At 40.3% G+C, this 144,179-nt stretch overlaps 3 protein-coding genes across 4 annotated transcripts in view; 1 reads left to right on the top strand and 2 right to left on the bottom strand.

Annotated features, from left to right (window-relative positions):
- The window catches only part of NELL2 (neural EGFL like 2), a 147,800-nt gene extending 94,809 nt beyond the window's left edge, over positions 1 to 52,991 (bottom strand). Inside the window, exons 1-9 of the mRNA XM_027658873.1 lie at positions 52,823 to 52,991; positions 52,524 to 52,652; positions 32,703 to 32,853; positions 19,685 to 19,858; positions 19,480 to 19,576; positions 17,646 to 17,718; positions 17,381 to 17,463; positions 16,207 to 16,335; positions 12,335 to 12,437 (exon numbers count right to left, since the gene is read on the bottom strand). Of these exons, the coding sequence (XP_027514674.1) occupies positions 12,335 to 12,437; positions 16,207 to 16,335; positions 17,381 to 17,463; positions 17,646 to 17,718; positions 19,480 to 19,576; positions 19,685 to 19,858; positions 32,703 to 32,853; positions 52,524 to 52,652; positions 52,823 to 52,877 (994 nt within the window). The 5' untranslated portion in view covers positions 52,878 to 52,991. The remainder of the gene's footprint in view (positions 1 to 12,334; positions 12,438 to 16,206; positions 16,336 to 17,380; positions 17,464 to 17,645; positions 17,719 to 19,479; positions 19,577 to 19,684; positions 19,859 to 32,702; positions 32,854 to 52,523; positions 52,653 to 52,822) is intronic.
- A 42,995-nt stretch (positions 52,992 to 95,986) lies between these two features.
- Positions 95,987 to 100,026, top strand: LOC113953562 (prolactin-like). The gene is made up of 5 exons (XM_027656819.1): positions 95,987 to 96,104; positions 96,197 to 96,348; positions 96,495 to 96,602; positions 97,643 to 97,822; positions 99,511 to 100,026. The coding sequence occupies exons 1-5, from the start codon at positions 95,987 to 95,989 to the stop codon at positions 99,703 to 99,705; spliced, it is 753 nt and encodes a 250-aa protein (XP_027512620.1). The 3' UTR covers positions 99,706 to 100,026.
- Positions 100,027 to 104,721: 4,695 nt separating this feature from the next.
- On the bottom strand, positions 104,722 to 124,950 carry DBX2 (developing brain homeobox 2). 2 transcript variants are annotated; one of them, XM_027668353.1, is made up of 4 exons: positions 124,536 to 124,950; positions 112,528 to 112,623; positions 107,780 to 107,967; positions 104,722 to 106,362 (listed from the first exon to the last, which is right to left on the bottom strand). In XM_027668353.1, the coding sequence occupies exons 1-4, from the start codon at positions 124,870 to 124,872 to the stop codon at positions 106,042 to 106,044; spliced, it is 942 nt and encodes a 313-aa protein (XP_027524154.1). In that variant the 5' UTR covers positions 124,873 to 124,950; the 3' UTR covers positions 104,722 to 106,041. The 2 variants fall into 2 exon arrangements, with proteins under 2 accessions (XP_027524154.1, XP_027524145.1); XM_027668344.1 differs by having other exon boundaries at positions 104,722 to 106,344; positions 124,536 to 124,889.
- Positions 124,951 to 144,179: the final 19,229 nt, after the last annotated feature.

The following is a 144,179-nucleotide window of genomic DNA, read 5'->3' as shown; positions in this document are numbered from 1 at the left end:
TGTTAGAGGGAACTTTATTGGGATTGAGAATATGAATCCACCTCCCATTGCCTGTGATCTGGCTCCCCCGTGCCTCAATATATGAGGAATACTTTGGTATTTCCATGAGAAATGTGAGGAGCAAATAACCATAATGCTAGCAATGTGCTTTGGAGATAACATTACTACCATACTGAACCATATCAGATAGTCAAATTAGCTTCTCCTTCCCCATTCCTCTAAATTCTGTTATTCTAAGAGCTAAAACAATGGATGTAAAATATCTTGAGAAAAATAAAAAAGGAAAATATTTCCCTCACATCTTGAATAAGTATCAGTAACTCAGTATGTCCATTTCCTGCAGACACAGTCCTGAATCAGAAACCAAGACACAGCCCACAGTGTCAACAGCCCCAAGTCAAAGCTTGTGAACACTGAGGCAGAAGTGCACAGTCACACCTGAGAGAGCATTGTCCAAACGCTTTGTGAACTCGAAGGGTTAGAACACGGCAGCGGAGTGCATGTTTCAAGACATTTGCCTGTGTGAGTCCCAGAAATTTCAAGTAGCACTCATATTCCCACCTCCACAACCACAACACTTGACCACGGCAGAATCATAGAATATGCCAAGTTGGAAGAGACCCACAAGGATCATCAAGTCCAACTCTTATCTCTGCTCAGGATCAACCTCAAGAGTCACACCATGTGCCTGAGAGTATCATCCAAACGCTTCCTGAACTCTGGCAGGCTTGGTGGTGTGACTGCTTCCCTGGGGAGTCTGTTCCCATGCCCAACCACCCTCTGGGTGAAGAACCTTTCCTTATATCTAACCTAAATCTCCTCCAACACAGCTTCATGCCATTCCCATGGGTCCTGTGACTGGTCACCACAGAGAACAGATTAGTGCAGGTCTCTCCACTTTCCCCCCACGAGGAAACTGTAGATTGTGATGAGGTCTCCCCTTAGTCTTCTCCAGACTGACCAGCCAAATGATCTCAGCCCCTTCTCATACAGCTTCCCCTCTAAGACTTTCACCAACTTCATACCCCTTCTTTGGACTCCCTCTAATAGCTCAACATCTTTCTTATATTGTGGTACCAAAAACTGCACACAATATTCAAGGTGAGGTCGCACTACTGCAGAGCAGAGTGGGACAATCACCTCCCTCAACCAGCTGGTGATGCTTCTCCTGATGCCTCCCACGGCATGGTTGGCCCTCCTGGCTGCCAGGGCACTGCTGACTCATATCCAACTTGATGTTGACCAGGGCCCCCAGGTTGCCTTCTGTAGCACTGCTCTGTAGCATTTTGTTCCGCGATATGTATGTACATCCAGGGCTCTCCCATCTCAGTGCAGAACCTGGCACAGTTTTTCTTGAACTTCATATGGTTGGTGATTAACAAGCCCTTTAAGGTCTCTTTACAGGACTTCTCTGTCTTTGAGGGAGTCAACAGCTCCTCACAATTTAGCACCATTGGCAAATTTACTTAGTATCCCTTCCAGTCCATCATCCAAGTCATTTATGAAGATGTAGAAGAGCACAGGGCCCAAGACGGAGCCCTGTAGGACCTCACTAGTGACAGATAACTAGTCTGATGTCATCCCATTCACTGTTACCCTCTGTGCTCGACCTGTGAACCATTTGCTCACCCACCACATGATATGTTTATCCATCTGTGTGCTGGACAGTTTGTCCACAATGATCCTGTGAGACAGTATCGAAAGCCTTACTGAAATCCAAAAAGACGACAGCAACTGGCTTCCTTTGATCAACTAGATGGGTTACCTAGTCACAAAAGGAAATCAGGTTGGAAAAGCAGGACTTTCCTCTCATGAAGCCATGTTGGCTGTGACCAATGACTGCATTGTCTTTCAGATGTTTTTCAATACCTCCCAGAAAAATCTTCTCCATAACTTTACTAGCCACTGAAGTGAGACTGACAGACCTGTAGTTTCTGGGGTCCTCCGTCTTGCCCTTCCTGAAAACTAGGACAATGTTAGCCAATTTCCACTCTGCTGGGACCATCCTGGATTCCTTTTCAAAAATCATCGAGAGAGGCTTTGCAATGGCATTAGCCAGCAATTTGAGGATTCTCAAATGAATTCCATCAGGTGCCACTGACTTACAGGGATTCTGCTGGAGCAGCAGTTCTGCAGGGTCAGCTGGGAGTTTATCATTCTCCAGTTCAGGGCCCTCCAGTTCAGGGCCCTGTCACCCTCTTAGCCCATCATGAGTGTTGAAGACAGAGGCAAAGAAAGCGTTAAACACCTCTGCCTTGTCTCTGTCCCTGTTTGTGAGTGATCATCCTCATCATGTAACAAGCCAATGTTATTTCTGCACCGCATTTTGTTATTAACATGTTTTTAAAAACTCTTTTTATTGTCCTCCACATTTCTGGCCAGTTTGAACTACAGCTGAAATTTGGCTGCACGAATTTTCTCTCTACAGTGGTGAGCAGCATCTCTATTCCTTCCATGTCACCCAACCTTGCTTCCACTGGGCATATACCTTCTTTTTTTGCCTTAGTTCCAAAAAAAAAAAGCCAACCTTATGCTTCATCTGCTTGAGTTCCACGATTTTGGAATTGCCAGCTCCTATGCTCTGAGGAGGTGGTCCTTAAAAAAGGTGACCAGCCCTGATGGACCCAGGAATTCCCCAAGGATGTGATAAATTTATTCATTTTTATATCTGTTTTAATTTTATATTTTTTAAATTTGATTTATTCTAAGCTTTTTTCATGGTAACTCACCCATAGAATAGTTTAAAATTAGTAAAATGAAAATTTGTGGTTAGGTGCTTCCACTGTAGTAGCAATTCTGTACATACAGAGCCACAGTACACCATGGACAAGATTTAAGCATTCTGAAGTCATATGCATGCAAGATTATTATCTCTTCTATGCTATACTCAGATTTGATTTCTCATTTAGGTGCCTTGAAGATCTACAAGATTTCTAGATACAGCATGATAAAAACATCTAAAAAACCCCAACTCCCTCTTTACAAGCCTAGAGAGAAATACTGCACTTCGGTGAATATGAATATAACCTAAAGAGACATGTTAAGGAAATAATACCTGAATTTACATGTCTTTGTCAAAGTAATAGTGACATAGGGAGAAGCATGCCTGTTCATCTTCCCTATCTTTGAAGTATTTGAAGTGCTCACTCACTAGAAAAAACAGGTATGTGCCTTTTTTCCTGATGAGTCAAGCATATTTTCTTGCTTCGCTTTCAGAATGGGGGTAAAAAAAGTCTTATAATTGAAACCAGGTGTTTTCTGTCCTAATTTATTACATCAAACAATGATGTCACTGTAATACCATTCTAACACCATTCTGTATAAGTATAAACTGGTCATCAGAAATTAGCAAGCTAAAAAATTGTTCTTCAGCATCATAGCTTACGACAATGCAAAAAAGCAAACCCTATAATATGTTTAAATTTTATTCATGGGCTAGGAAAAAAATATAGATGTCAGATAATGTTAAGGAATTTTAACAAAATGTCACCAATTAAAAATAAAATGAAATCTGGGAAACCAGTCAAAATTATACTTGAAAATAATTTAAAGCAAGAAGTGGAGAACTGGAATTTTAATTTACAATCAGAAAATTACATAAGTAATTTCAACAAGTAGGAGGAGAAAAAATACTAGTCAGCTACCCTGTACAGAAAGGCTCAGGATGGTAAACAACCCTCCCAAACAATTGGACAGAGCTTTCTTCTTAGTGGAAACCGGTACCAAACAAAAACTCACCAAAAGGCAAAAATTCGTGAAAACATTCTCTATATTGGCAAAGAGGCAGAACAGTGATACAGAAATACCACAGACAGAGTCCTGTGCTTGGTACAGTGACAAAAGCAAATAGCAGAAATTTTTCAAAATCAAGAGGATTGCAATGATGTTTTTGAAGGCAACAGATGAGGAAAGCAGGATAAAGGCCTGTTACAGCATATCTGCCAAAATTTCAATTTTAAAGTTGTGTCTCACATGGGACAAAGTGGCCATTATTTGAAGCCGAATATATTTTATGAGCTGACAGATGTAGAAACTGTGATCAATAACAGCCTGGAGGTCTACACATCACACGTTAGATATCTGCAAGCAATGGCTAAGAAGTGAACCAAGCAGTAAACTTCTGCAGTCCAAAAGACTGGTTTAAATCACTGTCTTCACAAAAAGACAAATAAAGGATAACAGTATACATCATTTTATATTAATCTCGCTGAATCAACTTCACTCATATTTTACCATCCCTTCCTTGGGAAATAAGATCACATTATTGACAGTTTTGTGGTGCAGTTTCTTCCAGTAATTTATTGAGTTTCAGCCTTCACAGCCTTCCTATTTTTTCATTTCACATGACATAGGAGCTGTCAGAAAATTGTATGTGTGCCTTCTTTTACACTCCCATATCTCCTACCAGTGTCTGCCCCGGGCCAAAGTTTCACCCAGACAATCCTTGTTAATATGGCAATCCTGTTAATAATCTTGAATAAGAGTATGTTGAGAGCAAACTGGTCTTCGCAAAACTGCACAGGCCAGTAATCTCATTTGGTTGGTTGGTTGGTTTGGTTTTGATATATTACTCTGTCCAGCTCCATTAGTACTTTTTGCTTCCAACTTGTTACTTTTCTGTGACCTCGTCCAAAACCTGCAGTTTCTGCAGTTTTCAGTGAAGGCAAATTTCTTTTCAGAACTCATGCACATCGAAGATGACCACTACTGATACTACAGATATTTCCAAGATCTACAGAATAAAAGCTCCAGGCAAAAACTAGAATATCAGCTACAAGCTGCTGATTTGGTGATGTGCTCCTGGTTATGGGACAAAAAAACCCAAACAAACAAACAAAAAAATCCTGACCCCTCCAAAAAAACGAAACGAACAAAAACCAACCCCACACTCCAATGAGTGAGCACATAATTGGTGAGACCATACATATTGAAATCAACACACAGCAATGTGAATGCTCGCATATCCTAGGTGCTTTTTGTAATCATAAATAGAACCAGAATTTCTTTCATTATTATTTCATAGCTACCTGACTAAGTAAATTCTGATGAAATCAGTATTACTAAAGTCAGGGTAGTAACTTGCAAGAAACTGGAACACTGCAAATCTGTCCACTCCCAGCTGTCTGACAGCCAATATATTCATATCTAGCATATGTTAATGTTTTATTTGCACTGGAAATAAACTAAAATAATAATAATGTGCTGCAGGTATTTTATATTTTATGATCTCCCTGGTAAGAACATAATGAAAAAGGAATGGAAAATATTATCTCTTTTCCCAGACAATCTTGACAGAATAGGTTATAAGGAGAGCAGAGCAAAATTTGGCCTACAGCAAAATTCTCATGTAAAAAAAATATTTTTAATTCTCTACCAAAAAAATTATCAATATTATTTTTCCAGTTTCTTCTTTAGTGCAGACTGCTACATATTCAGTGTAATATATTTTAATGAATAAGGATTTTCTTAAACATATTTTATTTTAGTATTCATTCCTCAGGGAGACTAAAACTAGATGACTCTACCATTAACTGGAATTCTCCTCATAAACTGATACATTGCCTCCAGATAGAGCCTTCTAGTAGAGTTCCATAATGCATGGAGTCCAGAATAGCTAAAATCCCACTCACCTAGGAGGGAGTGGTACTTTGATGTATGAAGAGACTGAGACAGGCATAGGCACTGGAACCTCCAGACCTCTTTTGCTAACAAGGAACAATGAAATTCAAAGGACATGGGGAAGGAAGAAAGGAAATACAGGAACAAAATATTCTGAGAAGTCCAATTACTGTAAGCTGTACTTCAATGCACCGTAAGGTGTATTTTAATTTGTAGAACAACACACATACAGGGTATGAGTTTCCTGCTCAGAGGATAATTCCAAGTGAATTGCAAGTGAAAAGACTCAGTTTCCCTCCTGATGAGGAATACTGCCCAGCTTTCAAAGAGCGAGGGTCACTTGAGACTACAAGCTTGGCAGCAAAAATCCACTGACAATTCTGTCACTGGTCATGTAACAGATATAAACCAAATATTGCTATGGTGTAAGAGCAGTGTGAAACTTTCTATAGCTTTACAATGGAAAATATACGAGAGACTGAGCACCTTGGGTCAAGGGTGAGACTGGTCCTGACTATGAAAGCCGAGTCTCTCCAGTGTCTTCAACTGGCTTTCAGTCCAGCACAGGAAAGGCCCCAAAGTATTCTTAGACTGTCTGAGCTTCCTGAGATGTTACACATCCCAGAGAAGCAAAGGCTCTGAGACCTTCCCAATGTGTGCAAACTCCTGATGGAAGAGAATGAAGAAGAGGCTGTTCTCAGTGGTGCCCAGTGAAAGCACAAGAGGCAACGGGTCCAAATTAAAACATACAAGAAAATACTTTTCTACTGTGAGGGTGACTGAGCACTGGCACAGGTCACCCAAGGAGGTTGTGGAGTCTCCATCTTTGTAGATATTCAAAAGCCATCTGGTCACAGTCCTGGCCAGCCTGCTCTAGGTTGCCATGCTTGAGCAGGAGGGTTGGACCTGGAGACCTCCAAAGGTCCCTTCCAAACTCAACCCTTCTGTGAGATTGAGACTGTAGGAGCTATGCTGGATTCACAAATGACACATAAATCAATTATGCTTTTCTACTATAGTTTTGTAAATCTAAAATGGTTCCACTGATTTTGTTGACCTACGTGAGTTCAAGGACATGTTTTTTTCCCTTTAAAAAATATTTCACTAGAAAAAATTATTTGTGTCCTATTTCTAAATGAATATAAATACTAAATTTCTTTTGAAGTCACAAGAGTTGCTGAAGTAATAAAATGGTTTAAACAGTCTGCAAAGTACAATGTAATTCATCTCAGTAGTACAAGTGGGTATATAATGCTTTTTATCTGTCATTCCAACATGATACTACCATTATATGTGATGCAAAAGCCTGAGAAATAAGGTTGATGTGAATAATTTCAGCACTGAAAATCCAGAAAGTAGAGGCTGAACAGATACTATTCTGATAAATACTAAATAACTTTCAGAAGTTCTGCATGCTGACTACAGGAGGTTATAATAAATAACATGGCTCTAGGGAACAATCCAGTGCTGGCTATATTCCAGATATTTTTCAGGACTATTCTGAAGTAGGTTAATTTATCTGATTTTACATATTAAAAACCCCCTCAATATAATGGAATTTATGCACTTGTGCTATTTGCACTTGTGTTCTTTAAAAAGCCATATATAAATATTTATAATCAAAAAGCAACTAATTTTTTGCATTAGCCAGAATGTTGCTTCTCCTTTATATTCTAAAGTGTACATTTTTTATAAAAGCTATGATAAATTACTAATCATTGCTTCACTGCTAAAAACGGTCTCTTCTTCCTCCAGTACTAATGCTTGCTTTGTCACCCTGAGCCTGCTGGCTGCCCATAGCCCTCAGACTTGTGCTGTGTCCCAGTCAGCACGCTGGAGCTGCTCTTTGGTTTCCCTTCCTCTGATTTACTGCAAGGATAAGATGACCTGTTCAGCCAGTGCTCACTAATCCTGCCATTCCATCATTGCTATGAGCTGCAGCCTCTTCTTTGTGCCACACTGAATGCAGGAGAAATTCACCAAGAGCTGGAGAAGCAAGGCAGGGGCTGGCATCCCACTCTGCTAATGATGGATGTCACCAAAGGCAAGAGGGTGCAAACCAAGAAAAAAAGCGGTGATTTTGTGAGAAGGTGAAACTTGGTGAGAAACTGTGCTGACTTTGGCTGGGGTAGAGTTAATGTTCTTCTCAATGACCGGTATAGGGGTGTGTTTTGGATTTGTGCGTCAGTAGGCTACAAGTGCTGGAGCTTGCAGAAGAGTGTCTAGCTTTGGGGAAAAAACAGTGTGTCATGAAGAGCAAGAGGGGATATCCCTTTAATTTTAATCATGAAATTAAAAGTACAACAGGTCACTGCATCAGAAACCTACACGTTATAAGAGCCACAATGTCCATATTTCTGTTTTAATTATTTTGTTCAAAAAATTCTTCCCAAGTTATAGAACCCCTTTACACACTTTCTCTCCAGGGCTGCTAGCATCAGAACTGTAAGCTGATCCAGTACAAGCCTATGCTTCACATAGTTGCTTAAAACACTTGTGTTAGAGTGTAAATTTGGCTACAACGCACCAGAAACCCATCAAATGTCCTGTTTCAGAAGAAAAACAGGTGCATGAAAAAATCACAACCTGCAGATTTAAGCATAATCACTCAGAGTTTAACCTCTACTGGAATCTGTTGGGACAGATTTAAATAGTTTGGGATTAGGTCTATAAATATCTACAGTGTCACTGGGAGGAGGACAGTGATGAGAAAACAGCAATTTCTTCCTGGAGATCAGTCTTTGGTGGTGGGAATTACTGCACCAGATACTGGTACAAATATCACTTCTGGCCTTAAAAAAATGAAAATCAGCTAGTTTTTAATAATACATTGCCTGCATTTAAAAAAACAATGCATATAGCACATAGCTATTGGAAGTGATGCCTCAGTGTTAATACACCAACTAATAAAAACATTACTATAATTAGATTTGCTGACCAAGCACCAATTGTCTCAGCTACTAAGACATTGGCAGTCTTTCCACAATTCACTTAAAATAAATGAACCTGTCCTTGTACTTCTTAAACAAAGTCTGTGGTCTAAAGCAATATTTGTAGGGTCAGTAGTAGAGCTTAATCTGTCCACAATTCGTATCAGTGCCTATCACCATACAATGCATTTATCTCTGCAGACGAGAAAAGAGTTTAATGATCTTTCACACATACCCTCTCAGAAAGGTTTACAATTGCATTGAGCATAGCAAAGAAAGTAGTCTATGCCTTCTGACTACAAACAATTCTCCACAGGAAGGTCCCACTGAACTAAGATACGTGCTTTGGTAGCTGGAGTGAATTTTGCATTGAATAGCTTGTCTTCAGCTGAAACATATATCCAACACACTGGCCCATTTATCTGCCCTGGAAGACTGCTGCTTCTTTTAGTCCATTACAGCTAATAGAAAACATAGCAATAATTTGCATGCATTGCCATTCCTTATGCTACCAGCATCGACCTTTGCACAAGACAAAACAGTGCAAATTGTCTGAATGTCCTCAAACAAAGTATGGAGTTAGGGGAGAAAGGTCAGGGTTTGGTTTGTTGTTTGTTTTGTGGGGTTTTTTCCCTTTGGCTCACAAGAAGAACCAAAGTCAAAGCAATATTAGTTAAAAAATAAAAAATCTAAACCATTCCTTACTAAGTGTTCTTCCCTGAACTAAGCATTTAAGAAAAACATGACGAGTTAGTTGTGCTGAAATTTCCGAAGTGTTAAAAACATAATAAAACAAGATACAACAAAGTTGTACTGTCCAAAATGTAAATGCTGGGCTGAAGCTCAATTCCCAAGACTTGGCAGGATGGGAAAGTCTCTTAGCATAACTGCTTAATGACAGAACCAGGCTTTAAAATCCAGTACTTTACATTCCTATCTGACACACCTGATATGCATCACAGTAACTGCTGTAACGACTAAGCTCACAACTTTATCTGTCTAAAACTTCAGTATTCAATATAATCACCTGGGCTTCCTATACAATCCGTGTCCACTTCTGAAAGGCAATTCATCCCATCCCTTCCAGCCCCTCTCAGCACCCTCTGGAGGTGCCAATCTCTTTCACTGGCTATCAAGAGAGTCAAACTGGTGATGTCCACGACTAGTAAATGACACTCAAGAGGTCAATGAAACAGCAAATGACAGGAAGCTTGAAAGTGCTTGATTACAGTCTGTAACCCTCCCTGCAGACTGAGTGCTAGCACACGTTATGGCGCAATTTTGGCCTGTATCAGACAAGATGCTCTGAAGCAGTGTCAGGCATGGTTGGGGAGACAGCCTTGATCAGACTCAGCCATCTGGATGTAGATAATCTGTTGGGGGGAAGGGGGAAGAGAGTTTAGTCATGTAAATTGGAGCCACAAGTGCCACTCAGCCACAAGGTCACAGAACTGTGTCTCTGCTATTTTAATTACTAGTGTATATGAAGTCATTTCAGATTATATTCCCAAATTCTGGATGCATAAAGCCAAGCAGAATGACCCTATCTTTGATCACTTAGGGGTTAATAAATAAATAATTAAATAAATAAATACAATTAAAAACCCAGAAAGCCTGGTTGCTGACCACTGTAAAAGCCTGAAGTGCTGTACTCAACTCTTCCCTGCCAGTCGCCACTAAATCAGACCTCGTTCTTCTGATTTTTGATGACTTTGTTCAAACACCAGTAGAAGAAAGGAATAATTGAGAAAGGAAGCACTTAGCTCTGGCAGAGTGAGACATGGCCACAAGGCTGGCACAGCTGCCACTGCCTGGGCACTTCTACTTACATAACAGTTTGGCAGAAACAACCCCAAGCAAGAGCCATGTTCACCAAGCACACTGACCTCAATCAGCTCAGACCCCGAGCTGAAGACACCAAGAGGACACAATACGGCTGACACATACATATGAACTCAGAGACAACTCAGCATTTGCACCAAGCTGGCCCAAAGAATAAGTCACAGTCCTGCATCTCCATCACCTCTAACTTCCACTTTTTCACTGGAATATAACTACCTTGTCAATGGGACTCCAACTTTCATTCTCCGCCCTTTGGTCCCAGGAATTTAGCCACTTCAAAAATGGTTTGATTTATTTAAAAGTCACTTTAAATAACCTTGATGAAATTAGGAACAATTTTTCAAAATCAATTTTTACTTATATTTTCTGATCTAATTATTTTTCGAGTAGTTTGTCAAGAGAGTAATATGTGTGTATGTTAGTTATAAATTGAATTATGTACTGGCATAAAATTCACAACACTGAAAGATACAACATTTTTCATAATATTAAGAATATCAAACAGGAAATATCAAAGTAAACTTTACAGTGTGCAGTACCAGAACTGTATCTTAATGTGAAGGAGAAGTATTAATGCTGTATGACAAGGTCAGTGTCCATATGCTCATTCGCATTTCTTCACTCTTGTCAAGACTCCTAATAAAAGCAACTTTGGAAGACATCATATGATGTGAGTGTTTCCCCATTAACATCCCAACTCAATTCACAGGCAGTACATTAGAAAAACATACTTCAGAGGATCAGGTTTTCAAATTCTGCCAATACTGGTCAGAGATTCAAATAGTGTCAAATAGAGGCTTGAATGCCACACATCTGAGATCCCTGAATTACCAATTCCCTGAGTCATCTAATATGCATGGAAATTCTGTGTAGCTGGTTAAAAAAAAGTATTTGAATTCTCATTTCCTCTTAATTAGAATTAATCTACTTGAGAAAGTTAATAACGCTTCATGAAATGGAATGGTTTGTGTAACTTCTAACACAATTAAATATTAATAAATTCCTGTGGGAGCTAGATCAATGGAGTACAAAACGTCTTCCTGAATTTTATCTTACAACATGTCATTTTAACCAGTTATGTATTTCTCTACACTCTGTAAGAAATTTTATACACAGTAGAAGAGTGATGAAACCCTACAGAAAAATCTCAGCATTTACAGAATAAAGAAGTGTGTGCATCTCATGCTCAGTTTCAATAGTGGATTCTACCACAGTCTATAATAACTAATCATCACATACGGAATACACGTAATCAATGTGTAGTCCATCTAAGCAGTGATTAAACCAAAATTCCCCTTCTCTGGCCCTATTCACAACAAAACCAAAATGCTATAAAACCAAAAAGTAATCAGATATCCCAAACAACAATATTAAATAACTTTCATTTACTTTCCTGTACAATTCTTTTATGACCTTTTGTGAAAGAACATTTCTAGGTGTCTGGTTTTTGCTGGTATCTTGGGTCTAGATGAGTTTTCTCTTCCCTTAATTACAGAAGAAGAATCTTAAATCTGAACCTCCATTTCTGGCACTACAATATAAGGTTGAAAGTACATTCTTCTTGTGATAAAGGTGTTAGACATTGATCAAAACAGACACCAGGCAATTTTTCTTGAACTTCGGTTTGGTATAAAAGATAGACAATGGAAGACAAGTGCAGAAAGCTTTTTAATTAGCTTTTTTCTTTTAAAACTTTGATAAAAAATATCTATGCTTAAAAAAAAAATTACAACTAAAATGAAACAAAATATCCCAAAATGAAAAATTAAAATCTTCTGGTTATCAATTTCTCAGAATACTTCAGAGAAGTCCAAGTTCCCCAATTCCTCAACCCAAATATTTAATTCCCTGACCAGTTCTTTTACTGACATATTTACAGAAAGATTCATATTGTTTAAGATTTCAAAGTATTCATTAGAAGAAAGCACAACAGTAAAACTTACATTGACATTCCTTGCAGCACTTGCCATCCACATAGGTCAGGGCAGAATTAAGTGGACAGTCAGCAAGGGGGCAAATCAAAGCCTCGCACTGCACCGTACCGTTCTAGAAGAATAAAAGGTGCTTAACTGGTAGTTATTTTTAGCAATAGCAGAGATGTTCTCAACTTGAAAAATCTATTCTTAAATGCAACGAATTCTCTAACAACACCAAAAACGACATTTCAACACAGATCTTTTAAAAACTAAATGAACAGACATTTAAAAACTAAATGACATACTTTTAGAATGTCACACATACAATCTTTTAGACATGAATCACGTGGTCTTTGAAATGATAATGATCCCTTTTTTTTTTAAGAGGCAAATCTATTTGGAGGCAAAACATTCAGGTTTTTTGTTGATTGGCAGACAGATTACTGCGAAATAACAATTTCACAGATAATACTCTGCCTTCTGATTTTTATGTGAGACAATATATTTCTAAAAAGGTAATAATATTATAGCTGCAAGAAAAATCTAAGACAAAAATATGTAATGCTTTAAATATGTATCAGCCAGAATTGATACCATAAAATACCAAAAGCGAAATTAATATCCCTTCAGAAATATAAAGATCAAAAAAAATATGAAGCTTTAAGAGACCCATTTAGCAAATTATAGATAGCAGCAAATCAGTCTAAGGTGCAGTACAGACAACAACAGCCTTTTCACTGATTTCTAATGGCCTTTGGATTAGGCATTTAATGAGTTCAAATGAAATGAATGAGTTTTACATGAATGGACAATAACACAGATGCCATGGTTTGGTACCTGAAAGGATACTTGCAATCACTTCTGGAGTTGTGATACCTTTGGGAATCTTCCATCCACCAAATCTTTTTCATTTGTAATATAACAGAGCTTACATATGACCCTGACATTTTACTCTTTATTGCTTACTGAGATGTAACCAAAGGCAACCAAAGGGAATCAGACACAAGGGATCTATTAAATCATTTGCCAGGAAAAAGGCTGTGTTTATAGTGACAAAAAGCAGATAATTAATTTTCCAGAGAAACCATTTGCAACTCAGTGCATGGGAATAACATGATAGCTAAGTACATCGCATAGCATCTGCATATGGTAACACGAAATACAGGAAATACACATACTAGCACTACTGAAACAGTAGGGAAATATACTTATGTAGGGTCTTTCTGTGGCTGGGTTTTGGTAGTGGGGGGGCTACAGGGGTGGTTTCCATTAGAAGCTGCTAGAAGCTTCTCCTGTCCTGTGGAGCCAATGCCAGCACAGACTTCCTGCTGCTGGCCAAGGCCGAGCCAATTAGAAGTAAAAGTAACGCCTCTGTGATAACATATTTAAAAACAAAAGATTGTTGCGCAGAAGAAAATTGCAGCCAGGGAAGAGCAGAGTGAGAACATGGGAATAACAACGTAGACACCAAGGTCAGTGCAGAAGGAGGGGTAGGAGATGCTCCAGACACCGGAGCTGAGGCTCCTGTAGCCTGTGGTCAAGACCATGGTCTGCCCCTGCAGCCCATGGAGGACCATCAGGGTGCAGACACCCACCTGCAGCCCATGGAGGAGCCCATGCTGGAGCAGGTGGATGCATGAAGGAGGCTGTGACCCTGTGGGAGGTCCAGGATAGAGCGGGTCCTGCCAGAGACCTGCGGCCCATGGAGAGGGAAGCCCACACTGGAGCAGGTTTTTTCCAGGTAGGACTAGTGGCCCCTGCGGGGGACTCACATCGGTACAGCTCATTTATGAAGGACTGTACCCCATGGAGGAGTGACCCACGGGACAGCAGTTTGGGAGGAACTGCTGCCTGAGGGATGGACTCACACCAGAGAGGCCCATCAAGGACTGTCTCCCATGGGAGGGAACCCACGGGAGCAGGGGAAGGACTCCTCTCTCTGAGCAGCAGCAGAAACAACAACTGACCATAACCCACATTCCCCATCCCCCTGCACCACTGGGGAAGAAGAGGGAGAACATGGAAGGAAGGAGGGGTGGGGGGAATGTGCTTTTAAGATTGTTCTATTTCTCACTCTTTGGCTCTTATCCTGTTAGTAATAAATGTAAGTATTATCCCCACTTTGAGTCTTGTTTTGCCTGTGAAGGTAGCCAGTTACTGACCTCTCCCAGCTCTTATCTCTACTCACGAATTCCTAGCTATTTTTTTTTCTCTCTCCTCTGTCCAGTTGCAGAGGAGAGTGAGAGAGCAGCTTTAGTGGGTACGTGGTATCTGGGCAGGGTCAACCCGCTACAGTCTTTTTGGTGGCCCATATGGGGCTGACCAAGGGGATATTCCATACCATATGACGTCAACCCAGATATAAAAGCTGAGGCAAGGAGCAGGACCGGAGGCACTCATTGTCTCTGATGGCTGCCTGCTGAAAACCATACGTGTGCTGGAGCCCTGCTTCTCAGAGAAGTGGTCAACCATTGCTGCTGTGGTGGTTTGAAAAAGGCTTTTCCTCAGGAGGTATTGTTTTTCATACTGGACCAATTAACAGCCTGTACGCTCTTGTGGAAGTTACATGCTCACAGAAACAGAAGAGAAGGGGTTAATTTTGGACTGCATGGCTAGAAGCAGAAGCAGCCATGCTCTCAGTGTGCTTGGAATGGCCCAGGGCCGGGGGGCCTCTGTTCCCTGGCTCCTGCCAGCTGGGCCAGGAGCAGCCATCCATGCAGTGGAGCCCGCCCCCCACCAAAACTGGTGACCACGGAGGACCCTGAAGGATCGAGGAAGGCCTCCAGGTCGAATTTACTCCACTTCGCAGAGATGGGGGAGAAAATCAACAGCAAAATGTTCAATCAGCCAGGCAGAAACCTGCAACCGAGCACAGACAGCGTTGGAACTGAGCCAGTGAGGGGTGGCCAGAGCAAGCTGAGCTGTTCAGCCATGAACTCTGAGGTGGAGGCAGCCACAGAACAAACTTCTGCAGAGGAGTAGCCTGAGCTATCACAACAGCTCGGAACAGAGAGGCCCCCTGCAAAAGGTCAGCAGCACCAGTGAATTGGTTGGAATCAATTCTAAGGTAAGAACTAAACTAAGAACCCCTAAAATTCTTTTACCCCGAGGAGGAGTGAAATCTTCGAAGAAGCTCCCCAAAGGCTCGGGCTCGAGGGAGCCGGGATTTCCACAAAGTAAAAACAGGGGATAAAGACAAGATAAGAGACACTTAACAGTGCCACAAGAAATTAATTTAGAAGAACTACAGTTTGAAAGTGAAAAAAAGGACTTCTCCTTTCTTCTTGGACTCTTTTTGAAAGAAAGGAGAGACTTAATCTGATGTAATATATTATTTTACTGTAGAAGAAGTAGTTAAGTTGTTATATATATATATACGTATGTAAATAAAACTTGGAAATATTTCCCTTCCCCTAATACCAAGTTGTATGTGTCTGAAAACTTCTTCCCTTTCACATTAGAACAAATCATAACAACCCCTTTAAATTGGCCTTTTTGAAATTCCTGTGTTTTTCCAACCACCACAGCTGCTTATGGGAAGTAGAGATTAACTGCTGGCTCCTGCTTTGTGCACACACGCTGCCTTCGCTTTCTTTTTTTGCATAAATATAAACTGCCTTATCACAACCCACGATTTGTGTTGTTTTCTTTTCCCACCTTACTCTCTCCCCTGTGCTGCTGGGAAGGGGAGGGATAGAGCAGCTGGGTGGGCACCTGGTGTTCAGCCAAGGTGAACCCATCACAATTTATCAATGCTATTCCTTAGATTTAGATCAAGTATTAAAGCACTTTGTTGTTACTACCTAGCATACATCTGGAAGTTCTCATTATTTGCTTCAATAAAACTAATCAGAGGAAACACTGGAGTTCCTGACTCTCCACTCTAACTGTAGCCATACCATGCAAGTGCAGTTCTTACAGCCATCCGTCCAGGATTCAAACTCTCTGTAAGTCGTGCCTTTCATTGTGCATGTCCTTTCACAGTAGCACTGATCCAACTTGTTCATCCTCTGTTCAGCTTGAGACAACTGTATAGTTCACAAAAAAAGTTCTGAATTTGTAAGTTGTTTTCACTTTAGTAAAAACACAATTCAAACTATCCCCCTTATCATCAAGAATGTAGATGAGAGAATAAATGTAGGGAAATGCAGTCAAAGACACTAAAACAGCTATTGTTAAATAAGATTAAACCATCAGTCATTCAGAGATGGAAATTAAGAAGTAAGACACAATGAACTTTATCTTTCTCATCATCATCACATCAGAGCCATCATGAAACAAAATGAGTAGGTCAAGACGGATACAGTTCCCTTATTTTTCACCTTTGTATGTGTGAACTGATCAAGTATCTTGCTCTACATTAAGTCCTTGCAGACAGTAGGTTAGAGGGTAAAAGACCAAAACTTAAGTAGAGTGGCCAATTTGCAAATTGTAAAGCTCAAAACCAACATGTTAGCAATTGTTTCTGCACTTCAGCCAAAGCATTTTTAAAATTTGTGTATTGAATCAGTCAGGTAATAGCATTCCTGCTGTTATCTAAAGAACTAACATTTAAAATCAGAAGACTAGTCTATTTTCACTGGCAGACATGAATGGTTTTGGATTCTACAGGAAAGAAAGAGGAAAGTCCTGCTTTGGATTCTTAATTCCTTGCCTTGCATGTATTTTGTCTGAACATGCGTTTGGCAGCTCAGGTCTAGAAAAGTCTTGGTAAGTCTTGCTGCAATAAACACTAAAAACACAATTACCTATTTCATTCTAGGTTTGTTGATTTATTAGCCTAATAGAGTTTGGATATCTCTGAGCCCTTTCCTTGCTCAGGGACTTAGATACTGTCTACTATTAAAATACACAATTCTATAAAAATATTAAAACACAAGAAAACTCTCTGAACTGGGAATCTGTATGTAGAGACACTAGGTATGGCTATATAAAGATATAATATACCATGTAGGGACGTTTTGCACACACTCACGTGCACATCCCCATATAAGCATGAAAAATCTACAAAGACAGCAATTTAAGACTGATAGTCCTCATTTCTCCCATGACTTGAGTCCTAGTAAACATTACCTTAGCTGATGTTTTGGCTAAGATGTCTTGCAGTTCCATAATTTTCTGCACAAGTCCATGGAAGTCATTACAAGTTGGGCATGCTAGAATAATAAAATCTGTGCTTTAATAAAAAACCAAACAAACATGTATTCACAATAGGTTCAATTACGCCAAAGCTGACAACCAATACACTTAAAATTCAAGGGTTTAAGAAAGCTTGTAGGATAGAAAGAAGGCACAAAGAACACCTTTCATTTTATGATACAAGAATTAATAGACTTACTGCGATTAAGGTCTGGGCATTGAGAAATAAATCCTTGAGGCATGACAAGTAATTGCACATCTTGCATTATGCCCTATGTGTAAGTGGAGAGGAAAAAAAAGGATACATTATTTTTACCTGTCAAAATTATGTTTTCCATTCACCATGTAAAATATTAAAGTCCACGCAGAAAAGCTACCTAATAAAAACAACAGTTATGAATAAAAAGCTTCTTGCCTGGGCCCAATTCAGTGATAGAAAAATAAACAGAAACTAAAATAGATAGATGTACAGACATACTGAATAATTTTTAAAGGCATGAGATTAAATGTCAAGATATAATTATGTGGCAGAAATTTGGTGGTTTTGAATTCATTGTTATTTTTAGTTAGACACAGCAGTAAAGCTTGAAAATGACCTTTAAAAGTAATTCAAAAACAGGTGCAGTTTCAGTTACTTTTAAATAAAATGCAAATTTTTTACTAAGCTATAACTCTTAAATAGATCTGAAGATTAAAGAAATGAGAGCCAGGAAAAATACATTCATGTCAATCCTTAATGATTTTGTGCTGGTTTTGGCTGGAATAGAGTTAATTTTCTTCACAGTTTGAGCCTATGTTTGGGATTTGTGCTGGAAACAGTGCTGATAACATAAGGATGTTTTAGCTATTGCTGAGCAGAACTTAAACAGGAACAAGGCCTTTTCTGCTTTTCATACCGACCCACCAGCGAGGAGGTTGGTGGTGCAAAAGGAGTTGGGAAAGACACAGTTGGGACAGCTGACTCCACCCAACCAAAAAAGGGATCATATTCCAGATGATATGCTGTAACACACAGCATTTAAAGCTGGGGCGAGAAATATGGGACATTCAGAGCGATGGGTGTTTGTCTTCATAAGTAACCGTTAGATGTGATGGAGCCCTGCTTTCCTGGGGATGGCTGAACACCTGCCTGTCCCTGGGAAGCGGTGAATGAATCCCTTGTTTGGCTTTGGCTGTGTTTGTAGCTTTGATTTACCTATTAAACTCTATCTCAAACTACAAGTTTTCTAACTTTTATGCTTCTGATTCTCTTCCCCCCCGCCCAGGTTAGGGAGTGAGCAAGAGTGGTGCCAGCTGGGGTTAAACTACAACAGATTTTGATGGGTATCCTTCCATAAAGCTTGCAGAATGCTGAGAAACTACATGTCTGTTACACAGCTGAAGAGTAGCATGTTGGCAAGAACTTAGGGAAATTTTAGCACGAAATTCAACTATGATATCTGGAAAAGGATGGTTTCACCAGAAGAATAGATCCCATTTACATGCATGCTTAGTCATTAAGATATAATTAGTAGCCAGCTTGCTGCTCTTCAATAGCAAAGGTCAAAGGGCAATTCGAAAGTGAGACAAGAACTGTGCTATGATTACAGAAGCACAAACTGGTTGAGGTTGGGAGGCACCTCCTGAGATCATCTTCTCCAACTCCACTGCTCAAGCAGGATTGGCCACAGCCAGGTTGCCCAGGACTGTTTCTAAAGAGCTTTTGAATATCTCCACCAGTAGTCTTACTGTGACCAACCCCACAGCAGAACTGGCTTTTTATGTTCGTATGGAATTTCAGGTGTTTCAGTTGCTATTGCTTCCTGGCCTTTCAGTGGACACTACTGAGAAGAGTCTGGATCCCTCATCTTCATTTCACCCCTCCCAAATTCAGGTATTTATACACATTAACGAAATTCCCCTGATACCTCCTGAACCTTCTCTTCTCCAGGCTGAACAATCCCACCTGTCTCAGCCTCACACCATATGAAAGATGCTTCAATTCCTTAATCATTTTATTTCAGTTCACTCCTTTCCTTTCAGGGAATACATACCTTAAAATAACCATGTGCAATATTCCTCTGTCCCAGCCAAAAGGTTGTACCCAAAGGCAAGTCCATGAAAGGCTTCTCCACAACTCTTTCATAAATTCTGAAAAGGAAAGGAAAAGTATAGTCCCAAGATGTTATCATTCAATTTACCCAGAGCTGGAATATTCAAAGTGTGACAAATTCTTGTAAAACAACACTCTTTACTTACTTATTGCAGTCCACGTGTAAAATCAAGTGAGAGGCGCTGATTGCTAAGGAAAGTCTGTGCCATTTATCATCTGCCAAAATGTATGGGAATACTTCTGTGTGGGAGCGATGACTGCCTGAACGATAATGCAACCTGATTTCATTTCGATGACCACTGCTTTCCAGCTCCAGGTACCTGTATCATAAATGCATCATCATGTCATGGATCATTTTTATCAGCACAGCAACATTTTACATAAGCCATCTTCTCATCATCATGCAGGAACTACTTAAAAGAGGGAGAAAAACAAGCAAGGAGATACAAAGGCAAAAGCAGACTCTTCAGATTTCCACTGCATCTTTCTTCTCAATGACAAATAATAGCAGGTTACAACTGGTAACAACTTACAACAAGGTAAGTACATAAGATTTCAAGCCAAATGTTTTTTCTTCTAGCAACATTATTTTCCTGAATATGATGATTGCAAGTATTATGCTATTATGAATAGTTGCCTCATATCCTGAAAGCACAGTAAGGATACTCTGAAGGCATGAATGCATAAAAGACAACCCCAAGTTTTGCAGTGGGGACATCATTAGCAATTACCAATCAAGGAAGTAAGGACTGAGATTGAATACTGCTTTGTTTGCTTTCATGTGTACTGTTACATCTCCTTTTATTTTTTGTAATAAAATTTCTCCAAAGAAACATCAAATCAATAAATGCTAACTCTTCAGAAAAATTTATATATATGTGCACATATTTGGTTTGTTAAATAAGTATGTGTATTTGTGAGGTGGGTGTGTGTATACATACAACTCTATATGTATGCACATATATATGTAAATATGTATATATATGGTAAAAACCCAGCAGCGCAGCTGTGCCAAAATAAGTGTACCCTTCACAAGATTTGCAGATTGCAAATTCAAGCTTTGATGGTGAAATTTTAGCAGCTTAATTTTAAAAGCATTCTGTAACAAACTCAGTTCTTAGACAGGCTGGTCTCTTGCATGTTGGAACTCTTCTGGGAAAAAGCTTGACAAACCATTTGTCTTTTAAAGCAGTAAGCTTCTCATTTTAAAATTCCCCCAAGAAAATACTTTTTACACAGGAAAGGAAAAACAAAATGGAGTTTCTCTAAAAATCATACATAACATACAGCTAAAAAACAAGGAAAATAACGTATGTGGTGAGATACACAACAACTGAGAGAACGGACAGTTCATTTTTGTCTATTTTTGCGGTTACATCTGCAATCAGGCATGACAGTGGCTTGTAATCTGAGTGCACATGTTCCAGGGTGACGTCATTTACTTAAACAGGCTATCTATATTAAGGAATAGACAAGATAATGAGTACAGTTTTGAGGAGTGAAGTTGAGACCAAATCAAAACTATCTTGTACAATCATTATCCCTAGGAAGAGAGGCTGGGCTCACTGTACAGTTCTCCTTCCTTCAGAGTGTTTCACAGTGGAACATGCCTGGCAACAGCACAAAAACAAGTATTTTTTTGCAAATCCAGCAAAGGACAATTTGTTCTTTATCCTTAGTATTAGCAAAGAAGCTAACTAATTTCAGATATAAATTTTATAATTTGAGACAATTTACCTTCTCATGGCCCAAAACCAATTTTTGCATTGGCAAGAAGTGGAAACTAACAGAAGGCCAGGCTGGAAAAAAAATGGGCAGTAATGGCATGACATCAGTCAACTTAATAACCTCCTTCATAACTCAAGCTTCAAGGATAAAAATAAGGTCACTCCCAACCTAACAGAGAAGGGGAACATTACAGAACGGGACTCCTCCAGCAACTTCTAAGTGTCTCCATCCAGTCGCAGACACAAATTGGAAAATGAAAGGCAGGGATATGTTGAAAAAGGCTTCCTGGTAAAACCAACAGCTACCTACTCATTTGAAGTCAATGACAGAACTGATGCCGGCACACAGAGATGCAGGCAGGTAGGGAACAAACTACACCTGTAGACACACAGTCGGTACAGAATGTACTCGTGTTGTCCCTTATGCAGGTAAGATAATGAATGAAACATGGCTTTGCCAATAAAAAGAAGACATTGCCCTACAAATTTCACAAAATAAAAACTGCTGAGAGAGGATGCTGACAATCGATGATGCTGTAATAAGCAAGGAAATCTGCCGACACAAAGTTCTGCAAAAACTGTGGACACTTGGGGTTTTGTTTTAACGGTGATTAATGCACTGTTTTGATATTCACAGACAATCTCTTGTTCTTCCATTTGGTAAACTAACAAATACAACTCCCTTCTAAAGGAGAAAATATACTTCAAAGTGCAAAAAGAAAATAATAGCCATTAGGACAATTAGTAGGAGAATAATTTATGGTTTATTAATAATCTGTAGAGGCAGCAACAAAACACGATGAGAAAAGCAAGTGGAATGATAGCCAGAACAATATTGCTTTCAGCTTGAATTAATGCCATAATGCTGAAACACAGAGAAGTGAAAGTGAATAATTTCCACCTAATTATTTACAAAATATTGTGCTTGCTATTCCACTTTTCTACATCTGTTTAACTGCCTGGACTTACATGGCTCTGTCTCAGTCTCATGAGCTTCAGGAGACTGGACAAGCCTCAGCACTGACTAACTCATTATGGGTGAAAATGCAAAGTTTGCCCACAGTGAGGTTTCTTGTTCCGTCTGTGAGGCTGTAACACTTGGGTGCACGCTTTCCAAAAGTTTTGAAGAGTCTTTGAGAAAGTATACTAAGCATTAACAAACACAACTGGGTTTTAAAAATTCATTTCTGGTGACAAAAATACTGTACACTTTTCTGTACACACAGGATTGCTAATCATCTGAGAGGGAAAAGATAGTGATTTCAGTTCCTAAATGACTTTTTAAAGGAAACAATAACCGCATTGTACTGCAGTCTTCTCCTAGCCAAGAATTTCGTTACTGAAAAGCTTCAGGGGAACCTCATCAGTTGAGTCACTGGTTCCTTGTCCACACCAGCCCAGCACAGCCCACTCATCACAGGGAGAGCAGCAGCCAAAGATGTCCCATTATAAATGTCACTGATGCTTCTTCCAGCAAGCTCCAAGGTGCTCTTCTATGCTGCAGAAGGCAAAAAGCTCTTGGAGTGAAAAATAAACCCCAACGAGAAACACAATAGCAGAACCTGCTCCCCACTTCTAATGTCCATAATCTCTGTGGTTGTTTAATCAATACCAGGGTATTTGATTTTAACCTGCAAAAAAACCACACACACATTGGGTTAAACTGATTTAACTTCAGAGGGAGATCATACATGCTTAGGAATTACTATGTTTGACACACGGAGAAGAAAATGCCAACCTGGAAAAAAAGGTTGTTACATCTCCATAGATCACTCTATGCATGCACAATCATTGCAAAGGCAGCAGCCAAGGCCACCACTGCAGATCAGCCACTCTGCTTGGAAACTAGCCAGCCCGCGATCTCTTATGTACTGCGGATGAACGTGTCTTCGTAAGAGGAAGAAATTTGTTTCAAATGCCCCAGAGGAATTTGAGACAGAAAACAGTGATGTGTTCTCTGCTGCCCAGCACTGATCTATTGTAACTGCATAAGAGCTGGGAGTCAGCAGATCTGCTCAACTGTCAACAGATCAGCTCTAATGACCATCCTGGCAAAGGGCACATGATCACAACCAGCCCAGGCAGGACCTGCTCTTTGGGCTGTGACAGACCAGCTCAAGGGAGACTGTGGGAGTCAGGATGTACAGCAAAACGCTAGAGATTTAGGAGGTGAAACACCAGGTGGTCCTGCTGCACACAGTATCAGTCTTTGACAAGAGGGAGGTATGGTCATTCCAGCTAACAGCCAGCGTTGGCAAGGCCAAGTCTTTGATGGCTCACTTGTTCATTTGGCATCCTTGCTCACACAACAAATGCACAGTGTAACTGTCCACACTTACTCCAGACAACTAATAATTTTAATTTCATTTTACAGCACGCAGACAAATATTTTAGACGCTAAAGGCAAGATATCATGTCTGTTGCTTATTAATTTATTACAGGGTCGTTTTTTGGATTTTTTTTTTTAAACTTTTCCTACTCTAAAGTTATAGGTATAGTGTTAAAAGAGTTCTTCATGGCTCTTCAATCTACATTAAAAAGGAACACCAATAAAATTAAAGACGAATATATACTTAAGAAAAAAAATTAAAATCCATAGCTCCATTACATATAAAAATATCTTCATTTGAAGATTTTTATATGAAAGTTCTGGCTTTTTTGTTAGGTATAATTACATAAAACAAACAAAAAAAGAGATCCTATTCAGTAGACCCTACTCATTACAAACTATGGCTACAATAGTAGTAACTTTTTCTGCCAGGTATAGATTATGAAGATGTAAAAGCAATTAACGCAGCACCACTACCACATTCACTGGTAGTTTGCTGTTCTCCATGGTACGATGACTGAGCAGTCAGGAGTGTGAACCTTATTCTTCTATTTGGAATTAACACTAAGCATTTTGAAACATTAACTAGGAGATTTTACAGCTTGGTGCATTCCCTAGAACAACATGGCATCAAAATATCCCCAGATGGATTCTCATTTTTTCAACCTAAATGATTCTATGATTATATGAAATGTCAAGCAGTAACTTCATTTTACCTGTAAAAATACAGTTCCCACTTCTTACACTACTTCTTGACCTTACCGGCTTTGCCCTTTTCCTTGACTATCTAAAGTTCTACCCAGGCAAGAGAAGATTGGCAGTTTTGCCAGAGAGTGAAAAATTTAAAAATGGTCTTTATTTTTCTGGATAAGTTGGTAGAACTTATTGCAAGTACACAGTGGGTAGGAAAGCCAGCAATTCCAGTTCTGTCCCTTTCTTTTGCTGAATACAGTTTTAGAGCCAGATACAAATTTTCTGACTTAGGATACTTTTGTTCAAAAATGTTGATCCATTCATTAAAACCAAATCTTTTGACAGAAACATTATCACAGCAAAACTTGCGGGGTCTAGGATTAAATACTTGCTAAAATGAGAGAGAGAGAAAATCTAAGATTCTCTAAAAGACTCTTTAAAATCATGGTTATTACCTATATGAAAACAGAGAACCCAAGTGAAGAGAGCTCAAAATCAGAAGAGGGTACTACCCATATTAACATAGAATGCACAAACAATAGGACAGTTAAACCAGCCTCTCAGGAAGACTTGATGGGGCTTTTCCATTACATCATATTATCAATAAAAACCAGTCAGGTACAAGAGAAATCTAAATTCAGTAAGTTGTTGTCAAGCCTTATGCCTGTATTAATAAATAAAGCCAGTAAGGCCCATTCCCTGGTCCTGAAGATAAATATGAACAGCAGTGTTCCACTACAACTCACACACATATTGGTGCGCTCTCACACTTTTTCCCTGAAATTGGTGGGGTTTTCCACACTGCCTGGTGGGAGCCAATGCCGCTCCACAAACTGCCCTGACATCATCTGCAGGGGAGACAAAAGCATGCCAAGGAAGATGCTAACAATTATGCAAAATGAACAGTAGGCCAGTGCTCCAGCCTGGGTACTGTTTGGTTTACTAGCATAGCCCTGGCCAGGCACTGCCAAAAAAGCTGCATTAACACTTCATCAAGTGGGGCCAAAAAAAAAAAAAAAAAAAAACCAAACAGAAAATGACACTCCTCAGGACACTTGTCTCAGATGGGAAAAAAACCAAGTTCAAGTCCCTGCTCCAAATCAAGCGGAGTGAAGATTAACCATGTGAAGAAAACACCTCCAAAGCCCCCCCAGCCAGAGAGCTACTGATCATTCTGGCATTTACATCTCTTTTACTGTTTATTTTCTTCCACCACAAAACAGTCAGCCACTTCAGCTCTGTTCCAGCACAACATTGCTCCTTGCACTGGATAGCTATGGAGCACAACTGAGGAGGAGGAAGGTGCATTCCTAATGTGCTCAGGTACTGGAGCCCAGTGCCGGAATATGCATGGAGGAACACCCTCCTCGTTGGGATGTTCATGGGAGAGAACAACCAGGCAAGAAATGACTGGAAGGGCAGACAGATATTATCCACACACATGCACCTGCACAAAGTACTACTGCACTGCTAGCACCGTACCTTCTCCCCAGACAGAAAGAAGCCACAGGACAAGGGAGCAGCTAGGAGAGTGAGGTTGCGATACCGTGATATGAAAGTGAAGGCTAGGAAACAAACACGTGAGACTGTTCAAATCCTTCCCATCAGTGTCCCCCTCAGTGTCTGTACCTAATTCAAACTAATAAAGCACATGGGACAAAAATGGATGTCAATATACTGTTTCTATCACCATCTTGCAGCCCCTCATCTGATTTCAGTGGGACTGCTGTGGTCTGGAAGCCTTTGCTGGCTTTGAAGTCAAGAACCTGCCTCTCACCTGAGAGATCTCTCTGCTTACTTTGCAAAATTTGAGGTCAACTCTGCCTCTAAATCAGGGAGGAAAAATCTTCCCCCCCTCGCAGACTCTGAATAGCTTCTGCTGAGTTTAGTGCTATGATTCAAGAGTCCCTGGTTGTAACAAGAACAAGATATCCCAGACCTTCTGATGCTACTGCTGATGAAAAGGCAAGGCTCCCAGCCAGCCTTCCCACAGCACTTAATGGAGGAGCCCGGTGCCACAAGTAGGAACTGAGGTCCCACTGAGCTCTTCAAAGCACAGCAAGAAAAGCTAGGAGGCCAAGAAGGCCAATGGCATCCTGGCCTGGATCAGGAACAGTGCGGCCAAGAGGTCCAGGGAAGTGATTCTTCCCCTGTACTCAGCACTGGTGAGGCCACACCTGGAGTACTGTGTCCAGTTCTGGGCCCCTCAGCTCAGGAAGGATATTGAGGTGCTGGAGCAGGTCCAGAGAAGAGCAACGAGGCTGGTGAAGGGACTCAAACACAAGTCCTATGAGGAGAGGTTGAGGGAGTTGGGGTTGTTTAGAGTAGAAAAGAGGAGGCTCAGGGGAGACCTCATCACTCTCAGCAACTCCCTGAAAGGATTTGTAGTCAGGTGAGGGTTGGTCTCTTCTCCCAGGCAGCTATCAGTAAGACAAGAGGGCATGGTCTTAAGCTCTGCCAGGGGAGGTTTAGTTTGGATACTAGGAAGAAATTCTTTACAGAGAGGGTAATCAGGCATTGAAATGGGCTGTCCAGGGAAGTGGTGGATTCTCCATCCCTGGAGGTTTTTAAGATGAGACTGGATGTGGCACTTAGTGCCATGGTCTAGTAACCACAGTGGTAGTGGACCAAGGGTTGGACTTGATGATCTCAGAGGTCCTTTCCAACCCAGCTGATTCTGTAATTCTATGATTCTATTCTTGTAAAAGGTGGCTTGGTCTTTGAAAAATTCAAACTTGATATTACAGCACATTGTCCACATCATTCCTGTTTGAGCCATGGATATGAAATCAAATTCCCAAACAAAAAAATATTTTTTTAAACACTAATTCTTGCCTTTGAGCAATTGCTCTCATTCTTCTCATCTCTCTCACTAACCCCATTTATCAATATATTTATTTCCATTTTGTTCTCACTATCACACAGTCCAAGGAATATCAGTCTTGCCTATCTGAAGCTTCCCCTTCTACTGGAAAAAAAAAAAAAAAATCAGTGAGGGAAGAACTTTTTCAGATCAAACACTATAAAAACAAATGGCACAAACCAGCCCTCTCCCTTTCTTAACAAAGTTTATCCAAGGAGAGCAAGAGGACTATAAATAAAATAAGTAACTTTCTGATATATGCATTAGTAAAAGAAAAAGACACTTTCAACATAACTCCTCTCGTTTCCTACCCTTTAAGAATACAGTTTTCTTTGTTATTTACTTTTTCATAGAAAGCCTTTCAAACAACAGCAGAAGAATAACAGCATCTGTCAAAACTCACATTTCAGCTATTTTAGTGGTGGTTTAGGAAGGAATAATCTTTTGTCTCTTATTCAAAAAGGCCTGTCACTAGTCTCAATTCAAGTAAGAGGTTCCAGGTGTATATGAGCATTCTGGAAAAAGTTCTCAACCAATTCACCCTGGTTAGTTGGCACTGGATAATTTACATTGGACAGACTGGCCTCACTTGATTAAAAAAAGTTACACAATAGTGTTTTCAAGGTGCATGCATTACAACAATTTACACACTATTGGTAATATTTTTTTTTGTCAGAGTATAAAGTAAACTGAAAAAGAAATCACCTCATGCACTAGAAAAGCAGTGAATGAATGAAAAAAAAACCACCTTTTTTTTGACAGTTTTGATGAAACCTGCAACCTGTATCAAAAGAATAGAAGACTAACACCAGAAAAGTTTATACCACTACAGAAATTAAATTCAAAAGCAATTTATTGTTACGAACAAATTCCAGAGGGTTAATGACTATTATCAGACCAGTAAGAAACAGCCACTAAGATTTAAAACAAAAAAACCACAATACAGAACACTATAACCCTCCACTCTTCCAACAAAGAACATCATGGAGTGGTTTAAAAAGCAGAAATAAGCTACTACTTCTTTTGGCACCAGGAACAGCCGCATACAGTTTTAATGTTTGAAAATGAATCCCATATTAGTCTTACCTAACATCTGCTCTGCAAATTATTGCCTTAAGTGGTGATTATTGGCTTAGGCAGTAAATACTGAAAGTTTTTCTCAGTGTAACATGTTTGCAGCAGATTTTGTGGTGTCAGAGAGGACTCTTCGCACTGCAGTCCAGAAATATTGATATTCATATGTCAAATGCAGAGAACATACAGTTCCACCTCTATTTTAATACAATGATCAAATGAGAAAACAAAATTCATGCATCGGGAATTCACCTCTGGCAACTTATCTCCTTGTACACATAAATCAGTAAGAGAGAAAACGTCACAGATAAGTTCCTCCAACATACTGAAAGAGGTCTGAAACTACTGTACAGTACAGCCCATTTGGCAACAGATAATCAATCAAAAGACACCAACCACTGTGAAAACAAATGCTAAGTAAGGTAGAAAGTGAATAAATTAGTAGAAGTACAAATTAAGTATAGAGAATAGCTGTCCATAATATTCTATTGATTTCAGTGCTCTGTTTCAGGATATAAAAAGTACTAATCAAAGGAAAGAATGAGTAAACTACAACCCTGCAATTTCCTGCTTTAAGGGCCCTAATATGCAGTATCTCAAGAGACAGGAATATACCATTAGTTACATAAAGCCATCTAACCACTAAGGGAGAAAAAGGTTTATTATATCTCTCCACTGCTGATGATTAAATGAAAATATATGATGGAATAGCGAGACTTAACATATATTACAACCCCATCGCAGATTCAAATCATCTCTCTGTTGACTGTTCCTTCAAGAAGTAGGTAAGACAAATTCAGAAGTGAGGAGGATAATACAGCTTAAACTGAAAGCTGAGAGCAAACACACAGCAATCAGTGTTTAACATTGTTTCTACTCAGACTTAAGGCATCCTTTCATTAACACAATTAAACAGTCACTGTTACTGTGAAGTACAATGCATTTTAGGCAGGGCACTGTATGTGGTCAAGGTGATGCTCTCAAGTTAAGAAAACATTCATAACTTCTATCTTTCAGACATATGCCATACATAAATCTGCCATATATAAAAGATGCATTCAGCTGCCTGAAATTCACCTGAACTTTTACTGACGTGTAACTTGGATTCCCTGACACCACAAGAGCTTTTTTTTTTTTTGAAAGTATCAACCTCCACACTGTACCCAAAAACTACCACTGCCTGAACTCCTTGGCTGCTCTCATCAGAGGGTAAAAAAGCAATGTCTGTGGAAATGTATGAGCAAGTTAGAAAGAGACAGTTAAAAGTATTGTTTCAGATTCTTTCACTTTAGGTTTATTTTTAAATATTTTAATATACTAAATACTAGAGAAAAGCATAATTGTTATAAAATGGGAAGTCAGCTTTGATACTCAGCTAGGAAAAGAAAAATAAAACCATTTAATTGAGTATGAAAAGATTACTATATTTGCAGAACATCATTTCAGGAGCTGCTTTTTGTGGTGACAGCAACAGCCCAGCCTCAGCAAATGCCCAAGCCAGTGCCCAAGCCTCAGACTTACATGAAGAACTTTTGTATCTCTCTGACAGAGCAAAAACAGCATTCAGCATGATGCTAGAGAGCAAACTTTGTGAGACCAGTCCTGTCAACTTCTTAAGATCCAAAGCCTTAAACAGTTGCATGATCATATCTCAGTCAAAGTATTTATGTTTTATGACCCTCAAAATGGAACCAGCAAAAAAAGAACAAAACCAACCACATAAAACTAGACAACACAGACTGAGTCAGTAAATTCTGAATCATGTAAACTATTTTAAGTATATAAAGAAAATCATAAAATTAAAAAAAGTAACTACAATTTAGGAAATGCTCTCAATTGCTGTAAACTAACATATTTGCACAGAATTCCCTAGACCCATGCAAAGAGGATGTTTTATTTTCAAAAACATATAAAATGTTTCCTTAGCCACTGAATAAACATACCTGTTTCCACTTCTTAAACATTTTTATTTTCTCGTACCTTAGAAATTCTTTTACCCTAGAATCATTAGTTGTTATGAAACCTCTGTAAAATAAAACATATGAAAAGTTACTTGTGTGATAACTGACTATATCTTTCAGTTATTGCCACCTTCCTTACCAGCATTTAACTCCTCACTGCAGAAAAGTATGAGCTAGTACTAGGAATATAGCCAACAGGCAGCAGTTCAATACTAGCACAACATTTTTTGACATCAGCTAGGGCAAAGGAGTGGAGCCAGGTCTGGCATTGCTACTTCTCCTACTATGATGACTGCACAAAGACTTCATAAGAAGTTGTTTAAGAACTAAAGGACTGTTACAGACAAGTCCCTGGTCAGAGGTGGGCAAGGTCAGAGATGGAGATCCAGAACTGAAGCAGCAGCTATGTAATGTAAGCCATCCAAATGTTTCTTTTTAACTTCTACATTCTCTTGTCTTTATTTCCATTGATCATAAAAAAAACCATTAAAACCATAACTACAGGAGACTCAGAGATGCTACCCCGATTCCAGTATTACCCACACCTAAGTCAGCACTTATTTTAGCACAGTTAACCTGAAAAAGTTCTACTATGGCACACAGACTTCGGTACATCCTAGCACAGAATAGAGTAGAATGTGTTTATTAAAAGCATAAGGGCACATCTAATATAATAGCCACAAGTTCTTTCTGGCCATACTCTTGTTCAGAGTAATTTTATACCTGCTGAAGATAATGAAGATATTTCCTGACTTTAAGGGGATCAGATTACATCTAAAATTTTTAAAACAAATTCTTCTAGTTTCTTTTTAAATGGATTACCCAATATTCTCCCAAAAGCCACAATGAAATATTCACAATTAGATTGTTCTTTAGCTGCTTCAACAAATCTGACCTAATGAATGACTATTTGCCTAAATAAGCTAGAAAAGTTTTTTTCTTATTTTTCGATTATCCAAAGGCTTACAAGGAAACCCAAAAACAAAACATAAGGCATACATTCCTACAGAAAAATTGTAAGAGGAAATAATAAGATAAAGAGGACACAAATGGTGGCAGGAGTTTTTTTCACCAAGGCACAAACTAGTTATTATCTTCATTTTCATAGCTCTAACATTATAACATTAGAATAATAATAATAATAGTTTTCACAGTTAAGAGAAAAAGGGCCCCAAAAATGTTCAGCAGTGCCACTAAGTTACACATCCACAGTTAAAATACCTACACGCATAACACAGACCTTCTGATTTCAACTAGAAACCTTGACAAATGCTTTCCATTGATGTAAGACAGTTCAGATTTCAATATGCACATAAACAGAAGATCACAGAATCAATTAGGTTGGAAAAGTCCTCTGAGATCATTGAGTCCAACCTACGACCAAACACTACCCTGTCAACTAGACCATGGCACTAAGTGCCATGTCCAGTCCCTCCTTAAACACCTCCACGGATGGTGACACCCTGAGCAGTCCATTCCAATGTCTAATCTCCTTTTCTGTGCATACATTCCTCCTGATGTCCAACCTAAACCTCCCCTGGCACAGCTTGAGGCTATGTCCTCTCATCCTGTTGCTGGTGGCCTGGGAGGCCGACCCCCACCTGGCTACAACCTCCTTTCAAAGCAGTTGTAGAGAGTGATAAAGTTACCCCTGAGCCTCCTCTTCCCCACGGAAGCCCAGCTCCCTCAGCTACTCCCATAAAACTTGTGCTGCAGACCCTTCACCAGCTTCATTGCCCTTTTCTGGACACACTCCAGCACCTCAATGTCCTTCCTGAATTGAGGGGCCTGGAACTGGACACAGTCCTCCAGGTATGGCCTCACCAGTGCCAAGTACAGAGGGACAACCGCTTCCCTAGTTCTGCTGGCCATGCTATTTCTGATACAGGGCAGGATGCCACTGACCTTCTTGGCCACCTGGGCACACTGTTGGCTCATGTTCACTGGCTGTTGACCAGCACCCCCAGGTCCTTTTCCACTGGGGACCTTTCCAGCCACTCTGTCACCAGTCTGTAGCACTGCATGGAGTTATTGTGGCCAAGAAATGTTTTCTAGCAAACATGGCAAACATTTTGAGTAAAGTTCTCTGTCATTCATGGGGAGGCATAAGCCCATAACTGGAGGATTTTTTTTGCTTTTTTTAAACTGCTTGCCATGTTAAACTGGTGCAGAGGTGAACATACTGGGCCAGGCTTTGTGAATCGGTGTAGCTATACCGACATGATGCTTTTATACCAGCTGATCGTCTGGTCCTTATGGTTATGAATGACAACAGAGAACTGCCTTTTCATGCCCTTGATGGCAAGAGACACGTAAAGAGTAACATCTGTTCCCCTTCCCTTAGCTGATTTGAACTTGTGAATTTTTATGAATCTGCACACTATGGCTATCTAAACACTATGAATATTTGCAAATGATGTGCTACACAACAATTTTGCTCTAATTTACATTCAATTTTTTTACTGCATAAATACATATACTTTTATTAGCCATCATACAGGTATCGTCAGTACTTACCTGTGATCTAAATGATGAATAGAGAGAATAACCCCTGAATTCAAATGGGCTTGTTTTAAGGTCACAAGGATTGTGAATTCATATTTATTTCTTAACTTCTGAAAAAAGACTTCAGCTGTTTCTGGAGATGCCTTAACAATTCTTGAAGTATCTAAAAAAAAACCAAGAGGAAAAAACACTCAGTATAAAATCTTACTTTACTTTATATCCTCATTCAAATAGCTTACAAAACAACAAGCTATTTATGAGAAGCACAATTGAACAGACAGGCAAAAGCAGGGACCAAAGTATTTTAAACATCAGTTTTACATGCAATAGGAGCCATTTCAATGAAAGAGAACACATTTTCTAGGACACTCATTCTATTCTGCAGAAGGGTGGTGTTTTGTTTTGAGCCAGGGTCATAATTCTCTTACTTTCTCCATGGATGCCCACATGGTACCTTTAATATCTCCTCCAAAGTATGGGCTCACTGGCAATGAAGCACATAGTAACAACATACAAGGTTAAACCATGAAGTACGACCTGAGCAACTTTTTAGTGACTTCTACAAAAATGTCAAATACACAAATAAATAAATAAACTGATTTAAAAGAAAAAAAAGAAAAAAAAAAAAAACAAAGCAAAGAGCAGACCTCCTTAGGGACAATTTACTCAGCTTTAAGTAATTCTATAGTTATCTTAAAAACTCACTAAATTTCAAAATATATTATTGCTAATTAATCACTATATACTCCAGTTGTGTGGTATTTTGCTGCTGCTTCTTGCACAGAATGTCATGAATCTTTGTTAGAGTAATGACAAACACAAAATATTTTAGTTTTAAAAACTCACACACAGCCAAGACTGAAGAAATACTTCTGCTGAATTTTACATAACATGCATAGAAAATAAAAAAGCCCAAGCTCAAAACCTCTAGAGAGATAATTTACAAAATAAGATGTCAAATGCTAGAAAAACAATTCCCAAGGTTTTCCATAACACATTATAGCAGGAAAAAAATTAATATACATTTTTAACGCACAAAATCAATTCATTAGCATGTGTAATCAACTGTGTAAGAACTAAATCAATTCACAGTAATTTGACCATCCTGCTCCATGTGGGGACGCTAACTCAGAAACAGCAGTAGAGTTAACTGCAATAGAACTGGTGATCTTCTTTTGGCAGCACTGGAGCTGAGCTCTCAAGTACACCACTCTCAGTGTACACCACTGTTCTTAAAACAGTTTTATTCTTTAAGCGGGACCTATGAAAATGCTGTTCTTCATTAACAGAAAAGAGTTGATTATGTTTTATGGACCAGGAATATTTTTAATATGTGTTTAAGAAATGTAACAACCTGTACAACTCTGAAGTCCTAATCAAGCTCCTGCACAGGGTCACACCAGGCTGAATTTCATTTGTTTTTCACATAGGGGAATCCAAAAGACCAAAAAAAAAAAATCTGATTTCTAAATTTCTACCAGATTCCTATGATATTCTCGTTAGCAACCAATGAAAGAAAGTATATGCATAACACCCTTACCCTTATACAAGGCCAGTTCACACGTAAATAACCATCTCCCCCTCCCACATGCACTTTTATTCCAACTGGAGCTACTGGGATGCAAACATTGCACTACAGATGGCCTGTGCTTTAGCAAGGAAACAAATCTTCACCATCACATGGAGCTCTCCAGAGCTGTCCCAGTCCTCACCACTGTGCTGAGAGAGGCAGGGGAAACACAGAGCTGCCTTGGCACCCACAGGAGAGGAATCTTTTTTGAGGTCTATTCATGTCACCATGAATCATTTGATCACTAGGTTGGAGGAGAATTTTCCATCCTCTATTCTATCAAACCTTATTTGGGTACCCTATCATCATTCATTGTGGCCTTAGATAACCTTCTTGTACATAGACAATAGCATCAAGACCTGATTACATCATGCTCGAAGCCTATATATTAAGATTACTGTCACATTAACTGCTAGAGTATTAAATTGCCAAACCACATGGCCATTCAGTTTTGGTATTGCAAATAGGTCAGTTCATATTTGCTGCTCAAACAAGCTACACAGCCTTTTCAATTATTACTACTCTTACAAAGCACAAAACTCTTTGTTCAGGGCAGGTACCAGGTGGATTTCATAAAAGCAAGGTGACTGAAAGGTCCTTCATCCATCAGATCCATTATTTTTACACTAACATAAGAGTGCAAATCCCTCCTTCCAATTGGCTTCGAACACTAGCAGTAGGTGCTTGATAGATGACCAGCTATGTTCAATAAATAATGCTTCAGGTGTGTTCTTGACATTTGGGTTCTAGTAATCAGTTTAACATCCAAGGAAAAAAATTTACTGGAACTGGATAGCTTGGAAAAAAGGTTGGAACATCAAATTGGTATATCTCAGATAATAATTTGTGGTTTCTCAACAGTTACATAAAAACCTCATACTATGAAGATTTCTAATACATAAATCCAAAGGCATAAATCTCTTTAGAGTGCAGAAATAAGGAGAGAACTATTATTTTGAATGAGAAATTTGTCTCTAGCCATGATACATATCTATTGGGTTTACTTTCCTAGAATATTGCCTGTGTTTGGTTTGACCACACCATGACATCTTACAAACCCATAGTGTCATCATCCCATCATAAACTTACAGAAGAATGAAGAGACAATGAAAGAAACAAAAATCCAAACTCAAAGCATGTCTCACTCCTTGCTCAAGTTAGAGGTCTTTTAAGATCTAACACTGCAAAGCAATCTGAAAGCCCAGTGAAGAAAAACACTGACCACAAAACCTGCAGGAACTCAGCCCTTCAGAATACAAGCTTAGTAGCTGCCTGTGTTTGCAACAACCCTCTCTACTGGGATGCATTTTCCCCTCTCAGAGACAATCTGCAGTCAGAGCTCTGCAGCAAACACCAACACCACACCAGTGTTTCCTGGAGGTGTCAAGAGCAGACATTGTCATTTCAGTCATGTCCATGAGATGATAATTACTGCACTATAACCAAGACAGCAAGTCTAACATTCACCAGGACTCATTCCACAGGTCCAAAGGCACTTCCACCAGCGCAAATGGGTGTTGCAGAAAGAAGCAGTTTTATCCTTTGCTGTCACCAGCCTTTAATTGCTTCTCCTCATCCCTGTGGTGACAACCGTATTCATGTAAACATATGAGGAACCATATTAGGCAACTGATCCAATCTTAACTAGCCCAACCATGCCTCACCACCAAAAAAAAAAAAAAAAAAAGGCAGCTTTGGAAGCAGCCACAAACAAGTTATTGAAGGTAAGCAGGAAAATTTCCATACACAGCACCAGCAGCATACTAAATCACACAGTGGAAAGACTTAGGACAAGCCATTCATTACAGATGTTTTCCAATCCACAATAAAAAAACCCAGTTATTAAACAATGGATAACTTGTTTCAGCAAAGGATGTGCTCTTGAGTTTCTGAAGAACATCTAAAGCTAAATATACAGTATGAACTGAATTATAAAACAGACTCCTGCAGAACAGTCTTTGAAGGAGGCATCCTAACTAATTGAGCTCCACACTTTGTTTCATGTGCACATAATCAGCTTTTAACAGCAGCATCTATAAATCAATTCTGCATCTGACTGTATGTTTGTTGAACTATCCAAATTAAAGTCTAGTGGTTTGTGAAAAAAAAAAAGAGCTGTAGGCTAAAAGAAATATGAAAAATATAATAAGGCTGGCTCAATTTTGTTTCATTTTCCTACACTAGTTGAGATGAGTGTCACAAGCATACATTCACATTCTGTCACTTCCCCATATTCCAATTTATGGCTAATATTTTCTTAAATAGGAATTTCACACTGACTACAAAGGGCAACTATTTACTTAATATTGTTCTTTTTTTTAAGTAATCAGTGTGGGCTAAGCTGCTCCAGCCAATGAGCCAATGGGGCAGCATACAAAGCCAATCCAAAAGCAGAATCTCTCCAACTCTGAAAGGGTGTAGCAGGTTTTTAAGCGGAGCACAGTACATTCAAATTCAGGAGTTGCATTCCTGTAATGAAAACTGAAGACAGAGAGAAGTAAAACAGCCTTTATTAGACCAAAACCCTGCTAAACGTGATGCACTTTACATACTTCAGCAGAAAGGCTCGTTGTTTTGCTATTTGAACTGATACATAACATCAGCTCATAAAACATTTTGAGCTACTTTTGCTATACATTTTTAATTGCCTTCTCATAGATTCCCAATCGTTTCAGAGAGAATAGCAAAACAGGAGCAGCTATAGTTTTCCAAACCCACATGAATCCGAGTTGGTTTCTCCAAGGCTGTAGGAAGGAACGCAGCAAGAGTCAGGGGGAAGATGCTGCAGTTCTACCTCAAATTTAAAAGACTACAAGATACAGGGTAAACATTAACCCTGTAAGACTCCAGTGTGGGGCCATTCCCAAAGGGTGTGCTTAAGCTGCAGGGCCCAGGAGCACTGTCCAGTTCCCAAGCCCATGGGAACACTAGGACTACAACTTAAATGTATGTCAGGATACAAACAGGTGCATCTAGCCCTTTATGTACCCAAGTGCTCCCTGTAAACTGGATACAGCCCAGTCTCACCAGAACAAAAACTTACAAGTGCCAGGAGCAAGAATGCTAGTAAATCTCTCAAGTTAAATGATCAGGACCTTGGGATAGTCACAGACTGTTTAGGGAGATAGCCCACAAACTGCCCTTGTAGTTTAAACACCACCACGACATAATGTGTCTCACTTCTTATTTCCATTAAAAAAATGCTTCAGCAAGGATGTATGCAGATAGAAATGCAATGGATGTGAAGGAGAAAAGAAAGAGGGCAAAATGCTCTTCAGTTGAAACTAAACAATCGAAACAAAAACTGACTTGAAGCCAAATCATTAAATCAAATAAAAACAAGGGGAAATGTCACAGTTTGTTCTCACACCGTTTGGGGAGATTCCAACTGCCTTTGCTTTGTAGCTTCCTCTATTCCGAACGTCACCTACAGCTTTGGTGTATCATCCAGCTTACTCCATTTCAAACCATATGCAAAGTCCCACAAGTCACAACAGACTGACACAAAAGACTAGAAGAAGGACCTGTCTCTGAACACATTTTCCCCCCAACTATATTGGTTGCTCATGCTTAAAAAATTCAACTTCATACTGTTCATCCTCAAAAATTGGTAATCATATCACTTCTGACCAAAACTATGGTTCACCTACATGCTACATACTTTGGTGTTTAAAGTCATCTTGGCACAACTAAGAATTCAAATCCACTGCTGGACAAGAGGAGGGGAAAGGTACTGAGAGCCTGAAACCTGAACACCTAGACTTAAAGTCAGTTGCAGTGTTTCTGATCTGAAATATCCAAACCATTATTATGGACTGAACTTGCTTGTGTAATCAGGAATGGTTTGTGCATTTGTCTAAATAAACGTGATTTCATTCAAAGTGCTTTGCTTGAAATGTTCAAAGTCCCCATGTTCAAAGTCCCCAGGGAATTTTTGCTTGGTTTATTAAGCTTGTTTCCTGTCTTAACTTTTTGTTTTGAAGCTATAGGAACATTAAAAATGAACAACTATGCAAATAAAATTAAAATAGAATATATTTAACAGGGGGAAAACCTTCTACCTGGTATGATAGATTGAAATAACTGAGGGGTAGCAAGCTTTCAACTATTTCTGCCTGCTCCTGGCACTGATTTGGATGACTCTTTAGGATAGACTTTGAAAATTCAACTGTGGCAAAGTACAGCTGTAACGTAATATGCCTTCCCTGTATATTGACAATGATACCACTGAAATCTGCCTAGAAGCATTCTGCAAAAGACATGACACAAATCTAGTTTGAGAGCAATTATTCTAGTGGCTAGGTTAAGCCTCTGAGCTTATGTACTGACTGGTTGCTTCTAGAAATCAAGAAAAGTCACATCTAACTGAATCTTTCTGTGATGCTAACCTTACCTTCCCACAGCCTAACTAATATGACTTCCCCTGCTAAAACAGTCTCTTTGCATCCCAGTGAGGCTACAAAACAGTTGTTGAAGCCACTGAAGTACAAACTCTTTCAAAACATGGCAAATCGTTAACATGATCTTGAAAATCAGGCTTTGTGTCACACATGTACTTAACTAGACTGCACTGTGTGGAATGGGGAAGGTGGACCTTTCCTTCCAGCCCACCCACCTTCTACACTAGCAGAATTCAACTCCTTCAGTGAAGCTGTCAAATGAAGGGTGCAGCTGCTCAACATGATTCTTCTCCTGCATTACAGACCATGGAAATATCATTTCAGTGGTGGTTTGCCTCAGTGTGCCAACAGCACAACACAAACAGCCATAGACAGCATCTTTGCTTGGTTAGTAGATCCATACAACACAAAGAAGTAGATGCAGAGAGAACAAGTGGTAGATTTCATCATCATGGCTAGGCTTCACGAACAAAGATTTGGGAAGGGCTCTACCCAAGTGGTAGACTTACACCACTATATAAACATTCATTTGAGCATAGGACTAGGTATCATGGTTCTCTCAATCTCAGGCTTAACTTGGCAGAGCACAATGCTAAGACACTTGGACATCTCTCATCCTCCCTTGGACTGTGGTCCTTTCAGCAAAGAAGGAATTTGCAAGAGGATTACAAAAGGGAATCATCTACTGTAATGCAAAGCAGCCCTCAAAAAGGCTGCACCTCAAAAAGTCAGGTGTGCTCTTCCAAAAATACATAGAGTCCATGACTAAGGGTTTCATGATCTTTGGACTCAGTAAGTAAAAAGCAAATGAGAGGTAAATAGGTACAGTAAAGGTTCTAGTGACTGTATCTACACGAACATATTTCTGATAATTTTTCAAACCTTTTGCAAATGAAAGGATAAGAAACCTAACTGTAGAAAAACCTGAATTTTAAATGTGTAGGACTCCAGATTAGAAGTCTGTATTCTCAGCACAGGAGGTTGAAACAGCTGATTTGCTAACAAGCAATACAGATCCTGCCACACTAGATTGTTACTAAAACAACTCCCACCAAACCACCATAGAAAATGAGAATGTGCTCTCCTGAACATTTCTGGAAGGAACTTTAGAAACGTACAGATCATCACAGGGGGAAGCACCACACATACAAAAGAACTATCAGGAATTTTTAAAGGCATACATGATACAGAAAACTTCTGCTCCTTGTTCAGAAGAAATAGTATCCCTTGCAGTGTAACTATGTTATCATGCTAGATACTATCACCAGGAGAGAGGGTGCTACACAGAGCAGACCTATTGCATGATAACAAAATGATGAAGATAAAAGACAGCTTCTGTTCTTGTTACTGAAATTCCACTCTTAGGAAATAAAAATGTGTGCTGTATGGTATGCTCTGCACCATATATTTATTATTGTAATGCTTTCTGGTGATTTGTAGTTTCCAGATTATCAATTATATGATGCAATAGCTTTTTTTTTTATTATTATCAGTTTCCCCTTGTCTATATTTCAACCCTATTTTTAATTCCTCTTTAAATTTTGAAGATGCTTTGTATGTGCTCCCTTATAGATAATATTAAGTACTGCTACTTATAATTATGTTGTTCAGGTTTTTCACAGCAATACTGCTATAAAACCTACTATGTTTGAACAAGGACACAGATGTAGCATTGAGTGGGATTTCTCTCTGGTTCTTCATTTCAGTAGAGGCTCTAGCTACATTTAAAAGGTAGCAGCTACTGTAGCTTTATAAATATATATGTGTATATAAACATGCACACACAGAGCTCCCTTTAGGCACAAAGCAGCCTTCTAGAAGCTGCTTTGAGAACACCTTGAAACCTGTGGAGTAAAATCAAGCCTCTCATTTTCCTTGCTGCTGCCATCTGTGGCATATGCACCTAGTTATGCTTGGCTGCATGCAGTCACATAAACACTTTGTGTCAAACTGACCTAACAACAAACAAAAATATCACACCAAGAAATGCTGTTAACACTGGGACATTGAAGAGCAGAAGAAAAATAATGCATTGCCTTCCAGTCATACTGGTACTGTAATAAGGGCATGATACACCTTAGAACTACTAAAAGACTGATTTTATTTTCAGTCCCATGTCATATAGCGTGGTCAGGATTTTAACAGTTATTCAAGTTGTGCTCTGAGAGGGAGGATAGGAAGAAGAGGCAGTGTTGCCAGCCTTTTCCAAATGAAAAAGCAGGCTACTGAAGGTAAACAAAGCCTAATCAATTTAAAACAATAAAGTACAAACTTAATGAGAATAATAAACCATCTAAACAGATTATGCTAGGTGTAGATCAAGCTGCATGAGATGACCTACCTTTCTCCCTGAAGACATGACACAATTCAAATTCTCAATTATATCACATTCCAGTGGTGAACTATCATACAGTAACAGACTGTAGATCAGTACCAACCATGGTACCTCTGGATTAAGATCATGCTTGGTGTAGACATTCCAACACCCTCTCAGCAACATACCACATCTCTCCCTCACTTGTTTCTCACTGTGCAAGTGTCAGTAAGACTTACTCATGCTCTCTGCTCAGTCATTTTCTCTCAAGACCTCCTTTTCTGACCAGTATGATGCTCCTGAGGACCTAACTCCTGCAGCCTGTGTTTCACAGAATCATTTAGGTTGGAAAGGAGCCCTTCAGATGATCTAGCCCAACCATAATCATTTCTGAATGCCCTGGAGGGTTTACCTTTCTTTCCCCCCATTAAGAATCTGTTTCTCCCTCTTTGCATTAGTTTGAATCTCTCATCCTAGTTTTCCTTCATTTCTGGCTTTCTGGGGTACAAGCATTTTCTGCCCATATAAAGACTAATTGCCTTCAGCTCACCAAAAGCGTAAAGAATTTTAGTGCTGATTTATTTTCACACAGCACAATGGTGAGCTTAAGAAAACATTATTATGAGATCCGTTGTAATTTCACAGATAACCACAACAATGTGGTCTGCATGAAAAATTAACTTCTGACACAAGAGAATCACCAACACTCACCAATGCAGACAGAGAGCTTCAGAAAACTTAAACCTGTATCCTAACAGCAAAAATAGCACAGCATGGCAGGGGGAGGGAGGCCATCACTGCTAAAAATTACACCTGAAGCATGCCAGGCACAACCAACACCTTTGTTGCTAGCCACAGGTCTCCAGCAGTAGACTGAGCAAACAGCAGCAGACAGGGAAAGAAGGCAGGAGACTGAACTGTAAACAGAATTTAGGCAGTAGCAAAAACGAGGGGGAAGTGGCAGAGAGACCACATCTGAGGGTAGAGGGGGGACACCAATGCCATCAACTGTACTGGCATTCTTGGAAAAATCTCTACTCACAGAATATCTGTATTGATGCCAGGAAAATGAAAGGTTAGAAGGTTTTGAATTAGGAACATCAAAGAGGAAGGATCCAAAGAATGCCATTACTCCCAACTCAGCCGTGAGCAGGGAAGACGGACAGAAAATACATGGAGAACCTGAGCTACCATTGCCAGAGGTTTCAAGGAAGCTGGGGAGAACTAGAGTCCAGATGCTCCTGCAAGAAGTTTTCTGTCAAGTCAGGTATAAATGGAGTCCACACTTCTATGAATGTGCCCACTAGGCCTGGTTAACCAGCTACAGGTTTTCAACTCATATCCAATTTATAAGCTTGGATGAGTTAAAATCATAAAATTTTTCCAAACCCTAATTTCTTTGCTCTTGTAGGCTTATTTTAACTGGATATCACTAAAACATATTAAAGTGCACCAAAGAACAGGTTTCAGGAGAATACAAAGGCACCAGTTGCATTATTGAGTACCAGGTGTTTGACGCTACTTTGTGTCTTTGAAAATCTCTCTCTATACTAGAGCAATTCCACCAATACCCTAAATCTCCAGAGTACAGAAAAACTTACAGAGTCATCCACCCATCCTTAGCATATTAACTGAATGAAACACAATTACTACAACATAGTTAATGTTTTCTAGATATTTTATTTCATGTTATCTTCTAAAAAATAAAAAGTGTGGAGATTTCCAAGACTTCAGTAGCTATTCCACAGTCTAAACTAGTTACTGTGAAAGTCTCCTTTTATCTTAAATCCTCAGTATCATTACCTTACTCTTACCTCTAGCTCTTTGAATACTAAATAATTCCTTCGTTTTAAACCTCTAAGAATTTTCTAATACTAGACACTTATCATACAACACTTTTGTCATTGCTTGAACAAGCTGTACATACTGAAGTTCTTTCGAAAGCTTTCTTAGTAAGCCAGTCCTTTTGTTACTGTGTAATCAGGTTTGTTGTCCTCTTCAGTCCCTGCAATTCATTGATATTTTTCTGAAATACAGAAACCCAGAGTGAATGCAATAACCCAGACACAATCTCAGTTTTAAAAAAATTCAACCTCCCAGATCTTATTCATGTATGCTTTCGTTACACTAATGGTATATGCAGGGATTCTTAAAAAGAGCATCACTGAACAGGGTACAAAAGGTTTTCCTCAAGTCTACCCTCTTCCTTGAATGGATGCTGAGCAAATCTTCTATTTCAAGTTCAAGACATATTAGTCAATGTCACAGGAAATCTTAAGAGTGCCTTTGGAACAGTTGCGGCACAACATGCAAATGTGTATTTAGGGAGTTATTAAAACACAGATTATTGACTGCAAAACCAGAAAAGGTCCTTTGGAACCCTTCTGGATCATTACATAGCTGTATCTAGAGACTGGTGGACTTCCAGCCATAGAGTCAAGGCTGGTACATGTCACTTCTTTTTAGGACAAACAATATGGATGTTACCACCATCTAATTATACTTCAATAAGTATTTATGCTGGGGAAATTGTATAAATGTTGCTCTGACAGAGTGAGCAATTCTACAACTGGAGGTCTTTTTCTTATTATACTCCCTCTGTTTTCAGAAAGGAAAATAGCCACTCAAATTCCTCTAAAAGAGTTCTCAGTTATGGATCGCTAGCAATATTGATTATAATGGCTCCTTTGGAAACATTACAGTCTATTACAGCAATGTTTTGCTGCAGCCAATGTTAATCTGCTAAAAGCCTTTTGAACACTGTGCCTTCAGAAGTCTGTTTTAGCCTTGTAAGAGACCATGTCCGTTGCTGTAGCACCTTGCAACAGCCCAGAGTTGCGAGTAGCATCTCATGAGATGACTCAACATAAAAGTCAGTTTTCTAAGCCTGTGTGTCTCTGAAGTCATCAGCATCACATACCCTCAAAAAAATGTATGCACCAAAAAAGAAAACCAAACAAAATGTTATTTAATGTAACAAATAAGTAGAATTTTTTTACTGTAAAATTCTTCCATGTTGAAAATGGCTACAACTTTTTTCCTACCAAAATATGGTTTAAAGAGGAAGAAAAAGAAATAAGAAAAAAAATTTACTTCCTCAATGGAACCATAACTTAAATGACATATTTGCTGCAAGTTTAAGTTTTTAAGGTTCACTAATAGCTACCTGAGCGAACATTCGTAATGGGTATTTGTCCAGGCAAAAAAATTAAAAGCTAAAGTACCCTTTCTTATCATATTTCTGTTGAGAGTATCTTAGATGATGCAGGACATAACATACTGCTTCAGGTCTGCTTGCACAATCCGGCCTGCGTGCCGGACGGCAGGGACCTGTGTTCTCCAGCAGCAGATGTGTGTCCTTGAGCAGCAGATATGAGAAAGCTGCATAGAGGTAAACAAGAGAAGAGGATGTTATCCAGGGTGTGAGAAAACCTCAGGATGGGAGGGCCTGAAAAGGTCAGAGCGCGTGCCTTGGGGAGGGGAGGGAAAAAAGATATAGCTAGAGCATGTGAACCCTGTAGGACCCTTGATAATGTGTGTATTTTTTGGAATAAAGCGGAGCATTGACTGTACCTCCATGAGGATGTGTCTGACTCTGGAGCTCCTTTTTACATCTTCTCGTTTTATATTTCCCCTCAGATTTTTCTGAGAGGAAATCTTCTGGACAATGCCAGGAGGGAAAAATTAGCATTTCTTAAACATTGAGATAAAATATAGAGGAATTTAGCCAAAAGAGATGGACAGGAAAAAAAAAAAACAAACACCAGTGAAAATCCTTTCACCCCTTATTCAGCTGTACCTTAACAGTACAAGTAGAAGAACTGCTCAGTGCATCTGCACCTTGGCACAAAACCAAATGGGACCAAATATAGGGAACTGAAGAGTCACTATATGGAAGTACAGTTTCCAATGACAGCTATATAAAACTTCCAGTTCTTATCCAATGGTTTTAAGTAACTTATGAACTCAGTTCTGTACCTCCCTTAAGACTCAGTAGAAATAGTGAAGTTAACTGTACTCGGAGTTATTTTGCCAAGCTGGTACCTATATGCCCTGGAGGATACAGACTAGAAGAACATAAGATGGGGAGGAGGAAAGAGTAGAAAACCTATTTCCCAAATCTTATAAGGAAATAGTAGGGGAAAAACAGACATTGTAACTGATCTAGATGTAGGAAATGCTGCTGTCTTCTATGAAACTTCACTGGAAAAGGAACCATGCTGCAGTAGGGGGAGAAACCATTAAAAAAAAAATAAAATTAACCTTTCAAGTCTCAGGCACACTTTGTGACTACAGAACTATGTCACGGTAAAAGCAATTACATAAGGGTAGCAAGACCTTGTTTTCCCACATCACTACCTCTCACTAATGCAATCCTCCCCCAGCAATATGGAAAGATGTACTCAACAGCTACCCGAAAGAGTCATTGTCCTCTCTCTCGGCACACACGTTACATGTGCTGGGTTCTCTCTGCTACGCAGGACGGATGCTGTCCTGCTGTTAGTATCGCACTTTTTAACTTCAGCCAACACCCCTGCCACGCTGGCAGGAGTGGCTGCCAGGTGAGCAGTCATCTGCATCTAGTTGCTCTTGATGGGGACATCAACATGGAGAGAGGCCTTCTTTGGCCCCATTCCTTTGACCATTCTGTCCCTTCTCACAGCACCAAGTAGGGCTCTGCCCCACATCACCATACTGACACCATCTTCATGTATTTCCCTTTCATACACATCTTAGAGCTGTACATCATACCCATCTTCAGCTTTCCATCAAATATGCTTGTTTTGGGTCATACTGAAGGTATGAACAGAACATTATTTGCATCAACCTGAACAACCAAACACTCATTAAAAAAGTTTTTGGGAATCGGCATTGGGAAAGGACAGGCCCAAGCCCACAACATCACAATAAAACACAACATTCCTCTAAACTGAGTCACATCCTTGCTGATTAATAAATGCAGGTATTAATTCCCTCCAAAGGCTGAAGTATCAGAGGTTGGAGATATCGGTTGTCTCACCAAGCCCAGGCAAAGCCACCAAAGTCATGCTGCTTGGCACCATCTCCAAGGGGATCTTAGTAGGCAAGGTATGGTACTTACACCATCTAGTAGGTATCGTTTCTCTCCCCATGCTGTAGCTTCTTCCAGAATCCATGCTCTTAAGAATTTAACAGACTGATAAGAGGCTATATCAAGACATATGGAAAGAACTTAAAAAAAAAAAAAAAAAGTCAAACCCCAAAGGCTAGAGGGGATATTTCATCTCTGCTCATTTCCTTTCCGTCACGACAGAAAGTCCACTGCAGAAAAACAAAAACGAACAAAAAAAAAGACAAGAAAATAACACTTTGCATAAAATATTTTTCTGGAGATGATCAATAGCATCATTTTTAGAGCTGTACTTAAAATAATTTTATTGCTCTACACTTACACTTTTTTTGATACTTTATATGTCTAATACACATTCTCAACAACAATACTTATTTGAAACTTTCAGCATAAGACAGGTGCAATCCAAAAAGCTACAAGCCAAGTTTTCTGTCATTCCTTCACATTATTTTGTATCAACTATGCACTAATGACTAGATTCAGGGATAAGAAGTTTTTCTTCTCTGGAAATCAGGGTTTTCTTGGTATCTGTCATATAATAGGTACCCATCCAGTTTCTATTTCTCAGTCCTACCCTCTGCTGTACCATTACAAGCATCAATCACAAGCCCACAATATTTAAATCTTTTTCTTCCCCTAACTTTTTCCCTTTCTACTTTACAGATAAACCAGCACAGCAGTAGTTGGCAAGCAACACAATCTCCAGTACTGGGTATCTTCACAATTATTCAGCAGTGGATAAGTGCATCACAGTTCTCCATGCATTAAAGCTCAGCATGGTTTGGGATGGGAAATAGATGCATGATTCTCACATACTACTTCCTCCTTTTTGGGCAGGCTCTTCAAGCGTCAGATGCTTCCCAAACACCTCCTCTTGCTACCACTGCTAACAGGTGGAAGAGGATGCTGAACGTTAAGCTCTTCTGGAGCAAGGGGATGCTTTGCAGTAGCAGCTAGAGCAGCAGGCCCTAGAAAAAAGCAGCCCAGCTCTTCAGGGCTCTCCTTCAACATCCAGCCCAGCTCCCCAGCAGCATCAATCGCTACCCTGGCAGCGCCCTACCACAATGGTTACTGTTGCATGGGTGCAGAGGTGACTTAAGAAAGTGCCAGAGATGGAAGGCAGTCTAGGAAAAGCTTCAGCTGTTGTTCCAGATATGCCAAAACCTGGACCTTTCTGGCTACCACATTGTCATAGAGCAATTGCTTACACTAGACATTTCTAACATCAAAAAACATGCCAGTACTTCTGAAATTAAACTTTTTTTAGAACTTCTATTATCTACAGATGATCTCTATGCTGGAGGTCCCACATTTTGAGAATTCAGTGTTTCCAAAAGAAACCAGTTTGCATGCAAGACAAAAAATGCTGCAGATAGGTATTCACTCTGCAGTCAGCTAAGCCAGTTGGCAACATTAACATCCTCTTCCCCAGCTGTCTGTTACCATTCCTCTGGGAGGGGTGTACAGCTGGAGAAAGGGGATTTTGCAGGACTCTAATCCATGTCACTGCAGTCAGCCAGGTTTGCTCCTGAAGCTGGCTGACTTTGCCATCAGCAGACATGGGAACACTCATATAATCTCTTGCTTTGTGGGGACAGTAACCTCTAGCTCCTAGGTAGTGACAAGCAGCTGGGAACAGTAATATTTTCAGCAGGCTCAGTTGGAACCTGGAGAAAGCACCTGTCCATAGTTTCAATGACAGGTGGCAAGGAAAAAGCTGTGTGTGTGAAGCGCATAGGCAATGTAAATCCTGTTTCTGTGAGAGAAAGTTTATTTGCCTCTACTTTTAAGGCTTTATTTTTAGCTCCTTTATTTAGTAATGTCCAGAGAAGGTATCATGAGACAAAACACAGTGAACCTTCCAAAGGCATATAAGAAATAGTAATATTGCCTTGTCAGTGTTTTAAAATAATGTGTTAATGATCCAGTCATACAGCAACAGGTAACAAATCTCTTATGCCAAGAGGCCTATTTTAGGGATTTTTTTTTTCCTCCTGCCAGCAAGTGCCAATTCAAAGAACAGTACTGACGAGTCCTTTCATTCATCCCAGTGACAGGTTAAATTATTTTCCCGTGCTTTATAGCACATCTCATTCCCCATCAGAATATACCACATCTTGCTTGTAGATCTGTCCCTCCTCATCAGAAATATCAAAATATTATTTATAGCCATATTATGAATTACATATCCTAACTGGCAGAGGAAAAAAAAATTATCCTCTGAATGAGTTCAAATTTCTGCATTGATACATAAGCTCTCACATTTTCATGACTGCCATCTCCTTTTTATCTTTTTCTTAAATACACATCCTGTGTAACCATCTGACTGCACTCTTCTGTGCATCTCTCAGCCTCCTCTTTGAGGAGTATACGCACCTTTTGATGGGCATATACTGTCCTAACACATCACCTGTTTTTCATTTTTTTGCCTCTCCTCACTTGATCTACGGTGTACCTTCTACCACTCTCCACTGGTGCTGGAGAGAGATAAAAGATGTCTCCATTACTATATACATACACACATACACACACACTCTTGGGACAAAAAAATAGTCTGATGCATACTATTTCCTCTCAAGGAGACAGATCCAGAAAGATTATCAAAATATTATATTTGTAAAATACACGTACAGAGTCTAAAGGGAGGAGGGAGGCTGACAAAAAGTTACTGCCTAGCAAAATTACAGAGAAGACCAGGTTACTCTTGCAGCCCCTCTTTAGATTCTCACATCTCAAAACACCATTTCCCACTGCCAGTTGAAATATCTGGCTTCACTGGACCTTGCATGTGCTTAATGTTATGTGTCCTAGCATAGACTTGAGACAATCATCCAAAAGCTTTTTCACCCTTCAACCTCTGTTGAAGTTTTGTCCACCTCTTCAAACTTCCCTGCCATTACATATGCAACAAGTGCTCTTGCAGCAATATGATTTCCATATTGCATAGGAAAACGGCTATTGACTTTCATCTCCACCTATCTCCTCATTGTATTAATGCACTATATTTACAAAGAAAGAATTCTAAGAACGACAACTGGTACTTCTCCAAAAGCCTTCAACTGAATTAATTATACTTCAATCCACCCACCTGGTTTGGGCTTTACCCAAGTGTCATCCCTGTTTTGCAAAGGGAAGAACGAAGGTACTGAGAATTTCACTGACTTACATAAACAGTCACCAAAATAGATATTCTGACTTCTGTTCTGCTGCTCTGACCAGAAGAGGAATAATTTTCCTCTCGATACATTTTGACATAATAATATCTGCTGTTGGCTAGCAAGTGCTGGCAGATGTTCACATATAGCAGCACTAACATTTCTGAAGACTTCCTCCTGTTTTCTATTCATAATTGTATCTTCCCGCAAGCTACTCTGGAACATTTTACAATTACTTTGCAAATCACATTTCCAGAAAGACAAGTCCCTGCAGCTAACTAGAGCCAGATTACAGTGGCATTCAGTTGCTACCATCCACAACAACCAAGGAGAATCACATGCTTAAGAAGTTTTAGAATCCAAGACCACAGCATCTAGATCTGCTGCACTCAGAGCACACAGGTACAAACAAGCAAACAAAAAAAAAAAAAAGCCCAAATGATAGCAAATTTCAAATGGCTAAAATTTATTTCTAAATAATGAACTGTATAAGGAGCATTCTAAATGCTCTTGAATGGACAATAACAGCCTAAAATTAACTTTAGAGAGTAATTGCTTACTAGTTTATATGGCCTAGAAATATAAGTACTTTTGAAAAATCAATTACATGAGGAAGAATTTGTCAGAACAGCCAATTAGATGCTAAACCCTTGTATTGTAAATTGATGCTACATCTAATTAAGCAGTCAAACCTTTTTGCCTAGAAACAGAAGGAAAGAGACTGCTCTGTTTTAGCTGTATGTACAATTTTCCCGTCATGTATCTTTGTCTGTTACCTGTTGGCAGTTCAACATGCTACTTTCATAATTTCCTTCTAAAATAAAGAACAGCATTTGGGATTTCTGTATGTTTTAAGCTTATGTAAAATAAGGCTTCACATCAGTTGAAAGTGTGATCAGTCCAAAAAGGCAACATATTAAAATATCATAAATATGTATACAGTACAAGACAACATTCAATATCTAAAGAAACCAAAAGGCAAAGGATCACATGTTAAAGCTTCCAGAATAAGTTCACAGATCATTTAAAGTCATTTGTGTCATTCTCAAAAAATCATTTCTGTCTAGAACTAATGCTCTAGCTGGAATAAGGAAAAAAACAGAGGCAAACCCAAATTCCAAGTCAACACATACATATATTTGAAATTCATGCACTGCAAATACATACATCAAAAGGCATACACTGCAGCAATGTTCCTAAAGTATGAGCTCTAAGAGCAGAACAAAATTTACTAAGTGGACCCAGTGGTCTAATCAAGGAAGAAAATTTCTCTATTTCTAAATGCAAGTTCAAAAATTAAAACCTCTCTGCTCAGTAAGGACCTCATTTACTATAAGAAAATCAGCAGTCATCTCACACAGTAATAGGGAAAATTGTCTCCAGTCCTGCAGGGCATTGAGGACTTCCTAAGGGACACTGAGTGACTTCAACCACCATTTAGACACTAGTGTTTTCATCCTTGTTATTCCCCTGATTCTTCTTAACAAAATAAAAAGGTTGCTGTGAAAATTTAAAACTCCTGTCTCCTTTTGTTACGAATAAACTGTTAACCCATTTGGGAACTATTTACACTCATAATTGCAAGGAAAGAGGGAAGAACTTGGAAAAAAATTCTTTAGTAACCCAGTAGTTTTTTGTTCTGTCACTGGGAAAATATATAAGAAGTCTTATTCTTCCAAATCTCTAATCCTGTTACCACTGAAGACAGAGTTATTACTTCCCCCTCACTCCAACCCATTATAGTACAACGGTGCTGCAATTCAGAACCATACCTTAAAAATTACAGCTATTTTAGGACACAAATTCCACTGCCACACAAACACATTGCCATTCTAAGCAGTCACCCCCTTCACAGAGGGCTCTGCTCTGCAGCCACAAGCCCATCAGAGATGTTTGAAGCCTGCATGTGCCAGTGTCTTAGAACGCATATGCCCATGCGTCTCCACATTCGTGTCCATAGTGACACATGCTGGCTGTTCTGGGGAAGAACAGCTCTAGAGAGGTCACCTCAAAAAAAAAAAAAAAAAAAAAAAGCGCCTTTGGCAACTACTAGTTTCTGATAAATTATCTCATTTATGCAAACATGAAAAAAAAACCCTTTTCAGATCTTATCGCCCTTTCTCCCTTGAATTATAACTCTTCTGTACGTGAAACACAGAAACACAGTCTCTTGCCTGTTGCACTAGAAATCTGTTCAAATCCAAGCTGAAACTTCTGGCATGACACAAGAAGCCAGCGATCAGGTCCCCCTATTTTAAAAGTGCAGGCTGATGTGGAGATTTGCTGGTGCTTCACCAGATGTTGAGCCATATTCCTTGTTTTTGTTTAGTCATAGTTTATAAGGAGCATTTAATCATCTTTCAGAGAAGAGATTTGCTTCTAAAAGCCATTTCTAGGTTTTTTTTTTAATTAAGACAGAGTTGGGTTTTTTCCTAAAAATATTCTTGACTCCAGTTTCATTTTACATATCAGTATGTTACTAATGTGCAATTAAAAAATACACTGATAATGAGCAGATGCAGGCAATGCACTGATGCCAATATATTCAACTAGACATTAAGAGTTATTTTACAGTCCTTTATGAATTACAATATAAGGAAGTTTAATATTTTTTAATAAACCATCTAAATTTATTTTTGAAAGATGGAAGATTACTATTTTATTCCTATTCCCAATATTAGCAAAGAAACAACCATAAGCACTAAAAGAGACCAAAACTCATTCTTTGTTTCTCAGGAGGGCAATGTCACAGAAGCTCCCAAGGGCTAGTTTCCCTTGGCAAAAAAAAAAAAAAAAAAAAAAAAAAAGGGTGTTCTTATTTCCAGCCATCTGCCCCCTTCCTCCAGGGCACTCCATTTCAGCATTTTGCTCAATTCACACGAAACTTTCACTGAGCTTCTCCTTAGCTGGAACTGGGGTATGATAGCGTTTCCCAAGCAAAGCAGTAGAGTGGGCGGTGCTATTATTCATCACCGCACCCCACGACTCACAAAACAAGCCATCTGCCATCCTCGTTCCTGCTGTAGTTTAATTAAGCGTCTACCAGTCAAAGGAAAAAGAAAAAAAAAAAAAAAAGGGGGTGAGAGAGGAAAAAAAAGAAGGAGCGGGACTGTGAAGAAGAGCGGAAGAAAATCGAACAGGAAGGGAAGGGACGGGCCCCCGGTGTCTCAGGAGCGGGCAAACCCCTCGCGGTGGGTGAAGGGTGGGAGGCGCCCTGTGAGCGGCGCCGGGTCCCGACGGCCGCGGCCGGAGTTTTGGGGCCGGGCGGGCCGGGGCAGCCGTACCTGGGAAAAGGAAGGCTTTGCTCCCGTTGTGCAGCCCCGGCACCTGGCGCACGCCCTCCGTGGAGCCTCCCAGTTGTAGCTCGGACAGCACGTCGATCTGCAGCGAGGGGTCCACGCCAAAGCCTGAAACTGACCCAGAAAGTGCCATCACCCACCCGCCGACGCCGCAACTTCCCGAGTTGCCCCCGAGCCCCGCCGCCGCTCCCCGCACCTGCGGCCGCCCAGGGGCCAGGGGCCGCTGCGAAGCTCCGCCAGCCCCGCTCCCAGGCGCTCTCCCGGCGGGTCCGGCATCCGCCTACCTGGCCCCAGGCAGAGGAGAAGGCAGAGCGTGCTCAAGCGGATGCCCGACTCCATGGTACACCGATGCGCTCAGTCCATAGTCCCCCTTCTCTGGCAACTGCGGGCAAAAAGCCACCGGGGCACAGGCTGGGTCCCTCCCCGCCTCTCACCGAGCGGCGCGGACCCCGCGCCGCCCCGCAGCGCGCATCACGGCAGGCGCCGCGCCGCCCCGCCGCCGGCCGGAGCACACAAAGGCGAGGGCGGGGGGCGTGCAGGCAGCGCAGCCCTCCGCCCGCGGGCAGACAATGGGAGAGCCCGCCGGAGCCTCCTGCCGCCGCAGCCGCACGAGCGAGGCCGCGGCAGCCGGGAGGCGGACGCGGCGCGCCCGTGCCCCGCAGCTCCCCGCCCCGCCGCCACCAGGCGCAGCCCCTCAGCTGGAGAGGAGCCGCCGCCGCAGCAGCAGCCTCCGCCCGGCTCCCACGGGAGCGCCGCTCTCCTCTCCGCCGTCCAGCAGGGACAGCGGCACCAGCGGGAGGGGCCGCCGGTTTATGCCACGGTCACAGGAGCCGCCCACCGCCTCCGCCGGGCCCAGCAGGGCCGGGCAGGGCCGGGGGGAGGCACCGCCCCGTCCGCCGAGGGCGCGCCGGGCGCGGGGGGTAGCCGGGTCCTCTGTCGGGGAGCTACGGGCGGGCGCGGTCCGAACAGCCGGGGGCGCCGCTGGGAACTTTGAGGGGAGCTCTGCCGGGGAGCTCCGCCGGGGCGGGGGCGGCGGGAAGGGCTCGTGTGCCCCCGAGGCCGCGGCTGGCAGCGGCCGATCTGCGCTGGCCCTGACCCTCGGGGCGCTCTCCTGCCTGCTGGCGGACCCGTGCTGAAGTCACCGGTTGTTTCCTTCCCGACGTGATGCCGTCCAGTGTCTGGCGAAGCCACCGACTGATCTTTGAGCACGAATAAAAAGAATTTTGGAAGGGCAGGGTTTGGGGGAAACAAACTAGGACGTTTCCAGTCGCTGACCAAGATGGGAGTGTGCCGAGCTGGCGCGGGGCTGACAACCGCAGGTTCCCTTTCCCTGTCGGACGATTCGACACAGCGGTCCTGTCCTCGGCTCTTTAACAAACCCTCCGCCTCCCCAGCAAGTGACATTTCTGTGCCGTACTTTGTGTGCCTATAAAGGGGGCTAAGAATAGCCTTATTCTTCCCTTGCCTTTCATAGACTACCAGTGTGCAGGGCAGGAATGTCTTGTTGCCAGTTTGTCAAATTGTGCAGAATAAAGGATTGGGGTTTTATTTTTATTTCTTTTTTCCGATTTCACGTGCATGTTAATAAGACCCTAATGTCAGCTGGTGATTCCAGTATTGTTTATTGACCTCTGCCAAACTCATCCCCTGTGGTTTTTGCAAATAATAAAATCTTTACAAGTAATCTTTCACATCTTTCACAATAATCGTTCAGAGGGCTGAAATGAAGAGGAATTTTGTCTCCTTTTTTTTTTTTTCCAAGGCAACCGTGGGAGTCAATGGTAAATCTTTCCAGACTAAATTAACCAATTGAGATACTAAGCAACATACAAAGCAAACATCTTCTTTCTTATAAGAAAAACTAAATTAAAAAAAGAGGGAGAGAGAGAGGAGTGTCTACAGATGAAAGTGGGGAAATGCAATCCATCCCTCAACCCAAATTCAGAGCACTGGTGTTAGAATGTGGTTCCAGCGTGCCGAACGTGCTTGTCACCCTCGGAGGAGCTATGGGCTGGCAGAGCCAGTACAGCTCCATGAGGGGCTTCTACAGCCACTTCACACTCCAACTGGTCTGAAAACAAATGAAATAAAGGAACCCTGCTGCAGGTACCACCCATGTAACTGGTCACACAGCATCCCTGATGTTGCATCTTGCATAGTCAGAGTTGTCAGTGACATTCCACCCCCATCCCAATCAGCCCAGCACCTCTTCTGCACCAAAGCTTTGTCTCCAGCCTTTTAGTGATGTGGAACTGTGCTTCCAAACTCATGAAATTCATTGACTGCCAGAGCAGTCTTAACAAATGATGCGTTTCCTTGGGAAAGTTAATGGACAACAGCCACACATCAGTGGTTGTTTTCATGCTATTTAATCATATTGGTTACAGATAGCTCAGCCAGAAGCAATTAATTTGAGAAGAAATAGGTTCAAAATCTAAAGTAATAATGATACATAATGAACCCTGCCGCCAGTTGAGTCAGGCACACAAGCGAACAAATCAAAAGAGGCAAACATCTGCCTTAAGTTCTTTGCATCTGCCAGCAGCCACTGACATTTTCCATTAGCTGGGCCTGCTGAAGTAACATAAGCATGTAGATCAGGTGCAGTTCATCCCTTTAATAATCTGTTTTTTCCTCAATTGATGTCCGAGGAATGTCCACTCATCTTCCCGTACATGAGAAATCACACAAAACGCCATCCAACCTAATTTATCTATTCCCCCGTATTTATGTGGAGCCCAGGGCAGACATCACACACATTACACAAAGCTATGTGAAATGTCAGTAGTGACAGTATTCAGCTAACCAAGAAGTAAGTGAACAGCAAAATGGGAATTTCTACCAATACAAGGAACATGACACTGATGAATAAATCTTTTAAACAGTTGTCTAAACCTAATACATACTTCTACCCATGTAATCACTTTCTGATCACTCTAGAAACATGCAGTTTCATCATGTTTATGGACATGTCCCTTCTTAAATTTGGATATTAGGGATATACCTAAAAAAATGGTTTTTTACACTTTCGGATGTCTGGAATGTTCTTCCCTTTGACGGAAACCATATCTTTTAGCCAAGAGATCTACAAACACTTCATGCTGAGGTGCACCATAATCTACTCCACACATGGCAAATGGTGACAGACCTAAGAAAAAGGTTCAGTATGTACAGATCTGTAATAACCATGCATCGATGAAAGTGCTTTCTACATTAAGCAAGGTCTCTATCTAGAGAAGCCCATTTCAGATATTAACCTTTACATGTCTCACCAATTTTCAAGGCTCTCCAGAGACTAGGTGTCTCAGAGGTTGTTTGGATTTGTTTGGTTCTGGGAGGTTGGCTGGTGGGTTGGTAGAGGTTTTTTCAGTTGGTTAGGGGTTTTTTGTTTTGGTTTGTTTATTTTGTGAGCTAAGATAGTTCTTATCCTTACAAATGCTAGCAGTGAGATTACTCAAGGAAATGTCTGTAGAAGACAAGACTAATCTTTTGCACTTGCTATAGGTCTTGTCCTGTGCCTTTCTTTGAAATACCACCTGGTCATAGGTATTACCATATCTACAGTGGAACAATCTCTTTACAAAACCTCTAGGACGAAATGGCATTCTGTAATTCCACAGCAATGGACAAGTCAACAATAGCACATATGCAGTTTCACCAAGTATAAGGTAAAAGGCTTTCTGAGGAGATGACCTTGGACCCAGTGACTAGATCTCCTGGAAGGGAGATGTGAGCCTGCCATGTCACACTAGCAGGAGCACACTCTGTAACACGGCTTTGGTGCTTTGTAATACAACTGACTCATAAACAGTCTTCCAGTCATCAATGTTTCGATTTCAATTACATTTTTAGATTAAACAGGTATCACGATATTGGTGTCCCCCTTACAAAAACCCCACTAGATACTAAAAAGTAAATAGGCCTTCTGACTAATGACTAACATTCACAACAATTTTCATGCCAAATGGAGAACTAAGGGATGTGTGACAAGCCCCAAATTAATGAATGATTTAATTGCAAAGGGAATATCAGATTAATTATGCTCATATTAATTACACTCATATTAATTATATGGTAATAAACTGGACCAAGTAGAGCTCTTAAAGCATACAGGAGGCAATCCTGCACTGGGAAAGCATTACTTCTCTTACTGTAGCTTATCTGGGTCTATTTATTTTTAAAGAAAAACATGAATATTTTATTCACAGTAGTTTTACCAATGTGTTTCTGTGCTGGAACCTGGAGAGTCCATGTGAATTTAAGAAATATATAAAGAATTGTCACTGACCTACTTATAAAACACTGATGCAACTTTTTTCCTGAAAGTATATTGCAAAACATGCGGAGTTGTTTACTCAACATTATAATAGTGCTTTAATGCAGCATTTATACAGGAAAGTATTTGTAAAACATGATGTTCCATAATTAATACTTTTTGAACTGGAACAAGAAGAATAGTCTGTTGTCATAGAGAAGCAGCTTTTTAATTTGAGTAAATTTGATACTACCGGGGATGAGGGCTTTCTATTAGTTACAGTCAAGGAAAACGCAGGCAAATTACACTGCAGCACTTTCTGTTAATACCCTTCGATGTGGACTTCTCTCTTCACCATTATATCATTATGATCCACATTTTCTGTCTATGAAAACTGTCATGTGTAAAAACTGTACAGTTATTGTGTGATGTGTAAAATGCCATGAGAGACTTGGTTTTGAAATGCTGGCTTCAACAGTAAGGAGCAAAGCTCAAATGCTGTTTTTGAATAAACCTCAGTTGTTTATCAAATAGTTTTTTCTTGCCAGCTTCCTGACCAGATCTGTGAACTTTGGTGGCACTCTCTCTCTCCGGCACATCTTTGTTTATGTAAAGCAGGTGATTTACTTTTGCTGCTTTGTTAGCCTTCTCACAGCTCCCCACTTGCATCCCCTTCTCTTACCAATTCCCCAGATGCTTTCTGCCCTTTAGCAACATCCTCTCACACAGGTGCTCTCTTTCTTTCCCTCTTTCTCACACACAAAAGTGCATGCACACCAGCTCCTTTGCTCATCTTCTCTCTGCAATTTGTCAGTCTTGCAGCCTCCCTTAGGTGAGAACTGGTAGCAGTATTAGTATTAGCTGTGGGCTGCACTCTGACTTTCTGACCAGGAGAACTTACATGGGATTTAAATACAGCACTTGGCAAAGACTTAGCAGAGACTGACAAACTGACTAAGCTACACACCCTACCATGACAGCACCAGCTCTATTAAAAAGCCTTGGTATAAAAGGCATCCCTCTCAAGCATGTGTCAGCTGAGGAGACATCACCCATTTTAGCTAGAGTTATGAATGTTTCATATCAATTTGATATTTTCCCACTTTTAATTGCAAAATTTACTTTATGTTGGAGAATAGAGCTGTGAAACAAAGGCTATAGCTATTTAAGGAACACACCTTAAGGCTCTTGAAATTTCCAGTCTTTCTGGGTCTTTGTACCATCTTCACTTGATTATACTTAATGTCTTGCACCTGCAGTTGCAGCTTTGGCAAGTGGAGACTGATGCAGTCTGCAGTGGAGAAGCAGCTCCAGGAGTGGTGTAAGTTACAAGCTATTTGCCCTGTCAGATTCTTCTGAGTGCAGAAAGAGAAATTGAGGCAATTACATTAATGAGAGGTAGAGATGAAGGTATTTTTCAGTTTTCCCAACAATTCTTGTTTGATTCAGGGGAAAGGAAGAAAGGCTGAAAGTGCAGGCTGTGCTCTCTTTTTCCCAAATTTGAACTTAAAATCTTCCAAGTTGAGAAGTCCGCACATTAACCTTCCTTGCTGAAGTCTTGTTTTTTATACTTACTTTATTTTATCACTCCAAGAGAGTGCACATCCCTTTGATGTAAGGTAGAAGTGATAGACTGCCCTGCTGGCAGCCTTCACACATTATGATACCTAAAAATGTTTTTCATGGAAAATGTCAGCTAGGATTGCTGATGTTGTATTTGGCGTGTGGAACCATATGAAGTAAGAAGAGGATAGTTCATCATCAGTATTTAATTATCTCAGTTCTGTCAGTCCAGACCACAATAACAATTAGGCAAGATTAGAGTTAAATTACCTTGACCTAACTGTGCTCTGTGTTTTGATCACTTTGCCATCAGAAGTATTATCCCCTATTAAAAATGGATTAGCATATCCATCGCAAATATTTACGATAACAAAATTGGCATGAAAAGACTTTAATCTTGTGTGCTTTACTCTTGTAATAAAGAAAAAAATCTATGCAGCCTTTACTACAGCCAGACAGTGGCTGGAGTAGGAGTCCCTAGAAGAAGATGGGTGTAACCTTTTTCTCCTTCTGCCACCTAATATAAAAAAATAATTCCATCTGCAAGTACCGAAGTGGAGAATTTCTGATAGTAGAAGACTTTCTAGTGTAGAAAGCAAAGGTAAATCAACATCTAGTATCTGGGAATCAAATCAGAACAAATCTATACTTGACAGCGGAATTTTTAGTGACTGCAAGAGACTCAAGGAATTCTCCAGGGTTTATCTTCGTTAAAAGCAGATGCCATTTTAGAGAACACATGTTTAGGTTTGACACAGACACTAGGGGATGACATTTACAGCTTTCTTTAGTGGTCAGAGTCAGTGAAGAGATTCCAGGCAACTTTGGATCAGGGACCAGATCCAGATCCTGTTCTCAGACCCTGACCCCATCCCCAGACACTGCTCACTCAGCAAGAACAGACATTTGTGGTACTAGACTCTCCTTTCCTTTCCATGTGCTCATATCTATGTGTTGACATATCAATAAATTTACCAAATCCAACACTGATTATTTAAAAAAAATCCTGTCTGCCTGGTGCGTCATGAGTGGGACTGCAGTGGAACAGTCATGCATCCATTTAGTTTTCAGTTGAGCAAAGTTGGCTCTTGCCTTGTAGATAGTGGGAAAAAACAGTCTAAAACAAGCTTGTGACCTCAAAGGTACAAATTTTACGTCTCCTAGTATAGTCTAATTACTTCTGTAATATCAGGAGACAGTATCACAGATTCTCTTACACTACCTGACAAATAATAGACTTTTCAAACTTGATCTGTACACTTTTCATACCCAAAGACATATTTATTAGGTAAACTATAATAGTTTCAATGTTTCTATCAGTTATCAAATAATTGAGAAGGCCTTCAAGTCATGTAGCATTGAGTAGTACCATTAAAATATCATCAAACTCCTATTCCTAAAGGACTTTGGATTTCTATTGCCTAGAGAGAAAAATGTAGAAGAAAGGGAACAACCTGGGTGGTGAGGGACTTGTCTACATTTCGGTGCAGACACCTGAGTCACATCAGGCTCACTGGCTAAGAGGTCTCTAGAGCCGTGTTAGCTCAGGTACTGCAGTGCTGGGACATGGTGGGTGGCTGCTGGATGCGAGAAGGCATCTTAGAACAGTGCTGTGCTCTGGCAGAGCAGTGCCTGGAGATTTCTGAACCCCGTGTCACTGCAGAGACTAAACAAATCCAGTGCCAGTCTTGCCAAATCTCCCTGCAGCCAAAGGGAGACCTGACTTGCGTTGTCAGGAAGAAGAAATGTGCACTGTACCTCAGCCCACACTGCCTGGGTTAGTTCTATGTATGCGATAAAAGAAACCCCAATTCCAAAGAGCCAGAACAGTCTGGTAGTGAATTTGATACAAAATTCCAGAGTGTAAATGTTACATTGTTTTGGCATTGCTTTTTAAGCCACAAAATTTTAATTCTCCATTAATTAATCTAGCAAAATCATTATTGAAAATTATAGTAAATTCCATTGTTTATTTTTTTTGAACAAACAAAAGGAAGAGAAATATTTGGGCTCATATGTTCTTAAAAATAATCATTTATAGGCACATATTTTAGATCCTACTCCTTGTCCCCTTAATAGCAAAAATGCAGGTAGGGCCAGGATAATCAGGTTCGAGTACTTGCTTCATCTGGTTACAACATATGCTTCATCCTGTCTTAGTGACCACACAACTCTTGAGTTGTTTCACAGAAAATGCTTGATTAGTGCTAACCTGAGTAGTCTGTTTTTCAAAAGTCTGAACACTAGGCATTTCTCATGAACATCACTTGCAGTTTTACTCATTACTTGTTCAAGCACATGTAAATATAGAGACCTTGTATTTTAACAGACTTGTCTATGGAAGATGGACCGTTAATGGGGGTATAGAGTGGTCAATATCTTCAGTACATAATCAATGAGGTAAAAACAACTTTAAAGACTTGGACTTCCTTGCCTTCTTGGTTTTCAGTTCTAACAACAGTGTTATTTTGAAAAATAAATTTAATATCTAAAATAACATCTGCTTGGCTGGGGAGGAGGATTCAGGAGCCAGGCATGCCAAATCACAGGTGTGTAAATAACAAAAAGGTACAGAGAAACAGGAGGGGAGAAATCAGTACTAACTTATGAAGAAATGAAGCAACTGTGAATCAGAAACTCTTATTAGAAGGGAATATCAAAAGATGTTCAATGATTAGTTTGTTTAGCGGAAGATAAAGGTAAGAGTTCTAGTGTGCCACCAAAACCATTGAGGGGAACTCAAGGCAAGGTGTGTAGGAGAAGCTGACACAAGTTAGCACAGAAGTTCTAGATCCAAGAAAATCAAATCCAGTGCTGTAAACACAGCATATCCCGTGGATCAAAATGATTAAGCATGAAGAAATGCTATGTGTAATGGAGTTCATTAACAACAGGATTTGGTTCAGAGAGTATGGTTCCAAGCACAATAATTACAATGAGAATAATTATGATCTATTTACATAAGTTTATCTTGCAGCTCATAGAATTACAAGTTTGTGTGAATAGAATCATATTAAAGCTTAATAATTTAAGCAAAATACCAGCATTTGAAGATAAAATATCAACATTTAAGACAGGTCTTTTTCTCCCGAAAAATTAATTATTTTTAAAAATAATGTTATTCATTATTTTAGAGTGGAAGCTATTTATAACCTGTGCTTTAGTAGATCTCTACAGTTCAGAACAAAAAAACAAGGAAAGACATGGGATAATTAAATGGTAAAATTCAAGGATTAATTTTGATCCCCAAAGCATCTTTCAGGAAAGGATACTCAGTTAAAGCAATGCAAATAAAATGGAAGATTTGGCAGGCAAGATACAACTCATACAGCAAGATGAAGCTCAGAAAGTACACAAAACCAGTCAAAGGCATGGCGACAAAGAAGCGGTGCAAGTAAATCACATATAGAAAGCTGAATATTAAGTGTAGGCTTACTAAACTGCTAAGTGTGAAGAATTAAAGTACAGAGTGAGGAAAGATTGCAATGAAGGAAAATGATTCATTTGGGTGTCAGAAAAGAAGGACTGGGGTTGAATCTATACTCTGAAGTTACACATAATGATGTGAAACCCCTGTTGGATAAAAGATATTAAAAGTATCAGTGGTATAACAACTCCAGAAATATATGTTCCAATAACTCATAGTACCAAATGGAATTCATTGAAGATTGAGGAAATCCTAAGAATAGAGCACAGTTTCAGCCTACCATAGTTTATCATTAAAGATACGTAATTCATAATTAAAACAGACACTCTGCTGGGTAACTTGAAAATATCCAACACTGTAGCAATCTTTAAAATAGCTCTTAAGAATGACCCTCAAATTGAAATCTAAAGAATCTTAATTCACTAACGGGGAAGATAGTTGAGAAAATAATTTAAAATAGTTATAAAACACCTACAGGTGATATGTAGGAGAGAGAGAAAAAAACAGGATGAATAAATGTCGAGGCAGCACAGACTAGCAGAGATAAATTGATAAACTTATCAGTGAGGATAAACTGTGCTTTTCTAACCTGTTAAAATGTTACAAAGAGTTAGCAAAATATTGACTAAAGAAAATCACAAGATATGCATTTACAGAGACATTTGATGGTATCATTCAAAGGAAGCTTTTAAGGAAATTCATTAACCCTGGGGTAGGAGATAAGGTCTTTGTCATGGGTTAAAGAGAGAGAAAAGAATAGGAATGAATGGCAGATGATTGGGATGAAAAGGTGGTAGAAGTGTGATGCCATAGGGACTGTACCAGAGGATCACTGCTAGGATTAATTCCACTCCTTCTCAATCCCCATCTATTTATTAATGACCAGGAAGAGAGGGAATACAATGAGATGGCAAAACTGCTGACAAGGCAAAGGTGTTAAATTAGATAAAACTAAGGTGTCTGTAAATAACTCTTGGGGCTTGTTGCAAAGCTAGCAACAGGAAAGGAAATTATGTTCAGCATAAGCAACTGCAGAGATATGGCCATTAAACAAACTGCTTAAACTGCTTATACTCATTAATCGGGTCCGAACAAATTATGGGAGAGCCTTGCTGAATTGCATGAGGGAGAGAAGAACTACTACATTTTGTTGCTTTTTTACAACTAGAGGGACTATTTTAAAACAACAAATAGGACAAAGCATCTCGTGTTTGACTATTTAAATAGTTTGGATTTCATTTTATCTGAACCATTCTCTGAAGGGGGCTCAATACACAGTGACATATCACTGCTGAGAAGGGCAGTGTCTGCCTCTCTTCATAGCTGAGAAACCTTGGCAAGCAGATGGCTCTGAATGGTGGGGCCAGCCAAGCAGTCTGTCATAGCCTCCTTCCTTTCCAGTCTCAGAGCCAGAGGACTCCTGCTGGGGGAGCTTTTATAGCTCTTCATAAAAAACACCAACGACATGCTAAAGATAGCCTCTGCTTACACGGGGCAAGCCAAATTGTCCACAGAGGAAAAAATGAACAGCCTTTCCATATTGCAAGATATTTTTTGCAGATTGCAGTGCTGATGGGAGGGAGTTTGCTGGAAGCTCCTCTTGGCCAATTCACTGAAGAATTTCCTTCCCTTTATCTGACCCTAAATGGCTTCAGAAAACATGAAAGGCAGAAGGAAGAGGAGGAAAATGCCAGGGGTGTACTGAAAACCTTATTCTGGGTTCGAGCGTCTTTTTTCCTTGCACTGATGTAAATGTGGAGTAGCTCTGCAAAGTTCAGCAAAGACTCATCAGCAATGGGGCTGTGAGAGAGAGAAGTATGTGGATAGACCAGCACTTGCATACTGAGCTGTCATTGCTGGTACCCAGCCCCACAGTATGGATACTGCTGGCATCTCCATTATACCTGCTCAGCCCTGTTCAGCTTCAAGCAGGAAGAGAATACAGCTGACAGGCACAGACTGATTTCCCAGGACTATGAGAAGACTCTACATTCTCGTCTTAACATCCTACTATAGCCATGCTTTAATGAATGAAATAAAGGTAAAAATTTTCTCACCTGTATCATGAAGGTATTCACTTCTTCACCTGTTCAGGTGACTGGAATGTTCCTTAGGGAATGAGAATAACTCAGTAAGGACAACATTAATGCAGATCAGCAGACACTGTGTGAAAGTGTGGGGATAGGGAGGAGAATCAAGGCCACGTGACACAGAAATGGTTCACTACTACCCCATCTGACCTTTCCTGCTTGTATGTATTTCCCTTTCTCTCCAGACGTTACAGTTTAAAGTATCTTTTGAACACAGGTGAGCAGAAGTGCATATGATCTGAGCTCAATACCTTTTACCCAGCTACTAATCCCTTCCCAGCTCTGCTGCAAATTCTCGCCAGGTACATTTTAGAACATCTTTAGCTGTTTTCACAGCTATATAGCACAGAAGAACTTATGGCCATCCTATGGTCAATCAGTTTGTTCGTCTCTCCTTCCTCTGGTTCATGAACCCCTTTCCTCCAGCAGAAGTTCTGGTGATTAGTCTTCAAGGACATGATTTTGCACTTTGGATTATTAAATTTCATGCTGTTTCTATTCTGCTGTTCCGCAAGGTCATCTAATTTTTCTTGCATAATAATCAAGTCTTCCTCTGGTCTGTATTAGCTGTACCTACCAGCTTTGTGTCATCTGCAGATTTTGTAAGCCCACATCTAGTTTTTGTATCAAGGTCATGAAGGAAAACATGAACCAGGTCAGAATGAATCCTCTGTCACCTCTGAGTCAAATATTAGTTCCTGTGAAACACACCCAGTCTCAACACTTTCCTTAAGTCTAGGTAGATTCATTCTGCTTTTTATTTGCTTTTTTCACCCATATTTATTCCCTAAAATCTTCTCTGGGTTTCATATAGGACAAAATCCAAATGAGCTGTGATTATCTCTCTCCACCACTCCTTTTTAACCTCTTCTCATGCCTTGAAGCAGCATATTTCTCTCTAGAAATGGTGCCAGCAGAACTCTGCCAGCATCTCCTGGGGAGAAAAGTTGCTGCTGAGCAGGTGAAGTGTCAGGACAGATAGAAGTAGTGTTTGGATCATCACCCAGTCCTAATTTTGTGTTGTTTTGGGTTTTTTTCACTAAATCTGTAATAGGTTTAACAAACATGCAGGTTCAATATTATTTGGGATATTTTTGTCAAAGACCCTGAGAGACTCCTTATGAAGGTAAAGAGTGTTCAGGAAAATCTCCCTGTACTGGCAAGGACTCTGTATAGATCCTTGCAGCTTTTCCAAAACAAGCGAATGCTGGGGCATAGAGGAGAGGGTTCTTGGAGAAGGCAGGGCTGAAGGCCCAGTCATGCTGAAAGCAGGGTAAAACTGCAGCCTGAGGATGGACTTAGAGACCAAAGAGGGAAGAGAGGATAGGACTGCTGAGCAATGACAACAGATATGCTCATCCACCAAAAAATGAGCAGGAGCAGCTCAAAGGAATCAGCTCCCACATTCACCAGCTCCTCAGCTGATAGGGGAGTTGACTGGGTTGCTTTTCAGACACACATGCAGGGCTCTAACTGCTCAGGACTTGTTGAAGTTTTTATATATATATATGCAGCTGCCTTAGTTTATAGATCAGGTCAGCATCAGCTCTCTAGGCCCCTCACTACCTCAGTGTATGTATGAGCCTGGCAGCCAGCAAACACTTCTCACCTCACCCAGCATAGTAGTGGAGGAGAAGATGTAGTCAGGATTAGTACCGGTCAATTATTTAAATGTTATCCCCACTTGTGGCAGATTGCTCAGGTTTCCCCTCTCAATATGTTCAAACCTTACAATAAAATTTCTGTTTGCTCAAGGCCGTCTGCCTAACTCACAGTTTGGGGGTGGGGAAGTGTCACTTGCTGCTTGCCCAGGCTGGAACCAAGTTTCCAACATTTCCAAGTGGGAGGTGAAGTCAGCCTTACTTCAGGTTTTTACTAAAGATGGCTCAAATTTGGATGAAGCCTCTCAAGATGCCAGCCAGGGCTAGGTGGAAAGGCTGCATGAGAGCTAGGTTCACTTTTCTGCAGCCATACCAATGCAGCCCAGCAATGCCCACTTCACAGCTGGCTCCCACCTGGCCAAACCACAGCAGCTGAAGCAGAGCTGCTTCACACCTGATCACGCCATTCTGTGTGAATGTGCTCTCCATTTGCTTTTCCCTCAGGAAAGTATTACTTCAATCCCCCTGCCATCCTCATTCACAGTGCAGCACTATCTCCATTTCAGATCCTGGGAATGAGATTCATTTACTACGAGGTCATACCTGGATTAACCTTTCCTTTCTATCTGTCATTCAGCAACTCTCACACTTCTTGCCTTCTTGTTCTCTTTTTATTTCAGAAGATATAGTATCTCCTGCTATTTATTTTAGTTTTCTTCATGAGGTGCAGCTCAGCAAGGCTTTTGAATGTTTTCGATTTATCTCTACATTTTCTGACCTTTGAGACTTAGCTCTCCCAACTGTCAGTTCCTTTTTCATTAGAGGCAGGTTTCTTCCCTTAAACACTTTCTGTGGGTTCTTATTTTTGCCAGATGGGTCAACTTTCCTTTCTTACCATTTTCCCCTTGTGCCTTCAATACACAAGAAAACTCTTAAATAATACACAGTTCTGACTTAAACTAACTCCAAGCCTTCACATTAAAATTTTTGAGTTCCTAACTCCACAGAGCCTTCTTTCACACATGCAAAAAAAGTTGCCATTCTGAATCCTAAACCTTAGTTGCAGACCTGTTCCAAGTGATTTATAATTATCTGATCAAAGTTGATTTTTGACAGCCAGTTCCTTTGTAACTCTGTAAGATTCTGAGTTTAAAGCAGTATCATCTCTGGTTGATATAGTGACCTTATAGCAGAACAAGCAGACCTTCTCATCCAAAAATACCAGGACTTTAAAATTTCTAGTAGCATAACTTCTCAGACTATATGTACAAGTTAGAAACTCCTACCAACATATAATTTTTCCATCATCTTACAGAGATCTCTACCTGTACCCACAGCTGAGCCTGGGGAGATCCACAACAGATGGCTCTGACAGAAACATATTTTCTTCTCTATGCCTTCTGTTCAACACAAAGCTTCTGTTCCTGTACCTATTCCCACCGTAAAAGCCCTGCACAACTGAGTAAAACCTTTTCTTGACCTTCATGATTATACAGTTTCCCCATAAAAAAAAAAAAAAATTAAAAAGCAGAAAAGCTTTGATGGCTACCTCGGCAGCACTCATATTTTACTTTGACTATTGGAATGTTTGCTGTTTTTCTGAAGGCCACAGCTAACAGAAAGCAATTGCATGAGACTATCTGTTGCAGTTTGTGGGGTTTCTGGGGGTCACTGCCGGCTGCTCTGAGAAGGTTTTCAGGGCTGGAGTCACCCCCCCGCCGCCCGTCCCTCCTGGCAGGGACAGGTGGCGGAGGTACTTAAGCCAGGAGACAAGAGACCACGCAGCACGCAAGAGTCCAGCAGCAAAGAAGAGACCTTTATTCAAATTTCCCGCAGCTTATAAAGGCTGCTGGGCCATGCAGGGGATTGGCCATTTGGCTAGCCAATGCAAGGAGACAGTATAATAACTATGGCAACATAGAAACCAATGGTAGACAAGTGAATTAACAGCTTCCAAACCCAACAACTATCAGCTTGCATTAAAGAAAAAAATAAAAAAAAAAGAAAAAAGGAAAGTGTTTGTCACCTATATTTGTAGATTAAAGCTTGAAAATATGACTCAGAGGCACCTGAACACTCTGAAGCAGAAAGGGAAATCAGGAGATACCTGAAATTATTCTTTTTAAGGCCAGTGTAAGCAATGTCAAGAGGTTTAGAGTCTGAGCCGTGGTTTTTGAGAACTGAACCTGGTGGCAATACCATGCTAAATGGAGGGTGAGACAACTGAAGTTGGCTCAATGCCTGTGCGTAGTGTGTAAAAGCAAAGGGGAACCTGCACACAGAACCGACCTGCTGAATCACAATCCTTGTACTGAAATTAAAAATAACCTTCTATCATTTCCACCAGGAATCATAAGATGAAGCAGATTTCATGACCTGGAAGTCTTCTTAAGCAGCCAGGAAAGTAGTACAGAGCATAATTTCATATATAATAACTTCAAAATATTTTATTACAGATGCAGTGATGTTGAAAATGGTTTAATCAACTACTGTGTGCTCCTTGTCTAGGGAATGTTTACCAGACTGTTAAGCAACATGTCAAATAAGCAACATGGATCATGTCATCCTAATAGTGAAAATGCTGGAATAGTTCAATCTATGAAGCAGATATATAGTAGAAGGAAAACCTTTCTTCCCTTGATCTCAAAGCTCTCTGTGATACACTGTACTTGAAGCCAGTAAAGACAATACAGAATTTGCAGTGTTCATTTTTGTGTGTATTAAATAATTGAATAAAATCAATTAGAAAAAGACACATAAGCATGCAGTAGGTGTTATAAGAGAAGTGTGTCTGCTTCTGACAATTAAACTAATTACACAACTAGATCTTTAAAACCTTGGCAACTAAGAAAGAGCTCATCAAAACACATTACTGTAACTGTCTTCTTTTAGTTTCTGACCTAAAACATACTTTATCTCCTTTGATCTTGCTTTTTATTGTTTTTCCCATCCTTGAATGCTAATAATACACTCGTGTCATTTTTCAGCTGGAGGTAGAGACCATGTGGATACCATCTTATCTTACTGTTCACAAGGATAGTGTAAATAAAACAATGTGGAACATTAATAAGCAGCAGAATAACATGTAATGCCATTTTGAAGAATTCACACCACTGTTATTCATCTTCTGTGACCATTTAATAGAGGAAGTGTCTGAGAGGACAGATGGGAATTGAAAGCAATGCACTCGGAAGAAAATGGAGATTACAACTATCCTTCCAATAATTTGAAACTGATTCTCAAGCTTCTTCAAAAATAAATGCAGAACTCAAGGTCAGAAAATACATTACTTAGACTCAACCATTAAGATGCAGAACAGCACCATAGCAGATTTTGCTGTCTGCAGATATCCTACATTTGTCTTCATCAGCAGTGGAGTATCCAAGTTACTGCAAGTGTCTTGGAGTACTAGGATCAAGTAGTTCCTTGATTGCAATATACAAGTAGCTACAGAATGGCAACAAAACTGCAGATACCCAGATAGAACCCAAAGTCCCAGAGTAAATGAACTCAACAAACTTTTGTAGAGATTGTCCATAGACTAAGGGAATGTTATCTCTGTGTGTATATATATGTGTACATAAATATATATATATGTATATATCAGAGGACTGGAAGGGTGATGATGGTTAGCGGTGATGTATTCAAAAGTGTGGGACTTGGCATGACCAAAATGGTATGGAATAAGGGCTGAACACTGTTCTGCTTTTGGCTGGGATAGAGTTAATTTTCTTTTTAGTATCTGCTACGGTGCTGTGCTTTGGATTTAGTATGAGAATAATATAGATAACTTACTGGTGGTTTAGATTTTGCTAAGTAGTGCTTAGCCCCAGTCAAGGACTTTTCTGTTTTCTGTGCTTTGCCAGTGAGGACTTGCACAAGAAGCTGTGAGGGAGCATGGATAGGACAGATGACTCAAACTGGCCAAATGGATACTACATACCCTAGAACATCCTGCCACTATATAAACTGAAGGGATACGGCCAGGAGCTGCCAATCACTGCTTAGGGACAGATTGGGCATTGGTAGTGAGCAGTTGGATTGTGCATCACTTGTTTTTCTTGGGTTTTGTTTCCCCCTCTCTATCTCTCCCTTCTCCCCACGGCCCTCTTCATTACTGGTATTTTTATTGGGTTTATTATTTTATTTTACTTTATTTCAATTATAAAACTGTTCCTATCTCAACCTACAGGTTTTAACTTTTTTCAATTCTCCTCCCTCCTGCCCCACTGCAGTGGGGGGTGGGGAGCTGTGTGGTATCTAGTTGCTGTCTGGGGTTAAACCATGACACCAGGTCACATGTGCCACTGCTGATGGATTCTGCCACTCTTTGGTAGGCCACATATGTAAGTGCTGGTCAACAATACATTGGGAAATGTTTCCATGACAATAAGCATCACTTCTTTCTCTCCCCTCCATTCCTACCTCCTCCTGGCTTGCATTCATGATTGCTCTGCAAAAAAAACAGTAGCTCACTGAAGATGCTTTTGGATACCAGCCTATGAGAAATGGTAACTCTGCTCTCCGGGTGACATGCTGTGAAGGAGGCAGGCAACCATGGAGAATCTCTAGTCCTGTTGGAGCAGGTAGCTAAGATGAAGCTACTGGAATTACTGAGCTCAGAAAAGTGGGAAATGAACTTCTAGTTCTCCAACTCACAATTATCCCACATCTCAATATCATTCAGAATATAAGTTTTGAATAGGTTATTACACAGCCTTGCTTTCTTCAGAATCATTATTGCAATCTGGTCTTGGGAGACAGAGTTGTCTTCTTTTGGATTGCTCAACATGTTTCTGTCTTCCATGTTTTTGACCAGCATAGTCTCTGTCTTACAGCTCTGCAGAAGCAAATGGGAGATCTAAAGTTTCAGCTGCCCTCAAATTGTATCATCTCCTGTGGAAGAGGGATAGACTGGGAGAGAATTTGCATTTCCACTGCTATTGTTCGTACAAAGCTAGCAGCAGCTTGCTTAGTAGAGGATCTCCTCTAGCAGGGAGACACTCTGACATTGAATGCAGAAATGCAGATAGACAGCAGCAGTAGCTCTTCTAGCACTACTTCTGCCTTTTAACAAGATGCAACACTGCAGGATGACCAGATGCATAAGGAAAAGGCAAAAGTCAGGGATGCGTTTTGCTCAGCGTAAGTCTCTCCCTGCACACTCTGGACCAACTGCGCTGACTCCTCCCTCTCCCCCCTCCCCTACTGTGTCACTGCCTCGCAGCCCAGACCCAGTCGCTCTGCTGTTGATTGTGCTGGAGGTACAGAGAGACAGCATCAATACTGGGAGACTTAGCACAGCAGCTCCAGTAAAATGCAAAGGGCAGGGAGACTGATTTATGCCCTGTGTCCCCAGCAAGGAGAAGAAGACAGACCCTATATGGGCTGTTTAAAGAAACTGGAGAAACACTCTTCTAGGATTAAGCAAAGTAACCGGATGGGATACCAGGACTCTCTGCTCTTGCTTGACCCAGAATACTACTTCAGCCTTCCCTCATGCCCTGGGAAGTAGCTGCCTTTACTATATAAACCTAGGGTTTTTAAAGGTGGAAAGTGAAAGGTGGCCAAATTTAATGCAAATCACATCACTTCTTTCAATGCTGCTAGTCACAATCACATGTCTTGACTGTAGAGGCCTGCTGAGCCACCAAGGTGCAGGAGAACCTCTAGATTAGTAGAGTAGACACACAGTTTGGGGTCCAGAGAAATGTTAATTTCCAATAGAAAGATCCAAAAACGTGAGGTCTTGAGGATCCCAAGCTATTACAGGGGCATTTCAATTATTTTCTGGTTCTAATCCAATCTTTCTTCTGTGTAATCCAGGACTCAATTCCTGCACCCATGTGGAATGAACGCCAAAGGATGCAACTGAGCTCCAGCTGTTTTGTGGGTCTCTGAGTCCAGCCAATATGTATCAGCTTCTCTGAATATAAAGGATTTTTCTTCCTCCTCTTCTTCTTTGTCCTCCTATTATTATTCTTATTTTTCTTGTTGGTCATATTCGCTCACCTTCTGAGGGTACTTTAAAACTTCGGCCTTGAGCCCTTGGTAGTTCATCAGCCTAGCTCTATCAATCATGTGTCTTTTCAAACATGGCCCATTGAGAGAGCTCTAGAAAGAAGCCAAACTAGAACAGGCATATAAAAATAAAAAAAAAAAAAAGGCAAGTCCCTGGAGGTACTGAGCAGAATAGCAGCAGACTAATACCAAGGAAAACAAATATCGAGTTGGATTTGAAAGTAAGTTTGTCTAACTTACACATTTCTTACAACTTTACTAAACAGTTCGTGTTGTAAGAAAAAAAAATCAAGTCATTCTCCTAGAAACTAGTGGGTGTGAAGAGCAGAGTCCTACTGTCATTCTGTGTAGCAGTTACACTGAAGAAAGCTATAACTGAATGAAATATGGGGCCATGTCCTTCTGGTCTTATTTATTTTGGCAGTCTCTGGAAACTTGGTGGTTCATGTGAATAAATGAGAAGGATTTAGCTTGAGGTGACAGCAGGTAAGCCCTCAAGCAATGGGAGAATGGAAGTGACACTGCCCAAGATTAGAAATCTAATGGTCTCCCTAGATTAATCTAAATAGGGAAGACTGAAACTGTGTGGTGTTCAGCCTACTGTATAGCAATTCATCATTAAAAATAGAAGAGGCAGAGAAGAAAAATGAGAAAAAAAAATAAGATTTCTCTGCAGATAGGTTTCTAAAAGGTACATTTCTCTAAAAAAAGGCTGCAAGGATTTCATTTGCATATTTAATCATTGCTTTTTAAAGATCTTTTCACTTCTTTGAAATTTGAAAGCATAAGGAATTTATCAGTAAAATGACATTTTGTATTGAATTTGAATATATTATAGCTTTGATGATAACCTTTATACAACAAGGAATTTTTTTATGTAGTCTTATTTAAAGTTAATAGATATACATTCTGTGCAGCCAAATGTTTGATTTTCTACAAGTACTGCTACCATTTTTATTTCTTGTAAAAAATCTTTAGAACTGTGCAGACACAGTATGGCCACCTTTGTTAATCTTTTCATAAACAAGCTGTCTTGTTTCATGCAAATTTGTTAAAGGAAATTTGGTCCTGTGCTATAAGTGTTTGAGGGAAGAGATGTAATCTCACGAAGACTTGAATTCGCTGGTCCACACCAATACTTCTAAAATACACGAGAAAAATCTGTAAAGAGACCTGTAAAGAGATTTTTCTGTAATCAGTTCACCATATTACAAGTATAATGTCTAGGAATGTTGTTCTATAAAAGCCATGGGAACTAGTTTTAGATACCTTATGGTACTTTTACGTGGAACAACTGAGCCACCTTGTAGCCTGTCAGGTTCATTTTAAGTGTGCATAGTGTAAATCACACTTTTCTCTTTTGCACTCCATTCCCTATAGTTATGGCAGTAACAGCTTGCACCAAAACTGTCAGTTTTATAGCAGAAATCTCTCGAAATGCAATGCATATGCTGTGCAAAAATGTAATTTTCCTGTGCATTTTCCTGATGTGCGTGTCATGCACTGTTTTCATCAATCTTTTATTTTTAGGAAAGCAGGAAAAAAAAGCTCTTTTTTCCCTTGCAGTTGAGAAAACAAGAAAGAACAATTTAGTTAACTTTCCACATGCCTTCCATTTTCTTCAGGAAGACAGAGGTATGTTTCATCTTCTAGTGTATATTCTACATGCTGCACATTTATTTCTAAAAATATTAAGAAAACCACATCATGGTGTCAACTGAATATCCGGAGTGTGCTCTTAGATCTCCTATCTGACAGCTAAGTGTCTCTACAATTATCCATTGTTTGTGCCAGCTTTATACCTGCTTAGACTTCTGTGTCATACAAATGCTGCTAGTGAGAAAAGAGAATAAGTGCATGCCTTTGAACATGACACAGAGCTGATCAAAAACACGGGGGGAAAGTTAGTATTTTTGTGGAAGACTAGAATATTTCATACCAGATTATAATCACTGCTTGCATTAGAATGTTAGGTAGCAGAGTGCCCCAGCGGGACATTTTGGAAGCTGAAATGGTTAGACTGACCCTTCATTTGTACGAGTATGGGGTGAATAGGTTACATATACAGACAGCTGGGTGACTCCTCCCAAAAGGAGGAGTATTTCCGCCGTTGCAACTGATGAATAGCACACTGTTTTTATATCAGCTCCTGTTCAGATTGATTTTCAGTTCATGAGAGTAAAGCAGATATGGATTTATTAGATGGAGAAAAGAGAAAGTTCAGAGGGGCTACAACCACCTTCTTTTACTATCAGCATGACCTGCTACAGAACATTTGTCCCTCATCCCTGCACATAAGATCTTGTGACATAACATAGCCTTCCTGTTTGCATTTGAGTGGATTGCAGCTTTATCTTCCTGTGGAGGAAAACATTCCATTTTTTCTGCAATACTTTTCTTGCCACAGAAGAGCTGATAAGGTGAAAAAATTTTTGTTAATATGGACCAACATTAACAATTCAACACAGTATTGTTCAAGATAAACTGTATCATTATCCTTGCAGATAATAATTTGATATAACTGAGATATGGCCACTCTAGAGAATTAAGATCTTATTGCTTTGCAACCATCAATCTCAGACAGTCTAGGAAAAATGGCCCAATTAGACTAAAGAAATAGAAGTAAGTGAGAGATTGAATTCTTCTTGAGAAAACTTCTCAGTCTCTACAGGATAGCCCAGGAAAGAAAGGTGAATAGGTAGATTCATTTCACCTCACTTGAGGCATTTACAATATAAGTGCTTCCATCTGAGCTCATCATGCTAAAATCCCTTCATCCGAACGAAACACTTCTAGATGTTGAGTTATCTGACCCATTTTAGATGTTGGCTTCAGGGTGAGATAATAATAGCACAGAAAACCCAATTTCTCTCTATAAGGGAAGTCTAGATGACCAGCTCAGACATAGATGAGTACCAATTCATCATCAAGCAGAGCAACTTTTCACAGCATAAAACAAGTTGATCCAGATTCTACCACCACCTTTACCTTATGCAATGAGACATCTCCAGCTGCCAGAGATGTATGGGTCTATGCTGAAAGACTGAGTCATTTTTAAGGGCTTAACTGAGGCTTTTATCAAGCACACTGAATTTTCTTTAAAAATAGTATTTCCTTAAACTGCAGTCACCAAGCTAAGTTCAGTTTCCAAGTAGCAACTTCTGTTCTCTCTCTGGAGTTTGGGTAACAAGTGATAGTTCAAAAAGATCCTGTAGGAGAGCTCATTCTGTTCAGTTTTGCCCCTTGATCTGGACAGTCACTTCTGCAGCCCAGTTACCTCTGGGAAACCATTGTCTCCGTCTTACTTACCATGAAATTTCCAAAGTTTTCAAGGCATTAAAGTCCCTGAAGCCCTAGAGAAGATAAAACAAAACTGGATTTCTCTTACTAGACACTGATGAATCTCCAAAAGCTCAACCCTCCCAATTTCCTCTTAGAAATTAAGAAGCAATTGTAGCTGGCAAAGGGTATGTCCATGGTGTGTCAGAGATGAAATGGCAGCACAGAAGGTGAGAAAGTTGAATCTTGAGTATGCTCAGGCATGTTCACACCACATTTTAAAGAATGGTCATTTGGATACCTCACTTTCCTCTAACCCAGCCTGCTCAAGCCTGAGTCAGAGCCTGCAGCTTCTTTTAGCCCCAGGTGATGATTCACTGATGAGCCTTTTGGGCCGTAGTCCAACAGGGATGTTGTGCACCACACTGCTGACAGGGAAGGTTTGATAAAACTTCTTTTAATCTGACTTAAAAACAACCTCCCACAAACTGTTTGCTTTTTTGGACGCTGCACAGCATATGTTCACCTTGGAAGGAGGTTGCTGCAGCAGAGAGAGCAACTTCTCCACCAGTCCTTCAGGCTTACACCCACGAGCCCCTGCTTTTTGCCACACTCCATGATCCCTTCCCCCACACCAGCTATTTATATTCTAGTGAAAATATCAGCTGTGAACTAACTAGACCCATTTTCAAATCTCCTTTCCCATAGAAATGGTAACAGATACTGTACCCAAGTGCTTATAATTCCTTCAGTGAAGGACTCTCAGCTGCAATGGTGAAATGTCCCAAATAACAAATCACATGTCAGCTGTGAATTCATGTCATAATTTCTAATATGCTCTTTGAATTCTTTTCCTTATGGTATATTTACTTTGACTGATTTATCCTCTTGCAGCTGCTTTTTCTTTCTATATTTGTGCTCATTTCAGTCATTTTGTGTTTTATGGGGGTTTTTTTATGCCTTTCCCAATGTATCCCAAATGGAGATGAGAGAAGAGAGTAACTGAAGAAAAGAAACAGTGAAGTGGTGCAGAAAAGGAAAAGTGATCAGCTTTTGGCTTCTGGCTCAAATCATTCTGATGGTTAACCAGGAGTCTAGTATTGTTCTGCTACCCTGATGCAAGGGGAGATCTCATAGATTGGGGGGTTGCTTTTTTTTAAATTAGTGTTTCTCCATTATGCTGGTGACTATGGTGAATACACCTTCTTTATAAGTCCCTTCTATTGCAAAAAAATCTGTATAATTAAGAAGGATTTTTTGTCTTTGTTTTCCAGGCTTTTATTAGCATGAGAGACCACAGCCTGTGGTGCAGCAGCATAATTACTCTGGTTCAGAAAGGAAAAATGAAATTCCTTAGAATTTAATTGGCTAAGCTGAATTAATGACCTTCCTGGTCCTAATCAGAAACAATATAAGGAATAATTAAAGCAAGAATTATCCATTTCCTGCAAAATCTCTGCATTATGCCAATGCAGCCATGAATTGCTGAAGCCATTTTATGACTGGACATGCAATAAAAAAATCTAGCAATTTAGAAACCTTTACTCACTGCCTCCGCATGTTTATATCATAGTACCAGAAGTTCCTGCAAAAAAGTTCCTCAGCTACCATGGAAGGTGCTCACAGGTGAGAGAAACAATAACTGTCTTACTTAAGTCACTGAATGTGAATTTTCAACCTCTAGTCATCATAACCTTGTTTAATGCAGGCTTAGGGCTATAGGAACTGTGGGTTGAGTTTTTGAAGAGAGGTTGACAAGAAACAAAATGTAACAGGAGCTTTGCAGATGTCTCTTAACCTGCATGGCTTCAGTGGCACAGAGTCTTGTTGTAAGAGGATGGTGTTTGATGGGTGGCATCACAGCTTTACAGGCTGGTCTGGTCAGTAAAGGAGAAGACAAAAGCCCAGTACTAGTAAGGATCATCATACCAAATGCATGGGGGTGGCCTATGCCCTGGTGAACTTATCATTATTGCTTGGTAAGTATTTAGTAGAAGCATAAGGGAAGATTCATTAGTGAAAAGAAATGCATATTATTTAAATCCAGTGCTCTTCTTGGTGGGTGTTTTCATGCACAGTAAACAGACAATTTCAATTCTCAGTAAGTTTCTGAATATGGAAGTTCTTTACACCTATTTAGACTCAATCCTCTGCATATAACATGTATACACAGGGGATTTCTGAGAAAATCACACAGCAATCTGTGGAGAGGTGTATTTGGAATGCCTGGATGTTTATCCAAGTGCCTGACAAGGAACTTTGGGTTGGTTGAGTGGGTGTGAGGTGCAGCCAAACGTCCGTGGGCAGTTCATATGCAGCATGAGCTGCTCTGTGCATCTGACACCTCCTGTAGAAGAACACGTCAGAAAGGGGAAACAAGACTCAGAAAACACAGAAAAGTCAGAGTTCCTGCAGAGAGCGAGGAAACATGAAGAGAGTTACAAACATGAGAGGAGGAAACAACATGAACAATCTCATACCTTTGGGCTGAACTCCTAGAGCTTGGATCCAAGGTTTTCCTTTTCTGTCAGGTGTGAGGACGTGTGGGCTCAAAAGAGCAAGGTTTCTAGTTCTGATAGAGGCAAGACTGTGTTTTATGAAGTGAGCTGGATAAGAATTGGGGTCATTGAGGGACTTCTTGATGCCCCAGCCAAAACATAATCTGGAGTGGAAACTGACAGTCAGAGTGCTATGAAAAGAGCTTTGGGTTTGAAAACCAGTTCTTAAACTTTTTAGAACCAGTGGGTACTTTCAGGCTTATAGTCTTTATCTGAGGAAGAGGATCCTGATTATCCTGTGCCTCATCTCATGGGACTTTTCTGAAGATTTTTTTGCATATGTGGAATGTTTTGATGTGATAATAAAAGCCACTATGGAAATGAAAAGTTATTGTCTGAGAGGATTCAGAGCGTGCAGGAAATCAGGCTTTAGACTTCATCTGCATGTATGTATTTCTCCCTCCCTGGTCAATAATCCCTTCCCGAATATGAGAAACTCTCCTTTGAAGTCTGGTATATATGTTCTTGTATTAAAAAAAAAAAAACAAAAGAGGGAAATTAATATTGTGCAATGAAATTCTGTACATTATAAAATTGTTCACAAGTTTTGGGTGACATATACGCATAGTCTAGAGATGTTTGCTGTCAATCTTAGGGTTCTCTTTCCAGTACAGAGGGATAGGTGACCTTCATTGACCATTTCATCCAAACTTGCTTCTGAGCTGTGGCTTTCCTGTCCTTGTCCTCATACCATTTCTTCTCCAGCTCTTGACTGATGAGTGCAAGTGTTTTTGCTATTTCTGTAGCTCTTCCTAATTTGCTCTCAAGATTCTTTATCAAGCCTCTTTCTTCTCCATTCAGTACAATCATATTTTGTTTTACAGTAGATCTTTTTCATATATCAAGTTTCTTATCTCAGGGCTAGTTTTCCTTACAGAAGAATCCTTTCCTCCCTTCAATTTCTCTCTAGTCTCCCTCTTCCTGCCAAGTAATACCTAGTATCAGTCTTCACATTGGAGTCATCCAAACTTTTCATGTCTTACTCCCTAGTCTCTGGTCTCCTTCTCCAGGCTGGTGGACAAAACGATATCTTTCTCAATGAATGGCTTGGCTGCTTTAGCCAAAACTGTTAAAATAATCTTGCTGAGAGGCTATAATCTCAGGATGGAGAATGAAAAACAAAACAGACTTTACCTTGATCATAAAATTTGGTTAAAATGGTCTTTTAAAATCAGGAAGCTTTTATAGTACGTGCTACAGGCCCCAGATATACTGAAGAGTCAATTCCCTAAGATTACTGAAGCAAAGTAATCTATTAAAAGTGATATACTGCACTAGATACACTTATTCCAATTTATAAAACAGAAAGTTTCATGGCCAATATTAATTTTCTTTTGCTTTGGTTTTATTTCATGCTTCATTAACAAGTGTGGGTTTTCTTGACACTAACTCAGCTCTTTCCAAGTAGGTCTCATGCATTCATGCTCTTCCTCCTACAGTGCAAAAAAGGGGAACAAGGTAACTGTTAAGAAAAAAAGGGACATCACTTACTACTTGTAGGCCTGAGAATTTTTAGTCTCTATTTACAAACGATTCCCAGCTTGGCAATTTTCTTAAGGTGGAGGTGGTCAGCCTGCAAAAAATCAACCCAGCATGTCCAGAGCCCATATCCCTCCTCTTTCCAGACCCTCCTTGAATGCTCTCCAGCAGCTGCCCCAGAGCAAACAGTTTGTTCTGGAGGTGGCACTGGGTCACTGCATATCCTGAGGCTTGGCTGACCCATGTCCTGTCCATCTTCTGTTGTGGCATGGGGTCCCCAGGAAGGTGCAGGTGAATCCATCCATCCCACAGCCCTGACCTGCCCAAACCAGTGAACTGGAGAAGGCTGGGAAGGAATCCTGTAACTATTCTGTAACTACTGGGCCACTGCTGTCTGCCTTCTTTGCCAGGGTTAGTCTTGTGGCAGCAGGTAGGGTTTACCTGCACATACACACAGTGGATACAGAAGCAGTGAATGCTGCACCAGGCAGCTGTAGAACATGCTGTAGAATGTGGCACTTAGTGTTCTGGTCTAGTTGATAAGGTGGTGATCTGTCAAAAGTTGGACTTAATGATCTTGGAGGTCTTCTCCAACCTAAATGATTCCATGTTGAGGACATGGAGGCAGATCACGGGGCAGGGACTGCACTGTCTGGCCCTTGGTAGCCACTAAAGGAAGTTTTGTGGCCTGCTTGCCTGTAAAGGTTTAACCTAGAAAATAAATACACCTCTCATGCATCAATGGTGTTTTATTTTCATGAGCAAGGATAAACTTTATGAAAGCAATTCCCCAAAAGCTGAACTGTTTTATCAATTATAGAGCATGTAGTAGACTGCAATCCTCCATACATGTCACTGTGGTTCCTGTTAACCTCACTTACACCTGTCCTGACTGTTGATAGCAATTCAGCTAAATAAAAAACCTGTTTGTAACATTTTATACTGCCAGAAAAATGTGCCATTGTTAGAAGAAAATGACGCGATGAAGTTTCCTAAGAGGAAAAAAAATCCCATATCAGCAAGCACCTAAATAAGAACAGTGTATAAAAATGAACTAGTATAATAAATCCATGATAAAATGCCTTCTCTAGCAGAAAATTGCCAAGTCACCCACAGGTTTAATTCTTACAATGATAATGCATTTAATTACAGTGTTAGTGGCATTGTCATAGTAGCTGGAAGATACAATTTAGTTAATTCTGCAGAAGCATTTAAAGCATTTACATTCAAAACAGGTGGGATATACAGATGAGAAAGTAGGGATGAATTGTAATTCTGCTCTCAGAGAAGAGGACCGAGACACCTAGAGAACAACTGCTCTCTCTGTTCTTCTCTGCATCTCCTTGACACCGATGTCGCACAGAATCCTGTTGGTGAGCAGAATTGTACTCAGCTGCTTTGGAGTGCCAAGCCTAGGCTCTAACCATGCCCTACCTAAAGTAAATTTTGTAAATCAAAGCAACAACAAAACTAGACATTTTGACATGTCTTATACTTAATTAGACAGAATTGTGTCTCCTTAATTGCCTTTATTATATGCCGATTATATACTGATGACGAGAATTGTGCTTTAAATTATTAACAATAAAGCAGGTTTATAAGTTCACTTTTCAAACTATCTTTAGTGCCTTTGGCTATATGTAAAAAGTTTGGAAAGCTCCTTCAAGGAACATTAAAATTCATACAGCTTACCACAGCTCTATGAAGGAAGCATTGGGAGGAGTGCACTGTGGTCCTTGACCCATTTTTCTTAGCTTACTGCCTTTGATTCATTTCCTGAGTGGGACTCTTAGTTTCTTCACAGAACTTATCCCAGCTGGTATCTAGATGGAAACTTCTGGACCATTGACAAAAGAAAAATACAACCCAACAATGCTTGCAGTTGATTTTACACTGCGGCAGGGAGGTTGAGGAAGCTAAGGAAGTGCCAGACATCAAGGTATTAAGTGGTTTTAGATCTTGATTCTGCAAAGCACTTAGGAACACTCTGAGATCCAACTTTTTTTCAGGTAGCAGGAGATTGCATTTAGGTACATGCAAAAGAAATGTACTATAATAAGCCATCCATATATTGCAACCATCTGGGATGCCTATAAAGTGTATCACCATAAAATCCCTCCATTTGCAAGTGTACAAATTTATTTAATGGAACTAGTTCTGTGTATCTCTTAATTAAACAGCAGTTGTGCATGTTCAGGCATGGGGTGAATTATTTTGGCCATAATTCTAAATAACAACAGTTAAAACAACTATCATGCCCTTTTTCCTTAAACTATAAAATCTCTTTGAAACAGTCTCTTCAAAGCATTGTTTTCTTCTGAAAGTTTACCTCTTGAAAATGAAGTGTGCTACCATCTCTTGCTGTTATCTAAAGGATTGCACTGCCATCTTGTGACAAGAAAAGCTATTTAAAATTGCCATCTCCTTACACTCCGGATTTTAAGCCACAAGCTGTCTAGAGCGGTAACATTTTAAGACTTTTTAAGCCTTTTGATTAGTTATAACCTCGAATTCATGTCTGGAGAAAAACTACACATTTTTCTCTAAGAGAGTTTTTTTTAATTTAGTGAGAAAAATAAGTTATTTTGGCAAAAGGTTTTACATATAACAGGTAACACATAACTGAAGAAAAGCATTTTGCTAAAACACCCAGCACAAAGACCCATTACACCCACTACAAACAATCAATATACTAGCTTTAGTAAAACATTGGCTTTAAGTTACCCACAAGAGAAAGAAAAGAGTAAAAGGAAAATAGATTAAAAGAGTAAAGAAAGAAGGAAGAAAGAAAGAAGGAGAGAGAGGAAAGAAAAATAGTTGCCAACAAGATTCGATGACTCACATGGTGGTCAGCTGGAACAAAGGAGAGGAAGAGAACTCACACGGAGTCTCATATATTTATACAGTTTGTTTTTCCCTCCCAGACAGGATATCTGGTTACTGACCAGTTGGTGCCAACCAGGTCAAAGTGAGATGTGTTGTAGCCAGTCACAGGCTCCAGGGACTCCCAGGCAGGCCTTCCTTGACTGACACCCGGCTCGGTCCTGTTGGCTGCAGGCCCTGTGCTCTCAGCAGGCCTTACCACAGAACTGCTGGTTCAGGCCCAGTCCTTCCCAACACACACATACAGTGAGTTGGTTCAGACCCAAATCAATAATTCAGTGACATTCGGATCCAGTATCTCACACATCTGTACTGATTGTGGCTAAGAGAGACATTAAGTAGAAAGCTTTAAAAATTAAACATAGGAAATTAGTTAAGGAATAGCTGTCCTATGATACAGGTTTTATAAAAAAGGGGTAGAAGATAACAATTTTCTCCCCTCTTCATCACATTTCCACTGAGGGTTTCCCAAGTGCTTACAAGGTGGTCTCTTAGCAAGAGCTTCTTCCGTTGAGTTGAAATGTCAAACCCATCAACAAAAGGTTTTCAGTACTTTAAACAGTGGAAACACACAAACTTCTTGACAGCCTGAGGTATTATCTCCTAAACCAACAGTCTCAACTTCACATCTTCAGAATGCTTTTGTCATCTCCTGCACTGTCAGAAAGCCTGGCTACTTTCAGAGACCCATATCCAATCCCATATGATACCTGTCCCTGACAGCAGCCCAGAAATTGTGCAATATCTTTTTCTGTGTGATGATGCCAACACCAGTTGTCTTCAGACCTCGGCACTATCCTTTCCACATCCCTCTTTCTCACATAGATGCAGATACATGCATTGGTTTCACAGAATCACAGAATATGCTGAGTTGGAAGGGACCCACAAAGATCATCAAGTCCAGCTCCTAGCACTGCACAGGACAGTCCCCAAGAGTCACACCATGTGCCTGAGAGTATCATCCAAACACTTCGTGAACTCTGACAGGCTTGATGTTGTGACCACTTCCCTGAGTAGCCTGGTCCAGCCCAACCACCCTCTGGGTGAAGAAACTTTTTCTAATATCCAACCTAAGCCTCCCCTGACACAGCTTCAGGCCATTCCCTCAGGTCCTGTCACTGGTCATCACAGAGAAGAGATCAGTGCCTGCTCCTCCTCTTCCCCTCACAAGGAAGTTGTAGACTGCAATGAGATCTCCCCTCAGTCTCCTCTTCTCCAGGCTGAACAGACCAAGTGCCCTCAGTCACTCCTCATATGGCTTCCCTTCAAGGCCCTTCACCATCTTTGTTGTCCTCCTTTGGAGAATCTCTAATAGCTTTCCTATTGTGGTGCCCAAAACTGCACACAATATTCAAGGTGAGGCTGCACCAGTGCCGAGCGGAGAGGGACAATCCCCTCCCTTGACCGGCTGGTGATTCTTTACCTGATGCCCCCCAGGACATGGTTGGCCCTCCTGGCTGCCAGGACACTGCTTACTCATATTCAACTTGCCATTGATGAGGACTCCCAGGTCCCTTTCTGTGGCACTGCTTTCCAGCATCTCATTCCCCAGAGCATCTCTGTACGTACATCCAGGGTTGCCCCATCCCAGGTGCAGAATCTGGCACTTTCACTTGTTGAACTTCATATGGTTGATGATTTCCTAGTCCTCTAATTTTTCAAGATCTCTCTGCAGGGGCTTGGGAAATGCAGGGTATACCATCTGGTTATGGAATAGAAGTATATTATTATTAAGGAAGGCCTTGAGTAGAACAGAATCAAAAGATCAGCAATACAGGAAGCCTGTTAATGACAAAACGGTTCTAGAAAAGAAAGAGAGAAAAAAAAGAAAAAATAAAAGACAAAAGGAAAAGAAAAAAAAAAGGGAAGAAAAGAAGAAAAAAAACCAGAGTAAAACTGAAATTTTGGGAAAGACAGGTGTATAAACAAGGTACTAACAAGGCTAAGAATCTCTCCTGAGAAGCTTTCTTTCGATGTACATTTTCCCACAACCAACAGTTTTCAAAAGAATCATGCTTTTACATCCAGTTGGTCCAACAGAAATCAAAGAAAATAAGTAAAGCTCCAGCCCTTCAAATATTTATGTATACCCCTAACACTTTGTGTGATTCAAGGAGACAACTATCAGACCAAAGTAAACAAAACTGAATGTCTTAATGGAAATACAGATTTTTTAGGGAAAAATAGAGCTCTGCTCTAAATTTTCTCAAGCTTTTTTTCCCCCAAATTAAAAAATAACCTCTCTCCTTTCCATTTCAGATTTTTGGTTTGGTTTTTTTTTTGAAGGCAGAAGAAGGAAAGGAAAGAGGAATAAAATTCAATACTCTTCAATGTCCACCTTGGCAAACTAAAAAGCCTTAACATTATAAACACAAAAAAGGTTTTCTTGTTCAGGAGGTTGGTGGGGTTTTTTTCTTTACTCTGAATTACATTGTACTTTTGCCAATCTTCTGTTAAATATCTACATGTACTTACAGACGTGTAAGTAGGCATAAATTTGCAGTGAAGCAACTCCTGAAGCCATGACCCTTTTCCCATCAACCACTTTACTTTAACTGCTGTAGCTAGGTATGAATCTTAATTTCTCCTTTGCCTTCCTGTCTTTAAAAATCTATTATCAGTAACGCACTAGAAATGTAGGTCAATATTCAAAGAGCCCTCACTAGGACCTCTGAATTCATGTCTGAATAAAAAGCAGTACTGACATTTAGGTCCTAGATTGCAAACACAAGTGTTGTCTCTGACCACAATGCAGAGTTAGATGTCTAAGTGCTGTTTCTTTTGCCTTTCAGCTGAAAAGAATGATAGCATTGAACTGTTAAAGAATTTTTTCTCTAGAAACATTTCACATAATTTACAACTTGTAATAATAATATCTACAAATATTTTAATGTATTTCATATTATTTTCCCTATTACATATGCCACTAGAAAAGCTGCCCCCCAAACCTGACAAATCATGGAACTGGTGAGGGAAGAAAATGTGGAGATTTGTGAAGTTTTTAGGAAACTGCAAAATATTTTCTTCAGTTATGGCCTTTACAACTGTAAATATAATTTTATATATTTTTCCTAATTGAATAAATGCAAAACTCTTCTAGCAATGACAGTCTTTATTTAGAAGTAGTTCTTCACCGTCATACCTTTTACATTTTTATGTAAAAAAAGGAAATATATATACACATTAAATCAAAACATCCCTCCAAATATCATGAAGCATGATGTTTGCATTCAATTGAGGGCGCATTGTTTCAATGGCTTGTGCTTTGGCCAGATGAATCCTTGGATGTGTAGAAGTCATACTGACTGATTCTTTCCTTTACATCAGGAAACTGCAACTTTTATTTGGGTTTGATTTATTCCTCCCTGAAGGACTGAAAAATGATTCTGCTCTCAGATGTTGAATTCCATGTAATTTCAGTAAGCTTTTCACTTGTGTTAAAATGTCATGCAACTTTTATCAAAGCAGATGGCCTACTGACTTCAGCAAGCCAAAGCAAACATTATCTGTCCATCTCTAGTCTGCCACCCCTCATGACCCACTCTGCTTGTAAGTGAGCCAGCCCTGCACTTTTTTTCTCCATTTGCTCTCATTTAATAGTGTTCTTCTTTCCAACCTGGTTCACAAATATCCTCACAAATTGACTGAATGGCCTCATCTTTCCCCCTTGGGTTTCCACTGTTTTGTGGCACTTCCATCTGTTTCCCAGAGATCATGCTGAGGTGATCTGTACTCCTGTCCTGTGTCAGGGTATCCTGACGGTTAGATGATACCACAGGGCGAACAGTCACACTGTTCCTCAAGGGTGGTTATGCTTTGCAATCCCTCCTTCCCATTCCCACTATGGTTTTTTGCATCTCTTTGTTCTTGTTCCTCGTGATGCTGTTTTTCATCAGCTTCAGTGACACTGTATTCATTATTTTGCTCAATATTAATTCTAGATTCATCAGAGACACTTTGCCATCACTCTCAGCCTTGACATCCTGGTCATTGATCCTCCTTAAGCTCTTCAAATTGAGTGTAAAATGCTATGCCATGACTCTTTGACCCCAGAGTCAAGAACTGACTGGGATGTGGGTAAAGGAGGCTAGTATTTAGCTGCTATCTAATACATAGCCATAGCTCTGTGGAAGTACTGCTTCTGCTGTCCAACAACCAGCTCAGTTCACTGATCTCCTTGATTTTCTCTTTTCAGAATTGTTATGGAGTAGTTATCTGTATAAGAGAGAAAGAAACTCTAACTAGGCAAATTATCAAACTTTCCTGTCAGAGTTACATGATCCACTACTATAAACAAGCACAGCTCCATAGAGGTCACTGGTGCTGTGTCAAATAACAATGACAAAAACCTGAACAATAAAGGCAACACATACAGTGTGCAACAGATACGAAACATGTTGACTGTGTGGAAAAAAATCTAGTTACAAGAAAAACCACTAATGCTATACCATCTTTGGATTTATTGCTTATGATTGATTTGAGTTTAGTGGGCTTTGGTAGCCTTTAGTTCACATCAACTTCACTTTGTCATGTAACTGACAAATACCACAAATTACAACAAAAACAGTGAAGTCAGCATCCAATGTCAAAGGATGATTAAAAATTAATTAAGTATAAAACCAAAATTCCCTATTGCCAAACCAGATCTACTTTTGTAGGTCAAAATTAAGGTGAATGGCCACTGGAGAAAAACCTGTGTTGTGACCACCTTCCCTTCAAGACAGTATAAACTCTGGTCAAGATCATCCTTATTTAACTTTGCATTATGAACTGACTCACTCAGTCTCCCCTAATCATTGAAAATCTACCACATGATAAGGACACCAGACAAAAATTAGTTCCACACGTGTTCATGCTTGAAGCATACTTTTAATGATTTGGATTGTGTGAGTCAAATATTTGCTAATGGGCAAAGACAAAATATTAACTCGTTAAACAAGAGACTGAACTTTTCAGACAATATTTACACATTACCTAAAAAACAATCAAAGAGAACATTTTCAAAAACCCTGACTTGAGCTACTACTGACTTTCCCATCTCTTTGTTCTTCTCTTTTTCTGTGCCTTTGACAAATCATCTGATAAATGTTAGACTACTACTGTGTAGTCTGACAATATGACTCCAAAGCAAAGATATCTCCCATTAAAGGATATGCAATGCAGATTACAGAGAAAATAGAAAATCAACCTATTCACTAACACTATAGACTTCAATAATCCTCATTCTAGTTTATATAATTTCTCACATCACTAGTATTATAAATAGTCATTATTTCAAATTAAGAATTTGTTTAAAATCTCACCTGGAGTTAGTTTTATATTAGTGTTGGACGTGAATGAGAATCCCAAGTACAAAAGAAAATCTCAACTGTGAGTATTTAATTTCAACTGCCATCTTCTAAAATATCAGAAGTGGTTTTGCAGGACTTCCTTATTGCTGTTTGTCCTGCACACCAACCCTATTGGACCTGGATTCTCCACAGCTGCAAAAGGTCTTATCTGGATCTAATCCTTAAGATTTCAACTCCAAAAAGTGACTTTGAGTAGTCCTGCAGCTGTCAGATTGATCAATCCAACTAGCATACATTCATAGCCACAGATATATTTTCATATTCTACTGAGCCAATGTCTTTACACTCACTTTCTTTGACAGTTTTCCTTTCTGAAGACATACTCTACCACTTACAAACAGACAACCACACCATTTTAAGTACATTATTTCAGGCTTACCTATACTGTTATTAAAGCAAGTAGTTACTGTAACTCAGAATGGCTACTTAATCTCATGCTTAGTGACTTGTATATTTACATACAATTACATGATAGACCTGACAGTGGGAGAGAAGAATGAGGTAGCTGTAGTTCAAAATCTATACACATTTAAAAAACAACCAGAACTGTTCTTGATAAACCTTAGATTTTCAGTATGATGATTAATGGCCCCATGTAAATCAGAAAGATGGTGTGACAACGTACTTCCCCATAAAAGTCTCACAGTCTTTGTTCAGTAATTCTAAATCAAATACATTCTTGGCGATTAAGCTTCACTGTCAACATATTCTGTCTGTAGTTTAAAGAAATGGGCATTTCCTAATGAGTCTGCCTGTGATAATTTCTTCAGAGTTCACATGTTCCACTACAGAGTCTAGGACAATTTTTCGCTGATAGAAATTGTCAGTTCTAGAAGACCATTAATAGCTAGTGACACACAATGAAACTTATTTCTTAGTGCCAGATTCAGTTTTCCATATGATCATGTGATAGTTCATTTGTTTTTATAGAAATACCAACTTAAACACCCGCATACATAAGAACAATTGAAAACTCTAACAAAACATCCACCAGATAATACTGAGGAAAGCATAGTGTGTGATTTTCTTCTCTTTTTGATTCCTACAGATTTTTTTCAGCTGACATTTAAAAAAAGCCCCAACACTTAACAGTCTACTTGTCAAGTAAATAGGAAACTTAAATCAGAAGGGATGGGAACATGAAGCTTTCTCTAGCCTATGTCAGAGCTGAGGAAAACTTTGTTCACTCTTCTCATTTGCTGACTGACAGATCAGCCTGTGCAGTGACCTTGAAATGCTGAACATTTTTGGCCATTCAGGATCCTCCTCCTTTCACCAGGTTTTCTAGCCTCAAACTTCCTTCCCTTCCTATTTGCCCCATTCTTTCCAAGCTTCACATTTTTCTTTGTCATTACAGGGAAAAGTAATTAGAGACATTTTTACAGAAACATCCTTTCTGTAAAGTTCCTTTCAGCTGGACTTATATTTTTTGTAACACTGTTTACTTTTTCCTTCTCAGATTTTCTCTTAGCCCAAGCTGACTTTTTCCAGAACTTTTCTTCCACTTTTTTCCTTTTTTTAACACCATAGACTTTACTGTGTTGGATGCCCAACAAGAAAAGAGATAAATGTTATTTTGATATGCCTAAGGCTACTGAACAGCTGGTCGCCTACACCTTAGGCAGACTTACAAACACCTGAGAGAGGGATGTGACTGCATGAGGCAGCCAGACCTCATGCTACACCACAAGACCAGTTAGGCTTGGAGTCTTAAAACATCATGGATTTACTCAGGAACACAAACACTTTTGCTCCATAGTACGCCTTTCCTTGTGACTTTGTCTCCACTTATGCAGTTTTTTCTTCTATTCCATCTTATGGCCAGGGAGATCAGAAGGGAGTCAGGGGGACCAAAAGTCTTCTCTGTGTCAGTGTTGCACTTGGCTGTGGTCAGCTTAAAGCTTCAATTCCACTTTCTTCTGACAATCTCTAGTCCTCCTACTTGCAGCTGGAACAACTCATCCCTGGCAGCAGATACATACTAAGAGGTGATAGAGTGTCTGGTGTATAAATCAGGAACAGCAGCAGGCATTTTCAGAAACATTTTCTAGATAAGAACTCTTCCCCTGACTTGTGATTTAAACTCTGACATTCAAATAGCACTGTCCCCTGACAGCACCAGGCACACTGATATGCACAGAGGCATAATGCCCATGGAGCATGAGGAGCAGCACATGAGGACCAGTGCACAAGAAAGTGCTTGTCCTCCAGCTTCCCTTGCTCCTGGGCTTGGTTGGAGCAAGAAGGACTGCTCCCAAGAGCTGTGCAGATCTTGGCAAGTGACATACTAGTCCCTGCAGCACAGTCCAGAAGAATCCTGCAATCCTATGGTTCTAGTATGGAGTGTAGTAAAGATGATTACTACTTCTCTCAGAGGTATGAAAAGATGAGGAGAGCAGACTGGAAGGGTCTTGTACTCCTGCCTGGTTATGCTTGGTTCAGGGTAGGAGGATTTTTGCTTCTCTGCACTTCCTTCACACAAAGGTCAGTTAGAGCAAATACACAGGGGAAAATAAATTTTAATTTGCAGGATTGCTTCTTGCTTTTGGGAGCATATTCTGGACACCCATGTTAAAGAATTCCTATCCTGGGAACAATAAGGATTATTAGGAAATGCTGAAATGAAGCCTTAAGTTACATTACAATAATTTGGTATTTAATTATTTCCTTTGGCAAGAGTTAAATGTAAACATATGAGCATGAAAATTATATATATACGCACATTACTCATTCCAATTAGTTTTATTATAAATATGTCATATTTCATCCTTGTCAATTACAACGCACAACAGGGACCAGTGGGTTCTTAACATTTGGTAGTATTTTTTCCAAGGAGTTTGACAGAGACGCGTGAAAGACAGACACACATTCCATGTGACAGTAAATAAATTTAGAGACAGCAGCCTCTATAAATAATCTATGTTCATCATCTTACATAAGAAAGTGGAAGGTTAGCCACTAATTCCAATCTACTAAATGGTTTGCAGCAGTTTGGTAGGAAAACCTGCAGGCTTTCTCACTATCGTTATGCTGTCACATGGCTGCAGCCACGGAATGACACAAGAATAAAGTCCATAAGCATGTGAATATAAATGCAAGTACGAGTCAGTGATTTGGAAAGACACACAAAAAACCCCTATAGAAAAACAGCATTAAGGGTACAAGAAGGAGCAATTTTTCTTTTCTGATTCTGAATAATTTGTCACTTTATACAATATTTATTGTAACATAAATATCAGAAGCATGTGCACCAGTCCTATCTCAGCACAGAGCACCTAGTCTGTATAGGGAAGGATTTCCGAGGTTAGAGCACAGGAACTGAAAGGCAGGGGGTTTATTCCTTGCCAGGAAAAACCCTTGCACCACCTTGGAATAGTCACTTTTCTACTCAGTGTTTCTTTCATCTGTAAATGATCAAAACCCACCTCCTAACCCCTAACTGGGATACTCCATACTGTTAGTACTTCCTAGGAGTATAGGATCTGGTTCTCTGTCTCCCCTGACCCCTGAGTACTGCTGGTGTGGTGAGCAGGGAATAGAAAAGCTTTTGAGTTAAGGGAACAGAATTTGTTTCACAGAAGCCAGTACAGGGTAGTTGTAAACTATAAGCTGGGATAGGTAGTTTTTATTCTTATGCAAATTAACCCTCATATGGCTAAACTGTAACCTTTTGGAAAAGGAAAACCTCTGCATAAATGCAGGGTTTTCCTTTTCCAAAAGGTTGGAATTAGCTGCAAGTTTTCCGAGTGATCCCACCCGCACTCAGCATCCTTCCTCCCAGAGATAATGCAGCTCTAAACCACCACGGGATTAAAGATCTTGGCCACGACACTTGAATTCAGAGTATGCCACATTTCATCTGCATTGCCTCTGCTTCCATGCTGAGCTCTGAAACCCTGGAAGAGGAATTTGCCCAATTCAAATACAGAGAGTATATGGACCAGTCCCATGTGGGGCAGTTTGGGAAGCACAGGTAGAGGAGAGTAGGACCTGAATTTGTCCCTACAATCTCCAGGTATGTTCTGTGAAGCTTCAGGCCTGACTAGTGAGAAAGCACATAGAAAGGAGTAAAAAGTCTGGTGCAAGAAAGGGAATGACAATTAGGGATTAATGAGGCGGAAAGGAGAACTAGAAGCTACGGATGTGGTGAGGGAAGTATCTCCAGAAGACCAGAGCTGGAACCTAAACGAAAGATTTTTATATCTGAATTCAGTAAAGATACTACTTCTATCTGAAGCTTCTCATAATCTGATGTGAGGCCATTCCTCAAGTACTCTCATATCCTTTGCATGGCAAATTGACTATCCAAATGAGTATGTAATTTCACTGTGCCTCTTCACTTATCTGCAAAATGGGTATGATAGCATCCCTTCACCTCAGGAATACGCTGGGATAATAAATTAATTAATGTTTGTAAGCAGACATATATTTGAGAGCAATAGAGAGAATCCAAAAGGAAAATGATTATGTATTCAGAAGAGGTTTGAACAGAGGGTAGTAAATAAGGCATGAGAGCACACAGTGAACAACAGGAGAAAACCAAAATTCAATAGCTGCTTATTCATTTGAATAAACCAAAATGGGAACCATGAGAAAAAACACCAGTCATGTCATTAAAGTTATTAGCTTTCATGCACAAAGAGAGCAAAGGAAGATTCTATAGCATAATTAGTGTTTTCAACTGCAGCAAGGAGCATTTTATAATAACAACTGCCTTGATAATATTTGAGAATATGAAAAGAATGCAGCAGAAAGTGCCATACGAAGTATTTGACAAAATGGAGGACTTACATACTTATGTTGTTTTGCCTATGAGTCCTGCTACAAAAAAGCAAAGCTTGAGATCTTGCCAACTACTCTAGGCTGTAAAATATTATTATACCAATGGGGAAGACAGTTTGGCAACATCTAACACTAGCCAGATGCTAAATGCAGTTAGCTTATATCCATACTACACTCATAAAAACTTTTGACCTTTGGTACTTCTGTCATGTTTCTCTTCTACAAAGTTGACTTCAATATGGTGGTAGATAGGAAGTCACAATTTAAATGAAGCATAATTTAAAGTCTGTGGACAGTGCTAGTGTCTTCTTCCCTACTTCACTAAGTGTTCTAAATAATTTGATTTCCTAAACAGAGGACACACCATGTATTTTTTCCAAATGGATACTACAGAATTAACGCTGGGGGTGGCAGTTCATTTTCAACTGTGCATGCTATCAATAATACACGCTTAGGACCTGAAGCCCATCTCTGTGACATTACTATGAACCAACAGTAAATTCATTGAAGTTAGTGGAGCTATACCAGCATGATGGTCTAACCCTGTGTTTATTAAAGTCAGACAAAGCCAATTAGAGATTTGAGTGGGTACTAGGACATTGCCTTGAGGACATTGCTCAGAACTAGGGTAATGACTTTGCCTGAAATTTATCTCCAGGCAATTCCTGATCATGAGCTAAAGAATGTATTTTTGCTTGATGCACTTACAAACATTAAATAAATAATTTTATCTTTTTCTACAAAGAAGGTTGTTCCAAATATAAGCCCATCTCCTCTAAAATTTAACACATCTATTTATTATATTATTACTGATCCTGTTGACACAGTAGTGACACATTTCTTATTAGGACAAATATAGCCAAGCTTGAAATATTTAGTATTGTTACAGCACATCAGAGGCACTATATAGACTATCCTATATGGACACTCTAAGGAGTAGAAAGGATGATGAGACACTTTTATTTAGAACACTTAGTGAAGTAGGGAAGAAGACACTAGCACTGTCCACAGATTTTAAATTATGCTTCATTTAAATTGTGACTTCCTATCTACCACCATATTGAAGTCAACTTTGTAGAAGAGAAACATGACAGAAGTACCAAAGGTCAAAAGTTTTTATGAGTGTAGTATGGATATAAGCTAACTGCATTTAGCATCTGGCTAGTGTTAGATGTTGCCAAACTGTCTTTTGAGAAGACTGGCTTCCTTTACAGTGGTTTAGAGGAAAATTGAAGCATTTCACAAAATCTGTAGCTGGTAAAATATGACATTTCACCTCTCTTGGAATTTTTAAGACAGTAAGAACATTTGTAAATATTCAAATGGTAGGACTCAATCATGCCTTTCTCTTTTTTAAAACAATTTTTTTATATTTTAGAAATACTTTACATTTATAAGTAAGTGCATTCTTCAATGGAATTGAACATCCAACAGTGCAGAACTTATTTTCTCCTAAAGTTTCATTGTCTAAATAGTATTAAATATTTTAATTATAGATTTTATCTTTCATGATCAAATCTGGTTGTTTGTTTCTCCAGGCCACATTCAAGGCCAATTGCAAAACTGAAATATACAAAACCTTATAAAATATATGTAATGTAAAGTTAAGATCTCATAAGGTATATTACCCTTTCAAGTTTCAGTGAAGATCAGAGTTTTCATAGAACTTACTTTTCCCAGTGACTGGATGAGTCCTTCCAAATCAATATTAAGTAAACCTTCTATCAGATAGAACTAAATTCACATATATAGGCAAGTCCACTGAAGCCAACAGAGATGAGAACAGAAATGCTCTCCTCTTAAAAAATAAATTGAAACAATATCCAAAAGAAACATCACTTCATAAATAAAACATTGAGATATTGATTTTCCCACTCGACTTGTGTGATGCTTAGTATGGTGAAAATCATTGACTTACAGTAATACCTCTTCAACATGGCAATTTTTTGCTCAGGCACTCCACATAGACCCCAATCTGTCTTTACACAACTGATTCTACCTCTTTAGCAGGAGGTATAATAATACATTATAATAATGATGAAGGGTTCCAAAACTTAAATTATCTGAATTTGTAACTGGGTCTATATCTTCAGTTTTACTTAATCTTTATGTGCATACAAGTATCCCCTAAAATAGCATAAATGTTCATTCTAAGGAGTAGTCAGTAGATCAGCTAAGGAATTAATCTTCTCCAGAGGCCTGGAATAGAGCAGACTTTTCAAAAGCATGTTTCTCAGTTGTGTGCTACAATCACAGTCACAAATAGTAAGGAGGATGTTTTCCTGATATCTCTGTAGCCCCAAAGGAGGCAAACATGCAACATCTGTAATCGGCTGTTCAGCAATGGAATAGCAAGAGAAGCAACACACCTGCTCTGTTTGAAGTGTCAAGCACATGCTCCATCAGCTCCCAGACTACATTTGCAAACAGAAAATGAGATTCCTCTGCCCTAATTCAGTCTATACTCATCACCCTAAACTCCCCCGACAAACAACAGGTAAAACCAGGCACCATCAGAAATTAGTGATGGGTAACTATCTCCAGATGACCCTCAGAAAGTATCCATTTCTAAACTCTGGATGCCTAAAATTAGGGGAGAACAATCATATCCTGAACGACTGGAAGAGAATTGCATGCCCTGAACACCCATTTTTCTTTAGTGTTTTGCAAATGAAGGATGACAAGATCCTTCCCTTGAGAAATTAGTCCCATAAAGGCCCAGACCTCCTCAGGGCATATTCTTATTTCAATGCCTAGTTTTCCAGAGTGCTGAAAATGATCTTTTATCTTTTATGGATGGTATTCCCTAGGTCAGAGTAAAGACATAAGCAAGAGAAAGCAGGAGAGAACAAAGTGGGACCACGGAAGGAGAGCTAAGGATGCTACATTTTATTCTGTTGAACCACCTTTGCCAAATTAACATGATGAATACAGAAAGCAGCTCCAGGTTCCAATACCAGCAGAGGACCATCATCAACCAAACTTCTTTTCAGGAATGCCATGGATCTGAGGCAATCACTCAGCAGCGTACATGTACGTGTTGTCTATCAATTTTTTTAGCATCCACACAGCATATAAGTGACCAAGTTCCATTTCTCCTTGTCTGAAAGCTAGTCAAACTCATGTCTAACGCCTCCAGAATGAGTCCTAGTTATCCAGTTGTCCTTAAAAGGTTGGGGAGAGGGATGATCTTCATCATTCTGGTGGACGTATGGTCCATAAATGAAATCAGGATTCAGGGGCTAGAAAACAGATACATGACTCTAGCATAATGGCTGGGAGGAGATGACAACAATGTCATGTCACATGTATCCTCATTTCTCAGCAGACTGCTCCTCTGGCAGTGAAAAACCCCAAAAAGGGCAGAGCTGACTAATTTTCCTCATGACCAACATCTCAACTTCTGTTATATGTCCTGTAGGGCTGCTTGGGATCTCATGCCCAGAAATAGAGGACTGCAACCAAGTCCACAGCACTTGCACCCCTTTAAGGGTCCTTACTGGAGTCCTTTGCTGTGTTACTCCCTGGACCTTTTAGCTCTATGTGGCCAACCATTCTCAGGCACACTTGGACCACCAAGCATGTGGTCATCAGCTATCACATCTTCAGTGTTGATACCTCTGATCACCTGCAAGGAAGCAGAAAAAGCAGATCTGATTTCTACCGTGTCATTAGAAAAGCTAGCTAAGAGATGGATGTGATCAGACCAGGGTTCTCTCCTACCCCTCATTTTGCCCATTGCTGTCCTTTTATAAACCCCTTGCTACCACGGACACGACCAGTTTATTTGCCTGGACTCATTTCTCCCACGCTTACCCCCTCCGACGGCCGTGGGCCCGCTAGTACGGACCTGGGCACGCCACTTCTGTGGGACTGGAGCCGCCCCCCTGCTCTGCCCACGGTGGGGCTGTGACACCCATCCACGGCAGCCCTGGACCGGCGGCGGGCGGGCGGGCGGCTGCGAGGGTCGGCAGCAGCTGCACCACAGAGCCCGGGAGTCCCGTTTCTGTCGCGTCCGGCGGGTTGCCGGGGGGAGTCTGTCCTCTCGGTGCGAGGGACGCTCCCACCCGCCCGCCGAGCCGGGAGTCCCGCTCCGGGCGGCTTGCTCACGGTGACCGCGGGCTGCGAACGTCAGGGAGGAACCCGTCACCATCAGGAGATGCCGGCATATATAGGGGATGCAGGGGATTCGCCAGCGCCGGTCGATCCCAGCCGCTCCGCGCCGGGCAGCGGGCTCCGCAGAGCCATGGTCCCCGCCCGGGCGGCGGGGCGAGCAGGTGAGGGCGGCGGGGCCGGCAGGCCGGGGGCGGGCGGGCTGGCTGCACACCCCGACAGCCCGCACTTCCCGACGCCGCCACGCTCTTCGCAGGTGCCGTCGCGGCGCTGGCGCTGCTGTGGCTGCTGGTCTGCGGCCCGGGGGACTCCGGCTGCCACCTTCTGACCGTGGCCGATCTCTTCGACCGGGTGATCCGGCACTCGGGCAGGATCCACAGTCTCTCTACGACGCTCTACGCCGAGCTAGTGAGTGCCAGGCCGGTCCCTCTGCCGCGGAGCGGGGCTGCGCCGCCCTGGGAGCGGCTGCCGGCGGGGCGGATAGGGGGGGAGATGGGGGGATGGAGGGCAGTGGTGGTAGTCTAGGTATATGTTTACGTTTTCTTTCCCCATAGGAAAAACACTTTCCTCCCCGTGACAACGAGCTGGGAAAGCCCGCTCGGAAGTGCCACACGTCGGGGATGCTGACCCCCAACGGCAAAGAATACGCCCAAAAAATCCCGGTAAGGGGGAAAGGCGGCGGCGGGCAGAGACAGGGCGGAAGGGGATACAACGGGGCTTGAGGGGCTGGAAGAGGACTCCGCGGGTTACACTGCCTCCTTTCTCTCTTCTGAAGAAAGGGGGAAATACCTCCCGTCCCGTCGGAACACCCAAATTCATCACACTGTGATGATTCCCTTCGGGCTGGAGATAGGCAGAGAGGCTTTTATGCCGCCGGAGCTTCATCAATAATGGAAGGAAGAAGCTGCTAAGTTTTGACCCCAAACAGGTGCACATCATAGAAGTATTGCATATGAATCATTAGTTTGTTGTATTTTAAAAGCTGCATATGGTTACCTATTCTCGGATCATAATATTAGTTCTAATAAGGATATTGAAGTAGTAGTTTGTCAAAATGACTGAGAGACAGACATCTTTTGATTTTGTTGTGGCAATCTCTGTGGAATGGAAACTTAGAACACATACTGTGTGTATGTGGCAGAGAAGTTAAATTAATCAGTGTCACTGCAAAGTAAAAAAAGCAATCAGGAGAAAGAAACAACAGTCATTATCTCAACTGGTAGTTAGGTAAGGGAAAAAGAATGGCAAATTGGTTTAGACAGTCGTAATGGCAAAGAGAAAAAAATCGTTATTAGTTTAGAGAAGAGTCAGAAGAGGTTCTTCAGACAGAGAAAAAGCAAATTGTGAAGTCAAGGGATACAGCACTGAGAGAAACTTTTGCCTCTTGGAAGAGACAGACAAAGACAAATGTTAACGTTTTTGGTTTTGGTCATGATGGAGCGAGGAGCTTCGCCCAAGATGTCCAGAAGGTCCCCTGGAATGGCAAAGGGAGATGAGGTCTTGCCCATGTTAGCTGAAAGCTAGACAAATACAACTTCTGGGTGCTATTATATATAATCAAATAAGCAGTGAGAGAGTGGCCTTTAAGTATTGAATTGCAGATATAAATCTTAATCCTGCTGAGATTTCACAATGAGTCTGTTTAACATTATTCATATGATCTGCTGCAAAGTAACAGAGCTTTATGGTTTTAATTTATAAGAGAGAAGAACTAACTTACTTGATACTGAAACTTTTGCAAGCCTGGAAAGAACCACTTTCCCACTTTAACCAGCATATTGAGCACCATCAAGAGCTACCTGATGACAGCCTTAGTAAAGCTAAGCAAATCAGCAATATGGTACATGAGCTGAAGACTGGAGTTGAGAAAGTAACAGAAAAGGTAAGATTTTCGATGTAGCTTTTATTTATACCAGTTATATGGCATGACTGACTTTGGGGAGAGGGCAGTGTCTGCTCCCACTTGGGCTTGAAGGCTCTGATCCACCAAAATGCTGGACTTTGTTACAGATACAGGCAACTTTGTGTCAAAGGATATGACTTAGTTTATCGATTGGCAGATACGTAAATGGCATTATAGATTTCCATATCTGACAAGCAATATTTTACTAATATTAAATATATGAAAGAAAGACACAAGTACAAAGACTAGAGCCTTCTACAGCTTCACATATGAGCCACTTTACCTTTCTAGGGTAGTAGAGGAGATGTGGGTAAGGCATGATAAATGCTTAATTGTTTTCAGTTTTATTTGGATTTACATTCTAAGTAATTCAAGTATCACTGCGGTCTGTTGAAAAGAGCTCTTTCCTAAGGCAATAATTTTATGCTGGGATAAGTTCTCCAAGACAACAGTGACATTGCTTAAGTCCAGTGGCAATCACAAAACAATTTCGAAACTCCACTCCAAATTCTGGTAGATCATATATAAACTTTAGGATGTATTTTTGTTATTTCCATTTCTGTCTTCTCATTACTAGCTAGTAGTCCTGATCTTTGCATTTCTTGTGCATTTGTATCTAAACTTATTTGTAGTTTCGGCTAAACCAATGAAGGCTGTGTGCCCATTCTCTGCAATAGCCACACTGCCAAGGTGCCCATTTCACCACAAAAAGTGATTAATAAACTAGTATCTTACACTAGTAGATCACCTTTCAGCTTTATGAACACAGGTGGGGAATACGAGTTTTCAAATGGTAAGTAGCTTATTACTAGGATAGACTGAATTGTACCCTGCTCTAAAATGCATCCCTGATTAGGGTCACTCAGCTACAAATAGAAACTCTGTTTTTCAAATGCAGCAATGGTTATGGGTTAAAATGGCCTTAAAGTTCAGAAGTGTTCAACCTCAAACCCTGACCTTTGCTTCATTCTGTAGCTGAAGCAAGCCATCAAACTCTAAATTAGCTACACACTTTTTGTGTATTTACTTGCTTTATTTTATCTAAAACACCTTTGAAGGAATTACTAAGAAGGAAAGCTTTGAAGTATTGACCTTTCTTTACTATGGACACACCACAGGTTAGGAATATAATTACAAAAATTAAGCAAACAATGCAAATGCATTCCATATTTTGCAGCTATGTTTTTCTGTAAGATAGAAAAATTCTAAACTTACTTCTGTTGTGAAGCTCCTACTCTGAGAGGTGATCACAGTCTGCACAGTTCACCAGGTCAAGCAGCACTGGTGGATGCTCACATTAGAAGCTTCCCTTCACAAAGCTCATTAAAATAAATGGCTAAAAAATCTCAAGACAGATTTGCTATCATTCTTCAAGGGGATTAACAAACAGGGGTTCCTCTACTTAAACTCAGATGGAGCTACACCCCAGTATTCATTACTAGAATATCAAATCATTTCAGTCTAGTCTAAAGGTTGTATAGATACCATAAGGATAAAAAATGTTTTTCTATGTAAGGAGCTTTACATATATCTTCAATAAGTATGTGAAAGACCTGGAGTAGCACATCCCAACATAGCGATGCCTCAGTTCACTTCTGCACTAGCATTTTCAAAATTCGTTGTATGTGTAGTTACCAATTGTACTTCTTTTCCTGATTTCAATACAGATGCAATCAATGGGGATCATCAGCAATTCGTTAAATGGAATGGCATCATCTGAAGGCACTGGTTTATCAATTAGTAATGAAGCAAACATGATGAGCGACTCTGATTTCATCCATTGTTTCAGGAGAGACTCCAATAAAGTACAAAGCTACTTGAAAATTCTCAAATGTAGGATTATGCCAGAAAATAGTTGCTGAGTTGTAATCCCTTGACAAGTAGTCTTCAGCATGTTGCTTATAAAGATACAAAAATAGAACTTATAAATCATCACATTTACAATAATTTTAATGGGAGAGTGGTTTTGAAATCCTTTGGCAGCTATTTGACACAGTTGACCAATGCGGATGAAATATGAAATAAAGCATTATGTGTGTATGTGGGTTAATGCACCTGATAAAAAGGAGTACTCTAGCAGTAGATAAATAAATGTCCTTGTACATTACACTGTGACAGACTATATTATGGCTGATTCACACAGTTTAGATATATACATAGAATCATAGAAAGGCTTGCGCTGGAAAGAACCTTGACGATCATTTTGTTACAATCCCCCTGACATGGGCAGGGACACTTTCAACTAGATCAGGTTGCTTAGGTCCCCATCCAACCTGGCCTTGAACAGTTCCAGGGATGGGGCATCCACAACTTCTCTAGGCAACCTATTCCAGTGCCTCATCACCCTCTTGAGTAAAGAACTTCTTCCTAACATCTCATCTAAATCTCTCCTCTTTTACTTTAAAACCATTCCTCCTTGTCCTATCACTATTTGCCCATGTATAAAGCAACTCTCCCTGTTTTTTATAAGCCCTTTTTAAGTCCTGGAAGGCCACAATGAAGTCTCTCTGAAGCCTTCTCTTCTCCAGGCTGAACAACCATAACTCTCTCAGACTGTCTTCATGAGGTTCTCGTGGGCCCACTTCTAAAGTTTTTCCAGGTTCTCCTGAATGGTATCCCATCCTTCTATCACGTCAACCGCATTGCGCAGCTTAATGTCATTTGCAAACTCACTGAGGGTGCACTCAGTCTCACTGTCTGTGTCATTGATGCATATATTGAAGAGTACCGGTCCCAAGACAGAGCCCCGAGGGACACCACTTGTCACTGGCCTCCCCCTGAGACATAAGAGCCAGTGACCACAACTCTCTGGCTGTGTCCACCCAGCCAATTCCTTATCCACCAAATAGGCCCCCCTTCAAACCCATGTTTCTCCAATTTGGAGATAAGGGTGTCATGTGGGACACTGTGGAAAGCTTTAGAGAAACTGAACGTAGTTGAAAGTGAGATTCGATTTGTTAAACCTTGGTACAAATACATCTATGTACTATCAATAAAGTATACTTTTATGTAAAGAAAATGTTTCCCCCCTTTTATACATACCCACCTGCAGAATATTGCTTAACACTGAAGAGTGGCAATCATGTTGATCAGTTCATGTAACGGTAGGGCCCATGGCAGACTTCTATGTTCACATCATACTTCTTAATCATTTCTATGGGCTTTCACATGTGTCCTGTAAGATCTAGCTCCTAGCACTTTTATTAATTTTGAATGCCCTTTTATACTTGTAATGTCTTCACTGATTTTAGTAGAATCTCCTAAAGAAAAGATTTTCCTGCTAAAAGTAAGTCACGATTCTGGTCCAAATAGCATTACAGTCCAAGGGCTGAACATGGTGTAGCAATAAGTCTTTTTCCCATTCCACATGCTGACACAGGGCTTGGGTTTTACAGTAATGATGACAAACTCCCTAGAAAATAAACATGTGAAAGCTGTCAGATATTTTATGGAAATCACATTTTCCTAGCAGCAGGGGGGTACTGATGGCTGTGCATAGAACAAAACTTCTTTGCATTCAGATCCTGAATGACCCATTTGAACAAGCAGTTATAATCAACATGGATTTATTTTTAATATTCTTGACTATTTCATCCCCAAATGCTCTTTTCTGGCCTTCCCTGATCTTGATGGTTGCTGACAGTAGATGGAACTCAGACAACCAAGAATGGAGAGTAAAATGCTGATGATTATTTAATAATGATACTGAATTTGGGGAAGCAGGGGAAGACTTCAGAGAAGCATTTATGCAGACCAGAGGAACAACCTTTTCAGTTACATCTCCATAACTGCCAATATTCTCAGGTATCTACTGTCTCGTAGACAGCTGACATACTTTTGCAGCTAGAAGCTGTTGAGTGTTCACAATTCACGTCTCATGTCTGCTGTGTCAGGTATGGTAGAAAGGCAAGGGGTTACATCATGCCTGCCCTTCAGTTCCTAGCTGCAGTTCCTTCAGAAGTAAGATACTACAAATACATAATGAAATAGCAACACTCGTGTGCAAATTTTGAAGAAATTCTGAAAACAAAACACAGCTCCAAAGGGAGCAAAGGCAGACTCCTCTGGGCAAACTAACAGGACCAGAGGGGCATGCCACACTTGCCTGCATCTACCTGTGATCACGGAAGATGTAGTAGCAATTAAGAGCTGTAGCATCTATCCTGTCACCTTGCGTGTCCGCAGTCCCGCAGTACAGCAGCCCGCTGGCGGTGAGTGCCTCCCACGCCAGCGAGGGGTTATCGCTGGTTCCCAAAGCCTGAAGCGGGGCAGGTGCGCGTTCATTGAGGAGACAAGCAGTGCCATGGTGCAATGCCGCCGCGTACCGGCAAAGACACCACAGCCACCCTGTGTCAGAGGCCAGAGGTGACAGACACGGGAGGGGTCGAAGAGGCTGACGGAGGGAAGCTCCCTCCCGGACCGGCTCTGTCCCGTCCCATCCCGCCCCCTCCCGTCCCGCCCCGCGTTCCCCCAGGAGGTAGCCGTGGCCCCCATGGCCCTGCTTGTGGCGCTCAGAGCGAGTTACAAGATCACTCAGAAATCAACCGTAATGACAGCTGAAAGGACCTCCCAGGGGTTGTGGCTGACGGTCAGGTGGAAAACATGTCGAAGACGGAGGAGATCATACAAATAACTCGCCTCCTTCAAAGCGCTAAACCCTGGGAACGCTTTTCAGTACAGAAATGTAAAAGCAGAGAAAATGAGGAAGTAGGTGGCACATGAGGAACAACTGCATCAAAGTGTTATCCTGCTGCTAGGTTGGGCAATGAGATCCCTCTGTCACCAACACAGCCTGAGGGCATGTAAGCCTGCAGCTTGTGTAATGAAGCAAGTACTGAGTCTCAGTCAGTTCTCCCTTTCCCTGTTTTATCGTGTATTACATTAGCATTGATAAATTGCCACACCAAACAGAGAGGTGCCCATCAAGTATCTGCTTTGTTTGTGACCTCTGAAGAGTTGAGCTTTTTAAATGCATTTGCAATTTGAGGTACTTGAAGCTTCCTCAGCCCCAGGATCCCAATAAATGTCCTTCATAATACTCCAGAGCCTGTTAAGTATAGTCTTCAAATGCTACACATGGAAATACCTCAGATACCCTACAACCACGCAGCAAGGTCACCCATCAGGTCAAGTCTTTGAAGTCAAAGTATTACATTCCTAGTTCTAAGTGGGAGGTGTCATTGGTATCCACCACGTCACTCCATTATAGCAGATGCACTCTATGCCTTACACCTCTGCAATGTGTCTCTTACAAAGTACTTCTAGTACCTGCTGGGGATTTTGCATATAATTTGTGCTCTCTTTGTTCTTTCTAAAACTAGTATGCATACATTATTTGAAGAAAACAAATACTACTTGATCCTTCACAAAGAAAAGACTGGCATTGTAAAGATATTTTTATATTCATATGGGGTGCTGTTTCTCATTTACCAAGTTTTTACAGTATGGACTGAAGGGAAACTTCTCCTTTAAACAGCACTAAATGAGAGGAATCAAGGTTATATGTGTCATGGGACAAAATCCATTTTAACTAATTGAATTAGACTATTTCAGATATAGTTCAAGATTTACATGTATAATTCTAGGTTTTTAAGGTAGCTTGATCAGCATTTTCAAGTAAAGAATGTTTCACCTGGCATACTGAAACTATTCTATCTGTGGAATAAGAATACTGATAGGAGATACTAAGAGATTTGGAGGACTATGAGATGGTGTAAGTTTTAACAAGCTACGGTGAAATCAAAATTTATTCAATTTAAAACATGTGTCATATTACAACTGTGAAACCAATTCTGTGTGAGCCCTGGTTGATCTTTGCCTCAGTGAGACATCTTTCACATGTATTCTGTTCAGCACATCAGCCCACAGTTTTGACAGCAGTTCACATTTTGTGCTTATAACACCATCAACTGAAAGAATTTCCCAGAGAGCACTCTGAATTGCATCTCCCCTCTCCAAGTGTTGCTTCTAACACTAATGCTTGACTGACCTCCAGTAAAAGAACATGAGCAGCTGTGAAGACTCCCTTTCCATGAAAGGTGAGATGGAAAAACCCCAATCACCCCCACCATACACTGATTTCCTCCCAAATGGGAAGCACTGATGAATACACACACACATGTACCACCGCTTGATCATTCGACAGTAATTCGGAGGCATCTGCAATCCCATTTCACAAGTACCTGGGCCACCAACTTTTGCTGGTCCTTCAGGTAGAAGTTGGCAGGACTATGACTTCAACAAGACAATTGGACAGTAAATCCATCCCCATGTGTACACAATCTGCCTGTTCCCCAAAAGGCTTTAGGCAGAATCTGAGCTGGTTCTGGGATTTCAACTGCAAGATAGGAATAATCTCCTGACATTACTGAACAGCATATAACACATGGCATACCAAACGTGTTCAAGGGCCTTCTGAGGGTAGGTATCCAGGCAGCTTACACTAATGAAGGTTTGTAACTGAAGGAAAAGGTAACTTTTTAATTTTTGTGTAATTGCTTTTTTTCTTTAAATCAAGCATAGGAAATCCCCTGCAAGGAATTACACATAATGCAAGACTAGGACTGCAGCTGGTGACTGAGAAGGCAGGACGCGCACAAGGTGAGATACAAAACTCACCTGACCATGTAAAATTTTATGATACGAGCTTCATCATACAATCCCAAGTTTTTTAGCTGCAAATGTATCTAAACTTCACCTCCCAGATGTAATAAGGGGAATGAAACATGGGAAATATACAATGTAACAAGGGGAATGGTAGATCATCTATCAAAAGGTAAAACATTAAGTAACAATTGTATGGCTTTTTCAAATATGTACAATACAGTTCAAAAGATTTGTAGCTCAAGACAAGAATAATCAGAAACATTCATGGCATGTATGATGAGAAAAGCCAGACTATATTATCATAGTCATCTCTTTTGCCTATAAAAGATACGAATGCCAGAAAGCAAACAGTCCCTATAAAACCATAATGTTCTCCAGAAGATTTTGCCTGTAACATAAAATCTTAAGTCTCTCTTCTCAACAAATGCATCCATAAATGTATGATAGAGAAAAACAGTGTTCTGCTCCCATCTTGAGCTATATAGCCTTGCAAATAAAACAAACAAAAAACCCCACTTAAATTCATAGAGAGATTTCCTTAAATCAGATGAAGCAAGCAAGTAATTTTAAGTAGCTTTAATAATATTATTTGAGGCTACTGGTATTACACAGAATACTGCCCTGTCTTTGATACAGACATATGCTAATGTATTCCTATCGGCACCAGCTTAAACAGGAATAAGTCACAAATAGGGCTACTGTGGTACACCATCTCCAGAAGCACTTCTCTGAGATGGCTGTAGTGGCAATTTTTCCAGTTATGGGTCTGTTGCTTAGTGCATTTTGGCTACAATTCTGCATACTGTTGTTACAGTTTTGAAATACCAAAGAGATTACAACAGAACGCACTAACACCCTGACAAAAGCCACTGAAATTCAGAGTTAAGAATGCGGTAAAGTTTACCCATGGGAGAAAAGACAGGAGTTAGTGAATGGAATTTCCCAGTACGCATTCACATAAGTTACTTAAACATGGAATATTTTATAGGGTAGGTCGGTTGCCCTTTAGTATTGCACTTCACCAGTGTTATCAGCTGACCTGTGACCATTCTATTCAACACTAATAGAATAGTGACACAGGTGAGGACAGATGGAGAATATGTCAAAAATGCTTATGTTTATCCCTATGAATCTATTGTGTTATTTCATGAATTTCAAAAAGTACCCAAAACCACTTACTGGCTTGAAAGAAACAGGCTTTTTCTTATCTCATGCACAAAAGAAATTAATTGGTCTGACTACAATGAGAGATAAAATAGATTCTCTATCAGTGTGTTTTTAATGAGTATCACACACAGTGCAGATGTATAAATCAGAGCACAGCTTTATGCTCTTCACTTCATTTTACTTACCATCAGTTCCTATTTCACTTTTAAGGTCAGTACAAGACTGGAAAAAACACAAGAAAAGACTGAGTATTGAAGAATACTTCTTAAGTCATTAGTTTTTGTAATTTTAATGGTGTTAGACTTTAGCAAATTTTGAAGTCATAAACTAGTTAGCTTTACAATGTTCAAATATTGTTAGTCTTAAAAGACTGCTCATTTGAAGGCTGCACTCTCCCATTCAATTTACAAACTGCCCCTACTTCCTTACACTGATGATATAACTGCCTTGTTTGCAGTGTCTTGGTCAGGATACAAATACAGTGGGCTCTGTGATGAATTTGCTCTTGGAGGTGGTTGTGTACTAGTCAGTCTTTCAGAATTTCCTGAAGAATTCTCCCTCCACCTTGGACTTGTCTGCTCCTCAGACACTTGCCATACAGACGGGCACGGGGAGGTAAAATTCATGGTAGACCGTGAGAGGTAGTTCTCCTGAAGACCTTCTTCCTGGAGGCACCTGTTTGAAAGTACTTCTTTTTCTTTGGAGTTTCGCCATTTCATCCTTCGATTCTGAAACCAAATCTTCACCTGTTTGCAAGTCAATGAAAGTTTATTATCATTCTTTTCTTTAAACAACTTTGCCATAACAAATGGTTTTTTTCTTTCCATTCTCTTAGTTTCACATTCCTTCCTTATTCGTTGTTATAGTAGAGATCTGATGAAGCTAGCTGACTGACTTTATTTGAGGATTTTCTCATCACTATTTACTACAACTGGGCCAAATATTCTCCTTGATTTTCAGCACCTCCAACAGGTGTTCATCACACTGAGAAACACCACACTCTGCTTGTTTTGGTTTATTGTTGCAGTGCTTGCAACAGAGTCAATCAGGTTGCAAGGAATCACTGCAGACCACCAGATCTGACCTCCTGTGCAAAGTGGAGCCAACTGCAAAGTTACATCAAATTGATGAGAGCCTTACAAATTTCTGAAAGTCTCCAAGATAAAGATCCCATCACCATTCCTAGACTTTTCTGTCCCCTAGACAACTTCTGCCGTTCATGTCTCAAGAACTTTCATTCCTGTTGCACGCAAAGGAACAAAAGTGTGCTGTCCCGCTCTTAGTCTTTCAAATGTAATCTAGAGGGCTGTGTCTACTCCAGCACCTTCAGAATCCCACCTATCAGCAACTACCAGGTTCATTTTCTGCTGTTACATGCCCTCACAAACATTTTCCAGTTTCGTTCAGGTTTTGTGCCCTTCAAGCACTTTTCCTTTGTTTTTATCTGCAGCTGGGTCAGGCTGAGATTCCAGATAGGGCTATTACTGCTCAGCACCACTATTAATGTACCTGTTCAGTCAGAACAGCTCACTGGAAGCCAGCTCAGACTCGTGAAAAATCTCATGCAATGTGAATTGGTAAGTAATGTGGGAGTATTTTAGAAGGTCCCCCTAAAAACTTTTTCCTCCTACAGTATCTCTCAGCTCTGAAGATCTCTTTCCTTGTGCAGACAAGTTTCTTTCTGCAGGGATGGCTGCCTGTCCCTTGGGGCAGAATGGTTTCAGAGCAAGTGCTGTTGACTGCATTGTCCCTAGCTGTTCATCTGCAAGTGCAAAGGGCACTCAGGAGGGCCCTATGCTCTGCTGTTTTCTGCCTAGATCACTGCCTGTCGAGCAGTGGGATGGAGCATAGTGCCCTATCCCAAAGCTCCCAAGGTGGTTCTGTCAGACAGAAAACAGGAGTCCGAAATGAAATGCAGAGGTCATGTTTCTTCTGCTTTGTAATAAAATGGAGTAATCAATTTTTGAATGTATAGATAGAGGAAATAAACCAGGAAACTGTTCAAGCACTCCCTGGTTAAAACTGCCATTGATTTACTGAGGCCTTAGCGCCATGGAAGAGCTCAGGGCTGCCCCTGTGCTGTTCAATTTTCCTCCTTCAAAGACATTTTAAAGATTTTTCCCCAAAAGAACAGAAAGCCACAGATATTATATCATTCCTTACCTGAGACTCCTTTAGACCCAGGTTAAGGGCCAATTTCTTCCTGTCTGTTTTACTAATATACTTCTGCTTCTGAAACATTTTCTCCAAAGCTTTTCTCTGGTCTTCAGAAAAGACAGCTCTTCTTAATATGCCTCTCCGGGACTTGGAGTTAGACTCCTGGGTCAGAAGAGGCAGCACACTTTCCTCTCCTAGTGGAAATAGATGAGAGTTTCCTATAATATCTAGCACATATCAGAGAAACACATAAGTGCTGTTCATTATAATGCTTGCAGGCTCTTGTCCCAATTTTGATTTGTTGGTGTTATAAGTGTGTTGTAATGTTTCACTCATGTTCATTAAGGACCAAATCCTCATTTGGATCTAGAAGTGTTGTCAGTAGTCAAGAGTCTCCCCTTGACATGGTACAAAGTAAATCAGATGAGTTCATAGAGGAACATTAATCCAGAGCCCATGCTACTGCAAAATTCAAATACGGTCAGGGAGAAACTTCTCAACTTTCCTTTGCCTGTCATCATCATTGAATAAACTGCAATAATTTTTCCTCTGAGTTTCTTTTATCCTTGTGTAAAATGTAAAACCAGATAAAAGTGGTCTCTAATACTAATTCAAAGAAACTAATTAGGCTTTCTTTAGTTTTTTTTAATTAATTAAAGGCTTTCAGAGTGAAAAATTTCTCAGAAAATCCCTGGTCATTCACTTATTCTGGAAACCACAGCAATTTCTTTATTAGAGGATTTGGGGAGTACTTGGACTTACTCCTTTCAGCCTGGTTTCTAGTCCTTTGACACCTCATAGCAAGTCCAGGGAGGGCAGTTTTCAACGAATCCAATCACATGCCCTTGACCTATGCCTAGAGTGAATCCTACCCTGGAAAACAGCTCAAAGCTGGGGGACAGAGCTGCAGTGGAGAAGTAGAGGTGTTTGCATTGTCCCTTCACTGGCCTCACAAAGAGCACAGAAAACCCAAATCCAGATAAACCTCTTGCATTCCTCACACCAAATAAAAGCCATAGTGCTTTCCCACGTTCCCTCTAAGCATATGGTATATGAGGAGCAGTCCCAGGTGAGCCTTGGTATGCCTTCATCACTCCCAGCTTCCTCAAATGCTCACCCAGGGAGCAGGACCAGAGGCCAGTTGAATAGTGCCCATCACCAGGCACTGGATGTGATAACTGGGGCAGATACAAGCAGGTCAGGAAAGAGCTTCTCTCTGGCTCATAAACCTGTGCCATGGCTATATAACCACTGACATCTGCAATCTTTCTGTAGGAGTGGCAATTCAGACTCTGAAGATGCAAGCTGTCCTCCTGTTGTCCACTTTCTCATATACAGGGGCCTAGACTGCTGTCGTAGCTTATAGTTACAGCAGCTGGAAAGGTGTGTTACTGTTCAACTTCTATCAAGGATCTGACAATTTTCATATCAAACCCAATGGTAAATTCCCCATGAAAAGCAGATTCTCTAAAAGACTGCACATTTTTTTTGTGAAAAAGTCTGTCTCTTCTAGTCAGCTGCAATGGGATGGGGGGAGATTAAATACGTTTGTCAAAATGATATAGTGCTCTTGAAAATTCTAATTAAATCCAGATGCAGCTTCCACAAACTGTTCCTTGGGGCTATATCACACTTCACCTTCTGTATATTATACATATATACACATGGATATACCTGTCTTTAAATACACATAGAAAGACAAACACACATACACTGAAGATATTGTAGTATCATGATGAGAAACTGAAGTGTATATGTGTATGTATTGCAAAGTTGACTAACTACTTTTGTGGTGCATGTTTGACTGGTTTGATATGACATACACTACCCCTGCATCCTGCTTCCAGCTGTGACCAGGAGAGAAAGAATATCAGAAGCTGAGCAAGAATAGAATGATTACTCCTTAAAATACACTGCCACTGTGAAATGTTACTGATTTAGAGACCATTGCATTCTGTCAATGCTTTTCTTGAATTTTTCTACACTTTAAGGACTGGTCTTTATATTTCTCCCTCGTAACAGCCTGTGATAAAAAGTAATTATTATGATTTACAATGTTACATCATAAATAATCCTAAATTTATACAGATGCATTTTAATTTTCAAAATTATATCTGAGATCAGATACAAAAATCATAACCTACTGGTTAATGTCCTGATATTTATTACACAGTGAGATACAGTAAGACTTCATCCAAACCAAAAAAACTATCTGCAGAACAAAAGTCAAAATGCCACAATGGAGGTTTCTGCAAAGGGCAAGCCAGGTTCATATTTCTCTGAAGAGTGCATAGCCCCTTCAAGACCCCCACCCCAAGCTCTGATCATGCCCATGAAGCTGGGGGCAAGCTGGGGGCTTTTCTTCCTCAAATATCTTTTCTCCCTTTCTTGCTCAAATTTGGTGAATTTAGTTATCTTTTTCCAGGCAGTGTCTGAGTAGTTTCTGCCGATTTGTCACCATTCTCAGGTTTACTGGAAGGTACAGTCTGGCAGCAGAAGAGCTGGCACCTTCTCTCATCCCCACTGCAGGAAGAGAGACACCAGGAAGGGAAAAGGCATAACAGGGCTGGTCCTTGCCTCCTGGCCTCCATTCCACAATGGAGTTGTCAGTCGAGGACAGAGGATGCCAGATTATGTGACCCCTTAAAATTTGTCTTGCCTGGCTGATTGTTAACAGTCAATCAGCAAGGAAACAACCTCCTGCCGGACCCCCAAGGCACCAATTAATTCCCATACAGGCAGTATGTAGGGTACAGCTTAACACCTGTATTAGACTCACTTAATAGGGAAGCATCTACACACTCTAAGGCACAGTTAAAAGATAACTTAACAGAATTTAATGATGAGCAGGATGCTCACAAGCACTAGCAAACAGCCATTTGGTCAAAATATTTGAAACTTATCCCAAACTGCCTAGCCTAGAGAATTTTTTTAAGAATAACTCATATTCTAAAATGTACTCCAACTGTTACACAAAAACTAAATTTCATTTTGTGAATTAAAGGGTTTTTCACTACAATGGGACAGGCAGTCATTTATATATTTCAACAATTACAGCAAAATTAAATATGTCAGTTTGCAGCTTGTCACTCTGTGCATCAAAAGGTTTAGTGTTCTGCTGACATAAATATGACTCTGTTACTAACTATTTCCTATGTTTCTGGTTTGATTTTTGCTTTGCTTTGGGGGTTTTTTTTAAGTCTTTCCTTTGTATCCTAATATATAGTGATAAATGTCCTCTTAATCTGTGGAACAATCTTCATTTGCCTTTATGTCAGAGACCACCTTGAAGGAGCAAGAAAAAGCTTTAGTCATGGTTTCCATTTTTTCATTAGAATTCAATACATTCTAGTTAAATGGACAATTAATAGGTCACTTCCAAAATAGTAGTGTATCCGTCCTGGTTAATAAACAATCCCCACAGTTGATAATGGGCCTATGTATTCACCAAGTCCCTGTATACACTCAGCTCATCCACTAAATCCCTTTTCAGGTAGACAGGGTTATATGGGAAGATGAGCTAGAATGAGTCTATAAAAGTCAGTTTCATTCACTGCTTTATTTTTCAGTCAAGTGCTTTAAATGGTGTCCAGAAAATCCCTTGGAATGTGAGACAGGAGAAAAGACTGGCACATAGAGTATTGCTTTATGGCCATACAAAAGGGCAACTGACCCTTGCCCAGGCCTTTTCAATGTGAAATGGTTCCTAAAGTTCATCTGCACAGTGAAAAATTGTGGTGAGGTCGCGTGTGGATGAGTAAAGTGAAAGTGGTGATTGGTCATGGTGCTGTCAACCATTGTGGGAGAGCCGAGGCCATGTAAAACGCTCTGTGGGAAAGTGTCAGCCCCCTAAAGAGGTGCTCAGAAACTTGCAGCTCATTAAACTGCCAGCATTTGCTGCCTCACTTGTCAAGAATCATTCAACTTAGCAACTGCCCTTCTGAAACATTCATAAAAAGCATGTACTTAGGAAGGGTTTGAATGCAACTGTGATAAAAAAGTATATGCTAGAGCACGTATAAGCTCCAATTTTCATTTGGATTTGACATGCGATTTGTGCTTCTGTTTTGAAGAACAAGGAAATGCTCCTTCTGTTTGTATTACTGAACCATAAATATGTAAAATTATGACTGTTCCTACACTATGGTAGGCAATCTTCCCAATTAAGGTTAAATTTGGTTTTGCATTAAATGGAAGTGCATTCCAGGTCTTAATCCTGAACAGATATTGCATGCTGGTCAAAATTCTCTCCAACCTACTTCTTCAATTTTTTGCATTATGATTAAAAAAGAAAAAACAAATTAAACATGCACACATTTGACTGCTGCAAGAAGAATTACTTGTATTTAAATAATGCTAGGGCTTCCTGAATCATAATTTGTCCCTAACAAACATTAAAATGCAGCACACATTTTATGATCCTTCAGCTCTTTTCTTATTTGCAAATGTTTATTGACACCGATTTTTAGAAGAGTTACTGATTTTAAAGAATTGTTTCTAGCAAACTGAAAACAAGGAGCTTTCCTAGGTTAGCTCTGTCTCACTGTCTCAATGCCATTAGAAACCTCTCACAATTGCTCAGTGTACTTAAGTTTGATAAATCTTTGGAAACCCTCTGAATAGGATTGCTGTGATTTTATGAAGGAATTAGCTGCTGCCATTGCATCACCAATTAGTTTTCCAGAACACATTAAATCCTGCTGCTTTGGTTTACAGAATAACTCAAGCATTACTGATGAAGCATAAAAACTTACTTGGAAAAGCAGTGGGGGATGCAGGGTGCTGACAGGACCCACCGCAGCATGCTGAGTAGAATGGCGGGGCTCGGAGAAAAACGTGTTTGGAAAGAGCTGCAAAGAAAGCATAGATCTAATTGATTATCCATTGAGCTTAGGTGATATTCATAACAACAGTCCTCCAAAAAGTCAGTGTGTAAAGTCCTGCCCCACAAGTTCTTTTTCCTTTTTTCAAGATGGTGATATTTTTAAGGCAAACAATGATAAACCAAGTAATTGCTCTTTAATTTAGCAAACTTACTTTACATGTGTAGCTTAGCTATAATACACAGAACTCTCAATACATTTATCATAAGAATGAAGCTCTGCAGATTTGAAATTTGCCTCTGTAATTGGTGTAATTATGGATTTTTTCCCTAAATATTGGTATTGAACACATTGTTTTAATAATGTTGAAATAATGAGTATGATGAATCTGAAAAAGTTATTTAAAATAACTCTAGTAAGCATGACGTCCTAGAAAACAAAATCAGTTTGTATTCCAATGATGTTAGCAGTGCTAAAACCAGTAACATCTTCAATAAGAAAGCTTTATGAATAAAATGCCATAAGATGAACTAGCTGAGTTCTACAGGCCCAAGCTATAGGGCCTGATGGTCAGCTTAGTCTTGCTGGAAAAGTGCTCTAAATTTAAATTAACCAAATGCTAAAGAAGGCTATGTTTCACACAATAAAAAATTGCAAAATCAACCCACAGAATTAGATAATACTTGGTAAAATTTTTATGCATTTTTTTTAACCAATGAATCAAAAGTCTCTGTTATGCCTAAAAAGTGCTTCCACATCTTGGAAAGGTCTTCATTATCTACTAATCCTTTAATTTCTTCTGTAAGGCTCATAGGCTTTTCCATTAAGATTAATTACCTTTCTGCTTGTACTAGTCAACTATGAAAAATGGAGTGTTTTTTTCTTTTGAAAAAAGATGCATCATGCTTGCTAGAATTGTACACTCACAAAATGTGATCAGAATCAAAACATTTACATCACTCTCCTCATTTAGTTTAGGGAGAAAATAAGTGGTTCTAGACCCAGTCCTGTAGTTGATCTCTAAAAATAACCCGATTATTTTTTTTTAAAAAAGAAGTTATTGCGTACTCAAGTAAAAGAAACAAGAAATCAATAATCAGGGAGAAAGGTAGATAAATAGGTAAATGTCTAAGCCATGCTGCTAATTTTTAAAGGTTTTCCAACTGGAATTAAAAATAAAGATCGCTCACAATTAGGTTCCCCAGTATATATTAGGGCATTGAAATAAGTTTTCTGACTATTCAATTTGCTGTTATTCCAGAGCAATAAACTATTACTGTAAAAGTCTAATGCTCAACAACTTTTAAAATATTTATTTGCAATTGCTGATAGATAAGCATTTTGTCAGTATAGGTTTTCATTGAAACTTTGCTGTCTGTAATGAAATATAAATATGCTCCAAGAGAAATTAATTGCCTATTTTTGAGACATATGCTTGCAAAATATTTACAAAAAGGAATGAATTATATCAGGCATTAGTATTCTAAAGCTTCTTTTCCGGAAAAGACCATCAAATGTGTAACCATGTCCTTAGAAACTTAAAATAGCCAAGAACGTGCAGCCAAATATTACTTATCTTATGTATCCAAGGGTGTAGTGTCTAAGTTGGAAAGGATTCTACTAACTCTAGAAGCACGGGAGCTGCAGAAGATAAAGACCTGCCAGATAAAAAAAGCTATCCTCCTGGACACTAGAACTCATTATTGACAATATCTTTTATCTGCTGCAGTTCCCAAAATCCCAAGTTAAGAGCTTTCCCTCCCTTCTTTGGAAGACACATTCCTCATGCCATTATCAAGTTTCCCTTACAGTCAGGTAAAACTCTCCACTTCTAAAAGTACAACTTAGTATATAGAAGGTGCTACACTCCATTCCTTTGCTTCCTTTTCAAATGTCTTGGATATTCCCTGGCTGCCATAATGCCCTATCCCCTTTAATCATTGTTCCAGCACCTTATTCATACCATACAATTTCGGGCAGACCTGTTGGCTTGTCCTTGATATTCCCTGTTGTGGTTTCTCAACTCTGTCCATCTCCTTGCTCTGTTTTGATAATGTGATGCTCAAAATGGTATGAGATATATCCAGGAGACACTTGGATAAATTGAACAAGCTATTACTTCAGAGAGACAGCACGCTCCTACAAAGACAGGAATAGGAAGGGACAGGTTTCCTCCATTCACTAAATCTCTCAACAAGGAAGCTGCTAGCATAAAGGTCTGAAGATGGACCAAGGTCAAAATTTGAGACATTTTGCTTAAGCAAACTCTGAACAAGCAAAATATTTCCATGGAAGTTGCTGGTTGCTCGCAATGATTCAATGCACTAGCAAAGCATCATGATGCAAACAGCAGAGATTTTGGCACTAATTCTGTTCAAGTCAACGGAAATCATGAGTCTGGCTTTCTTGGGTATTTTACTTAATTCCTTCAACCAACTGCTGTCTTTTCTGCCTGCATGGCACATATCCCTTCAAGGCAGAATATTTGCTTAAGAAATAAGATGCAGGAGATATCTTCATGTAACTCTGAATTAAGATGTTCCTGAGACCACTTCTCAAGACTGATTTAAACTAGACCCTGAGGAATAAACAATGCCATTATGTCTCTCTAAGTCTATAGCCAACATGTATAGTATGTCTAGTTCATAAACTTCTTTAATGTGCTCCAGCTACCAATACACAAGTGAAATCTGTATTAGTTATATCAAACTACATCCCTAGGTCAAGTCTACTAAAGCTGTTGCACTCAAAACAATGTTTAGCGGTTATACAGAGTCACAACAGTAAAAAAAATTACATAATACAGAGATACTCAACGCTATCTTGGGAGTTCTACGTAGAGAAAAACGTTAATGCTTCAACCTAATATATCCAAGTATATTTTTTATCTTTGATAAAAACAACACAAACTATTCAACACATTAAATGGCTTCCACTACCTGCATGAACCTGCATGAACAGAATTTAAATTGTTCAGAAAAAAATTATATATTTAATATATATGCATTTCAGATTATACTGAGATTGTAGCTGTAGGAATGACACAATACCTAGCAGAGCTGAGGACAAAGCACTGCCTATGCTTTTATTTTCTCTCCATCTATCTCATGGCAACACTACCAACAACTGTTGACCAAGAGACCTAAAGCAAACCTTGTTTGCTGTTCACATAAGGCTGAAAATTGCTGAAATGTCAGCATATTAGTTTTGTATTTTTTAGGCCAGAACGAAATACACAGTAACCAAAAGGCAGCTGTTGCTCCCAAACATGTTTAGTAACATTAACTAGGGGCCAAATCCTAATAATTTGTATTCAAGATACTTATGTTTTTTTCTGCTTTGCATCTCCATTTCATAAAAACTGAGATTGTGCAGAACTAAGTGTTTCACAAGAGTCAGTCTTTACAGTTTTAACATCACACATGCATGAAAACAAAATATCAATGTATGCTATAGGTGCCTTTTGGCACTCCAAAAATTCTACAATATATCTTAAAAGAAAATGTACTGGATCATAAATACAAAAGGATTAAATATCTAAAATAAAATAAATATTTTTTCTTACCAAGGATAAGTTCTTTTGACACTGTTGCTGCACACAAAATTTTAGTAATAATGCTCACTACATTCAGCTTTGTGAATAGAAATCATTTTACAAACAGACAGTAAAATGATACTAAATAAATAAATGGACCTCAAGCCCTTCCATTCTAAAAAATCATGCTGACAGTGGGATCAGAAATCTTTTTTCCAACTATCCACCATTTTGAGAGTAAGGTTTCTAAGTACAACTCAGTTCAAACAGATATGTAACATTTAAAATGGCTTATTATTAAAGGCACTGTTTGCTTTCCCTAATTCTACTGTTGTGAAGTAACTCAGAAAATAGTGTAGCCTATAACTCATCAGGAAAGGGCGAAGGGGTGAAGGAAAAATGCCTACTGAGGAAAAGTAAACTGATGGTAAACTTCTGATACTACCCATACAGGCTCGTTCACTGCACACACTCCTTGTCAGTTGGGGTTTTTTTAAAGATAACTGATAAAAATGTGCTATTTACCCGTGAAAAGAGATGGAACACCTCCAAAGAATGATTCAGAAAACTGCCTATAGCCAGCTAACAAGAAACAGGAAGGATGGGACCAGAGACCTCAAGCTGCATGAACACTTTAACTCTCAAAATATTGCTAAGTCCACACGAGCTGCTTTTCACAGTGATGCCAGGCTCCAGCCCTGGCAGGAAAATAAAAAATATTATGAGTAAAATTATCAAATTTCATCTGAGAACCTTGGATGGTTTGTGCCCACGACGTGGGCGCAGATAAACTGCAATTTCCTACTTACATCCATTCTTGGCAATAATTAAAGCAGGCTTTTCCAAAGCTGCAGGAAAAGTTTCACGTCACGAAGAGCTCCCTGCAAATAGTCCAACAGTGGCTCTGCCAGCTTAGCAGTCCAGCTGAGCCACAAGCTCAGCTCCTGAACCACAAGCCCTGGACCTCACAATGAGTCACAGCTCTGTCCCTAGCAATTACTGTGTTTAGAGTGCAATATTCCAGCAGCAGTTGTGCACCCCCCAAAGCATTTCAACCAGCTGAAGGGAAGCCCCTGGCCATGAGAATGGTGCAACAGCCACTGCCATATCCCACCAAAGGCAATCATCACCACATGGACCTGGCAAAACTTACTGCAAGAGCCTGTGGTGCAGCACCTCTCAGAGCTGGCTTTCCTGCACTCCCAAAGTCACTGTCTATTTGGTTCCCGTTTATTCCTGTAAACCACAATTGCATAATTGCTCAAAGGAAGTCAAGCCAAAAGGGTAGACCAGGGCAGCATATGCAGATCAGTTTTAAAATACTGGCAAACATTCATAGAAAGGGGTTTGAAGTTCAAATATATATTTCTAAATACTACCCAAAGGCAGATGCTAGAATCTGGCTTGCACTTTTATGTTGCGTCTTGGTGGGGCTTTCAAAAATTGGCAGAGTAGCACCCAAAAAGGGCTTGAAATGTGCTAACAGCATGATAATAATTTCCTTAAAACTACAGAAATGTAATGGTCAATTGTGTCACAGTGTGGATTACCTGAAACCATGTCAATCACTGTCAATTTTCAGTGGCATCATCCATATGCCTTACTATTAGGGTATAATTTGCTGTACATGTTTTTCTCCACCTGAGGAAACACAGGTGCCTGAGGCTGGTGTCACATCTCACCTCTGTTACAATCCAAAGCAACAACCAAACCAAACCATCATTTGCCAAAGACTCTATGGGTCTCACAGTGTCAGCAGTAAAGGTGGTTTTCTACACAGCCTTGCTATTTAGAAGAAAGAGGGGGATCTGGAAAGCTGTCAGAAACAACCAGCCTTGTTTCTGACTTTGCCCTTCTCCGATATGCCCACGCACTAGTGTGCCCCAGCACTTTACAATCACCAGTTCTTGTCAAAAGGGGCATTGTTCTCACTTCTCTGTCTAAAAATCCAATGTATTGCCTAAGCACCTTGTCTAGGCCTCCTGTACAGTCAATGAGAAGAGATAAGTAGCTCTACATAACAATTCACTACCCTAAAACAGACACACAAGAAGGTAAGTTGTGTTGTCCTCCGGTGGCATCTCTCGGTACTGACTATAGATTAGACACGACATTTACTTTTTATTAAACAGCTGAATTACCATGACATTCTTTTTATCCTTCATAGGTAATATCAAAAAAATGCAATCATCTGTACAGCCACAAAGACTCTGTAAAAAATACAAAATTCAGCCATAAAGGCACTAAAATTATTTTCTTACATTTTTAACATATTACAATTTGCTTAGAAATTATTTCCTCAAGTACAGCAAAATTAGGGTGCAAGAGGACAATTCATTGTTTTTCCATTGTTGCAGCCCTAATTCGAAATCTCACAATAGACCACAATGCACTGCTTATTCCACTGATTAGCTAAAATTTCCTATCTGGACCAGTCTTTACTTGTTGCAGTATTGCTAGCTCCAACCAGACAGAAGTCTCAAGATCAGTGAAACATTGTTAGAATGAGAAAATAACAAATGGTGAATTCTTTTTACTCTGTGTTTGGGGTTTTTTTTAAACACGTGAGGTTTAAAACAGGTTTTTGTCTTTTTATTATTTTATTTGTAAAAGGAAATACTTCATAAAGTTGAAATTTGAGATATATTCACATAGTCACAAGATTTCAGGGGCGGGGACTTTAACAAACAACACCAAATTGTTCAAGAGGAGGAGGTAAAATCCTCAATATACATACAAAATACCTCAAGAGAAGTACGTCCTATAACTGCAGAAAAAGGCAGCCTTTGAAGAGAAATTTTCACAAGCTTTTCAGCACAAACCAAAGGCCACTCCTCCAACTCACCTCCAAGAAACACAGCCCAGGTTACTGAAAATATTTAGGTGCCTAACTTTATAAATATCAGGGTGTATGTATCTGACATTTGAAACAGCCTCCAATTGCTTTATATACCTGCATTTGTTTTGAAAAAAATACCTGCCTCCTGCTATGGGTCATGACTGACCACAAAAGCACCATGTAGATTAAGAGTTATTTTGCAGAGCTGCTTTATACAAGAACGCATAACACTTTCAGAGGGAAATGGAGGCAGATAACTAACCTTCTAAAATTCAGGGGAATTTGTTAACACAAAAAAAATCACAGTACAATGAAACCTGAAATATGCACTTGAGGAGAATTTGCCGGATGAGATTAATCCTTATCACAATCACATGTTTTCTAAACACATGAGGAATATACTACATGATTTCAGAAGACCAGCTCATTCTGCAATACAAAATACATTTTACAGAAGTTAATTCACTAACTGTAGGCACGATTGATTCCATGGTTTCCCCTTGGTGAATTGCTTTTATACAAACTCCACTTGTCTTCCTGGTGCAGCTCTGAGATCTTCTGGAAGTGATTAAATCTTGCTAAGGACCGAACTCAGGATCCCCTTCCTTTTCCAGAGGCAAGAGCTGCCAGAGCAAGGAGCACCATCCAGCCAACGCTCATACTCCCTGCTGAGCACAGACTGCCAGACTAGTGGCTGGGTTGGAGAGTACCTGGCACTAGTCTAGCTTTGGCAACCTTACAATGAGAACAACAATTTGTCCTTTAAAAGACATTTTGCAGCCACTCTTAAGATATGCTGGGCATCCCAAACCAATTCTATTAAATGGCTGACAAAGTTAACTGGAAGCAGGAAAAGTGCTGAAAAGAGTCTCTGATTTCTGATACTTAACAGAAACTTCTTTGCCTCCAAAGACAAACTTTTAAAACAATAAAGGTGCCTCAGCACTCCTGACAACCACAGCATAAGAAAAGATGCCAAATAGATCTCCCCACCCTAAAGAAACCTTCTATCCCCAGAAAACACCAACAAAACAAGAAAATCCTAAGACTTGTCAGTCAACTTGCTGCCCAAGTTAGAGGGAGCCAAGATAAAACACTGGTCTCTTTCCTGTCTTTTATATTACTGAAAGTTAGTGTTACATGTCGCTTGAGGACACATCCTGGCTTGAAATCAATAATTAATAAGCACTAATTCACTAAGAAGGGGACCAAAGTGAAAGAAAAAAAAAACCACTTAACTTCAGTAATTTAATTATTTCCTGGTTGTCATAAAGGAACACAAGAGATTTAATTTAAAATAGCCAATAATTGAGATTTGAATCAATAAAAACTGATTCATATAAGTATTACTTTTATTATTAGGATAGAAATGCTGTCATTACATGAGAGGGAAAAAACTGCTGGTTCAAAGAGTTAGCCTGGAGAAGAAGGCTTGGTTTAATCTCCCTGCAATGCTACCCATTTTCTGTACTACCTTCAGCAAGCCACCTCATTTCTTTTTGCTCCAGCTTCTCCTCAACACAGTAGAAGTCTCTCCTATCTCACTGGCAAAATGTGATGACAAATACATCAAAATGTAAAGTACCCAGATGTTACAGAAAGAAAAGTTACATCTATGGCACAGATGTTTATTATTATAAATCAAATTTATGTTCACTGTTTCTAATTGATTTCTTCTATGTTATATGCACTGTCCTGCCTTCTGCTCTACTGTATTCTGATGCTTTAGGCAAAAATCCCCTAAGCTAAATTTTTCAGCAGGTTTCACAATGGAATTATCTCACTGTTATGTTTATTTGTTTTGTTGCATTTTTCAATTTCCTTTCTCTGTTAATTTATCAAAATGACAAAATTAAAGCTGAAAGCCTGATTCTTTCCACATATGACCCTATTCATGGGTATAGCACTAATGTAAAGCACTTACTGTCATCCTCCACCAGGGTAAATTATATGAGAAGAGCAGAGATTTTCAGAAAAATTATTTCAGGTAGCAGAGTAACTTTGCATTTCCTAGGGAGGTCACTCTGCCCTGGTGCCAGACAATACTTGCAGAAACCAAGTAATGAGGAAATATGTGGGAGTGGACCTCATAGCACCTGTGCTACAACAGACAGCACCTCAGCAGCCTCTGGACAATTTTTCTATGTCAGAAAACACTGAATAAAACTGTCAAGTCTTCTAATTATCCAGAAGATAACAACAGGACTGGAGTACCAGGGACTAAAATCCAAATTAGCAAGTAGCAATTGAGGATAGCACTGGCACTTCAGAGCAAGGTGCAAAAAAGTCTGTGGGAATCCCAAGCTGGTATAGATTGAAATTCCATTGCAGAAAGTCAGTTCATCATGGAACATTAACGTTCCTTCTGCTTTTGCTTCTTAAGTTTCACGTAACACATGTGGTTGTACTCTTAAATGAAAATAAACTAAATTAATTTAAAAAAACCTATGATTTGATTACATTTCATTTTTAAAATATATGTAATCATGCAAATAATGATTTTAATATTTTATAGACAACATATAGTCATTTCAAGTGCACTCATTAGATGATGTATCTAAGACATGACATGTGTTGAGTACTTGTTCAGATTTTGATTTTGCAGAATTCAAAATACTCATGTAGATAGGCACTTGAAATATCCAGCTAAATCTTCTGAAACCTGTAAATTATGGGAATGGAAACTTGCTGATACAACTCTGTTGTTGAGGAGTTACAAAAGGAAAAATTGCCATGACCAGATGGCCCAAATCAAGAATGCCATCCCACCTGGTCTCCTCTGCCACAACGGATAAGAGTTTTCCAGTTTACAGAAAGAATACAGGATTTACATTCTTTAGCAGTTTTATGGAGTGTTAAATGGTATCCTAAAATGGAGTGCTTTCTTTATGCCTTTCCTTGGTAGGTGCTGTAGATACATGTAAAAAAGTTCAGCTTATTCAGTTCAGTCTCTGGCGTAATTTTAAATTTCTGCCTTTCTGAGAGCTCTTGGTGACCTCACCAGAATCTGGGACTACACGAGTAATTTAAATTACTGTTCCCAAAAAGTCTGATATTTTTTCAGTTGTCCTTTCTATTGCTTTTTTTTTTTTAATTAAAACCCCTAGGTTATGCCAAGAGAGTTTATTAGGGGACTTTTACTCCCTGCATAACCTAAATTTATGAAAGTTCAGAAAGATTAAAAAAAAATTTACTTTATCATGTCCAATAGTCTCATTAAAGACTTGGACAAAGATTTTCCAAAATACCATGTGATTTGGGGGCTCCAAATAGGACAGAGTTGATTAATAAAAAAAAAAAAAAGTGAAAAAAAATCAGTGAATAGTCACAAAAATCAGTAAATTAAAACCCCCTACCTAGTACGAATTCCTTGGTTAAAATATCTTCACCAATCCCTGAAAGCTAAAATTCTTGTTCTGACAAAACACTCTTTTGCCCTATCACTGCAGAAGCAAGAAATATAACACACAACCTGGTCACCCCAGCCTTACTCTGAAATGCAAGTGTCTGGTCTAAGCACTTTCCCCAGTGTACACCTACGCTAGAGAGAAGACATCCCTAGCAAGCACAAACTCTGCTTCAGCAGTTCCAGTCTAATTTGAATTTATGAAAGTTCAAACACCTAAGGGTCCTCATCACTTTAGGACATGCAAGTCAGATCAGAATCAGCAGATCCCTGTTAAAATATAAAAGTCATTGTTGCATGTGTACTGTCACAGGAGAACTTGTGCACAATGTACGAGGAAACCTAGTCTTTCTCCCTGATCAAATTTAAGAGCCTGGTGCTTTTGCCAAAATCACTGGGAGTTGTGGAATCAGAAGAAACAGAGGATTGGACTCCAAATCACTAGGCAGACCTGCCACCAAATCAAAGAAAGAACTAATCCTGGATGCAAGTATTTGAAAAACTTGACATTCAGAAACTTCTTTAATAATTTACCTACAGCTTTTCTTTTTTTTTTTTTTTTTTTTAAACTTTACCTTTAGCAATGAAGAGTGCTGGGGCATCTGCTATCTCTCCTTTTACAAATAAATGTAGCATTTTCTCTAGAATGTTTCTTTCAAGGGGAGGATAAGGGGAAGGCAGGGGGAGCCCGGAGAATATGCATTTAATTCCAGGAAGATGATACTTGTCCTGTTTCCTAGCCTGGCCTATAGTTGGTTAAAACAAACATGTTTAAATAACTGATATGTTTAAGATAACACTTACTGGCACCTGAAGTCTGAAACATTCAGAAATGTTAATACACACTTTGACTCTCTCCTGCCTACCTTTAAAGTATATCATGCTAAAGGATCAAAAACTGCTTGCAGAAGAGTTTGCAGGATTTAATTGAGGTAAAATTATCTTTGAGAAGAAAACAACTGTTACTTCTGCTTCCAAAAGAAGCCTTTTGGTTTCACACCTTAAAGACTTAATTCAGTAAGCCCGATTCTTCTTGTCTGATTTTCATTTTAAGTACATTTAAAATTGCATGATCATAAATAAAAATTTTAAAAACACCACACAATATCGGAATAAATCGATATATTATAACAGAAAGGCAAAATACAATATAGATGGTGAATCTAATATCGAATTTCATGAATTAAGTTTGAATACAACTTCAATCGGTTCCATGACTGACGGAAGTGCGCATTTCTCAAAATACTTTATAACGTTACTCATGCCCAGACAAAATGTATTTGTATGGAAACTGGCACGTTCAAGAAACAAAAAGTGTTTTGTAAACCTATTTGTTTCCAGTTCAATGACAGCGGTTCCCGCAGGCCCCCGGCGGCGGGGAGCTGGTCCCACCGCCCGGCAAAGCGCTGGCTCTCAGTGTGACACCGGGCCGAAGGGCTCATGACAGACCTTTCACACAGCTTAAAGGCTTTTTTTTTCTTTTTTTTTTTCCTTTTTTTTTTTTTTTTTGTTTTGTTTTGTTTTGTGTTTTGTTTTTTGTTTCTCCCCTCTGGTTTCGCCAAAAGTTCCGGAAAATTGCCTGCTCTGCTTGGATTCATTTTCCTTTTGGCTGGAGGAGCATGGTCCTTCACGCCCTGCTGTCCCCCAAACACAGGGCACTTGCCGAGTGGGCTGTGGCCTCCCCAGCTATCGCCACCCGGGGGGACGGGACCGCTTGCCTTTCTCCCAAAACTTGGGATTTGAGACCTTCCAGGCGCGCCTGTTGGCGGCGAACCTTTTACCACCCCTTGAGGCTGCGGGACGAGACCTGAAAAACTGCGATTAAGGGCGTTTAACAGCACCCGACGCTGCCACCGCAGGGCTCTGCGGCGCACGCCTGCACCCGCAGGTGCGCCGCCCGCCCGGCCACACTCGAAAGCCGCCGCCCGGCCGCCCGCACCCCCGGCCCCCGCCCGCTCCTCGGCGTCCCGCCGCCGGAGGCAGGGCAATATCACCGGCCCGAGCTCCGGGGCAGCAGGGAGGGCGCCCCGGCGTCACGGCACCCAGCGGGGCTCGGCTCCTAGGACCGTCCTCGCCGTGCGCAGCGCGGGGCCGAGCCCTCGGGAAGCCCCTCTGTGCCTCTCGCCGCCGGCGGGACGCGGGAAGGGGCTGGCGCTCACCTGTGGCTGCCGGCAGGAAGACGCCACCTCTCTCCGCCGCCGGGGCCCGCGCGGGCGGGCGGCTGCCGTCTGCCCCGGAGGGGTTAAGCACTTGGAAAGCCCATCTTGTCGGGAAGGGAGCCCCTGAGGGGCTGATTTGTTCCGCCGCGGGGCACAGCTTGAGGGGGACGGGGCTGGCGGGGAGGGGACGGAGCTGGGCAGGGCTCGGCGGCGCCCCGGCCCGCAGCAAGTTCTCGATGAGAAAACTTTTGCCCAGGTTGCCGAAGCCCGGCGTCGCCGGCAGGTTGAGGAGAGCAGAGGAGCCCACCAGGTCCCAGTACAGGGCGCTGGGCAGCATAGCGACGGCTTCTTACCCCCTTCGCCCTGCCCGGCCCGGCCCAGCCCGGCCCGGCCGCCGCGGCCCCTCACTGGGCTGGGACGGGGCGCCGGGCTCCGGGGCCGGGCGGGCTGGCGGGACGCCTCCCCGAGGGCTGCGGGGAGCGGAGCGGAGAGCTCGGCGGGGCTGTCCGTGGAGACGCGGCGCCTCTGCGCCGGGCTGGAAGGTGTGTCCAAGCGCATTCATTATGTCAGCCGGGGACGAGGAGTGATGGACGCGGCCAACAATGCTGCCTTGCCCAGCAGCCCCCCGGGGAAGGGGGGTAGGGCGGGAAGCCGAGGTGGCTGTCCCGCAGTGCCCGGCCCGACATGGCGGCGGAGCGGCGCCTCCCGGCCAGGGGCTGCACCTGTGTGGAAGGGACGGGAGGGCAAGGGAAAGGCCGCTGGCCTTTGTCCCAGCGGGGAGGTGGCTCCGGTGCTGGCCGCGGAGAGATCATGTCGACCTAATGATCCCATGAGGTAATGGGAAGATAGTCATTAGCTCACTCCCTCTGGGCATTTTTATCTGGCCTTTTTTTTTTTTTTTTTTTCCTTTTAGTTACCCACCTCTCAAATACATGCTGGGTTTTCAACATTTGTCTTAATAAATCTGATTAAGATCATCACGACACTGTTAATCATGTTTTCCTTGAAATGTGGAACGATGCTTTGTGCAGGCATAAACATTCTTTGTCAGGGGTCGCTTAATACATTTCTACTTCCTTGCGTGTATTCTTATTTATTCGCTTACAAACGATGAAATGTGGCAAAGATGTCTCATTTTGCAGTTCAAACACAACACACATGCAGAAAGTTAAAATTGGATGCTGTTCCCAAAGACCTGAAAGCATCTCCCTGTTTTGTAGAGAAATACTTTTACTTCAAAGCAGCTGTTCACCAGTCTGGGGATATTCCCTGCAAGATCCTCTGGAGCAAGCACATCCCTTAGTTTTGTATAGTAGCAGAAGCATAACCCCTTGGACATCAGGGTAGTTCAAAGCTAAAACTAGCTGGACAAGTGGAATCATCTGTGCCCTCAGATGGGAAATGGGAAGGATGACTTAAATGCTGTGGCACTAAGGAATACCAGGGAAGTGTAAATTAGGTGTTTGGATGTCCCAAGCTTTCCTTCACATCCTTGAGTGGGTTGGCCCTGCTACAGTTTGAGCACTTACCGCATTGGCATTAAGATGTTGTTCGCTGTGGTGAATAGGAACCGAAGAGTTGATGAGTGCTTCATGCCAGGGACCCATGGAGTCTGACTGTCTTACAGCAGTGGCTGTAAGCTTGATGAAGAATAAGACCCAGATGAGTCTGATGTTTTGCCCTGCTACATTTCCATCCTCTATCTGTTCTCAGCTTAAACAATTTCCACAGCTTGAGCACTTGTGCTTACAAATCTGAAGGCATTCATATGAAGATATTAATGCAAGTATTTTACCTATGAGCGTTTTAAGATTGGGTTGCCTCTTGCCACAGAAAATGACAGAATCTAGCCTGTTGTATCGCAGAGTACATCTGAAGGTACTATGCATCATTGTAATGTTAAGCTGCAGAAATACATATTTATCATGTTTTTAAGGGAAAGAAACAAGTATTCCCAGGACAGCACATTCTTTTGAGCATTGGAAGTAGCTGCCTTTCCAATTACTCCTCGAGAATTTATTCACACTTAAGGATTTGCTCTGTGTTTCCTTTCACTGATCAAGTTCTCACGGTGTTCCCAATGGCCTGAGACATTGAAAACCATAATTCAGCAGTTGCAAAAGTGGAGTTAGTCCATCCAGCTGTGCTGCATGAATAACAGGTATTCAGCAAGGAAAAGATGGTTGTCAAAGACAGTAGTCTTCAAAGACAGAGTTGGGCTTTGGTTTCCTCCAAGGTTATTTCTTATGCCAGAGTGGTCACCAGTGTGTTAATCTCAGCTGTGTAGTTCAGTAAAGTATGATTAGCAAGTTGCACATTTCTGTGAAATATTAGCCCAACACACCAAATCACAGAATATTCTGGGTTGGAAGGGATCCACAAGGATCAACACATGTAGCATCAGACAATTTGCTGCAGGGAAGAGAGCAATCGACCACAATTCCTGTCAGGTTTCATCTGTAGTTCCAGGGTTCAACCCATGAATCGTAATGTGTGTTTAAGCAGTCCCTTTCTCCCCTCTCATCTTCATCTGTCAGTGGCCTCTCACCCATGTTCTGGCTCTGCTCTCATAGCTATACTAAAAAAGCACTGTAAACCAGATCAGAGTTTTAAATAAGACAGAAAATACTATTTTTCAAGAAATTCCCTGTGCATACCTAAAACAGGTTGTGTGAGCTTAAGCAAGGGTTGTATAGAAGAATAGCTGAATGAACTCACTAAACCAGGGCAGCCTCTGAGCACTTAGTCTCTGGGATGCATGTGTAGCCCTGCTGAGCAGTAGCTAGCAAATTCTGTTTATCTTTTGGACATGTGATAAATAAAGTACAGTCAGGCCCAAGAGCTGTTACCTGTCAAAAGTTGGAGAGCACAGCATAGGAAAGCATAGATTCCTTGTTCAAATCTGGAGTATGAAATGATTTCAGAGTAAAGCAGTGGCATTCCTAAGCCCAGATCCTTTCTGGTGAATGCAGCCTGAAGTTGTGTGACAAACGGATCTTTAACCATGGACCTGCAAAGTTGTGTATTACCCAGATACATTCAGTAAGTAGAGATGGTATTCACATGGTGATGAGCTCTCATTTCTTTTCATTTGGCTCTGCAAACTTGGAAGGTACTTGCTCTGTATTTGGATTTTTCCAATTTATTAATTTATCTTAATTTATCTTAAAAGAGAAGAAAGTTTGCCTTAACTGGGTATCTTGCATCAGGTGTTTGGAAAACACGAAGATACACTTCTTGGGTTGCAAAACTTAAAAAATGGGGTGCATGGAACATACATGACATACTCAGCACTCAGTTACACCTTCCCCGCTCAGAGTCCCAAGTACAGTCTTACTACCAGGGCAGAAAATTTATATAACATACCAAGCACAGGATCTGTGCAACTAAATCAAAGTCTCCCTAACTCCTCTTCTACAGTAACAGTAGTTATGTGTTTTCTCAGATGGCATTTCCACCCTTGAGCCAGGGGATCTCTCCCTTGCAGCTCCTTCCTCAGAGCAATTCGTGTGAAGCTGAATCCTGCCAATACTTAAAACTTTTCTTACTAGTCTTCCTGTTACTTAATGGGAAGCATACATATTAGCCATCAGATGTTTCTCTTAACTTTCAGTAGAAGATGATTTCCTCACACAGCTGGTGAGGAAGCTGGGCAAGCTAGGGAAGGTTGCCCCATTGGACTTGATGCTTGTGAGCAGAGGAGGACTGTGGCTGATGTGATGGTTAGAGACCATCTTGGGCACAGCAATCATTAAATGATATAGTTTTATATTCTTGGAAAACTAAGGATGGGGCACAGCAGAATTGCTGCCTTGGACTTCCAGAGGAAAGACTTTGTCCCATTTAGGAGCCTGGTTGGCAGAGTCTCTTGGGAGGCAGTCCTGAAAGGGAAAGGATTCCAGGAAAGCTAGACATTCTTCAAGGAACTCTTAAAGGCACTGGAGCAGACTGTCCCTATGGGCTGAAAGAGTGGCTTGGCTGAATAGAGAGCTTTGTCTGGAACCAGGAGAATGTAAGACCTTTTGAAGAAGGGGCAAGCAGCTCAGGAGTACTACAAGGATGTTGTGAGAAAATTAGAAGGACCAAAGTCCAGCTAGAACTTAATTTGGCTACTGTAAAAGACAGTAAAAACTGTTTCTATAAATACCATAGTGACAAAAGGAGGGCTAGGGAGACTCTCCATTCTTTGTTGGATGTGGGGGGAAACACAGTAACAAAGAATGAGGAAAAGGTTGAAGTACTTAATACTGCTTTTGCCTCAGTCTTTAGTAGTCAGACCAGTTGCTCCTCAAGTACCCAGCCCCCTGAGCTGGCAGAGAGGGACGGGGAGCAGAATGAAGCCCCTGTAATCAAAGGGGAAATGGTCAGTAACCTGCTGCACCACTTAGACACACACGTCTCTGGGATCAGATGGGATCCTCCCAAGGGTATTGAGCTGCTCATGGCTTGCACAGGTGCACTGTTTGCTGGGTAAAAATTGGCTGGCTGGCCAGGCTCAGAGAGTGGTGGTGAATGGAATTACATCCAGTTGGTGGCCAGTCACTAGTAGTGTTCCTCAGGGCTCAGTGTTGGGGCCCATCCTGTTTAATATCTGGATGAGGGGATCGAGTGCACCTCAAAAGAGCAGTGATAGAAGTAGCACAGGTACTCAGCAAAGTAGGAGCAGAGGTCCAGCTCTGAAGGAGGGATTTAAGTTTTGACTGTATGTTTGATTTTTATGTTCTTGTACCTTTCCCAAACTATTCTGGCTTACACTCGCTGCTTTGTGTACCATGAAGCTTAGGACACAGTTCAAATAAAAAGCATGGCACCTACATGATGTGAGGCATGAACCTGTTATAAGCTGACTTCTTGAGTATAGCTTCCACCAAAAATGTTGTGGTGACTTGCAGTGTGCAGACTTTTGCAGTATGAGTATTATTTGCACCGCTTTATCATTGGGTGTCCCAGAGGTGGCCTGAGGAAGCCTTTGGTATCTTTTTCCAGGAAAGGGCAGGGTGCGGAAGGAGAGGAAAATTAGATTTGTGCTCTCTAGCCAGGCTGGGGTCCTGTGACAGCTAAGTGTTTTCTCCATTTGCCTTGGAAATATTTTCTGTGCATTGAGAGACATAGTGTTCAGAAAGCAGAGTAGGAAACTACCCTGCTGTCTCACTCTGTATGTAGCTGCAAGGGGCAGCCTCAAGGAGAGCCTGGGTGGGTTTGTGTTGGACATTGGCTTCCACTGTAGCTGCCCACATAATCCACTTGCAAGCCTCCCAAACCCTGCAAGCCACAGCTGCCTTAGGAGGGAAGAGCAAAACTGGCATCCGGCCCACGACATTTGGGGCAGCCTGTTGTTGCCATTTTAACTTCTGAGAAGGGAGTTTGCCTTGATACTTAGTTCTCTTCCTACCTCCTGCTGTTTCTTTTTTTACAGTCCTGACATTCTGAAAGCAATATAAACTTTGCCAGGTTAGCCAGGCTTTTGAGAAGTCTAGATTTAGCTAAAGTATTTCACAGCACTCCCAGCTGAATTTAACCATTCACCAGGAAACTTTTCTGTGCTTAGGAATCACCATCTCAACAAAAACAGATGGAATTAGGATTCTTTTAGTCCAGTTCCATAAAAAGCTTCAAGAGCTCAGTTTCAGATGATTGAAGTAATTTCTGCCGAATCTGGCTTGGCATTAGATCTCAGCAAGTTGAAAAAAAATACACAGAACTGAAATGTTGAAGTGTGAAAAAGAAACTGATTCCCTGTCAAGTTACGTTGCAGATGTGCACAAAATTTTACTGCAGCATGCACTCTGACTTCTGTGCATGATTTTAACACATGTTGAAAGCTAGATATATTGATCTGACTAAACTTTTAAAATTATGCTTCTTCCTGCAGAAACCACACATGATTTTACTTGGAAATTTTATTTTTATAGTTTGGATTTTTTTGCCTCTGTGACATATCAGGAATAGCATGAAGCATGTGAAAGAGCTTATATAATGAAACTTGTAATTCACATTTAATTAGACAGTAGCAGGGCCTATTACTCCCATGCTGGTACAAAGGATTTAGAAAGAAGTATATAAAATATACAATGATTTCTCAGAAGATTACTTATATCCCTAAGAATAAGTCATATTTACAACTCTGCTAATGTGAAATGCAGAACTTATCCGATAGCTTGTCCAGCATTTTCTCCTATACCTTGGTAAGATTTACAGCAGTGTTGATACTTTAGGCATCTGGTAATATAAAAAACAGAGCAAGGTGTTTTCTGAGTGTCTTGGATATTTCACACAAGTTCTATTGCATATCTTTGTACACTTGGGACAGTGATGGTGTTAGAGACTTGTGTAATTGTTTTAAGGGAAGTTTTTCAATATTGGATTAACCATCTGAAATCCATGTAGTGGTTGAAATTAGCAGCTACTTCTATGGTCAGAGCACTGCGGTCCTCTCATAGATCATAGTTTCAAGCTACATTTTTAGCAAAAGACTTAATTTTTAAAGGTTCTTCTAACAATTTACATATTTAAGTAGTTGAAAGAATGTGAGAGATACACAGTTTTCTTTATTGTCCCTCTCTTTCCAGGTGACTTCCTCTGTCCATTCTCTCACGTGGCCCATCTACCCCATATTTCCTATTTTACAGCTGCTACCACAGTTTCAAAGCTTTAGCTTTGTCACGTTGAAGAACACAGGCTCTGTACTGCTCCAGCACAGGTGAGTCTGTCTCAAAATAACTGGGAGAGATGGACAGTCATTTTCTATTCCCTACATATGTTTCAATTACTGTACTAATTTCTTTATTGTACCTAGAAGGGCCCTACAATAAGACACACGCAGAAAATGCTATTGAAAGAGAAATCAGTCACCATCATATTATCAGAGGGTGCATACTCTCTTCCTGTTTCCTTTGAAAAGAGCAACTTCAGTTATTTTTTAAACATTGTTCCTTAAACATTGGAAATAATTGTTTCCCAAAAAATAGCAGAGTTTCAAGTGTGGTTGTATGTATTAAAAAGAGAATATTTGCCCACTTATTGACATAATTAATTTCTTTTAAACTTTGTAACATAATGCAGAGGAGTATGTGAAGTGGGTTACTGCATTCAGAAGCATTTTACCTAGGTGAATATTCATAATTTGTTTAGGTCCCAAATGGCTGACTTGGATGACTCTGACACCTCCTAACTGAAGTGTCAGGTAGCATAATGAAATTTCAAGGCAAAGAAAAACACAAATAACTTGCAGTTGTGAAAGAAGTAAAATCTTGACATCTAGGCCTCAACTCACATTTACAATACAATTATAAGGACCATTAGTCAAGCATAAGTCCCGCTCAGGTAACACTGCATAGAACACATTGGACTGGTTTCCTGTGATAGTTTCTCTTTACTGTACACCAGCATAGCATCATGGAGATTGTATTTTTTTCACCAAGAGAAGCAAGGCTGTTATTATAATAACAAAAAAGAAATCCAAATTCAGGGCAAAGAAGACATCTGGTCTGGACATGCTTTGCAAATGATACACAAGAAACAGATTTGGCCACATTTTGTTTAAGAACAAACAATATAATAATACAGCATTGTTGTTGAGCATAGCCATTCATTTATCCAAGGACAACATCTTCTCTCTTTCTGCAAGTGGAATGACTGTAATATATTTCCAGAGGAAGAATGGTGCAATTACCGTTTTGATATTAGTAACTGAGTGCTTTGCCTGCACAATTCAGGGACCATCTTTTGTGTAGCCAAGGTTTTACTGAAGAAAATAGTATTTCAGTGTGGTATTCTTGAAAGGTTTGAGCCTACCTGATCCATCTAGCTGAAAGGTTACATTCTGTGCTGATCATGGTAGCTGAGCACCTCTAAAGTCAAGATGATCATTCATATTAGTTAGGCTTTTGGAGAACTGAGCCTTATAATTTCCCAAAGAAAATTCAGCTCTCAGAGTTTTGTTATGCTGTGGCGATTCTTCTGCTCTGTTCATTATCATGGTAAACAATAACAGATTGAACCAAAAGCCCCAGATACCTTGCTTCTTAGGAAACAAGCATAGGTACTACAGAAACAATTTAGGAGGTGGAGGAAAAGAAGAAAAGGTCTGCAAAACTGCAGTAGGGGTTATGGTGCAGCAGAAGAATCACAGAATCATAGAATCATAGAATAGATTGGGTTGGAAAAGACCTCCAAGATCATCAAGTCCAACCCCTGATCCAACTCCAATTACTATATCATGGCACTAAGGGCCACGTCCAATCTCTTTTTAAAAACCTCCAGGGATGGTGAATCCACCACCTCTCTGGGTAGGCCATTCCAATGCCTGATAACCCTCTCTGTAAAGAATTTCTTCCTAACATCTAACCTAAACCTCCCCTGGCAGAACTTGAGCCCATGTCCCCTTGTCCTATTGTTGGTTGCCTGGGAGAAGAGACCAACCCCCACCTGGCTATAACCTCCCTTCAGGTAGTTGAAGAGAGTGATGAGGTCGCCTCTAAGCCTTCTCTTCTCCAGACTAAACAACCCCAGCTCCCTCAGCCTCTCCTCATAATTGTAGGTGGGGAATCTTGCATGGCTGCTGACTGCCAAAGTTTTTTTGGCTATGAGCAGCATAGGGACTGGACAGCCTGACCAAGCACACTGACCCAATGGAAAGCAGGATTTCTGCAAGCAAAGAGAAATAGAACTTAAATCTGCCTACCCTCGTTTCTCCTAGTGCTTTCAGTGGGGCAAACTGACAGATCGAGGTGAGGATCCTGCTAAATAATCTCTAAAATTATATTTTACATTTCAACAGTAGTTTCTAGGAAACTGCCCTATGTGGTACAAGCCTTGTTTGTTGTTGTGTTTTACTTTGTTTTTCCCAGACATTACTCTTAGACATGTGTAGGGCCTCATGCCATGTGTATCATATCTTTCCTGCACATGATCTATAGGTCTGTAAAATTCCCGTGTTTTTCACAGGAAGTGATAGTAATGCAACCATTAACATTTACTAAAATTTCTCTGGAAATTTTTTGTTCACCAGACTATGGAAAAAGAATCCTTTTCTGGTTATTTCTTATATGAATAACCAAAAAGATGTATTTACTTCTGTGCACCAGTTTCTTACTAACAGTGCTTTCCCCTGTTGTTTGCAGAGCCCAAGATACCTGAATGTTTAAGTGCTTATCTATGTGACTTCAGCCTGGTCTCATGTAAACGTCTGCCAGGAAGGAACTGGGCTGTCAGCTTCATCCCATCAAAAAGACTCCCAGTGCCATGAGCTGAAGGCAGGTTCCAATTGTTAAGTCATTCTGGCCTGAGCTGAATTTAAAGGCAGGCTCCTGTAGCTAGCGGAAGTTGCTGGAGGCAACTGCTCAGCAAAAGGCATTAAAATCATATGTTTCATAATTATTCTTTTGACTCAATTACCCATTTACTCTTTATTTTTATATCCAGTGGAACCTGAGAGCAATGAATACTGCATAAGGGGAACAAATCCTGTATAATAGTTCTTGTTTTGGTACATTCACTTAGTGGTGATTTATTAAGGGCTGCTGAATAAGCCTGATTAAAATGCATAAACAGTTCTGAACAGTAAACAACCATGTCTAAGGATGAAAAAATGGGACCCACATGCTGTGCATGGAAATTGCCCTTAACAACATGGCCTATTGTTGAACAGATAGGAAGCCAAAGGTTGCTTGTAATCAAATTTGAAGTTTCCCATCACTTATAAAAGCAACACTTCCTTGTGTAAACGTTTCAATTTGTTGTTGTTGAAAACTGCTTCCTGACTTAATCCCTACAGGAACACACAATTTCTTTGATTGTCATGTAGAAAGACAATTTCAGATAAAGTAACTTCTAGATTTAGACAAAGTAAAATAAATACGCTTAGCTCAAGCATTCCTGCAGCAATAAAATCTGCACACTTTCCTAAGATTAATTAGAAGAAAAGGACTCATTGCATCATTTTAATCTCTTCTGAAAACTTCCTCTGTTCTTGCCATCAAAATAATACAAAATAACAGATGCATAGAGCACATTATAACAGTACTAACCTCCTAACTTTTTACAGCAGCTACAATCTCTGCGCAGATTTTTTAATTTTCCCCTGATTAACAAGGTCTAATGTACCCTAAAAAAATACAGTCTTTCTGTTGCTGGGGGCTTTGAGTCATGCTTGGAGCAAACACAGGTACATTTCAAAAAATAAAAGTTACTTTCAATTACTTTGATAAATAGAGCTTCAGAGCAAGGAAACCCAAGCCCTAACTGAACTATAAATGCCATTACATTTTCCTCTGGATGCAACAGGAGCTTTGCAGAGGCTTGCAGAGAGCCAAGATTTCACTCACTGCATTTAAGGTCTCTGAACAAAATGATGTCTTCCTAATATTGTTAAAACTTTTTTCTTTTGTAACAAGTAGGAGCAAATTGTATTTAACTGTCCTCATGTTTAAAACATGATTCTCTATTATATGTTGTATTTGAAAGGTCCTAGCGGCTTAGAGGTCCCTAACAACTGGATAAGGGCAAGAAAGGCAAATGTTGCACCCATCCCCAAAAAGGACAAGCTGGGATACTACAAGAACTAAGGGGACCTTGTGAGATTCAGTAAGGACAAAGGTGAAGTGCTGTCCCCAAGAGTGAAATACCCCTGCAGCAGCCCAGGCTGGGGAGCAACTCTGTGGCCCACCCTGGTGGCCCAGTAGGCAGCCATGTGCCCTGGCAGCAATGACAGCCAAGCTGCCTCAGGTGTAAACAGCAATATAGCCTTTAGACTGTGGGTAGGGATTGTTCCCCATTTCTCCATACTTGTTAGACTGCATCTAGATACTGCATTCAATTTTCAGCACACCACTGCAAGACAGAGGTTGTTAAACTAGAATGAGTTCAATATGGGCTCCGAAGCTGGTTGGGGTCTGAAGCACTTGCCCAGTGAGGAGAATGAAGGAACTGGACTTGTTCAGCTTCAAACAAGTAAGTTTCAGGGGGCAACAAACAGCCCCTCAGTACCTCTGGGGGGGTTAGCAAGAAAATGGAGTCAGGCTCTTCACAGCAGAGCATGGAGAGAGAACAAGAGGCAACAGGCATAAATTGAAATAAAGGATTCAGATTGGATAGAAGGGGAAAAAAATTTCCCATGAGGACAGCCGGGCAGTGGAAGAAACCACCCAGAGAGGCTGTGCAGGCACCATCCCTGGAAGCTTTCAAGACCTCGCTGTATAAGGAGCTGAGCAAGTTGGTCTGAGCTCAGAAGTGACCCTACTGTGAGCTGGAGATTGGACTAATGATGTCCTGATTCCAGCCTAAATTATCCTATGAGTTGATTCCAATATTAAGGACAAAGTTCCTGATGACAGATCTGTGTAAACTATGCTGCAACATCAAACCAATTTTTCATCATGTTGTAATTGCGAATATTTCAGATAGTAGGATTTACAATATATATTGGATGCTGAGAGAGAGCTTCCTGTGCTGAGTGAAGGTGGTGAAGAAACTGTATTTCTAGATCTTTCTGTACAAGCTCTACAACCCTTACTTATGGGTCCTTATACTAGGATAACACTAGGATCCACAAAACCTCAAGCCCTTCTGTATTTAGATATCTTCCAGATAAATGTTATTAACTCCTATTTTTGCAGTAACCCTTTTTAGACCAAAATACTTGAGGGTTTTTATTTCATATATTGCAGGCCATGGCACCTAAGCTGAGCACAGTGAGTACTAGGAGGTCTATGGGGCAGGAGAGAAGGCATTAAGAAAAACCCCACTGTGTGACCTGGGGATGACTACTCACATTCTGCTGTGGGATTGCTTCTAGGCTTAGCATCAGCTGGCCTGAGGCTGACTAGCTGTACACCTGGCTAAAGCATAAAAAGTCAGTATCATCTTGTAACTGAATGCCTTTTGGCTGAAAGAGGCCCTACCTACTCTATTTAATCTTATGGTGCTCCATCCATTATACATACCCAGATTCTGATGAGCAAAATGGGCCCTTACAGAGATTTTGATGAAATAAAACCTACATGTGGGCTCCAGTGAAGGTTTGGGCATGTGATGAACACTGGAGTGCTGACCTCTGCCTTGGAATGACACACTCCCATGGGCTGTGGGAGAACTCAGAGCCAGTGAGGTGTTTAACTCTTAAAAATGCAGGTTTCGTTGTCCAGAGGCTGGCGAGAAATCTGTTTGTGCCAATGCTTTAGACACAGGGGCTTGTAACCATCCTTCAAAGGTTATGTCTGGTAAGGATTTGGTTGACACTGTCTACTTAAAATTTCCAAGGGTTTCTGTTAGAGCTAATCATAGTGAGAATTATTATAGTCAGTCGGAGGTTACTTCTATCTTTGTATATTAACTGTTTTATAAGCAGTATGAACCATCATTACTATTTTTTGTCCTAACCATAGAATTACACAGGTTTTATGAAGATAAATATAAAAATGAAAGTTCTGTCTAACCTCTGTTGTGGGTCTTACCCAGTTTGGGTATTTGACTTTGAAAATTCTAAAGTCAAAACTAGTGAAAAGATTATTATCTATTTTAGGAATACTTTTCAAAAAAGAATAATGTTCATTGTCTTGGCACACTGATGCCTTTTTCCTGACATGTAACATTATTTCAAGCACGTGTTAATACAGTTAAGATATCACTTAAGACTATGCCTTAAATATTTTAAGAGTGATGAGATTCAGAGTGTCATGGGGTACAAGGCTATACGCATAAACTATGCTATGGTGAAAATACAGGATTGCATATAAGAAATCATCTTTTCTTCTTTCTATACCTTACAGGCTGGCATGGAAAGAATTAGTTTTTTCTGTAGATTAGAAGCTTCTCATATATGAGACACACTCTATTACTACCTGCTTTCTGTGTCTTTTGCATTCTTCACTTATCTACTTTTGATGTGAGGACAAGTGAATGTACCAAACTGTAGACGTTCATTTACCTTTTGCTCCCTAAGAAAAGAAATAGCAAAGAAGTGATTTCCTTTCCCAAATTTTTATTGGTATCAAGTGTTGTATTTGAATTTCTGTTATTACTCTAAACCCCTTTTTTCTAATTATTTTCCCAGAAATGCAAGAATATATTTTGAAACTAAATATGGTTTAAGATTGAGTACTTTAAAATATCTATATTTAAAGCATTAATTTTCTTTCTCTTCACTAAAATTTAAGCTTACAATTTTTTTCTGCTTTGTACAAGTGTGCATCTGTTACGGAGTGTTTATATATTACTGGAAGAAATTCTAAACCTAATTACAATTTTTATGACATTCCTAAATTTATATCCATTTAGCACAGTCCTCTTATTTCATGTAAGGAACCATTTTTCCCCAGTGTAAAATGCCACCATCAATACCACATTTAATGATGTTACATATCAATCTTTTATCCTCTTTGTAGTCAACTTAGGATGTCTCCTACTTCACACCTATCAGTTTTCATTAGCTTTCCCAGGAAGAAGTTAATCATTTTATTTAAATACAATTTTCCCTTTATATATATCCATGCTGACTCATGTGTATCTGTTCCTATGTTGGCCAGTTATCTTTCCAAATAATTACGGAAATTTTTGAGTTTTGTTGGGGATTTTTTTAATATAACACAACATACCTAGGTAGGATGTATTAGGGAGATCAGTTGACTGAAACCCCTGTCTGACAGGAAGAAATTATTTAGGAGATATTCTTATATTACAAAGAGATGTAATTGCCAGGGAATGGCACTCTGGCATGTTTACCATGTGTTATTTAACCTAGCACTGTTTTTCAGTCTATCTATCCTATTTACAAAAACTTTGACTCTTCATTAGCCATCTATCTATAAGCCCGTTAATGCACCCAGTAACCCCTATTTAACCCTCTTCTCAACTCACTGAAATAGAAGTAAAAAGCATGTAATCAATTGCTCAATTAACGTAGATTGTAATCTAGCCAGGTATTTGCATAGCACCTACTCCCTTGTACAGAATTACTTCTTCTCTTCTTTCTTCTCCACATACTCATGTAATTTCAATGTCTTATTTTTTTACTCTGCAGAAGAAAATAACATTTCAATGGTACCACCTAAGAGTTGTTACAGCTAGTCAAACACTTACTGACAAAATGGTTTTGGTTGGAAAACACTCACTTGAAAACATCACAATCATTTTTGTCTAGAAGTTCTTTAACAAAACTGAAAACTTGTATTTTGTTACTATTGGCACTTGGTTTTGATGCTAAAATACCAAGTAATCACTAATCAACATGAAACATCTACATGTTTCAGGAGTAACACCTGAAATTTCCCTTCGTAGGAAATAATAATGTCCCAAGTTATTATTCCAGTTGGGAATGCAATTTCAAAAGATCAGAAGTTATCATGAAACAGATTACTTTCAGAGTTTATGCTTGTGTGGTTTTCTGACTGTCCTCATTCATGTCAGCCTTAATGCGAGGGCTATTTTTATTCTCAAGCTACTTGAAATATATTATTGCCAGTCAATGCTACAGGATCTATTCTTTGGCACTTAACAAGCAATATCTTATCAGCTGCTGACAGTGTAGGGTTTACCTTATTATTGTGTCTGACTTAAAAAATGTTACTCTGTTTTGATTTGAAGTCCAGTTACCTCTCTGATTTTTCCCCCAAGATCTCAAACCCATAACTGTACTTCAGTATAGTTTCATAACTCCTCTTAAAGATGCATTTGTAATATCTTAGTATTGTTTGCCCTTGTTAGAACTCTGCCCAACCTTTGCACCTCATACATTAATCTCTTCTTTTCAGATGTCATGCAATCACACTTTTCTTTGTTCTTATTTAAACACACCTTTATGATTTTTTTGCTATTTGATACCTCATTAGAAGATCTACTACTCTTACATAATTGTATGGGATCATACCGTTGTATGACATTCTGTTGAATTTTGTATTTTTTATAAAGATACCACTGGAAAGTGTCAATTTACACCTATTTTAGTGTCCTATTAGTTATCCTAATTATTGTTGTTATATTGGGCCTACTGTAGTGTATTACTTTTACATTATTAGTGTTAATATAATTGGAAATTCTAGAGATCAGCTATTCATGGTGAATTGTACGAAGAGCTGTAAATACACATATAAAAATTGGTGTGAGTTTTATTTAGCCATAGGTACATTATGACTATTCACTGATAGCACTTAAAAACCTCAATTTCACAGGGTCAAAGAATGGGCCAGGTTGGAAGGGACCACATTGGATCATCTGGTCCAACCTCCCTGCTCAAGCAGGGTCATCCTAGAGCACGTTGCACAGGATTGCATCCAGATGGTTCTTGAATATCTCCAGTGAGGGAGACTCCACAACCTCTCTGGGCAATCTGTTCCATTACATGGTCTCCTGCACAGTAAAGAAATTCTTCCTCCTGTTGCCTCTTTTCCTATTACTTGGCACCATCAGGAAGAGCCTGGATTGATCCTTTTGACACTTCCCTTCAGATACTTACGGACATTGATGAGGTCCCCTCTCAGTCATATCTTCTTGCAGCTGAACAAGCCCAGCTCCCTCAGTCTGTCCTCATAAGAGAGGTGCTCCAGTCCCTTAATCATCTTTGTTGCCCTCTGCTGGACCCGCTCCAGGAGCTCCATGTCTCAATCCATCTCACTGTCCACTCATCCATCCTGCACTTCCTGGCTTTGCCTGGGGGGATGTTATGAGAGACAGTGTCAAAAGCCTTGTTGAAATCAAGGTAGACAATATCCACTGCTCTCCCCCCATCCATCCAGGTAGTTGTTTCATTGTAGAAGGCAATCAGGTTGGTCAAGCATGATTTACCTTCAGCGAATCTATGCTGACTATTCCTGATCACCTTCTTGTCATCCACAGGAATAGAGATGGCCTTCAGAATGAGGCATTCCATTACCTTTCCAGGGATTGAAGTGAGGCTGACTGGCTGGTCCTCCTTCTTGCCCTTTTTGAAGACCAGGGAGACATTTGCTTTCTTGCAGTCCTCAGGCACCTCTCCTGATCACCATGACCTTTCAAAGATGGTTGTGAGTGGCCTTGCTATGGTGTCCACTAGCTCTCTCAGTATTTGTGGGTGCATCCCATCAGGCCTCATGGATTCCTGGCTTGTCTAGGTGTTCTCTAACCCAGTCCTCTTTGACCAAAGGAAAGTCTTCCTTCCAATATTCCTTTACCTTAGTGTCCTGGGTCAGAAATTCCTGAGGGCTGGTCTTGTCAGTGAAGACCAATGCAAAGAAGGCATTCGGTAACTCTGACTTCTCTGCATCCTCTTTTACCAGGGGCACTCCTCCACTTAGTAACGGGTCCATATTATCCTTTGTTTTCCTTTTGCTATTGATGAATTTGAAGAAGCCTTTCTTGTTGTCCTTGATATCTTTTGCCAGATTTAATTCCAGGTAGGCCTTGGCCATCACTGTCTTATTTCTACTTACTTTGAAGTAAGTCTGAAGAAAACTTTGAAGTTGAGCAATACTTTTAGATAGAATTTTTTTAGCTTCTCCCATCTCACCAAGGACTTGGCCCCGGGCACCTGGGAGTGAAATTCCAGTGAACACAACAGAACTTGGAATAAAGGTGCCACCTATTCCGAGAAATTATTTAATCTAATTTACAAATATTATCCTGAAAAATATTGAAAGATAATGTTACACACAGCATCTGCCTGTTTAAGAATGTAAATAGTTTCATACAGGAAACATTGAAATTGTCAATGACCTATTGCAGATTTTTATGCTACCCTTTATCTAACAAGCCTTCAAGCCATAAAATTTTGCTTTTAAAGAGCAATGACTGTTACTGGACTCAGTTCAATTAACTGCTGACTTAACTTTTCCTCTGCATTGTAATTGAGAACAACAGCAGCTGGAAGAACAGCTTCTACATTTGTTTATTTGTTTTGCTTCTGAGAGAACAAAGTAAAAATCCCAAATTATTGATGTGATAGCTTCAGGACCCTTCCCGTTTACAGTGTCTTGACCATGTCTCAGATTAAATAAATTTGGAGGCCAAAGGCCAAAATCCTAGATGACAATCAGACATTCACTGCAGAAATCACAGTGCTTATTTAAATGGCACTACCCTCTCAAGCACCCTATCTCTCCATCCCCAAACCAGAGATGCCAAAATAGATTGTGCAACTGGCTCTGCAGCTTCCTGAATCCAAATATCAGTCATATCAGATAAATTTAATCGTCTGTGAAAAGCCGTTAGGATAAACTCAGGGACTTTGCAATGAAGACAGTATGAGTCCTCACATGAGCTGTTTTGGACACGCTGCTGTTTGGGGCTATGTTGAAATTGCTGTTAATTGGGTTCATGTTTTGTCCTTTGGCCCTCCTACTTCTCAAAGGTACTGTGAAGGTGTAGGTGGCTGCTGCCTTCAAAAAATCACTGTTCATACTGCATGTGACCCAAATAACCCGTGGTTCTTTCCGTTTTCTCCCTCACCTAATTTCATCTTTCTCCACATCTCTGCTCACTCTTTTGATTGCCTTTGAAGGAGGCATAATATTTTCCATTGGAGTCTTCCTCTTCTCCTGTAATCCCTTTCAAAATTATATCACTATTTTAGTTAAAGGTAAACTGAGACGAAGAAGCTGGAGGCTGGAGCTAAGGAACTCCAGGAGTTGCAAACTTATGAATCGAGACAATTATACAGAGATGGCTTAGTAACTAAAAAGTAACCAAACTGTGGCTGTTGAGATCCCAGGAGTTAGTTTTGTAATGACTCTCAAACGAACCACACACAGACTCTTCTATATTAGGCAGTGGTTGTGAATAAATCACACCTGATTTTCCAGGCAGGGCTCATTGACCACAAATTAAATTATGAACTTATTTTACAGCAAATGTTACAACAACCCTGAACTGTAACAGTGACCCAAATCCATTCTGGTGAACCTGAATTCTATGACATTTCCTCAGCTCATTGTTTTGTTTGTATTTATTTTATGTTATATCCCCTGATGACACAAAATTGACTTACACAGTAGCTCTTTTTAAAGTAGAAAAGTTCCACGTGGACTAACAGAACCGGTGTTTCTCATGGTGGAGATAGATAGGTGACATGTGGTGCCATTTTTGTGTTGCTGTTGCATCAAAACAAAATAACAAATTCTTGCCATATGTTTCCTCACTGATTTTATAGTGCAATGTATATCAACACAGGGATATAAGAGGAATATCCACCCAGATGCCATTTGTGTGCAAACAACAATTTCCGTACTTCAGTTCTCACACATGGCCAGACTCAAAGCTGAGCTATTTTGATGTCAGTTACCCTTTCTTAGAAAAAAACTACATATAGTGTATGTGGGAAGTGGCCAGGACTCTAAATAGGTTGTCCCAATGAAAAGATACCTTATTATGAAATATTAAAAGGAATCTACCAGACAAAATTATTTGCACAATTTTCCTGTTTTGCTGGAAAATAAAATGCCCTTAGTATTTGGTGTAACATGCATCCCTTTGGTCTGCAAATCTGTTGTTACTGTCTTTACAGAAAATGTGGAAATTCTGAAAATTGTACCAAAGGTTGCCACCAAGGGAGCTGCCTGCTGCTGCCCACAGCCACGAGCATCAACTTTCAAGAAAGCAAAATGATTTAAAAATCAGTATTTTGGGTTTTCATGTCAGAATCTCAAGTACAACACATGCCCCCCCCCCCCCCCCCCCCCCCCCCCCCGCCGTTTAAAATATGGTTTAGATCACACCTACATCATTGTGCTCAAAGCCTGAATACTGCAAAAGCCTTAATGGTCCAGTGATGATATAGGGAGATGTTTTATACTGAAAAAAGCCATAGCGAACTGTGCTGTAGTCCACTAACAGCACATGGGATATTCACCAAAGATGGTGACACTGTGTAGAGACAGGTAGACATATGGACGACAGCCCAAGAAGAGCAAACTTGTTTTGTTAATGGCAAAAGAGAGAGCAGTTCTTTGTTCTTATCTTGGTTAGGGTCAGACTCTGACAACCTTCTGCAGCTTTTGTAGTGCCTTACTTCTTCAGTAACTAACTCAACTGCAATCCAGGAGAAGAGGAGCATTATTCAAGGCAGGTAAACAGTGCAAAACCCGGCCCTCTGTCAGTAAATGATTTGCAGAAAGGTCTTTTAAAAACGGATTGTGAATGACTGTTTGCTTGCCTTGAGGCAGCAAGCAAAGATAACCTCCAAATCCCACTATAGCAGCTGGCAAGTGTAATCCCAGCCAGCATATTTCAGTTAATTTCAAATACACTGTTCTAAGTGAAATAGGAATTTCAAGGAAGCAAAGATAAAAGATGCTGGCAAATGAATCTCTCCTACAAAGGCTGCAATGGGGGATTACAAATGAGTGATCCCTTTAGTTAGCCTGCTAAATTGGTGTGCAGGCCTGCAAAAAGAGAACAATGAACACCTCCTGACACCAGGCTGTTTGTCTGGTGAGTATCCCTCAGTGCAAATGTTGGTACTGTGTGAGTACTTTTTGTGTTTCTATAAAGTCCTAATGAGCTCCTTGGGTGAGAGTGAAACCCTTTGCTTTTTCACACTGTGCTCAAGACCCTTAAACTTCATGGGGTCAGGCCAAAAGAAAGGGTAATGGACCATGAGGTCCAGCTTAATAGACCCGATATTAACACGGCAGCAAGAATGTCATCAAATGCAAAGTTTAGGGCAGGCAATGAATGAAG

Source organism: Corapipo altera, unplaced genomic scaffold (genome assembly GCF_003945725.1).
Source record: "Corapipo altera isolate COAL_440 unplaced genomic scaffold, ASM394572v1 1, whole genome shotgun sequence".
NCBI classification, from domain to species: Eukaryota; Metazoa; Chordata; class Aves; order Passeriformes; family Pipridae; genus Corapipo; species Corapipo altera.
This window is presented reverse-complemented; position numbering and strand designations above follow the sequence as displayed.

Excerpts from the sequence above, each read along its gene's own strand:
- LOC113953562 (XM_027656819.1), top strand. The coding sequence starts at position 95,987 with ATGCCGGCATATATAGGGGATGCAGGGGATTCGCCAGCGCCGGTCGAT. Across the intron at positions 96,105-96,196 it reads CCGGGCGGCGGGGCGAGCAG|GTGCCGTCGCGGCGCTGGCG; the intron begins GTGAGGGCGGCG and ends CGCTCTTCGCAG. Across the intron at positions 96,349-96,494 it reads CGACGCTCTACGCCGAGCTA|GAAAAACACTTTCCTCCCCG; the intron begins GTGAGTGCCAGG and ends CTTTCCCCATAG.
- DBX2 (XM_027668353.1), bottom strand. The coding sequence starts at position 124,872 with ATGCTGCCCAGCGCCCTGTACTGGGACCTGGTGGGCTCCTCTGCTCTC. Across the intron at positions 107,968-112,527 it reads ATCCCCCACTGCTTTTCCAA|GAGAGGAAAGTGTGCTGCCT; the intron begins GTAAGTTTTTAT and ends TATTTCCACTAG. Across the intron at positions 106,363-107,779 it reads TGGGTCTAAAGGAGTCTCAG|GTGAAGATTTGGTTTCAGAA; the intron begins GTAAGGAATGAT and ends ACTTGCAAACAG.